Source organism: Chelonia mydas, chromosome 5 (assembly GCF_015237465.2).
Source record: "Chelonia mydas isolate rCheMyd1 chromosome 5, rCheMyd1.pri.v2, whole genome shotgun sequence".
Taxonomy (NCBI): Eukaryota; Metazoa; Chordata; order Testudines; family Cheloniidae; genus Chelonia; species Chelonia mydas.
This window is the reverse complement of record NC_051245.2, coordinates 129,559,893-129,704,071: the sequence shown is the minus strand read 5'-3', so window position 1 is coordinate 129,704,071 and position 144,179 is coordinate 129,559,893. Positions and strand designations below refer to the sequence as shown.

At 43.2% G+C, this 144,179-nt stretch overlaps 1 protein-coding gene and 1 non-coding gene across 3 annotated transcripts; both read right to left on the bottom strand.

The window, feature by feature from the left end:
- Window positions 1-23,602: 23,602 nt before the first annotated feature.
- On the bottom strand, window positions 23,603-121,050 carry SLC44A1 (solute carrier family 44 member 1). Of its 2 annotated transcripts, XM_037902334.2 has the most exons (16): window positions 120,699-121,050; window positions 83,935-84,024; window positions 81,049-81,191; window positions 71,377-71,513; window positions 59,297-59,390; window positions 54,224-54,393; window positions 51,326-51,415; window positions 49,156-49,295; window positions 48,157-48,343; window positions 42,405-42,570; window positions 38,717-38,873; window positions 38,406-38,489; window positions 36,314-36,451; window positions 34,262-34,498; window positions 28,911-28,991; window positions 23,603-26,045 (listed from the first exon to the last, which is right to left on the bottom strand). In XM_037902334.2, the coding sequence occupies exons 1-16, from the start codon at window positions 120,723-120,725 to the stop codon at window positions 26,022-26,024; spliced, it is 1,965 nt and encodes a 654-aa protein (XP_037758262.1). In that variant the 5' UTR covers window positions 120,726-121,050; the 3' UTR covers window positions 23,603-26,021. The 2 variants fall into 2 exon arrangements, with proteins under 2 accessions (XP_037758262.1, XP_037758261.1); XM_037902333.2 differs by lacking the exon at window positions 23,603-26,045 and having other exon boundaries at window positions 26,052-28,991; window positions 120,699-121,034.
- On the bottom strand, window positions 77,339-77,445 carry LOC114019047. The gene has a single exon (XR_003564192.1). It is a non-coding gene; the product is annotated as a U6 spliceosomal RNA (small nuclear RNA).
- Window positions 121,051-144,179: the final 23,129 nt, after the last annotated feature.

Below are 144,179 nucleotides of genomic sequence, written 5' to 3'. Positions count from 1 at the left end.
TTATTAAAAAAACCCAGTCAGCTTAACCAAAATTGAAATCAGATCCCTTGCTACAAAAGGGGAGCATCCACACAGACTTGCACCCATTGTGCAACAAAGGCGTGAATTAAAACGAACTTGCACCCATTGTGACAAAGCTCTGTCCTTGCCTCCGTGGGTCCCGTGTTTCCTGGCGGATTTCGCTAGCCTCAGAGGCTCACTGTGACCCTCCACGTAACCCTTCTTTCTCTAGAGACAAGGGTCACAGTCTACTGAGCCATTTTCATCATAAGCCAGCAAGGGAGGTGAGGAGAAGTTATCCTTTCTTGCACAGACTCTGTTGTCTCCCAGTCTCAGTGATTAATCACAGGGCAAAGGTCGGGTGCGAGCCCGGGCTCACCCTCTACTCCGGGCTCCAGCCCAGGGACCCTAATAGTATCAGCTATGGTAGCTGACCTTTTAGAAACATGACATGTACAATTCCCTGGGGTACTTCCCCCACAGCAGCCCTCACTTCCTCAAGCTCCACTTCACCCTTACATCAGGGCCTCCCTCCTTGTGCCTGATATGGTGTGTACTACTCAGCCCCTCCAACAGCACAACTTCCTCCCACAGCTCCTGACATCCACACCCACCTGACTGACTGGGAGGCTTTTAACTAGTTTCAGCCAGCCCTTGATTGGCTTCAGGTGTCCCAATCAACCTAGCATTCTCCCTGCCTTCTGGTAAGTTCTTAATTGGCCCCAGGTATCTTAATTGACCTGGAGCAGCTTCCATTTCACTTAACCTGGTACCAGGGATTTGTTTAGCCTGGACCTAATATATCTATCTCCCACTACTTTTCTATAGCATCCAGCCTTGCCCCGTCACACCATATAACTATGTCTGTCCAGCCAAGGCCTTATTGACCAAGAGCTTTTATGATTGGTGCTCTTTCTTTGAGCAGAGTCAAAAACACCAGAGCACCTACCGGTCCATGGACTACTGGGAAATGGTGCCAGTGATGCTTCTGGGTGTTGGAGAGGTAGGTGACATCCACACACCTCACTGAGTAGGGAATGCCACAGAGCCTGGCAACATCAAAAAAACATAGATAGGGCCAGCCCTTAACAGTTCATGTGTGTGTGTGTGGGGGGGAGGGACATGAGGCTTGGTAAGGCAAGTGGCTTATTGCACACAGTTTTTATTGAATAAAGACCAGGTCTAGAAGGCTGTTCATTTATATGGTTTTAAAATAACAGACTGGATCCACTCACACAGGCAAGAATGAACTGTTTTATGACAATATTGACCACCTTTAAGTATGAGACACATGATACCCAGTAGGTTGCATAGTATACATGTTGCCCAAATCTCCTCGTGGAAGGAGAGTGAAGGAAGGGGGAAGTTCCAGAAAAGCCTTTTGATTAGTCTTAAATTAATCTATCTCCTTCTGGCATTCTGCTTGAGGAAAAGGCAGAGTGATGTTTTCTCAGGTCATCTATAAAGCTATCCAGAGATTGTCCTGGGTGAGCTGAGAGTTTGTGATAGTACTGTTCACACATCGCTAGATTCAATTACCACTTCTGCTGTGACGACTACCAAACAGGTGACTAAGCATGGTGTGCTGTGACTACTGCTTACGATAGTAAACCAGCAAATGTGATTATTTCACGATTATCTTGTCCTCCCTTTCTCTTTGTTGTATCCACTTCTTGTCTCTCTCAGATGCTAAATTTGTCAGCTCTTTGGGGCATACCTCTCAACAGGATGCAATGTGTAACAAAGTCCAAAATGAGGGACAGAGGAAAGAGTCGTGTCCCATACTGAAAAGACTGTGGAATTCACTCCGATAATGGGATGTGCACTGGGGCACAGGTTTTTAAAAGTATTTAGTCATTGCTGTGTTCAGTGTCGCAACCTCTAGCTGATTTAGACCCCTAAATATCATTTTCAAATGGGATTTAGGCACTTAGGAGCCTAAATCCCATTCACAATCAACAAAGACTTGTTTAAACTTTAGAGGAAACAATTTTTAAACACACAAACATGCGTCCTAGTTACTATGTATGCAACCCAAATCTTGCATCATTAGGCAACTGTTGGAGAGGCTCAGAAGGAAATTGACTAGAAAGTGACGCAAGCACCAAAAAACGGTAATAACCCAAAGTGGTTTGTGTGCGCTAGTGATATAGCTAAGGAATTCTCTCTCAGGATAGAGGCTATCTTCAAATCCAGCTGTGTCCCCTCGACTGCTTTGAAAATCAACCCGATTTTTAAACCTACCACTTCTTTTAAACAAAGAAGTTCATATTGGAACAAGCTGACCTATGCTGAAAAAAATACTTCTGAATCTAGTTTCCTCGGCATTGAAGGCTTCGCCTTAAGCCATGTAGCCCGGCAGAGCAGTCACTTCTCATTTTAAAACAACCTTTTGAAATGCCCTGCAGCCAGGAGCAGAAACAGGAGAAAAGAAGGGGAGAAGAGACACAAATAGGGGAGGAGAGAGAAAAGCAGGGGAGAGACAAGGAGATAACAGGGCAGTGAGAGAAGGGAGAGGAGCCTTGCCTCAGAGAAGCAAGGACTTCTGGGAAGGATTTTTTAAAAAAGGTTATAAATTACATTTAAATCGACAATGGGGGAGGAGCAGGTAGGAAAAGATGAGCGCAAACATGGGCCCTGATCCTGTGCAGGCATCTCTGCAGAGATTTACCAGCAGGGAGCTGCTTGCAAAATAGAAAAGGAGTACTTGTGGCACCTTAGAGACTAACCAATTTATTTGAGCATAAGCTTTCGTGAGCTACAGCTCACTTCATCGGATGCATAACGTGGAAAATACAGTGAGGATGTTTTTATACACACAGACCATGTATTACCAGCAGGAGAGTGGGGTGGGGGGAGAGAAAACCTTTTGTAGTGATAAACACCCATTTTTTCATGGTCTGTGTGTATAAAAACATCCTCACTGTATTTTCCACTTTATGAATCCAATGAAGTGAGCTGTAGCTCACGAAAGCTTATGCTCAAATAAATTGGTTAGTCTGTAAGGTGCCACAAGTACTCCTTTTCTTTTTGCAAATACAGACTAACATGGCTGTTACGCTGAAGCTTGCAAAATAGAGACCATGGTTAGTAATCCATATTGTTTTTTAAAAAACATAGAAATTTGATTTTTTTAGAAAAATGCATTGTATACATGGCTGTGTTTTCCGCTGATTAGAAATCAAGGAATGTTACAAAGTCACTATTAATAAACAATAGCAATCTGCATATCTCTATCTCTTTATCCAAGGCTCTCTAAACATTTCACAAACGGAACCCTGCATCTTCAATACCCAATTGCTGCTGAAGGGGCACTGCTTTTATCTGACTTACTTCAGTGAACAAACTGGTTGTGCCTGCTGGTGGTTAACCAGGATATTAGGCTGTGGCTATTGAACCAATGAGAATGCAGGCTTTCCTAAAGCCATTTCTTAATGAGGATTATCCACTGTCCTGTTAATAGGCTCAAGACATTCTAATCCTGGTCTTGTGCTGCAGACTGTTTTGTTACCCTCGGCAAAAAAAGTGAGAATTGACATTTATTTGCATTATGCACGTTGGTAGCTATTCTGTCTGCAGCTGATCTATTGAATCAGAGTCTTTCAAAAATAACAACAAAGATTTTCAAGGCCTTGCTTACCTGAACCCCTTACCTGTAATTGGTGAAGGTGGTTGAGCTTTAGTAAGTCAGATTATTGCAAAAGCTCAGCAGATGGCACTGTAGCGCTACAGGCCTGAAGAGCAGGATGATGCAGATGGGTTTAATGTATGTAGAATACGCCCAATATACAAGTGTTGTAACTTCAAAGCTTCTTATGTGCCCTCTATTTAGTACAGCAAGCAGCGAAGCCTCTCTTACTGAGTTATATGCTGGGGCCTGAAAACTTACTGAGAACGCAATCGTCACACGGGTAGTATGGAGACCGGGGACTGGACATGGGATTCCGATAGGCTAACGGGGCCATATTCCTGTTAGAGAGCAGTTGATGGTCGTGAAAGAACGGATCTGGCCCACGGAGAAGGCTTGGAACAGCAAACCATAGCAAACATAACAATGTCCTACACCTTTAATGCCCAGCAGAAATAAATACAACAAGCTGCATACAGACATAGCTGAAAGACAAAACGGACCAGATGCTTGGCTGGTGTAAATTGACAAGACTCCTTTAATGGAGCTACCCAGATTTACACCAGATGATGATTGAGCCAAAGGGTGGCTCTCTCCAAGGAAGTCCCCAGTACAAAGATTACAATTCTGCCCAAAAGAGACGTGCCCAAAGACGGGATTTTGCAAGAGCCCCTGCTCTGTTGCAGTGCCTGCCCTTGCCTGTGTGTTTATAGACCTCAGAACTCAAGGAACTGGCTGGCTTGCTGCTAATGAAGCACAGATATTCATTGCTTGCAGCACCAACCATTCTACCTGCTGGCTAGCTGAGTGCATAGGAGACTGGCAATTTGGGGAGCTGTTTTAACCCCATCCCTGCCAGAGCTCATAGGGGTGTCCCTTCCACAGAGCACAGCAAAATGCACGGGGAAATGCAGCCAACCAGAGTCACAGGGAGTTTATGTGAGAAGTCTGTAAGAGGTTGGAGATGAGATGAAAACTGACAGAGTAACCTCCGGTAACTTAGCGACACCAAAGCTGTGGATAACCCTGCCACTGGGGTGGACTTCAGGGCTTGAGCTATTGTCTGAAATGGGAACCACTGACTCTTACTGAAGAGTCACTGTCCCAAGTATTGTACTGAATATCTGAGAAAACAACATGGTTTTTACCTCTGCCAAAGGGTGGGAAGAGAATGAGGAACCCTGGTTCCCCTAACCTCTACCCAGAATCGCCAATTGGGGCACATGGAAGAAAAAGCTGCTCCATAGAAAAGGGTGAAGTCACTTGCTCCCCTAAGCAAGAGGGCAGCAAGGGAGGAATTGTGAGTTTGTGTCACAACTTTGTCCTGGGGCAGCGCAGTTCACACACTGCCCCTTCTTGGCTCACAATCATAAAATACAAATACTCGCTCTTATCCAAAATGTGTCTCTGTCTAATTGCAGGCAACTGTGTATCCCGGCTGAGCCTGCAAAACTCCAGTTTTATTGAATGTTATGGGGGTCCCCTTAGACTTTCAGAAGAATAAAGGTTCACCTGTTGCAAAGCCAACCACACAAGGCGGCATTTGTTAATTGCACCAATCTATAGACTGAGCAGACAACATAGAGAACACCAGCTTTGTCGGTCCTGGATACCAGTGCCTTCATTATAGCCACACAACCCATCAGTTGTGAATGAAGGGGTTCCGCTTATCAGGGGAATACACATTTTTTGTCCTTGGCATAATTATACCTTATACCCTGTACTTTAAACTATAAGGAAAATGTATCTCTAAAAATAGGAATCGCCTGGCACAGGGCAAATGAACAAACTTGTGCTTGTCCTTTAGCTAATTTTGCAAATGTACAACAAACGATTTGAATGGTTATCAGGTTTACCGCAGTATTCAGACTATGCCCATCACTGCGATAAAGGAGTGCCCTCCATAGCATGGTAGTCTGAACTTATGAGCATGTCCCTTTGGTTCTCTCCTGTGTTACAATAACTCCTTTTGTTCTCCAATTGTTTCACTATCTCATCTCATTCCTACTCACCAGAAATCGTTAGTGCCATTCTTTGCCTCCAAATCTCTTTGTGGAAAGTCCAGCAGAGGGTGCTGTGAGATCACTGCAGTAACAGCTACTTCGGTATACACAGTTGGCTCATCGTGCTTTTGAGGACATCTGCCTCAAATAGTGGCAAATTTAAGAGACTGTGATTTTTCATCTTGGTGGGTCACACTCTGGCCCCCGAAGCTCCTTTATACTATCTGACCCAAAAAAGTGACATGAAATAAATGCATTTTTTTCCATCAGGAAAAAAAAAATAGTCTCCATATGTAAATGTCATTGCACAACGCTGGGTCTCAAGACTTGTCTTTGCAGCCTTCCTAACCAGACTCCATGTGTCTGTTCCCTCCCCACTGTATATTCCTTTAACAGGATTTTGGAAGCTGCTTCTGGGGCCTGAGAAATCCCACAAAAACCTGAGTCAGAGGCCAAATGCCTGAGGTTAGGCAGGTATATTTGTGTGGCTGCCCCTTCTCCACAAAACACTGAGTCTGTTGCCAGCAAGATGTGGTCCTTCAGTGCTATTAGAGCGTTTGTATGATGCGCAGCAGAAATCAAGATGTTAGCTCAGTGTATATTGCCAGATTGGAATGTACAGGAGAATCTCCATTAAACTTCCTTTCTAGTTTAAAAAAAGAAAAAAGGTGAGGGGGGCTCAGGTTGTCAGTGTGCCTGTTTAGAGAAGGCAAAGGCAGTGTCAGCGTGTGGCTTAGCACACAGAAAAGTAATTTTTTTGGACCTCTTTAGGGTCTGATTCTGCAAGAGGCCAGGGCTGACTCAGAAGCCATTCAGCTGAAGGACTGAGCCTTTAACTTGCTATATCCTTAGACAGCATGATGCACACACAAAAGTGGAGCTCAACAGCAGAAGAAAGCAGGATACAAGATAAACACTTGGACACACTGACTCCTGGGTTTCCGTAGAAGTGTGGTGATGGAGAACTCTTCAATGGACTATCTGAAATGTTTTAGATTGAATCTAATTCATGCATAAAGGGGACAGATAGCCTTCCAGATCTAGGCTAACTTCTTGCCGCGTCTTGGAGCACAATAATCTTTGGCATGTTAATTTAGGTAACCAGAGGGGATAATGCATAAGCGAAATGACATAGGCAAGGACAGAAACAGGGGCCAGGTCATGTCCCAGCAAAGCCATCGAGGGGACAGTGGTGCTTTCTCGCCTGATTTTGGGCTAAGCCAGTCAAAGACAAGCTTCTTATCTGCTAACATTGTTTGCAGCTCTCATAGGCCCTGGCACATCTGGCATGGGGATCAGGTCAGGCGTCCGGACCACAGGCAGTGGGAAACAAATATTGACAATCTGACCCTTTTGAGATGGGAGGGGGGAATAGGGGCCAGTTAATGATTTCAGGGATTTACTGTGCAGGAAATTTAAAAAATATAAACTTGATTGTAACAAAGTGGAACCTAAATCTTGACGTTGAGCGTTCAAGGTGACACTGCAATGCATCGAGCTTACCTAACTGCATCATCCAGGGTCCCACGCATGGCTTTAGAACAATGGAGCAGGTGCTGAAACAATGGTATCAACGGCACAGGGGGTTAGCAGTAGTGCTGGCAAAGAGGGACCGCACCATCCCTCCTCTCCAACCCCCGCGGGTGCTCTGGGAAGTTTTTGCTCTTCTCAGGGCACCCTCTGCCAGCAATGGTGCTGTAATACACGAGTGCTGGCAGCGAGGCTCACGAGTGTTTAAATTTCGTTTGGGGGCTTATGACTTAACCCTGCCAGCAGGGTGGAATCAGGAACTGGTTCTGGAGAAAGCCTACTGGTGGTGGCTCTCCAGTCGCAGCTGCTATTCCACTCTCCTTGGTGGTTTGTTTAGCACCTGGAGTACACCCAGGAATAAGAGGAGGAATTTCTTTTTTAAAGGAAAACTCAGCGAGGAAAAATATCAGGCAGCTGCCTGACAATGTATTAGTCTAGAGAATAGTATCTCAGGGTTCTGTGACTCTCCTTATTGCTTGGGAGGTTCAAAACTGGATTGGACAAAGCACTGAGATGTACCGTAGGAACAATCTTGTAATGCCAGGAGGATGAATTAGGCACCCTGACAGCTCTCTCATCACTAATGAGATCCAACGGCACCAGGAACCCCTATTCACTGCATGTCTTAAAGTAATCAGACAACAGTGACATTTCGGTCCTGATTCCGCCGTTAGCTCGAGATAGTTAATTTCCCAGTGGAGTCCGTGTGGCTCTGTAGGGGTTTCCGACCATGCACAGCTCTTTGCAGAATCAGGGCATTAAACATATGTCGTTGGGTTTCAGAGTCAACACCCACGGTAAGAACTGGATGCTGTTGACTCCTCCCCTTGTCGTTTCAGACTCAGTAAGGCCACCAGTGCAGCCAATGCGCTAATGTAGACGGGGCCCAGCCATGTCCTTATGATCATGTTAAAACCCAGCACAGTCCAAGGCTTTCGGCTGGCTATGGGGACCAGTTAGGTCTGGTCTATACTGAAGCTGTAAACCGGTTGTAACGGGGTCTGCGGAGACCTGTAGTTAGGGTGTCCTGACTTACTAGCTGGAATGTGTTTGAGGTCTAAGGTGGTGCTGCCTTAGTGAATGTTGGAAAGGTATCTCCACCGTGGCCAGAGTTAGATACATAATGATAAAAAAGAAACCTCAGTGTCTGCAGAAATGAATGGATCACTTCAGCACCGGCGCGGGAATGAGAAGTTCTGCAGCACTCCTTGTCGTGAAGGGGTTTCCATTATAGGCAGGGTTTACACTTTGGTTCAGTGGCTCTCAGCACCTCTACTATAAACATTGTTCCAGCCCCCCTGCACTTGAGAAGCATTGGAAAAGTCATCTCTGTCTGTCCCTTCAAATCCCCATGGCTACTTGCACTGTATCTCCACTATCAGTACTCAGTCTTTCCTGGCTGGTATCTAAAGCCCCGTCTTGTGCTAGGAAATAGAACCATGACTGAGAAGTGCTGAATTGCTACTGAAGACAGTTTGTGCTCGTGCAGACAGGACAAACCCATTGAAATGGAATTCCATCCCAGGACCCCAGCAAGTCCAGCAATTAGAAAATTCCTAACTCCTAGTTATTAAAAAAAAAAACCCATGATGAAAATAATTGCAATGGAGTAATTTGAAGGCTTTTCAGTTGGTGACAATATTTAACATTACTCCCATTAATCAGCTAGTGTAACTCCTTGTTTTATTTGAATTTTTTTTTAATTCACTTAATTATGAGATTTTGTGCATAGGCCTTGAGCTGGCTCTCTGAACAGGGATAAATTTCACTCAGTACACTCTATTATAGGCAAAGTTAGCAGAGATTCTTGTAGATAAGGTTGCATAACACTAGAGCTGGGCTAATATCTTTTTTTTAGTTTTCCTGCAAATTTTTAAAAGTCAGAAACATTTTGTTTGGGGTTGAACTAAACATTTCTTTTGACTTGAAATATTTTGATTTCAAACTTCTACTTTTAAAATTAAAACTGAACAAAATTTTGAAGCAGTTATTTTGAACTGAAAATTAAAAACATTTTGTTTCGACATTTTTCAAAACAAAAAACTTTTGACTCTATCAGAATATAATGGGTTTTTTTGGCGGGGCGGGGCAGGGTGGGGAGGGGCAGAGGAGAATTTGACCAAAACAATCCAGCAAATTTGACATGAATTAACTAAGTGTTTTGGCTAACCCAAATTTGAACTTTTTGACAAAAGAAATTTTAGTAAAAATAAAGTATTTCCCAGCTTTACCTAGTACATTCCATTAGCAGTCCCTTGTCTCAACTGTCCAGAACTCTGCCAGAGTGTTAGGCAGGCAGGCGGCTAGAATCCATGCCAGATATCTACCTCAGGATGATGTTGGAAAGTTCTGGCAAAAACGGTTCAGCTGCTTCCACGATGAAGGAAAAGGATGTTATTTTGGCTATGTTAAATTCTGGCAACCGTTTTGCTGAGATGCTCTAATGCCTCTAATGCTTCAGAGCAAGGAATTGACATTTGACAGGACAGGTGGATCACCATGGTTCCAAAAGGTTGCCCCTTGTCACCTCTGTGAAAGTCTACCCAAGTCTGGCAGAATGAAAGGCCTCTGAAAAATGCCATTTGCACACATACAGTAGGGGCTTAGCAGAATCTGGCAGCTAGTCTCCAAATAGTCCGTGTACACTGAGACGCTCCACCTACACATCTCCTACATGCCAACAGTACTGAGCATGCTCCAGCTCCGGGCTGCAGGGCATGAGCAGGATTTTCTCTGTAGTTTCTCATTTCAACTCCAGGAAGCAATCCTGGGGGGAGGGGGACTAATTAGTATGTGATCATGTAATTAAAGACTATATCATAATGCACGCACACCTTAATTCCGGCACTTCCTAACTTGAGTGGTTGACTTTGCAACCTTAATATTCTTTTGACATAGGGTTCAAAGTCAATACATTAAACATCCATATCTAGCCATCTGGTCACAGCCATTCAGATTTGAGTCACTTCAAAGCTTTTTGTGATACTCTGTCCAAGGGGCAGTGTTCAGACTTCTCCCATCTCAGAGTCACCCCCTTGTGGCAAGACCTGCTGTTGCAGCAACTCCTCCCCATTTCTCCTCTGGACTCCAGTGGCCTGCACAGTGGCCCTCCAGCTAGGTCACACTGTGGTTCTGCCCCTTCTGAGGTACTCCAAAGTCCAAAATAAACCCCCACAAATAAAAGTGGACTCAGTTCTTTCTGGCTTCCTTACAGAGCACCGCCTCTCGCGGCTATCTCCCTAGTCATCTGGCTCTTCCTCCAGCCGGGTGGCCATGGGGTTTCTCCCTGAAGTCCCATCCTCAGGTTGGAGCCTTTTCCCAGTCTCCCCCCAGGCTGTCTGCCTTAGGGCTTGGCCTACTCCTGGACCTGCCATAGGAAAGTCTTTCCTCTTACTGCAGGCTCCCTTCAGAGCCATTAGCCTACAACTCTCTATCTCCCTTGTATCACCCTGCACTCCTTCCTTTAGGAACCAACCAATCTGATCCTCCCTTGCTGCAGCCAATCCTTCATTACCTGTCTCCCCACCAGGTACCACAGAATGGGCTATTTGAGCTCTCCAGCTCCCTTTAACTCTGTCACTGCCAGAGTAGGGTTTATACTTCCCAGCACAGACAGTCTGCGTAGTACCCCCACAAACATTTGTTGTTGTTGTTGACTCTCATTTGGGCAGGATCAGCTAATCTAAAATTGGGAAAACCCTACTCGTATTCTTCGCACAAACAAGTGTTTAAAGCCACATTGATTTTTTTTTACCTGAGCCCCCATGAAAACATTAATTTACACTGGTGGGTCGGGATGCATCGTGGCGCCTGATGCTGCAGACCTCAGTCAGACAAAACTCTTCCTCCTATCAGTCACGTCAGTGGGAGTTTTGCCCGAGTAAGGGAAGGAGACCGCTGCCCATCAGGCATATAGATTGTGATGTTAATGATGTGGGGCACCCAGCTGCTTCATTAACAGGGCCATGGAAACTCTTGTATAAGTAAATAAGGGTGCAACTGCTGTGGATGCAAACATTAGTGTGTGTCCATATTCCCTCTGCATGTCTCTGCACAAAGGTCCAGCAGAGACAGCAAACACGTGCATAACGTGAAACTTCAGTGAAGCCAAGGGGACTAGGAGCGTATTTGAGTGCCTTGTGGATTGATGTTAAATTGAGTAAATGCCCTGCCAAGGCAGTTGAGAGACAACATTGCTTGTTTATAAGCACGGCCATTTCCTTCACACCGATAATCTGGGCCACAAGGAAAATGAATTACTAGTGTGTTTTAACTGTTGTTTAGATGAACACATGGTCCATATGTTAGGAAACATGGATTTGGTTCTTAGGGGTGTTTCTGCGATGCTATGCTGGAGCCAGGCTCAGTAGTTCGGAAACCTTTTCAGAATGGCACTTTATCGTAGCACCAATTTTATTTCTCAATTGCCCTTGCTAGCCAAAGGCTATTTATTTCACGGCCAAGTTGCAAAGCAGTGGCTGGCTAATTGGCTATTTAGTTGGAATATTTTTAAGTCCCGCCAGGTTTTTTATGATCAGTGCATGTTGTGATTACAGGAGCAAGGAAATGATAGTAGATGAAGCGGCAAAGCTCTAGAAACACAATACTGTACGTCCCTCGTCAGGGGCTTTGCCCTCAGGCTGACACACGCAGGCAGTACATAGCTTGCAGAATGGAGACTGGAGCTGGTATTTTGTACGGACAATTAACCGTCTCACTCAGCAAAGGGGAGGGCTGTTTTTCTAAAGAAACCACAGACTATTTCACTGCAAGATATTTGTCACTGCTACCCCCAAGACTCTGCTAGCTTTTCAAAACTAGACACGTACGGTCGAGAGCTTAACTTGCTTCTGTAATTCCACATGTAACTTTGGTATTAGCCGCACTAGTGCAGTAATTGTGTGCCCAATTTGCACACACATTTGTGCATGGATCTGGCATCAGTTTCATTCTTTTCCAGCTTTGACTCTGGGTGTTGCAGGGCCTCTTGCAAGGTAAGACACCCAAGAGTCCTATCAGCACCGCTCCCGTCACCTTAAATCTCTGTATTGCCCACAATTACTCTAGCCCCCTTCTTATATTGTTGTGTCATGTCTTGCTGCTTAGTGCCATTTCCATGTCCCCTACAGTCCCATCTGCAAAGGCTTATGCGTTCGAGCTGGTTAGAAAAGTGTGAACCCTGGAGATTGTGTAAACGCCCTTTAACTTTGAATTCTTTGAGGTTGGCTGTTTTGCTTCTGCAAAGGAGCCTTTGGGTCACTTCTTTCACCTCTCTTTCCTTTAAAGACGACCTGCAAAGTGAGGGTGTGGGCAGGGCCGGCTCTAGGTTTTTTGCTGCCCCAAGCAAAACATTTTTTGGCCACCCCCCCCTTTTTTTTGGTGGCTTTTACACGTTTGCACTTTGCAGTTTTTTTTTTGTTTTGTTTTTTTGACTGTTTAAAATTTAAAAAAAATTAAAACAGAAAATTTGTAGTTAGTGAAATAAAACAATTTCCTACTCGTGTACTCCTTTAATTTTAACAAAATCACAATTACAAACAATTTGGGTTCAACTATACACTGTCATGAAAAACATTAGCGTCTTTCAGTGCACCCAGTTTCTCATAAATTAAAAGGATTTATATCAACTGAATGTTTCTGGTTTTTATACTTGCGTCATCTTTTAATAATTCAGTGAAATCTAAATTTTTTGCAATGGTCCTTTCAATTGAAATTCATGCGAGTCCTGACAAATGATTTTGAGACATGGTGGACTCAAATAATTCTTTAGTAATTTCAGTTTTGAGAAACTGCGCTTACCAGAAGCCACTGATACTGGTAATGTTAAAAGAATGCATAATGCTAGAGCAGTGTTTAGAGTGAAAAAATCATTTCTTGCTATAAATTCTAATACTTTTAGAGGAGAAAGTTTTAGGACTTATTAGCGCAGATAAAGCTATTAATTCATCATACAATTCTACTCCATCAATGTCAGCAGCGTTATCAGTACTGAATGCTCAATGCAGGTCTTGGCAGTGCTTCAGGTCGTCTTTGGAAAACTGATTTTTAATATTTCCAATATCATATAAAAATTCAAAAGTTTCCCAATGACCATGCAACTGATAAAATCTTTCTTCAATGGACGTTACAGCTACATCCAAAATACAATAGAAACATTCAACTTTAACCCTTTCTTTTGGATCGAGAATAGGATCATCATGAGCCTCGTAAAAAAACTGTCTTGGTTTTTTTTGAGGATGAATGAATTGTTGAGGTGCAAACGTCGGTTCAAAATCAAGATCCTCTGCTATTGTTGTTGCTTCTTTGACAGTTTCTTCAAATCCTTCATCTGAACGGTATTTTTTAAAATATTCCAGCATTTTATTCAAAATCATCTTTGCCTCAGATATGTCTATGGTTATGTTCTGCATAACTTTGCTGGTCAAATTAATTTGATTTAGAATATTATGCCAAAGAACTGTGCAACATGAAGATTGAAACTGCATCATTTTCTGAGCCAATGTTTCAGCTTCATGTCGAAATGAAGGATCATACGACAAGTCCTGGCTTATTTCGAATAGTGCATCCTAAATCTCTCCTGATGAATATCGGAATGGTCTAATAGTATCTATCCTGCTTTCCCATCTCGTTTGACTTAGAGGTTTAAGTTTTTGTTCAAGATGCTTCTTCAAGACTGCCCAGCGGTGTGTGGAAGCACTAAAAAATTTGTAAATTGCTTGCACTGTGGTAAAATATGAAATGGCATTTTTAGATGATTTGGCGGCATCACTGACAACCAGACTGAGCGAATGCGCATGGCAAGGAACGAAAAAAGCTCAATTATTTAAATTTAATATTCTTTGCTGTGCACCTGCATGTTGTCCTCACGTTTGAGCTGTTTGACAAGCCAAACTCATGATCCTGGGGAGCTTGATCCATGATCTTGGACCACTTGGAGCTGGCAATAGTGTAGATGTGAACAAAAAATGAACCAGTTCTGCACATTGTAACTATCACTTCCATTTTCAATCAGGGTTCACTTTCAAGTTGGCTGCAGTGTAAATCCAGATAATTCAGACCTGCATTTCTAGTATGGGTTTGCTTCTTTTTAAAACTGCAAAAAACAAACACCCCCTTGTTATCATTTGTATAACAGTAGCGCCGAGAAGCCCCCATGATGGACCAGCGCCTAGCTGCGCAGTGCTACTTTCCTTTTATTGCTGTCATCTGATATATTTCATACTCTTCATTTGTCATCTAATTGTTCCTTGTTTACCTTGAATGCAATAAAATTTAAGAAAATCCAATGTTAGGACAAATCTTTGAGCCCAGTACAGCTTTACATGCCCTAAATAAAGCATACGGTAGACCCCTCTGGGTTGATTTATCCAGCCACCCGAACTGACAGTAATCAGGCAGGAGACAAATAAAAGGTTGAACAGGTATTTCACACTAGAATGCCTTGGACATGAAATCACAGCCCTGAGTCAGCCACAATCCCAGAAATAATGACAAAAGGCCCTTCTGTTTAAATTACGTTTCTGAGAGGTTTTAGACATCAGAGTCCCCACTTTAAATGCAAAGTCCTAGAGGAATAAAAACTCTGGGCAACAAAATGTATATTGGGTATTGATGTCAGCAATGGAAGTGGATGGGATGGGTCTGGTTGCTTCTCTCCAAATCTCAGGCTCAAATGTGGGTCCCAAGTCATGCTCTGGCTTTAATCTAAAGGCCTCCCAGTTAGAACATGGGAGACAGCAAGGATGGCCAGCAGACAGGGCACTACCCTGTGAATCAGCTCTTCTCTGCCACAGACTTCCTGTATGGCCATGGACAAGTAACTTAGGCCCAGATCTGCAAAGGCACCTCACTCCCATGGCAATCAGTTGAGGCTCTGGGCCTTGGTCTCTCTGTGCCTCGTTTCCCCAGCACACAGGGGGATTGTGTAGATAAATACATTAAAAATTGTGAGGTGCTCAGGTATTACAGCAAAGAGAGACTCCTGAGCTAGAAAGAGAGGTAGATCTAAGGCTCTGTATAAACTCAAAGTGAGGGGAAAAAAGCCTCCAGTTGACCTGGGTAGTCAAGGGATCAGACCCAGATTGCGCGGCTTGGCTAGTCACTCTAGGAAAAAGAAAAGGTGTCTCAGAGCCATGATACTGGTTTGCTGCTGAGGCTATTACACTGAATTTCACCAGGGTTTGTCTACAGGGAACAAGTTCTTTGTATTTCTGACTTTAGTAGAGAAAAGTGTTCACGGTTTTTTTTTCCGGGGGAACAATAGTCGCTGGGTATTTTCATTCTTAGGGTAGTTCATAAATCCCTGCCTTCTTTTAGAAGGTAAAACTATGGAGAACAAGATAAACACCTGTCAAGGATGGTCTAAGTATACTTAATCTTCCCCAGCATACAGGCTGGACTAGATGACCTCTTGAGGTTTCCTCCAACCCTACATTTCTGTGACTTCTATTTTGTAATTATACTTTTGTCTTTCCTTTGATGCCTTGTCAGGGTACCAAATGCAACCCTGAGCACTACATGGACATTTAATGTGCTACTCTGGTGAGTCAGATATTTGTAGATTTTAAGATCAGAGGTACAGATTTGGTCTTGATATTGCCAAATCTGCAACATGCGCTTATTGGTAAAGTCAATTGTCAGGATAAACTTTTTGCCCCATAGTCTCGACTTGTCGGTACCAGAGCTGGTCCCACGTGGGATGTTTTGCAGACAATGTGACCCAGGGTTAAACACTGATTATTGCACTTCGACCATCTTGACTGTGGAATTCTGTGTGTTCCAGAATGATGCAGTTGTGTGTGTTGTTGCTTTTTCATTTCTTGTGCTCTCCTCTCCTACCTTCTCCTACGTTTCACGTCTCTATTCCATACTCTCACTTTCCCTCCTGTTAATATTTTTCTGGTGCTCTCTCTTGGTTTTCCCTTACCTTCTTCTCATTCTTTCCCTAAACCATTTTCCTCTTCCTTGTACCTAGTACCTCACCCATCTTCCTTCCCCTCTACTTCTGGTTCCTGTCCACCCTTCCATACAACCTCTGTCCCTCCCATCTATTTCCCTGGGTTTCATCTTCTTAGTTCTATCCCGCTGGTTCCCATTCTCTTTGCATGCTCATCACAGGCTTCCCTCTGAGCCATCCCAGGCCAAGCTCCATTTCAGGTCTCCAAGCTTGTTCTCCTCTTCCAATCCCCCTCCCTGTCCAGATCTCCCCAGGCCCATCCTCTACGCCTTCCCTTTTCCTCTCCCCACAGAGGTGTAAGTCTCTTTTGGTTCAGAAAAAAACAGGAGTCAATGCTCCCAAGGCAGTGCTGGGGGCCTCAGGGCAGCGATGCCACAGAGGGAGTTGAGGCCCAGCCTGTGACGGTCTTAGGGCCTTTTCCTGAAGTCTTTACACCTGCAAAGCTCAACGGGAGCCAGTGGAGTTCCGAGTGACCTCAGTGTGTGTGTGCAGTTCCATTCTGGTCCCAGGCAGTAACCACCATGAAGCCAAGCTGAGCAGCTTAATTGCTGACAAACTGTGAATGAGATACTCTGAGCCAAACGGACGTGGCCTTGGGGCACCATCAGAGACATTACAATGCACTGAGACGCAAAGTAAAACTAGGTTGCATTGTGCGGAGCGGCAGGCCGGCAGAGCTGTCTCACCTGTCTGTAGAGCACCTAGCATACGGTTGGTGCTTGCCAGCGCACGCACACACAGCATTGTAACTGAGGATGTTTTGTCCCTTGGTGTCACTTTAAAATGGAATTTCCCAGTTAAAATGGACTAATTTAGGGGTAGTTAGTTCCACCACATGAGGCCCCATCTGTATGCAGGAGTCCAATGTTCTGATTGGCTGATCAGTCCTTTATGCCTCCTAATTGTATTTAGTGATTCTTCACAATGGCTTTAACTTCAAGGTTTGAGTTGGCAATAGCTTCCAGTTAAATTAAAGCCTCCGAAGCATTGCATTTGCAGGAAATAAAGGATAACAGGGAGAAAACACTGCTCTGCATGGCTTGTTATAGTCCATTGAGAAACTGGCAGTAACAAGAGAGGAAATTTACAGCTATCATGCGGGGAAAAAGGAGGGGAGCTCTCTGATCCCACTGAACTAGGCCGCATTGAGGTGCTCAGATATGATCTCATAAGTTACCTTTTATAGAACATCTTTCATCTGATCTCAAATAACTTAAAATGGGTGTCCCATTTACTGCACCCAGAACATGAAAGTGGGTAAGTAACATTACCCTATTTTACAGATGGGAAAAGGGAGGCACAGACTCACTCAAGGTCACATTGCAGGCTGCAGTAGAGAACACAGGCCTCCTGAGTCCAGTTTCCTATCCACAGAAGTATGCTGCCTCTTTGCACTCCCATCCTTGCTCTGCTACTTGTCCTCTTGGGCTTTGATCCTGAAAGAGCTTAAAAATGTGCCATGAGACTCCAAGTTAAGCACATGTAAAAAGCACTGAAGAACTGGGGCCTCGGATTGTAAATCTTCAGAGTGGGGACCATGTCTTTGTCCATGTACAGCACCTAACACAATGGAATACCGATCTTTTGAGCTCCAGGTGCTACTGTCGGTAGTAATGAGGTATTACAATGAGGAGCATGGTCTAATATTAGAGATGCCTTTTTAAGCCTGGGGGCATTAGAATAACATGCTCATGCATATTTGCTTGCAAATGTGTTATTTCAGATAGAGAGGAACTGGACAGACATCTGAACATATTTGTTTCCTGCCTACATAAGGAAAAAAAGGTGTGCATATAAGAAACATGATGGCTAACACATTTTAATATCCAAGTGGGGATAGACCACATTGTAGTTCTAAGTCTTTATTACATATACCATCAGGGGAAGTTTAATCCAGAGCCAAAAAGTCTGCCCATCAAGCCCCGTCCCGCTCTCTACTAAGCCACCCTGTAAGGGAAAGCATCTTACGAGCCAACAGAGTAGACATGAAAGTCTTTCCTATAAAACTTTATTCTGATACATAAAAAAATTCTATACATTTGTTAGACTAAAATACAGTTTGCATCAGTATTCTGCCACAGTCAGTTTACACAGAAAATCTAATATTAGATCAGAACTGTTAATTTCCCTTCCCTCCACCATTTACAATTTTCATTACAACACATTTCAGGTTCTCAGACAACAATAAACAGCATCACGTTAACTAGTTTTATTCCAAAAGGAGGTGGCATTCCATTGGAAAGAAGCGCACTTCTTAGTAAATGGACCAGCAAGATTCAACATTAATTGTTAATACACTCCATGGGTTTGATCCCCTTATTAGAAGTATGCGTGATCTGGATGAAAAGCCTGCACCAGGATGAAGTAGTGGTAAAGACTGTAACAATGCCATCTGCAAGTACTTAAGCCATGTTTGGTCTGTAAAACCAGTATTTCCAAACAGATTTTGACTCCCCGCTTTTTCGGTATCAAATATAGTAACTCTCTGTGATACAATCCAAACAGTACAAAAATAATGCCAATCTGCTGGTAGACGGCTGCACCTTCCTTATTGCCTACTTGCTAAGAGACCATAAAAGAGGAAAACCAACACTTGCCAAACTGCAAGAATATGTATGCTTTCTGAGACACTAAGAAGGGTCTGACCTCTTTATGCCTATGAAACTCAGCTGTGAAGGGCTCCAGGCAACCTTTGTCAATGCCTATCTGGTCTGCAGAAGTAAGTAAAATTCTGTTGACTGGTTTGTTTAGGTAGCAGGGAAGGATTAAGGCAGGCCCCTTGCAATACTGGGGGTGGGCACCAAGGAGTTAGTGGACAGCAAGCAGCAGAGCACTCATCTAATGGCTGCCATCTACTGCCAGCGTAGGATTCCTAGACACACGCTGGGTCCAGTCTGCCTCCTCGGGGCCCACAACTATGGAAGGGAAAGTGGACACAGGAAGGCGCTGGATGCTGTGAAACCCCAGTTTAGCCAGGGTGCATGGCACACACTACTCAGGCTTTGAGGAAGGAAACTGGAGGCTATTTTGGAGAGGAAGGAGGTAGCTAAGTTGTGGATCTGGGCCATGTGTCGTTCTAATCCACTGCTGTTCTGGAGACATGTCCCTTCCCAGCTACCGACTTTCTACCATCACTCTCTGCTCCTGGATCACAGACATGCTTGTTTTAATCGCAGTGAAGCCAGGAGGGCAACACCTGCAGCCTACATGTTGAATGTGGGAATGGACAGTGCTGTGGGCCAGATCCTCAGCTGCTATAAATCAGTGAAACACCATTGTCTTGAGAGCGACATTTACACCAGCTGCAGATCTGACCCTGTAAGAATGAGCGTTAGCAAATGTAAGCGCAGTACTATTTCGCAGAGAGCCTCCCCTTCCCCTATTTTCTCCCAGACCCCGCCTCACCCCTAAAATTAAACATGTACCAGTCATTTTGTTTCCTTACCTGTTAAAAATCAAGGTCATTACCTACAGCCCTGTTGAAGCAAGATGTATTCCCTACTTTACTGTGGCCAAAGAGCTGTGGCTGAGACCCATCTCAGACCCTGAGCAGATCAGCAAGGCCCACCAGCCAGCTAGTGATTCCCAATCTTCTTGGTGCAGGATGGGATCACTTGTGACATAACTGTGCTCGGGTGTATCTACGTTTTACCATCCGTTCTCTCAGCTCATCTCTTCTAGGGCTTCCAGCTTGTAAAACAGATAAGGCATTGGAAGTCTAACTCATTGCCATGTTTGGGGTTGGGAAGGAATTGTTCCCCAGGTCAGATTGGCAGAGACCCCTTCCTCGGCAGCACAGGGCACTTGTGTTTGAACTACACTAAATGGTGGATTCTCTATAATGTGAAGTCTTTAAATCGTGATTTGAGGACTTCAGTAACTCAGCCAGAGCCTTGGTCTAATGAGTCTATTACAAAGAGAACTTCCTTCAAAATGGCAGGAAGGAAACAAGACTTCTTGTAAACCAAGCACCACTCAGATTTGCTTTACAATGTACCACTCACCCAGGAGAAAGCATGTGGTGGAGTAAGAGCCTGGTCTGCTCACACTACATTTAAGGGTGAAACTCCCATTCTTTCCCCCTCTCTTTGCACAGATGTTCCAGGGAAGGAGGGTTGGAGGCTTCTTTTTATTCTGCTCATGTTAACTTGCATTGCTTTGTTAGGAATATTACTCCACAGCAAAGAGACCTTGCTGACTGCCTCTCTGGCCTTTTTCTGCTGAGTAGATCCCCTACCTTACACCTGGGCTCTCACTCTCCTGGTAAAGATCTACCCAATCTCAACATTATAGTAAGTGAAGTATTTTTGCATTAGGAGCAAAGGAGGCTAATGGAGTGAGGTATGGAACTCCCTCTGACTATCAACAGGAATTGCGTTCCTAAACTCTTCTGAGAATCCCAGCAAAACACATTTTTACCTGCCAAGAGAAGCATTGTCTCATCTTGTGCAAGTTAATACCTGTACTGCAGGCACTGCTGTTCTAGGGGTCAGTGATGCCTTTAACTGCTGCAGAGAAAACAACCTTAAGGTAGTTTTAAATTGTTTGCTGCTTGTAATTTAATCTACCTATGTCTTCCGTCAAATATTTCAGAGATCAAAGCATTCTTTGAATTTATTTAAAGTATTGCAGTTCAGTTTTCAAGACTGGTGGTGGTTCTGCTGTAAAACCTTGCAGCAGTCTTAGTTCCCTGTTAAGGTATATCCACATTTCTACAGAATCTACCAAAGGATCAAATCCTGCTTGGCTTATTTGAACATCAATTGGAACCAATTTCAGCAGTAAGACAAAACAGGTTTTGATCCCATAGTACTTGGTCATTTGTTTTTTTTTAATAGAATTTCTACCAACTATTTTTATAGAATTTTCAATGATTCACTATGGAAATTCCAGACAACCATCTGTTCTAATTCCTCTGAAATTTCCTGTAGAGAACAGGTATAGTCAGAGCATTATAATTTGCATGTTTTCCCCTTTGGGGAGAAAACTTGCCCAAAGAGTTTTAATTGTTCAAAAGCTATTTCTTTCTTTAAAGAGAATGTTAGGTGGCTAAATCCACTGAAAAAATAAATTGAGTCAAATAGCTTAATGTGAATAGGAAAGTATTTTCATGATTTTAGAAAGTCACTGAAAATCATTTTGGCTTGGTTGCATTCTCTTGCTACGTTGAAGCTAAACTTTGCAGCACTATGGTACACTAATGGTTGTCAATGTTTTCCATAACACATCCCAAGCTACAAACAAAACAGTTGAGACCCCAGCCCTCTCTAATCTATCCATAAAGGAAAGTAGCTTGAGAATACAGGTGGCTAGACAGCATGTGAAACATAGAAACTTACTAGTCTCTGCCCATAGGCAATAAGAAACAGCAAGTGTCCACAAAGACATTGTTTAAAAAATACATTTAAAAGTGACTTAACCGAATGTCTTTGTTATCAGAGTGTACACAATGTTTCAGACACATCTGTTAGTTTTAGAGCTGGGTTTGGGAATATTAAATTAAAAAACTACAGGCTTTGTTCAGCCATAATGTAGCTCAGGACCTATTACTAACAAACACTTTATGAAACTGATGCTTAGATTAGGAAAATAGTGACTGTATAAGCACAGGCTAAGACTTTCAAAACTGGGCGCTTAAAGTTAGACACCCACTCTTAGATCTGGTCCACAGTACTTCTTAAATGACTATTACTTAACACAATGTGTAATATGCATGAAGACCAAAATGATCACTGTTTGGTGATTATATACTATAGAAAAGTCTGCTAGATGCATCTTACTCTGAATTCACAACATACATTCATAGAATACATTTTAACTGCTCAGAGCAAGCCATTAAAGTGCATGTCATGAGGGCACGTTACAAAGAAACTCAAATCCTGGCAGATCAGTTGGTCGAACTTTTGACTCAGCTGGGACTCTCATCTCTACCATTCTACACTGGGAGAGCCACCAGCCAGTGTGCTCAGAAATAGGGGGCGTCTCGTTGCAAGGGAGTTGCTTATTGTGGGGAAAGCCCTTTCAAAAGGCAGCTATCACCAGCAGAGGGAGTTATACGGAAACTATTGGAGAAGCCCTGGAGAAGCCCTAGATTAGTTGTGAGTAAATGGGACCCATAACCGGATTTTCCAGGTTGAGTGAGTCCCACTTAGGTGCCTCCCTTCTTGGTCACACACTAACAACAAGACTCTCTTGAGCTACAGAGCCAAATGAAAGCTGTACATAAGACAGACCTGCCAATAAGCACACTTGGGGTTGAATGCAACCCCAGGAATCAAACTAAGAACAGGGGCTGGGGATGCATCTTGAGTTGTTCGCATTGCACGCTCAGAGGCTAGCTGTGGAGCAGTGCTGAGATCTCCCAGGTGGCGGTATGTCCTCCCAACCATGGCAAGTGCAATGACTGCAACTGCTGTGAGGAAGAGGGGATGGTCTCAGGCAGGAGATAAGTGGCTCAGAACAAAGCGGTGGGGAAGCACCTTAAATCACCCAGTCAGTCCAGGTGATCTCCTGAATCACTGCCTTGGGGAGACGAGGATGCCCTTGTCACATGCTGAGGTCAGTGGGGCAAAGGGGACCTGGCTCGCAGCTGCTTGGTGCCCCTATGCTGAAAGAGAAATATAGAAATGAGAGCTTTTCCGCAGGTAGGTGTGTTCTCCCTGTGGCCAGCACATTGTCCTTAAAGAGGAGGGTGAGGCAGGAAGGGCCGGACACTGCTCGGCCTCCACCTGAAGTGTAGCGGACAAGTCTTCTGATGTTTCAAGCCCACGTGACCAAAGCTAGGAGTATGTTGCATAACGTGCTACAATCCAAATGTGCTGTCATTCACCCAGGCTAGGATTTTAAATCCAAGCTGACCTGGTTGAATCGCTAATCCTGCTTGCTTATGCAGAATTTTTAAGCATCAGGGGCATCCTAAGGAGATGGCTTCTCCAGCTTTATCCTTCTCGCCAGTAAGTGTCGCCCAGTGCAGGAGGGAATGGTAGCACTGACACTAGCTTTGATAACCAGATAGGAAGAAATGTCTAAATCCTTTATCACTGGCAGTGCCCAGTGTCTCAGCTGCCACGTGTAGATATTACTGCAGGAGAAATCACATTCCCACTACCCTCATTATCAGGATAGGCAATGAGCGTCTAAAACTTGCTCTGCAAGCAACTTTCTCTAGAGACTTGTTTTCCACCTCTCTCCCCACAAAGAAGGGACTAGGAAGGAAGAGGACAGCTTGTAGTCTGCTGCAAAAGTAAGTTTCAAAGAGCATCCAAAACACTGAAGTGCCACTAGAAGCTTGCATGGGAAAGGAATGCTTTTGAACAGCCAGGGCATTTGTGATCGTTCAGTAAGGCATGACCCTACTTTGTAACTGAAAAGCATGCTGTACACACACTAAGGAATGGTACACTTGAATTGATTAAGAACTTCATAATGATAGATAACTTGAAAATTACAGCTACCCATACAAAAGTGTTGTCCATAACTTCTACACACTGTGATAATAAAACCAATTTATTTGTAAAACAGGCCCTGTTATAAAAATGGTGCACAGGCAAGTTATACAAAAATACAAAATTTGTTTCTGATTACAGTTCCAGTTGTAAGTTAACTGAAAAGCACCCCCTCCCCCCACAGCTTCCAGGGAGCAGAGAACCCAAAGTTGTGGAACTTTTCATGGCAGGAATCTGATGTTAGGTCATCAAAGTGAGCAGAATCCAAGGCTTCCGTCAGAGCACGTCAAATGACGTCTTCAGAAACAGGGTGTAAGCTGCAGTCCCTGTGGAGTAGCTAGGTACATGACAAATCCTTTTCGTAGCTTTGGAATCCAGTTTCTATGATCCTGCTGAGCCAGTATTTAACTCGCTGCCAAACCCCCTGATCTATGCAAGTACTGAGTGTCCAAACTCCAGAGCTGCAGCTGAGCCATTGCACTTTTGGCCGTTGATGTACCAGAAACTCCTTCCGAGCACAAATGAAGGCTGCTCTAACGTCTTCCAAACGTCCTGACAGATACATGTAATTTACACTGAGAGACCTACCCAGTGCTCCAGTTAAAATCCCAGACTAAAGCCCTGATCCAGTTAATGCTTACACAGGTGCATAGCTTTACTTACACGAGCAGTCCTGTTGAAGCCAATGGAACTACTTCCTTGAATAAAGCTACACAGTTGCGTAAGTGTTTGCAGGATCAGAGCCTAAGCCAGTTTTTTGCCCTCAAACAGCTACAGTTTATTTATATTCATACTGTTTGGTTTGTGTTATGAAAGGGGTAAATCCTTTTTATTAATCCTGATCTTTATTGCAAGAAGTCTGAAAAAATTGAAGTATCAAATGACTTATAGAAACAGAAGTAGTTAGCTACCACTGGAACTGTTAAGAGCACTCATTAATTAAAAAAATACAGGATGCCTTTTACCTTCAGCAGCAGTTTAAAGGTCCGATCCTTTGAAAGGAAGCACATAAGCAAACAGTTGCTGATAAAACCCTGGTGGCATTAATTGTACGCTTCTCCACACATCCCTCTTTAATCCATTGCAAAGCTTAGCTGGAAGGGCTGCTCTCCTTCAAAAGATTTTCTTGTATGGAGTGAACAAACCATTGAGGCATTATTTATTCTTACAGAGCTCGTATTTAGTGCAATAAGTTTAAAAATTCTGCTCTGAAATATTAACTTTACATTAACAAAAATAGTTTTCTTAAAAAATTGTAACAAAAAGGAGTATATAGCATGAACAGATCGTGAGTTCTTAGCAAATACACTAAGCATTTACCATTACAATAAGCTGAACAACGGAGTATTAGCATTCATATCTGGTAAGCTTCAGGAATGAAAATTTTTAAACACTCAAGAATTAAAATGAACAAGTTCTCTTATGGTCAGTGGATAACTTTAGATACCATGGCAGTGTCATTTCCAAAGAAATGCTTATCTACCCTTTCCTGTTTTACCCACCTGCTACAGTACATACTAATATGAATGAGAAAACAGCCAAGGCCTGGCCATTTACATTTACACTTCCCAAATCTCTCTGGAGTTAAATAAAAACAACTTACAATACTCTTTGTACAGTTTGTTTCTCTCCCCGTGTCCAGCATTCTTATATCTAGTCATGAATGAATCATGAGGACTATGGCTAAGGCTGAGTTTTAATGATCAGTTTGTTCGATTGCTCGTTTGGAGAATCCATACTCTTCCAAGGAGCCTTATGAAGTGCAAAGGAGGCTACTGAACTCAAAGGGAAAAATAAAGTAAAACGGAAAACAGTTGCATATAAAACTCATCCTTTCCCATTTTCTAGTTTCTCTTTCATAGAAATGCAGGGGCTCCCACAACATCTAAATACCTGAGGAGTTGGTTATTTTGATATCTGAAATTTATAAACAAAACAATATGTAACCCACTAGGCCCCATTAGGGTTGGTGGGTCAAATGACTGACTACAAATGAGTTATAATTATGACTCTCATTGAAACCCTTTTAAAAACACCTACAATTTTAATTGTTTTTTAAATCTGAAGCATTTCCCCAGAAGTCACTGATGCATTTGAGTTTAAATATAAAATCCTAAAGGAGCTGATTTAAACATAATTCTCGGTTACATTGCAATTTTGAGGGACACCTGATAAATCTGATACTCTACCCAATAGTTTTAATTTTTTTTAAAATAACTGATTCCTCCTCTAGATTGTATCTTAATCAGATAAGAATCTTAACATTTCCATGACCACAATGATTAAAAAAGGAACAATGATAAAGTTGCTTGTAAAAGCCACCCGTATGAAAAGAGTACATGTTTCACAAAAATAATCATTAAAAAAAGTATTAAATCCCTGTTCCTTTTCTGATTTTGGCTGCTTAGTTATATATAGTGTTTTGGAATGTCAATGGGTTCCATAATGGCTGGCTAGTTTCAAGATGAACTTGCTCCAGGGGCCTAGAAAACAAAGTCATATAGTACAGTCTTAGACACATGGCAATGGACAACTGAAGAAATTGATCCAAAAGGATCACTACGAATAGTAAAGTTTGAAATGCCTTGTTCTTGAACCTACACAGTCTCTTTGGATATGACAACTCCTAAATGTTTCCACTCAGATTTTTAAGAAGTGTAATTCTAGGTAGCCATTTAAATTTCTGAACTAATCCTTCACACTCTTGAGAGAAGAAAAGGAGTCCTTGATGCATCCGATGAAGTGAGCTGTAGCTCACGAAAGCTTATGCTCTAATAGATTTGTTAGTCTCTAACGTGCCACAAGTACTCCTTTTCTTTTTACGGATACAGACTAACACGGCTGCGACTCTGAAACTCTTGAGAGAGATTCCCTCTACTTTATAAATGAGGGAACTGAGGCAAAGCAGTGAAGGCCCAAACTCCCAAAAGTGGCCTTTAATTTTTGGGGACTCCACTTTAGGAACAGAGGAAATGCTGGACCAGATCAGAACTATGGTCCATCTTATCCAGTACCCTCTCTGATAATGGCCTTCAGAGAAAGATGCAACGAATTTCACAGTAGGCAGATGTGTGATAATCTGCCCCGCCCCATGAAGGTTTTATCCTAATCTCTAATAGTTAGAGATGGGCTTCAACCCTGAAGCATGATATTTTAGATCCTTTCCAAAAGGTCAGCATTAACTATGAGAGCTCTGGATGTTCTTGTTATCCATATTAGTGGTCAATTCCTGCTTTTCTGGACTCCATGCAGCTGAAATTAGGCACCCCAAAATTGGAAGCCACTTCAGAAAATATGGCCCGATGATTTGTGCAAGACAATCAAGTTAGTATCAGAACTGGAAATACAATGTAGGAGTTCCTGACTTCCTGTCCCACGCTCACACCATCTCTCTAGCAATCCTCTGTAAGGAACTAAAAGATAAATTTCAAAACCTGAGTGGCCTAAAGGTAGGTTCCTAAACAAGAGGCCTCACTTCCAAGGGTGTTGAGCATGCAAAGTTCCCTCTGAAGGCTGTGTCAGTGGGGATGTGCAGCCAGTCTTTTCACAGGGTCTACTGATGGAGGTAGGAACCGAGCTTAAACAACCAAGTCTGAAAGTGCTGGACCAACAGCTTTTAGCGTCTTTAGCAGTGTGCACTAGCTAGAAGGTGGACGTTATTAGGACACTACTTGATGTAAACCTGTACTCTGAATTGGGAGTGGAGTAAAAAGCTTTAGGTTAGGACTTTCAAGGCTGCTTAGAAGATTTGGACACCTAATTCCCACTAATTCTAATGGGAGCTGTGCATACCCTTAGATAGATTTGAAAATCCCAGCAGTTGCTTCTAATGTTCACTTGGTTGGAATTACTCCTTGAAGAAAAGGTAGATCATACATATGAAAACTTTCTTGTTCTATAGTTAGATATACAACAGCACTTATGCTTTAACAAATACTTTAAGGTGGAGAAAGGCCAGTCATGGCTAAAACGTTGGCCCTCCAGAAGACTGTGCAAGGGGAAGTTTGAACTAAACCACACATGAGAGAGCCAAACCACTGTCACTGGACTAAGTGTCTATACGCTGTGGAAGTTGTGCATGGGAATTACTCTGCACAATTCTAAAGACGACAACAGTAACCAACTCTTGGCACCCATAATAATGAAAGACCATTTCTAATCTAGGTTGGTATGCTAGAACTGACTGTATAAATAACGTAGCATAACATGCCTCACAGCTACAGAGCTGATCAGAGAGCAGGGACTCAAGCTTCCTAGGTCAAAGTGCTGGCACAGCATGGCATTATATATGCCATATTAAAAAGGAATTTTCTACTACAAGGAAATGTATTTTGATTTCATTACTTTTTATGATTTAAAAGAGTTACTACCTACTGTTGGAGGAATCAACATAAACCCCACTATACCCCACGGCAGGTACTGACGTAATAGGAAACGCTGTTCTAGAATCAGTATTAACAGGCTCATCTCTAACTAGTTCAGTCAGACCTGCCCATCTCTTAGTACACAGAAAGCCTGGCTCCCAGTTCTCCAAGTCCCAAGCTCACCTTGCAAGATGGATAACTCCATTATCTGTATTAGTTACAGATGTTCCTTATTACAGGATACTTAAACATGCAATGCCTTTCAAATAGGCACAGCGTGAGTGAAAACAGGTGGTGGTTAAGACTTCAGAAGCATAAGTGATGCATTGTCCCTGTATCTGACAATGTGAGATGGAAAGAGAGAGCGCAAGAAACAGCAACATAAATAGTTAGCAATAAAAAACGAACAACTGGGAGAAATGTTATTTTAAGCAGGTTGAAAGGAATCGCTGTATCCAATCCCTCGCCACAGTTTAAAATCATTTGATGTGACCCTGACGTGCATGGCCCCATTGTTTTAGGGGTCAGCTCCTAAGCGTCCTTCAGGCTTTTATACTGAATGCAAAATTCAGAATTTAGTTCACCAATGGAAAGAGGATTAAGTTGGGCTATGCTAGTAATTAATCAATCATACACCCTGCCCCACAGATCTTACAAAATAAGACGACTGTCTTCTGTGTGCACCAACTAGCGTGTAGTGGGCACCGCTGCAATCCTGATCCTAATTCAACTGATTCTTCCACTGTAGTTCTATTTCACAAGACACAGTTCCTTTCAGCTTACTTTTACAGGAGATGGTCTCAGCTGTGACAAAAACTCTGCCATCCAGGTGATAGGCAAGCTCACAAACAGAAAAAGCAGAACATCTTGAGTGATACAAAGAACAAAAACTTCCCCTGAAGAAGTGCAGTCAGTAAAGACAGAGAGGGAGAGGAAGTAAAAGTGAAATTCTTGGAGGATGGCCACCTCCTCATCTGCACCTACCATTGGTTTTAGCTCTCTGCCTTCAGCTCCACCTCCCCTGCCAGCTTCTTTCATTGATTTTCTACTGTTCTCCACAAACTCCTGCAAAATAAATCAAGTGGCTTAATCTTTCTTCCGCTGGTTGTATAGTGAAGTACAGCCAGGGAACGTGCAAGCCGATGGCTCACATATAAAATTCCCTGACAAGTCACAAAAAGTAATCTGTTCTGCCCCAAGAAGCGAACAAGAAACAAGAGATACCACCTCCCTCTGTCTCTTACCCCTTTGGCACTCAGATTTCCCATATAGGATCAAAAGATTCTTCAGACAGTATTAACCATCCTGCCTGTATAAACTATCACATTTACCATGTCCCCACCCATCCCTGGCGTCCACGTTCTGATGATGGCACAAACCCCAGACCCCAGCCCTTATATTCTGTCCAGTATGTATGCAGTAGTATGTCTGTACTACATAGCAGTAGTATGTATGTAGTAGTAGTCTGTCCAGTAGTATGTAGTGTTACAACTCTATCAAGCTGTTGTAATAGAAAAAAATACACTGGGATTTCATTTTTACCTCTAGCAATGCCTTCCTAGTTTTCCCTAATCCCTCAGAACACAATTTCTCAAAACTTTTCCACATCCAGGGTCTCGTCTTGTGAGATTTCCCCGCCCCCATGGACACTGCCTTTCCCACTTGTTATAACATCAAATGGAAGCAGCCAGGCATTACACCCTGCTATTAAAGATATCAGCAGATATGCTATAGCTCTGTAGTATTTCAATACTTCTTCTATTGTAAAGGTGCAAGCATCACGTAGGAAGTTCCATGCCACTAGTACTTTGATATCTATCGCATAGATGGGGTGGGATCTGAGTTATTACAGCGAATTCTTTCCTGGATACCTGGCTGGTGAATCTTGCCCATATGCTCAGGGTTCAGCTGATCACCATATTTGGGGTCGGGAAGGAATTTTCCTCCAGGGCAGATTGGAAGAGGCCCTGGGGGTTTTTCGCCTTCCTCTGCAGCATGGGGCACGGGTCACTTGTTGGAGGATTCTCTGCTCCTTGAAGCCTTTAAACTATGATTTGAGGACTTCAATAGCTCAGACATAGGTGAGAGGTTTATTGCAGGAGTGGGTGGGTGAGATTCTGTGGCCTGCATTGTGCAGGAGGTCGGACTAGATGATCATAATGGTCCCTTCTGACCTTAATATCTATGAATCCCTTTGTTGTTTACAATTCTGTGGCCAATCTGAACATTGATTCTCTGCACACACGCACACGCCCGTGCACACAGAGTGATCTTTCTAGATTTCATGTGCTAGATTATATATAGTGATCTTACTAAATTACCAGTGCTACGTGCGTGTAAGGTATTTTCAATTATTATTCTACATTTGATATCAATAGAATCAGCTAGTATTACTTACTATACAACCTACGGCACTACACAACAGAGATTTAGGGTTACAATCCTGACACACTTCCCAACAAGTATTCAGAAATCAGAATGTTAAGAATAATTGGGATTTGAGTCTCTCTCTAGTTTAGGCATGAGAAAACATTTCATGCGAAGTGAGAAATGGACTCCATGGCTACTTATAGCAGGTAGAGAAACAGGAGCAAGGAAATTCTCTCTGAATTCAGTCTAATGTTGGCTTTAAGAGGGTTTTTACTTCCCCATTTCTAGTATATCAGATGTACGTGGGTGGTGGGGGGAGGGACATCTAAATAAAGTACTAAGACCATGTCTACACTACCACTTATGTCAGCAGAACATATGTCACTCGGGATGTGAAAAAAACGCGATGCTCGCGAGCATCTTCGCGAGCGGGCTGGCTAACCTAGTGAGGAGGGCTTTAAACTAGGTTCACCGGCGGAAGGAGACCAAAGCCCTGAGGTAGGTGGGGAAGCAGGATACAGGGAGGAAGCACGAGCAGGAGCGTGTGAGAGGGGAGGACTCCTGCCTCATACTGAGAATGAGGGGCGATCAGCGGGTTATCTCAAGTGCCTATATACAAATGCACAAAGCCTGGGAAACAAGCAGGGAGAACTGGAGGTCCTGGCAAAGTCAGGGAATTATGATGTGATTGGAATAACAGAGACTTGGTGGGATAACTCGCATGACTGGAGTACTGTCATGGATGGGTACAAACTATTCAGGAAGGACAGGGAGGCCAGAAAAGGTGGGGGAGTTGCACTGTATGTAAGGGAGCAGTATGACTGCTCAGAGCTCAAGTATGAAACTGCAGAAAAACCTGATTAAGTTTAGAAGCCTGAGCAACAAGGGTGATGTCGTGGTGGGAGTCTGCTATAGACCACCAGACCAGGGGGATGAGGTGGACGAGGCTTTCTTCCGCCAACTCGCAGAAGCTACTAGATCGCAGGCCCTGGTTCTCCTGGGAGACTTCAATCACCCTGATATCTGCTGGGAGAGCAATACAGCGGTGCACAGACAATCCAGGAAGTTTTTGGAAAGTGTAGGGGACAATTTCCTGGTGCAAGTGCTGGAGGAACCAACTAGGGGCGGAGGTCTTCTTGACCTGCTGCTCACAAACCGGGAAGAATTAGTAGGGGAAGCAAAAGAGGATGGGAACCTGAGAGGCAGTGACCATGAGATGGTCGAGTTCAGGATCCTGACACAAGGAAGAAAGGAAAGCAGCAGAATACGGACCCTGGACTTCAGAAAAGTAGACTTTGACTCCCTCCAGGAACTGATGGGCAGGATCCCCTGGGAGAATAACATGAGGGGGAAAGGAGTCCAGGACAGCTAGCTGTATTTTAAAGAATCCTTATTGTGGTTACAGGGACAAACCATCCCGATGTGTAGAAAGAACAGTAAATATGGCAGGCGACCAGCTTGGCTTAACAGTGAAATCCTTGCTGATCTTAAACACAAAAAAGAGGCTTACAAGAAGTGGAAGATTGGACAAATGACCAGGGATGAGTATAAAAATATTGCTCGGGCATGTAGGAATGAAATCAGGAAGGCTAAATCACACCTGGAGTTGCAGCTAGCGAGAGATGTTAAGAGTAACAAGAAGGGGTTCCTCAGGTATGTTGGCAACAAGAAGAAAGCCAAGGAAAGTGTGGACCCCTTACTGAATGAGGGAGGCAACCTAGTGACAGAGGATGTGGAAAAAGGTAATGTACTCAATGCTTTTTTTGCCTCTGTCTTCACGAACAAGGTCAGCTCCCAGACTACTGCACTGGGCAGCACAGCACGGGGTGGTGGCCAGCCCCCTGTGGAGAAAGAAGTGGTTCGGGACTATTTAGAAAAGCTGGACGTGCACAAGTCCATGAGGCCGGATGCGTTGCATCAGAGAGTGCTAAAGGAATTGGCGGATGTGATTGCAGAGCCATTGGTCATTATTTTTGAAAACTCATGGCGATCGGGGGAAGTCCCGGAAGACTGGAAAAAGGCTAATGTAGTGCCAATCTTTAAAAAAAGGGAAGAAGGAGGATCCTGGGAACTACAGGCCAGTCAGCCTCACCTCAGTCCCCGGAAAAATCATGGAGCATGTCCTCAAGGAATCAATTCTGAAGCACTTAGATGAGAGGAAAGTGATCAGGAACAGTCAGCATGGATTCACCAAGGGCAAGTCATGCCTGACTAATCTAATTGCCTTCTATGACGAGATTACCGGTTCTGTGGATGAAGGGAAAGCAGTGGATGTGTTATTCCTTGACTTTAGCAAAGCTTTTGACATGGTCTTCCACAGTATTCTTGTCAGCAAGTTAAAGAAGTATGGGCTGGATGAATGGACGATAAGGTGGATAGAAAGCTGGCTAGATTGTCGGGCTCAACGGGTAGTGATCAATGGCTCCATGTCTAGCTGGCAGCCAGTATCAAGTTGAGTACCCCAAGGGTCGGTCCTGGGGCCGGTTTTGTTCAATATCTTCATTAATGATCTGGAGGATGGTGTGGATTGCACCCTTAGCAAGTTTGCGGATGACACTAAACTGGGAGGAGTGGTAGATTCGCTGGAGGGTAGGGATAGGATATAAAGCGACCTAGACAAATTGGAGGATTGGGCCAAAAGAAATCTGATGAGGTTCAACAAGGACAAGTGCAGAGTCCTGCACTTAGGACAGAAGGATCCCATGCACGGCTACAGACTAGGGACCGAATGGCTAGGCAGCAGTTCTGCAGAGAAGGACCTAGGGGTTACAGTGGACGAGAAGCTGGATATGAGTCAACAGTGTGCCCTTGTTGCCAAGAAGGCCAATGGCATTTTGGGGTGTATAAGTAGGGGCATTGCCAGCAGATCAAGGGACGTGATTGTTCCCCTCTATTCGACATTGGTGAGGCCTCATCTGGAGTACTGTGTCCAGTTTTGGGCCCCACACTACAAGAAGGATGTGGAGAAATTGGAGAGAGTCCAGCGAAGGGCAACAAAAATGATTAGGGGTCTGGAACACATGACTTATGAGGAAAGGCTGAGGGAACTGGGATTGTTTAGTCTACGGAAGAGAAGAATGAGGGGGGATTTGATAGCTGCTTTTAACTACCTGAAAGGTGGATCCAAAGAGGATGGATGTAGACTATTCTCAGTGATAGCAGATGACAGGACAAGGAGTAATGCTCTCAAGTTGCAGTGGGGGAGATTTAGGTTGGATATTAGGAAAAACTTTTTCACTAGGAGGGTGGTGAAACACTGGAATGCGTTACCTAGGGAGGTGGTGGAATCCCCTTCCATAGAAGTTTTTAAGGTCAGGCTTGACAAAGCCCTGGCTGGGATGATTTAGTTGGGGATTGCTCCTGCTCTGGGCAGGGGGTTGGACTAGATGACCTCCAGAGGTCCCTTCCCACTCTGATATTCTATGATTCTATGACATATGTTTCGCCGGCTTAAGTGATAGTGTGCACAGCTTCTCCCGCCGACATGGTGATCACCACTCATTGGGGTGGTTTAATTATGTCGACGGATAAGCTCTCTCCCGTTGGCATAGATCTGTGATGTAGCCGCTCTTATACTGTGGCGCAGCTGCATTGGTACAGCTGTGCCACTGTAAGGTCTCTAGTGTAGACATCTAGTGTAACTGTAATATGGCCTACTTTGTCCCTGTCAGACGAGGTGCAACTTGGGCTCAGACACATACTCCAGGGAGGGGCTGTAAGCGCCGCTATTTGAGGACTCAGAGAGATACTGTCTGAGCAAAGGCTGGTTTGTCGGTCTGGGTAAGAAACCCCAACCTGGGCACTGTTGACATGAGTCACATTTTCCTCTGTACCCAAGAGAAAGGTCTCTAAAAAAGGCTGACCCTGGGGTTTTTGTGCTGAATGGCATCAGAAGCTTGCACTAAATTCTTTATAGATAGTAGAGTTCCTTTGACTCAAGGCAGAGGGGAGGAAAACTAACCTACCATGAGAATTTTATCCATGTAGAATTCTCTACCAGGGCTTCCATCGTTGTATTTTGTATCAATGGCAAAACATAAGAAGAGGACATCCACGACCATTTCATAAATTGACAGGAAGCAGTGAGCAACCAGGAAAGCAAAGAGGCAGACGATGATGAGAGGCAGCACCCACACCGTGTAATCCCGCTGGTAGTTCAGCAACATAACCCCTGCCAAGCCTGTGCTGCAAACGATCAGGACCTGAAGCAAAGAAAACAAAAAGACAAGAATGATTGCAGAAGCCGTTGGATTATTTTTCATGTACGTGCGCACAGACTTTAATCTCACAGGTGTAGGAGAACTGGATGCTACAGTGTCACTGACTCCACCACAAGACACTAAATATGACTAAAACCCACGAGCCGCTGGATCCAGCCAGAGCTGTTTTCAATGCTGTGCCTGCGCAGAGGAGAATACCATCTCTTCAAAGCCCCAAAAGCTAATTCACATGAGTAAATACAAAGCTGTCACTCACCCATTGTTCCAGGGGCAAAAAAAAAAGATACCCTAGTAAGACAGAACCTTACTCTGCTGTTTTGTCAGTTTATTCAAATGATAAACTCCTCGGGTCAGGGATCAGTTCTAGGTCTGTACTTTTTACAGAATATAAAAATTAGTATACCCAGATCCATCAACTAATATGCTTTATAATAATTTTGCTTGCAAACACACACTTAGACAAAATATCCCTTCAGCTTGTTCCTGTTCCTCCTATTTGCAACAGGAAGGCTGCTAAGAATTACCTTGTGTATTAGGTCCCCACTGTAAAATAAAATCAGAGTGAGAAATAAGGCTTAACAGTGTAAGGCATTTCTACATCTCTTTCAGGTAGTTTCTCAAAAATTAGCGTGAGTGGCCCTATGAAACATCATATTGGGTGTCAATGTAGTTTTTATGAACAATACACCGTATCTCTGCATTTAAAAAAATCAAACACTGCAAAATAGGTCAGTTTCCACTGTATTATTCAGATATCGCATTAAGCTGAAAGAAGAACGGGGCTGGCCAGGCAGCATCATGGAGTTAACACTGTTGTTTGGTAGTCTGCACTGCTTATTTAAGCATTACTGCCACCCTTCTGTTCACCCAATGATCTGAAAGCCATTTTTTGATGGAGACATTTCCTGTCATGTTAGAGTACTCCAGAGAACTGCACTGCTCACTTCAATACCCCCAAGGCACCTGTATCTTCATTATGTGCTCATTCCCATCACTCTGTATTGATTTGTTTATTTACTGGATTAGAAAACCACACTTAAGAGTTCAGCCCACTGTAATCTGATTTAATACACGGAGAGGAGCATACAGAGGACAGACAGTTCTTTCCATGAAGGGCCCCAATGCTGATACGTACTTGTGGGGCTACATCTGAAGCGGCTGGACTAGTATTTAGTAAATACGAACACAAAAAGTCAGCCCAGATGGAACAGTAACGTACTGGGTTCTGGTTTTTCCTAAAGAAATAGAAAATGGAGCTGCAACAGCAGTTCTTAGTAATCTTTCTACCTTGGAATATACTTGATCCCAACTCTTTCCTCTTTACTCCCACAATGGGCAAGGTCCTGCTGCCTCCCATTCCACCCCTACTACAAGGGCTGGTTGAAATGGGGTAACTTCTTTCTGAAGGAAAACTGAGGTTTGATTAAACAAGTTGTTAGGGGAATTGTCGGCTTTCCTTACATTTTAGATTTTTCAATGGAAAACTAAAAACTTCTGGCCAGACTTTTTTCAGCTGTCAGTTGTCAAAGGAATTTTCAGCTGAACCCCTGCAACACGCACTGTCTGACCAGTCTTACCCACCACTATCCGGAGAGTCTTTTACACTTCCCTTTCCTGCTCATGGCCCTCTAAATCATGTTCCTGACTGGAAACAGCAGGATGGAATGGGTCCCAGCAGTAGGCAGTGGGAAAACAAGCTCTCAGAGGCACATTGTAGTTGAAGTGCAAGCACAGGGAAGGTTTCTGACAGCAAGCAGACTTGTTCCAGGTCTGTAACAGTACACCCCTGAGGCATACCTTTCCCAGGAACAGCATGAAGTCTCCCACTGTGTTTATGGCAGCCACTCGCAGAGCATTCTCCACTAGAATGACAAAGGCATCCTTCGCTGAGGTGCAGAAGTTGGTGCTGTTGATAGCTGTGGCTGTATATGCATTCTGGGGGAAAACAAAAATGAAGAATTAGTCACAGACACACTGTCCCTTTTCCTTCAACATTCCCCAGAGCTCGTGTTCCCAATATCTATCTACCTGCCAAGAAATCATCTGCTACGGCAACAAGACTTTCTCCTCCCATCCCCTTCCACAACAGGGAACACAATGTCATGAGACACTTAATTTAATAAGAGATCTTTAAAGGTACAAATCTAATCAATAAATAATGAGGACTCAGTAACATGACACTCACTTTCAAGACAACCAGCTCCATCCCAGAATTAGGGAGGAAAGGAACTGTGTAATGAAAAATCCAGTCACTGCTCACTGCTGATTTCATAAACAAAAAAAGGCAAGGATTTGTGCTGGCTTTTGAGCCAGTCACTGCTCACCTTGAAGCTGCAAAACCAAGTCCCCCCAGGGCAGTGGTTGACTCAATAGACAGAGAACAACAGAGGAAGGAATAACCATTTTTCCACCTGCCTTGCTTATTCTTGCCATATATATCAGTTTCACAGCAAAATGCTGGTGGAAAAATCATTTGGAATCTCGCTGCAGGAGTAGGAGATGAGCAATGACATTACTACCTAGTTAAGCAGCTGGACAAAAATCTCTCTCAGGACATACAAGTTTGAGGGTCATGTGTTTCAGAGAAGTTGCTTTCTAGATGTTGGAAAAGAAAGGATTTCTAGTTCTGTCCAGCATCACTGACTAGGTAAGGCATAGGTAACAAAGACAATTTCCAATAATTACACACTTCACTAATAATCTTCATCAAGACAATTCAAAAACAAGGCCTGGTGAGGGCAGGCCAGGACTATGCCCACGCTAGAACTTTATGGTATGCTATAAGGTTTTGTCTGGTAGTTTCATCACAACTCTGAAAACCAAGCTTTGAATAAGGCAGCTTCCAAAAATGTATCTTGTGGTTCTACAAGGAGTACAAGTTCTGTCCGACTTTAATCTGACCCAAGGGGAAAGTGAGCTCGCTTACAAAGGTAGCTGGGTTCACAATCATATAGTTTGCGAAATCAAAGAGGGAGGAGCTCCATCATACAAAATGTTTGTCTCAAATTTGAGAAACAAATCGAACAGTAAAAAAGAAATTTATATTAACAGACTACAGCACAACTCTCGCACAAGGAAACAGATATGACTAAACAACCCATCACAATTCACAGTTGTTTTCCTTCTTTAGATAATGCTACACTGACGCTGGGAGGTATGATTCCCAGCTCAGGTCGATGTACCCGTGACAGCTCTGCTCAAGCTAGCATGCTAAAAATAGCAGCGTGGCGGCACCTTGGGCTAGCCACCCGAGTACATACTCAGGATCTCAGACATGGTTAGACTCTGACACTAGCCCGACCTGCCATGGCTACCCTACTATTTTTAGCACATGAGCTCAAGCAGAACAAGTATGTATACATCTACCTGAGACAGGAACTGCACCTCCCATCTGCTGGGTCGACATAGCCTTAAAGGAAGAGACTTAAAAGAAATACATTTTCTCAAATATGTGATGCTCAAATATTAAAAAGGAGAAAAGCTCCACACTCTGTTACGATAAATACACTTTCAAACTTAAATGTACCTGGGGAGAACGGGTGCCAGGGGTGTTGTATTCAGCCATTAAACTAATGCTATATTGCTTAGACACGATTAGTCATTTTTAAAGGACAAAATGTCTTTTCCAGAAAGAGAAATGTGGACAATTTTTCACACAGGCGCTGTAAATGAGGACTAATGTAATGAGCCTCAGTGAGATCACAATGTACTTTAATTTCAGTAATGGGGACATGACTGAGGTACATAGGTTCAATCAAGTTCCAAAGTACAATTTAACATGTGTCAACTTCAGGAAAAAATTACTCCATCTTCTGGTTTAAGACTATCCTTCCTCAAACACATAAACTGTCAGCCTTTATATAAAAAGTCATAGTATATAAAATCTTACCTGATTTAAGTAAGTCAGGCACTTTTCTAGACACCAAAGGCAGCAGATGCAAGCTTTCAGCATACATCGAGCACAGGCATTTTCCTAGCATGGCAACAGGGGAAAAAAACCCAAATACATTAAAAAACCCCCAAAGGACAAAGAACATGAACGACCATTACATTTAAATGCATGGGCTATACTTTAAGGGCTGAATATTCTGAAATCAGCCCATAAGTTTCATGAACACACTTACTTTTTTGGTCAGAACTTAGGATCAAATTTCAAGCATTTGGAACCCAGTATTTTAATAAGAAGTAGGTTTCCCTTACTTTTCCTTTGAGTTGGGAATGAATATACATAAGGATCATTCGTGGAATCTTCACTAATGTGATAATGAAAGAACCTTTTGCCACTGTTCCTAGGTGGTAACAGACAAGGCGATTTACTGATGCCAGAATAGGAGTAAATGGCAGATTCCGTTTCTCCCTGTGGAAAATCAGCAGAGAAATAAAATAAAGCAGTATCATCAATACGGACTTCAGATGAGAAAAACCACCTACAGACAAATTCGGACTGAGTTCATAGGTGAAAAGCAATTTGGTGGTCTCATTCTAGTCTTCAGTGGACACTGCTGATACACTGAGAAGCAGGGTATAGAACAGTATTAGCTCTAATGTAATAACAGGAAGAGGATGAGTCATCAGCTGAGCTGTGCGGGGATACTGGCCTACACTATAGTTATACCTAATCAATCAATTTTTTAAGCTCTACACTTTTATGAATGTCTAATTCAACATTTTTAAGTCTTTCCCTCCTCTCCCCCAAATTTATTTTAGGATTTTCCCTATTTTATATATTGGAAAAAGCATATATACATTCATTACACAAAAGCTGTTTTCAGACCATTTGTATTTCTGAATATACCTATCCACAAAGCCAGGGAATCAAGTATTAAAACAAAATACAGTGCTGTAACCAAGTATTTATAGGGATGTATTTATAAGAGGAAATAGGGATGTATTTATAAGACGAGCTGAATGCACATTCAGTCTTCTGATATAGCTTTTAAGAAATGTATTCTTATCATTCGTATTTGTTTCCTCTAAAGCAAGCCATCACTATTTCCCTCTCTACAGCAGGTCCATTCAGCATTTAGTGAAAGAGCGACCGATAAGTATTAAAAAAAAAAAAAAAACTCAGTGATACAAGTATCATAGGATTAATGTTAATAAAGTGCCAGTGTTCCAATAATAAAATGCCTCCCCTGAATTTAGGGAAACCTATTCTTAAGGTTTCAGAGTAGCAGCCGTGTTAGTCTGTATTCGCAAAAAGAAAAAGAGGACTTGTGGCACCTTAGAGACTAACCAATTTATTTGAGCATAAGCTTTCGTGAGCTACAGCTCACTGCATCTGATGAAGTGAGCTGTAGCTCACGAAAGCTTATGCTCAAATAAATTGGTTAGTCTCTAAGGTGCCACAAGTCCTCCTTTTCTATTCTTAAGGGTGGTTTCACTTGAAAAATATAAAAAAGTGGCACCTTCTAATTCCACAGACCTGCTCCCTGCATGTACTGATTCATGCTGACTTCAGTGAGGAAAAAATGTTTTTACACCTTTTGGCTCCTGTTAGCATTCTGAAGTCAGTTTTCAGTGAGCTGGATTCTACTTCTTCTTGCAAAAAACAGTTTACCTAGTTCCAACCAGTTATATCTGTGCAAATGGAAGAAGGCAATTGGCTTGTACAAGTGCAACCGAGGGCCTAACCTGGCCAACAGAACCTTATGACTAGGCTTGGAAGCATTACGTTTTTACCAGTAGATGTTGATAAATGTCAATTTCACCACATGCATACACACACACAATGGCAGAGTAAGAAAAATGCTCCTTGAGTTTGATTTCAGGATGTTTGCCTTGTATATTTTGACAGAGGATGTTGGCAACTTGTGTTTTAACAGTCATAAAAGCTTTAAATTTCTGATTCTCATTGTCTACGGTCGTTAAATAATTCTGACCTTTCTCCATCATTCCCCTCAACTGTGAAAATTTAAATAAATAAGGATTGAATGAAATGCTTGAAATGAACATTGATATTATCCATCAAAATAATAAAAAAAAAACCCAAATGCTGCCAAGACTACTTATGACTGGTAGCATTACATGAAATGCAAAGAGCCTGTCTTGGCTTTCAGATCCCCAGGTGAGCGTTCAGGGCTGGCAGTTAAACAAAAATCTTTCTGTTATTATGTACATTTGATCTAGAAATCATTAACAACAATGTGGAACCCCAGTATACCATTTTCACAGTCACTTTTCAGACTAGAACCACGCTTTAATATGCAAGAAAACGAAGTAGTAGAGGGAAATGGATATTTAATAACTCAAAATTCCCATTAAGGGATGATGGATAGGGAGCAAGTAAGAGCAAACTCATTTACCTTCAGGTAAAATACAGTTAATAAATTCACAGATGTTGAGGATGCAAAAGATCTCTTAAATCATCTAGCCCACCCCCATGCTGCAGCAGGACTATTCCTGCCTACTGTGTATTTCCTAGTTATGTACAATTTTTGAAAACTGTACATTTGTAAAAACAGCACAGCAGGGACATCAGTGAAATGAATGGTTGCCGGATATCAATGAAAATAAATTACGGTAAGGTATCTTATGAGAGAACATTTAAACCAAAGTCCTGGTCTGCTCTGCTCTGCATGGACACTGATGACCCTATGGCAATTTTAATAAGGCATAAGGGCTTTGTCATGGGTTGACATTTTCCTCCCTTACTCCACCACTCTTGCTGTGCATCACCGCTGATGCCCTCTGCTTCAGAAGTAGCTGCGTTTTTCCAGAGGTGCTGTATCTCTATTGTTTGCAAACTACTTTGAGACCATTTGGAATGGGAAGTGTAACTTAAATGATCAGATTGTTGAGCACAGAGATTTCTTTTTTTAAACAAATATATAGTGAACTATAAAATATCACGGTTGCATTTTGAGAAATTTCACTTTAGAGAGGTATACTTTAAAAAAAAGAAGAGGTGAATAAGTTCAATAAGATCATAATTTTTTCCTTAATCAAAAATGTTGCCAACAGTTGTACGTTAGCGAAAGCACTGGATATCACTTCAGTATTGCTCATTCTCACAAAATTATTGCAAGACTCGTGTGAGAGTTTTTCTTAAAGCCTTATCTCCTAGCTCTGTGACCGAAGAACCTCCGCTTCCATTTAAAAAAAAAAAAAAAAAAATTTCTAGTCCTTATTGTGTAGAAAAAAGCTTAAAAACATGATTTCGGTGCACCTAGAGACTAAAAAAAAACCATATTAAAAAAAGCTCAGATTTATTTATTTTTAATTCTCATTATTTTTGAACACTGCAATACTACCAATTAGGAGTTATTATCCTAAAAACATGTGATGCATCCCTCTCTTGTATTTGAGATACATGTGCATTAGCTGATATGAGTATAGCATGATTTACAAATTTAGGACTCATGCACCGTGATGGTACATGGAGATTTAATATATACATTTTGCTTCACATGAACATTAGTATATAATCTTGCCTGAATTCATATGAAAATGATGGCTCTAATGGGACTTTCTGTAATCTTAGAAAACAGACAAATGAGTGGGTGAAAAGAATTGAAGGACTGTATTTTTCAGTTAAGTAATCCCAGTCAATTAGTGCCAATCCTCTTAATTTAAATGGAGCTTATCGGCGTTATTACTGACAAGAGATGAATGTCAAAGTGCTTTTTACTTTTTTTTTTTAAAAAAAATGAATCATCTAGGTCTTAATTGTGTATATGGGACATAGGGGCAAACAAGACTGCAGTGCTTAACATCTTTAAATTGAACAAAACCAGCTAAACATACTATTTATTTTAGGAGTTGGCTTTTGCTTTTCAGCTTTCAGGCAGAACACATCTGCTCATTTCACCACAAGCTCTGGCCCCAGTTATTTTTGATGATTCAGTTACTAGGTATCTCAAGAAAAAGCTGTCTGAAAAGTTCTCACCTTGTGAAATAGTATGTCACAACAGCCCCAGCTACAGTCATCTGTTGACATGCTAGAATAAATTCACTGATCCAGATCAGCCCTACCACATGGTACCACCACATGTATCGTAGAGGGCCCAAAACCCGGAATTCCACAAACCCTTGTTCATTTAGGACAGGGCTACCTAGGAACAAATCAGAGAAAGAAGGCAGATAGCCAATATCAACTAAGAAAGAAGGAACCATTTGTAATTCAGTTAATAACTCTCAATCATTTGAAGAGTGATAGCTCTGTCTACTAATAAAGCGTTAACACCTGTGTAGCTGGACAGTTGATAATGGAGATAATATTGCTGGGTCAGCCTGCAGAATTATTAATTACTGTTAATAATTATGCAGAGAAAGGATTTTTAAATTCTCCAGAGCACACTCAACATCCAACTTAAAAAAAAAATTGTTAGCCATGTGGCAATTTGGAAAAAAATAATAAAGCAGAATGATTTCTTATTCCAAAACGTAAAGGAAGGAAACCTAAGTCATTCTGAATTTTCTGCCACCCTCTCTTCATATCCATAGTTTGCAAAAATTGCAGAAATTTATTTAAAGATCATAATTTGTATTTTTTAGTTAGGATCAAACAACATTAATGGTCACCTCTATTTCTTGATGGTGCAAGTGTTTATATGTGTGTTTTGTCTATATTTGAATAACAAAATCTATTTGCTAGAATGCTAGCAGCATTTGAGAAGAGAAGATTTTTCCCAAAGAATTTTATACATATTTTAAAACCCAATAGACTTGTCTGATCCAAGTAGCACTTTCACATAAGCTCACTGACATTGTGTCAGGATTTCCTCAGGCGATGGATGCTCTATTTCAAAAAGCATTAGCACTCACAGTGGAGGTCCATCTCACCCATCAGAATGATGTGAACAGCAGAAGAGGTTCAGGAAAATACAGAGAATGGACATAACAGGTGCATAAAACAGATCCAACTTGAAAGCCATTAGTGTTTTCACTTAGGTTTGCACTAGATCTGTTATGTGAATGGTTTCAGATTTGTATGAACCTTGGAAGACAAACACCAATACCAAATGACAGGTTTCAGAGTAACAGCCGCGTTAGTCTGTATTCGCAAAAAGAAAAGGAGTACTTGTGGCACCTTAGAGACTAACCAATTTGAGCATAAGCTTTTGTGAGCTACAGCTCACTTCATCGGATGCATACTGTGGAAACTGCAGAAGACATTATATACACAGAGACCATGAAACAATACCTCCTCCCACCCCACTCTCCTGCTGGTAATAGCCCATCCAAAGTGACCACTCTCTTTACAATGTGTATGATAATCAAGTTGGGCCATTTCCAGCACAAATCCAGGTTTTCTCACCCTCCCCCCCCCACCCCACACACTGCTATGGGTACCCGCATGGCCCCACAGTATACCAACATTTTTATGGCTGATTTAGAACAACGCTTCCTCAGCTCTCGTCCCCTAACGCCCCTACTCTACTTGTGCTATATTGATGACATCTTCATCATCTGGACCCATGGAAAAGAAGCCCTTGAGGAATTCCACCATGATTTCAACAATTTCCATCCCACCATCAACCTCAGCATGGACCAGTCCACACAAGAGATCCACTTCCTGGACACTACAGTGCTAATAAACAATGGTCACATAAACAGCACCCTATACCGGAAACCTACTGACCGCTATTCCTACCTACATGCCTCCAGCTTTCACCCTGACCACACCACATGATCCATCGTCTACAGCCAAGCTCTGCGATACAACCACATTTGCTCCAACCTCTCAGACAGAGACAAACACCTACAAGATCTCTATCAAGCATTCTTACAACTACAATACCCACCTGCGGAAGTGAAGAAACAGATTGATAGAGCCAGAAGAGTTCCCAGAAGTCACCTACTACAGGACAGACCTAACAAAGAAAATAACAGAATGCCACTAGCCGTCACCTTCAGCCCCCAACTAAAACCCCTCCAACGCATTATTAAGGATCTACAACCTATCCTGAAGGATGACCCAACACTCTCACAAATCTTGGGAGACAGGCCAGTCCTTGCCTACAGACAGCCCACCAACCTGAAGCAAATACTCACCAACAACCACATACCACACAACAGAACCACTAACCCAGGAACCTATCCTTGCAACAAAGCCCGTTGCCAACTGTGCCCACATATCTATTCAGGGGACACCATCACAGGGCCTAATAACATCAGCCACACTATCAGAGGCTCGTTCACCTGCACATCCACCAATGTGATATATGCCATCATGTGCCAGCAATGCCCCTCTGCCATGTACATTGGTCAAACTGGACAGTCTCTACGTAAAAGAATAAATGGACACAAATCAGATGTCAAGAATTATAACATTCATAAACCAGTCAGAGAACACTTCAATCTCTCTGGTCACGCAATTACAGACATGAAGGTCGCTATCTTACAACAAAAAAACTTCAAATCCAGACTCCAGCGAGAAACTGCTGAATTGGAATTCATTTGCAAATTGGATACTATTAATTTAGGCTTAAATAGAGACTGGGACTGGCTAAGTCGTTATGCAAGGTAGCCTATTTCCCCTTGTTTTTTCCTCCCCCCCCCCAGACGTTCTGGTTAAACTTGGATTTATGCTGGAAATGGCCCACCTTGATTATCATACACATTGTAAGGAGAGTGGTCACTTTGGATGAGCTATTACCAGCAGGAGAGTGAGTTTGTGTGTGGGGGGGGGAGGGGTGTGTGTGTGTGTGTGAGAAAACCTGGATTTGTGCTGGAAATGGCCCACCTTGATTATCATGCACTTTGTAGGGAGAGTGGTCACTTTGGATGAGCTATTACCAGCAGGAGAGTGAGTTTGTGTGTGTGGTTTTTTGAAAAGAAAAAAAAAAGGGGGGGGGGGTGAGAAAACCTGGATTTGTGCTGGAAATGGCCCAACTTGATGATCACTTTAGATAAGCTATTACCAGCAGGAGAGTGGGGTGGGAGGAGGTATTGTTTCATGGTCTCTGTGTATATAATGTCTTCTGCAGTTTCCACAGTATGCATCCGATGAAGTGAGCTGTAGCTCACGAAAGCTTATGCTCAAATAAATTGGTTTGTCTCTAAGGTGCCACAAGTACTCCTTTTCTTTTTACCAATACCAAAATAATTTTGTTCTAGTAAATTACTATTTGGAAAAGCAAGTTTCATCTGACTCATTTTTAGAAATGTTATACATTTTGGCTTTTAGTAGTTTGGGAAATATTGATATATATAGTATGTATGGCCTTGTTTCTGCAAAGACTTCAATATTGTTTAACTTTAATGCAAAACATTTTGTCCCATTGACATCAATGGGACAACTCACAGTGCATAAAATTAGGCACATGCAGGACCAGGGCTGAGGTTACCAACAATTAAAACGGAGCAAAGCTTTTTATTATTAAAGCCCAAACTTTGGCCCTGATGATGCAACTGGTCCATTGGGTGCAGGGGTCTGTCTACCTGCACAGCTCAAAATGCAGAATTGGGTCCATAACCATTTTCAGGCACAAGAAAAATAGTGTGACTCATTGTTCCCCAGATAACAAACATCACATCTCATAATTAAAATTAAACTTATAGCAGTAAAACAAACAAAACCAAGAACAAGTTCTGTTATCTCTGTCCCTTGTTAAAAACAGGGCCCTAAAATCCTAAATATTTTCCCATAGTTAGGCTGAAATAGTTTTACGATCTAAAAAGTGTTAAAATTACTATAATGTATTAGAGCATCTGTGAAGTAGTGAACCCACTATTTCAAGTTCCATTTAACCCTCTTCCCCCATATGCTTATAACTTTCTGAAAAATACACATTTCCCATTTTGAAAAGTTACTGCCACCGTTTTGTACAGAACTAACTAAAATCAGCTAAACATTTAGGCCCCAATCCTACAAACTCCTCTATTCAGGCAAACCCTTGTACCTCTACTGAACCCCAGCAACTTCTATGGTGAATCTCTAGGCCTTTATCTTGAAACTGGGTGTGTAAAGTCCTCATTGCTGAGGAGCATGTCCACTGCCAAGGCTATGTCTACACTTAAAATGCTACAGCGCACAGCTTAGCACTTCAGTGTAGATACTTCCTACAGCGATTTCTGTAGTAAATTCACCTCCCCAAGAGGCAGTAGGTAAGTCGATGGAAGCGCTGTCTACACAGGGACTTAGGTTGGCTTAATTATGTCGCTCAGGCATGTGGATTTTTCACACCCATGAGCAAGGTAGCTGGGTGGATCTAACTGTCTAGTGTAGACCAGCCCTAAGACTGCCACAAACACCAGAAAATTGGCTACTGTGCATTTGCGTTTTGAGCGATGCTCTGTGCATGCATGTGTCCTTTTAGAAAAGTGCATTTATCAGTTTACGTAGTGGCTAAATTGCTTGTGCTGCCATAAGTCCTTAGAGGAGCGTCTCTGGGTTTTTTAACCCTTTGCTCTACAATGAAAAGGAGGAAAATTAAATGCAAAAAACTGTTAATGTAATGTTCATGTCATAGGAGATATATTTAAAAAGTCAAGAAATGCAGAGTTATGGCCCCTACAGTAACATTAGCATATTCATATTGCACGTCTCTAGTTTTTTCTATTCCTTTTACTTTTGTTAAATACATTGCATATATGTTGAATATTATGGCAAGTGACTATATTAATATTTCTGCAGGAACCTTAAAAAGGATACCGTCAACCTGAAAATTACATTTATCTGCATGCGATTGTTATAAGTAATCCCTAAAATCACCATAACAGAGAGACGACAGAATACTTTCCCTCTATTATTGTTTGTTTAGTTTGTGTATTTGACAGCACCTTATCAGGTTGCTGATGTTGCACCAGCCAGGGCTGGGGACTGTTTACTGGTAACAGCTGCAGCAGAGCTGAAAATGAATAGATTGCAAGCAGCAGGTGGCTGGTTGTGTGCACAGAGAAGGGGGAAGAAGGACCAGGGACAGACCTGAGCATGGCTGGTGGTGTCTATCTCAGGTCCAGCCAAAATACTCTCTAAACACAGAAAGGAACAGAAATAACAGAACATTATTTCAAAAGATGTGCTGAGTTTAATTTTTGAAGATAAAACCAGATTGATGGATTCCGCTGAAGTTTTACATTTCCTGACTTTTAAAAAACATGTATGTCTTTACTGATGTATTGACATGCTTTTTTTGTATTTAATTTCTGCAACTCTGCAAATCAATGAGACAGCCAAAAATGAGACACTATCCAGTCTGAAAGCTACCCTAACAGGATAGCTAAGTATTCCTCTGGCACGGGGAAATCTATGAATGGCATAAAGCTGGCATCATAAACTCTCCACCTTCCTTTCCTAGGCCCCGCTGCCGTATATGGAATATGCCATAACCAGAACACACTGTGTTCGAACAGGTCCCAGCTAGCGTGACAGTCCCTTGGAGACTTACTGCTTGCATGTTACAGCAGCCCTGCAGCTGCTCTTCCCCACATCAAAGGGGGGCAAAATAGTGGTAGAAAGCCACTTCCAGGGCACCAAACAATGGGTAACTTCACACCTGATGATGAATACAGATGTGCACAAGAACACAGCAATCTCTTTCAGCACTAAAGTACTCTCTGTGCTCATTCAAAGTATTCAAAGTCAAAGGGATATACCAGAGCTCAACAATTCTTATTTTCAAATTTTAACTACATCTAAAGTCTGAACAAGAAAGTACCAGTGTTTACTTTAAAGAAGCAATGTACCCACATACCTGTAGTGCCAAGGAAAAGCAGGACCATGATCCAGTAGCTCCAAAACAGGATGAGGGCAAAGAAAGTCCAAAAGGGCTGGAAGACTAGCAGTGGCAGGTGAATGAAAACTTTGCCAGCCACGTGGAACAAGGCAATGGTGAGAGCTACTCGCTTGCGCATAATTAACATTATCAAGAACAAGATAACCTGAGGAGAGAAGTTTCCAACTGACATTTTAGGTGATGAAGAGCAGACCACCAGGTGCAGTAAACAACACAGGCTCTTCAAGTAGAGCAAACTAATCACACTTCCAACACAGTTTGTGTAAGCCCTGCAAGCTTACATGACTTAATCCTACATCAAATATTTCGAGATTGATTTATCAATGCAAACTATTCTTAGTGACTCCTGCTATCTTTTAAATTACATTTCTGAACTGACACTCAGACTGACAAGACTATAGAACAAATTCTATCACTCAGTTGCATTGTGCAACCCAGTGAAAGCAATGAGATGGCACAGGTGTAGCTGAGGGCAGAATCTGCCCTATATTTTGAAACAGATCCTGGAGAACTTGTCAGATAAGTTTATAAAAAGGTTTAATTACAGTGCATGCCTGTATCAAGATTTACTAACTAAAATGAAATTATGAGGTATCATCTCAGCATTGCATGTTTGATTTATCTGACAAACAGGATCCAAGTGCAAGTGAACATACAAATTAAGGGTCCAATCCTGAAGCTGCTCTGTGCAAGGAAGTCCCAGCTGACTTCTGAGAGTGGCCCAGACCAGCTGTGGGTTCAGGCCCTACAATACTCTCCCCCCTGGCATCAGAAGAATAGGTCTACCAGAACAGTGCCTAATAGTAGAAAGTGAAACAACAAAACATAGAGGGATATGTTTCTGAAGTGTTTTCAATCTTTCCTGCACACATTACAAAACCTGCATTGACAAGCCAAAGAACATGGCGAGAACGACAGAAAAAAGGAATACAATTTTGTCAGTGACAAAGCACTTACCGTGAAGACAGTAGCTGAAATGGCATAGACCAGGAGGGCCTGAAGATTGTCTTTGGCTACTTGAAGCTGGTCAGCAGTAAGAGTTTCATTGACAAAGTTTCTTTGCTTAGCATACAGCCACCACAGGACTCCTGTGCCTCCTATGGTTTGAATTAAAAACAGGACAAATACTATATTTCCCTCTACAGAACAGAGGCACAAAGAATGGAATCAGCCAAACACAGCATAGTCTAAACTGATAAAAAATATTCAAGTGGGCGGATGCTAATCTGAAAGGAAGGATTTTGAAGGGGGAGTGCTCTGGCTTCCCACTTGCCTGCTAATCAAACAGGTACTCTCCCTACACTGCTCCTACCCTGCTAGGTCCACCTGAAAATCATGCAGCCCCTTGGATCAGTACTCCTCATTTCATGTGTTTTAGAGAGAACAGGGTGAAGCCACTAGTCAGGGGAGGCATGGTAAGGACAGATACTGCTCCGATATGACAGGCATTAGAGGACTGGAAGGGGGTAGGGAAGGACAGGAACAGATGATGATGTGGTAGGATGTGTATGGGATATTAAAATAGAAGAACTGAGTGAGGGAGCCCCAGAGAGGATGTACAGAAAAAAGAAGAGCAAAGAAAGGTGGATAAGTGAAAGGGTAAAACACTTCAGAGAGAAGTGCCACCAGGAAAGAGGAAAGGAAGCAACCAGGAGACAGAGAGAGGAAAGGGGAGAAAATCCATGACACCGGAAACAGCACCTCAAATAAACCACAGATAGGTGTTCCTGCCTGAAGAAGAGCTGATGCAGGCACTGGAAGTGCAGGAGTGATAGGGAAAAGCCAGCTCACCTCACGTGAGATGGGAAAATGAAAAATAAAAATAAAAGGCTAAGGAGAAGAGAGGGAAGCATCTCCCGTTAAACTCTCTGGTGGAAATCCCAGCCCTACTGAAGTCAATGGGAGTGGCAAAACTCCCATTGACTTTAATAGGGCCAGAATTTCACTCTCTGGCTCTAGCCATTTTTCCAAGACAGAACCTTCCCTTTGATCTGGGATTCCACACCTCCAATGAATTAACCTTTTTCTTTTGATATTTCTTTTCTCTCTCCAATTCTCCTCTCCTTTCCTCAAGGTTTGAGACTCAGCTGCGGTGTGCCTATCTAAAGTGCCAAAATCTTAGCTAATGGATTCTATTCGTTTCAAAAGATAGGTGTAGGACTCAGGAAATTCCAGATTTGCTACCGACCATATGGGGCTTTCAAAAACAATGAACTAATGTAAACAAAGCAGCGTGTCTCACAAAACATAACTTTTAAGGTCTTCGCACTTGGTGCTGTGTTTCAGCATGTAATAAGGTGTCAGCGGGGCAGTTCGGAAAAGCTAAGTGATCTTGAAAGTATTTTTACCGGCCCACTGAAATTTTTCTAAGTCTGGCAGGTCACAGGACCTTAAATCATGGCTGTCACCTAATTTAACCTCCTGCCCATACCCAATATTTTGGCTGCATTATTGAAGATCAACAATATAAAACTTCAGTTCCACAAAATTTGAAGTTAATGGGGTAGATCAAAGCTGCCAGAAAGCAGCCCTAATGGGACAACTGGGAATTCACATTATGTAGAGGAATCTCTGGCATCTTAAAGCCAGCGTGTCTAACTCATCTCACAGCTTCAGGCTACTGTTACTTGCTCTGGGGGCCTAACTAGCCCCCTGCTTCCCCAGTAGTCCCCAGGATTGGAAGAGGTATGCAAGGAGGAGGAAAAGTGATGGAAAACCACCCATGTTCCCCTCTGCTTAAATGTACTGAGCAGAGCTCAGGCACCCCCTAAGGGCCTCTCCTAAATGTGAATGGGGCTGCTCTGCCCCACAGGGCTCTACACTGCAGTGTAAGGATTCTGAATAGATTCCTGGTGTCTCATTCTCCAGGTTGTCACGGGCTGTGTGCGTACTCATCCGCCAAGCAGGAGGTGCAGTAATTGTCTGGCTGGGTAAAGAGCAGCAATGACTTAATCTAATCCAGTCCTCCTCAGCCAGAAGGATAGCAGTTTCCCCATGGAACCTTGAGATAGGTCAACGTAAAGCAGAAAAAAAGAAGTGGCTCTGAATAGGACGCTGATTAACCTCGCGGTTGCGGGAGAGAGATCAGAACTTGGTTCTCAAAAACAAGGAAATGAACAAGACTTACCAAGCGATCCCAAAATGACAAGAATTGTTAAGATCCAAACCAGTACTCTTGAAATGTACCTGATTATCACCATCAAAATCATGGACAGCACTGCAGAAGAGAAAAATATAATAAGCAGAGCAATTATTTCAAATAGGAACATGCTACAAAGGTGTTGTTTTTCGCGAGCAAGGGGGAGGAAGTTCAATTGAACTCACTACACTAAAGATAATATTATCATCTTATTAATAATTATCTTATTGCATATTAATAGACTCTTTTATAAAAGGAAGTGTCCCCTCCCCATCCATGGCTTTCAAACTTATTATGCAAATACACCAGGAAAGTCAGGTAGCCTCTACAATTCCTGCTTCTGCTAAGTAACAAGAGCATGTATGCATTTACACAGTACACTATATATCAAACATAATTTACCCACACAGATGTATTCAGACAGTGACAAAACAAACAAGAGGACATGACAGAAGTGTGAGTTTAATATTATGAGTTGGGAAAACACTGCACAACTCTGAGCAGCAGAGGAGAACTCGCATGCAAACACACATGCTAAACAAGTGCAGATATTATGATGTATGTAATTTAAGATGTCATGTTTGTTACAAGGAAAAAAATACTGCTTTGTTCTTTATCTTTATAATTCACATTGGGTACTTTAATGAGTTTTATTGATTCTGCAATAATTTTTTACTTGCAATTTTCACATTTCCTCCTCCAATCTTTATTATTTTCCCATTTCTCATCTCTTAAATCCCCATTTTTGTGCACTTGGCATTATATGCAACATGCCACTTCAAAGTTCATTCATTTGGATTGGTACATAAATATTTCTGCATCTGTTTTCATAGTGCACCTATCATTTGGGAAGCTACTTCCCTCACAGGGAGCCAGCATGGGCATTGTATTAGTCCCACCGACATACAGACACAGCATGCTAAAATCCTCCTTAAATTGTCACTCACTAAGATGTATTGTGTGTGCACTAGCTACATTTTGAAGGGAAAGGCATTGTGGTCGTCTTTGTGAACTAAACGATCTAACATTCTGATTTTTTTTAATTAAGGGAGCATAAAAATTGATCTGAAAGCAATCACATTTTTTATCCTCCTTTAACCTAAAAGGACTAAATTAATTTTACATTATTTATTGAAAAATTTTATATAAAGTAAAATTTGGCACTAATCCAACTATAGTGTTGCTAATAGATAGGGCCCTTTCAAATTCACGGCCATGAGAAACGTGCCACAGACCATGAAATCTGGACTCCTGCCATGAAATCTGGTCTTTTGTGTGCTTTTATCTTATACTATACAGATTTTATAGGGGAGACCGGTGTTTCTTAAATTGGGGGTCTTGACCCAAAAGGAAGTTGCGGGAGGGAGGTCACAAGGTTATTTTAGGGGGGCTGTGGTATTGCCACCCTTACTTCTGTGCAGCTGCCCAGAGCTGGGCGGCTGGAGAGCGGCGGCTGCTGACTGAGGGCCCAGCTCTGCAGGCAGCAGCGCCGAAGGGTTGCAATACCATATCCTGCCATCCTTACTTCTGCGCTGCTGCTGGTGGTGGCGGCTCTGCCTTCGGAACTGGGCTCCTGAGCAGCCGCCGCTCTCCAGCTGCCCAGCTCTGAAGGCAGCATCACTGCCAGCAGCAGCGCAGAAGTAGGGTTAGCAGTACCGCAAAAAAACAAAAACAAAAACAAAATCTTTACAATAACATTGTGACCCCCCCCTCCCCCCCCCCAACTCCTTTTTGGGTCAGGACCCCTATAATTACAAGACTGTGAAATTTCAGATTTCAATAGCTGAAATCATGAAATTTACGATTTTTAAAATCCTATGACCGTGAAATTGACCAAAATGGACCATAAATTTGGTAGGGCCCTACTAACAGAGCTACAAGTTTGCAAATTCTTAATTTTCTTTTTACCGTTAGATCAAATTATTACAGGTCCACTATTATTACCACGGAGTGCAATGGAAGAAATAGTTCTGTGGGTTTCTTTGCAGCTGGTTCCAAGAAGTGATTTTGCGTTTTATTTTGTTTCAGTCAAGATCTCTCTCTCTCTCTCTCTAGTACAGAGACAGATCGGCTATAGCAGAATCTTGCTGCTATAGACTCTGTGGCACCCTGCAGTCAGTCGTCATTTATTTTTCTTTAACCACACACTCTTGACAGATGGCTGTAACAGCAGGGGTTGGCTTTTTTAAGAGGTTAAGGGCCTCACATTAAGAATCCAATGAAGTCAGCTGATCAGAAATGTAATAAAATTGTGTGCATCCAAATTTACCTTCATTTATAGGGTCTGTTTAAAACAAACAATCACTTCACTTTGGTGTGATATCAGTGATCGACAAGAAACCTAAGGCCCAGAATTGGGAATTTCCCAGCTTTTAATAACACATTTGCAACATTTACATTCATAGAAACCAAGGTTAGGAGGTTCAAAGGAGCCAAACACAATTGCACCTAACTTCCTTTCGCTCCTTTGAAAATCCCAGCCCAAATAGCTAAGCCATACACACAAAAAGAAGCCTAAGTCCCAGGTTTCTGAGAGCATAATGCCATGCATTGCTCTCATTTTTAGAAGGAGGTGCAGGGAGTGGGCAAAACTGTGAGTGAAAGGGCCAAATGAGCATTAGAAAGTACAGCTGCCTCTCCTTGACTTAAACAGCTGTGGCAAGAGCACTGAAGAATGTCCAACCCCTCCCCCCCATCTTAAATAAAAACGGAATGTGCATGTATATTTCTTTTGAAACAGTTATTTGGCTACTGAGTAAAAAGCATTTGAACAGTTTCCTGAGGGCTTATTACTGTATATGTTTTATGTTCATGTTGTGGCTAGAGGATGTTAAAAGTCTCCTATCGCAGTACTATGAAACAGCTAATAATGAGAAAAACAATTACCTAGTGATAACAAGCAAAGTCCCATTATAATCTCTTTGCTGGTCATAACTCCACTAATCAGCCTGTGTAAGACACTACTGTCACTGACAAAGGTGATCAGGGCCTCTGCAAACTTGGCATAGCAGGAAATGTTCACAGGAGCACAGCGATGGAAGAATGGAATAGGTGCACTGGTGACACAAGAAAAAAAAAAATCAGAAAAAAAATTACTCCTACTTAATATAAATGCCACATCAACACACAAATGAAAGGTGAATTGATGCAATACTCTCCACCCTCATAACACCATAACAAGGAGCTGTGAGTTTAATGCAGAGGTGCTGCTAGAATGACAATGGTCACAATGAGGAGTGATGCAATTTTTACAAGTATTTCTGTAAAGAAGGCAGCATGCATATTCGAATAGGATATTACCCTCCGCCTCTCAAAAGAGTGTTTTCTTATTTCAGCTTAAACATCTGTCATTCAAGTGTCATGTGGTACACCAGCTCAAACAATGCCCTTCACTGACTTCAAAATGGAATACTGACCCACTTTTGTAGCAAAAAAGTCATCTAAAAATGATTGTACTATAGTTGCAAAAATATACATTAGTCTAAAACATGTCACCATTTACAACTGTTGCCAAGCAGCCATGATAAAGATATCTTATTCATTCCCTTTCTTATGTTTATTCTGGTCATAGGATAGGAAAATTACAGTAATTACTTACATTACCTCAGCTAAATAAGTCTTTAAATGTTTTATAAAAAATGCAATGAAGAGGCCTGTAATTGTTTAATTATTCATTTTACCCTGAATGATATTAAGAGTCCTTCTCAAGGGGTACTGACATTTTTGCATTATACACCGGACCCTCAATAGAACGCACGTCTATATAGCGCGAATTCGCACAGAACGCGGTCACGGCCATGGATCCCAAATGTAATTACTTTAATTGCAATTCATTTTAACGTGGTCCCCGCGTTAATGCGGTACCGCGCATGGATCCCAAATCCTGCGTTCTCGCGAGGGTCCGGTGTACTTCTCACCCCAGTAAACAGACATTGGGATGCAGTTCACCAGCAGATAATACAGGAGAGCACAAACGTGAGACATTATTTTCCCAATGCTGCCCACTGGGGAGTTGCATCTTCTTGTACCCTAAACTAGATCAGACTATCAAGGTTGTCTATTTTATTTTTTAATTATTCTTTTCCATTTATTAGCAATATACTCTTGCTTGTAACTGAATCCAATGAATAAAATATATTGTTATATTAAATTGAAGAATTTTCTTTTAACCTCCAGATTCTTTCCTTCCTCTCCATCAGTTCCTACTGACTTATTTGCAAGATTTCAGTATAATGAAGCACCAGTGCACACTATCCCTTTGGGATTCTCCTATTTTAGTAGTGATTTTGAAGCCTGAGGTTTCCTGTACCAGATACCTCTTTTTAAATTGTGAGTCTTACCAAAATTCTAACCCTCACTTCTAATGTGAAGGGTTAGACTCATCTACTTTAAGAGTATCCCCTCTATGCATTATTATTTGGGGAGGTGGAGGAGAGGAGGGAGATAATATACTAAAAAAGCAATTGTCTAATTATTCAGTGCAGAATTGGGAGGAGTTTATGGTCACCCTCATAACTAGATAATTAACAGATTCCCATGCTTTTGTGAAACTGACAGAGATTTCTAAATAATAAGAAATGTTATTTTTTAAGGTTTTAAGTCAACTGTGCTGACTAAGTAAATGCATTTGCAGATGCTTATACTGATACTCTGCTTTCAGTGAGTGGTAAAGCCAGCAGTTAAGCAGAACAGTTACACATCTAGTCAGAGCTGTTAAAAATAAAATTAAACCCATAGTAATGGCCTTCCCATCTAGAGAGCAGCCTATATATTCCCTCCGCTTTTTTATAAGATGGAGCCAGTTTTGGAATGTGTTAACATCTCGCAGGTCTCCACAGAATGTATGCAATGAAATTTGAAAAACTTGAAATTAGAGGGCTTTGCATTTAACTTTTAATTCATGCACGTGGTCCAATTTTAAGAAAGCTTACAACATTTCACAGGCTTATACCGAAAATTAGAGCTATCATTCTGACAAAGCTCAGTTTTTATCCTGAAACATTAAAAAAAAATCAATTTTTTACATCTTGACAAGAAAACAGACATTCTGAAAAAAGCCATTAGAAGCAGTATGTCCTGGAGGAGAAATATATACTCTTTATCTTTATCACACAGCATTCCTGTATTAATCTCCTAATATCCCTCTTGCTTGTAGCAATTATACTGTACATATTAAGTTACCTGTTTTTATGTGTAATAGTTAAATAGAAACTGTTATAATTAATAAAAAATAAGGTCAGTGGTTATTACAACCTTTTTTTGAATAAATGAGACTCTTGAGAATGCAGCACGAGACCTGTTTCCATTTCAGTGGTTCTGACTCAATGAGCATGTGATGTGCCTTGTTTAACAAAAAATGAAATAATAAATCTAGTCATAGTGACCTCTGCTATTGATAAAGCCCCTTGCTTATACCTTAAGACATTACATACTCAAATGAAATTATAAGCTTCTAAGAATAATCTGCTGCTTAATCATCATGATCAACATCGGCAGAATCTGCCTAGTAGGGGATGATAAATAAATAAAAAAAGCACAAATATGACAGTTGCATTGAAATTATATTAAGGGTCCAGTTTAATTGGATACGGACGAGGAAATGAATGCAGAGTTAAGAACAGAGTAGTTCTCTATTAGATGGGCCTCAAAACAGGGGTGGATGTGAGATATTTAGAGTCCCCATAACTGATATATACCAACTCATGTAGAGGAGACTAAGCCAACAGAATGGAGCGTTCTGATGCTGTGATATGCTCTCCTTTTCTCTCCAAACTCAACGGAAGCTCCTCTGCAGGGCTGTGCAGAGCTGGACCAGGTGGAGGCAGGAAGGAAGGGGAAAACTGGCTACATGCCCTGCTCCAAAACCACCTTCATGCAGTGAAACTGCTCTCTAGCACAGGGAAGAGGCTCCAGGAGGTACTACTGGAGGGCGTGGTTATCTCTGGCAGTGCTGTGAGGAAGCCAAAACGAGTAAGAACAGAGTTCCAAAGTTGAAATGTCAGAGTCCCCCAAGATCTCTGGGCTCCTCTGCAGGGCATGAGGAACACTTTACCTCCAAAATGATCAACTGGGAAACTTCAGGGGACAGTTCTCAGCTGATGTAAGTTGCCATAGCTCCACGGACTTTAATGGAGCTATTCCATTGACTTCAATAGAATGATATAATTTACACCAGCTGAAGAGCTGCTTCCAGGAAGGGAACAACAGGGAGTTTTCCTCCTCAACATCCTTCTTCCTGAAGTTTATTTTATTTTTCCAGCCTTCAGACCGTTTCATTTCTTCTTCAAAATGTGCTTGTTCACGCCAATAACTGCACTAGCACAATATCTAAAACACAATAATGTGAGTTAAAGGCAAACCACTGGGCATTTCCTTTCATTTTCTTTGGGGGTTTAAGTCAAACTTTGGGAAACTTTAAAATTTAATGAATGTTTTTATTTTTATTTTAACTTATAACTGTAGAATAAAATGGAGAAACCCTCCACTGACATAACAGCTCCTTCTGACTATTTTAAAAAGCAATTTTGCCAGGAATTTGCACTGTATTATAAAGTGACATGACACTCCATTCTACCTGCGTGCTTGCTTATTAAGCAAAATTCAATCCAACTGAATGACATGGGAATGTTTAGGAAGAAAAGTACATGCAATTCTGGCAAAAATTAAAACTGACAAGCCATTTGAGTATGCAAAACAACACTGGAATTTGTATTTATTTTAGTTAGGTAGCGCAGCATCTATGCCTAGGTCTGTTGCATAGGCTACAGATCTGCAGTAAAAAAAAAACAAACAAATAAAAAAGATTCAGAAAAAGTATGTTATTGTCAGCATTTGAGTTGCTGCTTATCGTAGTCAATTTAAAAACTTGGGTAAGTTATGGAGGTCAACAAAAGACATTTAAAACAACAGGTCCTAAAATGGATACAACATATCCTCTCCAGAACTCTTCTCTGTTTTTCCTTTACAAACACGCATGTCCATGCAGAGAATGTATGGCCTGACCGTGAACAGATATAATCAGACTGAGGTTCTTTAAGAAGTAAGACCTATGACTGGTCACAACTGTTTGCATTGTCAAGCCCCTTCAATTTCAGCTAAAACACAGAAGACCAAAGCCGCAAACACCCCTGCAGAAATCTTGTTAAAGACAGCGGGACTACTCACAGAAGTGTTTGCAGGACTGAGCCCTAAAATAATCACACCGCTGAACAACTCAAAATTTGCTGTATAGCTGAAGTGCTGACTGCCCCTTTACTTCTGGGCAGCACTCTAATCTTCAAACACACAGCTGGGCTCCCAATGCCAGCAGCATCCTCTTTGTTACAATCGCTACCATGTACTTTACCAAAAACAGCCAAGGCAGCTCTGGGTTGAAATTTTAAGCACTAAAACTAGAGCCAACGTAGTAATATGTGAACAGGAGTGCCTTCAGGTATTTTTCTCTTCTTTCTGCCGTTTAAGCATCCCAATGCTGGAAACTTAGACACAACAGAGAACCAGCAAATGAAACAGACCCACCGAGTTTAACTGGCTGAGTAAAGTGCAAGGAGCAAACACCATAAATGACAAACGTTATATTTTATGTGCATATATCACCTTTCATTTCGAAGCCCTTCATAACGTTGTGTACAAACAGTACCGCTAAAATGCAGCCAGCCCTCAGCGTGGCAAACAAACTGATTTGCAGCACGTTGCACAACACTGAGTATAGAACATCAAATAGTAGTTTGAATATTCCAGTTTTAATAGCACTAGTAACACAGTAGGTTGTGTTTTTGTATTTTTTTTTAGTGTTATGTTGACAGAGTCTCTTTAAAGATGACCTTTGTACCAACAGAGTTAACATGCTAAAAACAAACACAGGTATGTTACAGAGTGACCTAAACTGTGGTTTGTGAGGTTTTTGTGAAATCTTTTTCAAACAAATGAACAATTAGACAAGAAGCCATTAAAACTTACCTCTCTGGAACCGGGAGCTTAGGACAAAGCTTAGAGGCCTGTGAATCAGTAGTGTACTCAGATGACTGTAGTTCATAGCTACATAAATTTGATCCTGTTGAAAGAAAAAAAATGTTACAAGATCAAAAATCTAATATTCCTGTTCCTGTCCAGCAAATCGTCTTAAAATGGACAAGTTTCAGAGTAGCAGCCGTGTTAGTCTGTATCCGCAAAAAGAAAAGGAGGACTTGTGGCACCTTAAAGACTTAAATAAATTTGTTAGTCTCTAAGGTGCCACAAGTCCTCCTTTTCTTTTTTTGAAATGGATAATAGTCCTAATTCTCCACTCCATTACATTACTTTCCCACCACTAAAACTCCATTGACTTCAGAGTTACAAAAGACTAGAGAGAATGTTTTGTAATAGAACGTTGAATCAAGCCCACCGTACGCTGCATTAGATGGGCCCTTTCCTCCATGGTTGGGTCATCCTCCTACCACCTTTGATCATCCAAGAGAGAAAGGCTAAATTCATAGTCCATTTTTAAAGGAAGGAGGATGTAAATCACTAGACTCCTTGAAATAAGTCTCCCCCACCCCCAACTGTTTCTTAATGCATCAAAATTGCATAGAGACAACATCCATGATTAGGCATCAAAGGAACAGATTTTTATTGGTAAACATAAATTTCACTGTACACCCACAAATTGAAAAAAATATTTCCATCGATAGCAGGCCAAACTTACAGATGGGCAAAGTGAGAAAATGCTGCCTGACAACTCAGCTTGATTTAAGAATATTTACTTTGTATATGTTGACGTGATGGTGATGATTTGAGTTTAATGGTTAGAAAGCTTTAACTTTTTGAATTGCTTACTGTCAGTAAATAATTATAGTCTGAGCCGCTCCTTCCCCTAGTTTCCCCACAACTGTGAAAAGTTAAAATTGCTAAACACTGGGAAAAAAACTGCTTAAATACAAACAGATATTATCCATCAAAATGATACAAAAATAAAAATCAAATTCTGCCAAACCTATCCACGATGAAAAGAAATTATTCAGTTTTCTTTTTAAACTACAATTCATGTGCTTTACAGGGAGTAAAGAGAGGACCAACTATTGAGGTTAAAGAGTGAGTTAGCTGAAGATCTGTACGGAGAAGTGCTCTCGTGTTTATATTGTCGAACTCTATGGATGCTCAGCAGCTCTAACAAAGCTGAATCCCTCTCCACGCGCTGGCCAGTTAAACCGTACTGGAGACCAGGTTGGCTACAATCAAGTTCAAACCATGTGTAAGCACAGTTTTAAAAACTGCTGAGCCAGCATCAACTGGGCTTAATGGTGCTGCACCACACAGTAGCATTTCCTCCCATTTGCTACCCCTGCAGAAAAGAGTCCTCTATTTGTACAGAGAAGGGGCACAGCCTGAGAGTACCAGTGCAAAGTATCCCATGCAGTCTCAAGAGCCTCAATTGTATGGTTTAGATTTTTCAGGAAGAGATGAATATGTCTGTATTTAGCAGATCATTAAAGAAAGACAGGTGGCTGAAAGAGGCAATCAAGAATCAGGACTGCTGAGTTCTTGTTCCAGTTCTGCCATTTAGATAAATACTCCGGAGGGTATTCTGCGCCAAAAAATAAAAAATTCTGCATACAATATTTTAAAATTCTGCAAATTTTATTTTTCAAATATGGATGCTCTAGCATGGAATTGGGGAGCACAGGCCACTGGCTGCACAGAGGTGGGAGATAGCTGTGAAGCTCCCTCTGGGACACGTACTTAGCGGTGAGGCTGCACCAAACCCTGACATAGTGGAAGGACCGGGCCTGGCCTAGAAACACCCTGGCTCAGCAAGGCAGGATCCAAGCGTGGAGGGGCTTAGTGTGGGGGGATCCAGGTGGGGGCTGAGAGGGTTCTGTGTGGGGCAATCTGGGTGCAGGCAGCTCAGTGGGGGATCCAAGTGCAGGAGTAGGGAGATCTGGATGCACAGGGGCTTGTTGGGGGGTTCTAGGTGCAACAGTAATGGGACTCTGCAGGGGGGTCCACGTGAAGGTGGTTGGGGCTCAGCAGGGGGACGGGTCCGATTGTGGAGGGGGACAGAGCTTGGCAGGGGGTCTGGTGTGGGGGTCTCGGTGGGCGGGTCCAGATGCTGGGGGACTGGAGCTCATCGGGGGGGGTGAGGCTCGGTGGGAGGGTCTGGGTATAAGGGGGTCTGGGTGCACAGGGGCGGGGGGAAGAGGGAGCTTGCAGAGCTTCCTGCAGCTGGGGGAGAAATCTGGCAGTGGGTCTGACTCGGCCTCGAATGGTGTGCGGGAAAAAGGAAGTCCTGTCCTCCCCAGCCCAGCTGGGACTAGCAGCTGAGCCCAGCTCAGGGTAGGAGCCACTAGCCAGGTCTTCCCCAGTCTTGCCCCCAGTCGTTTACCTCTTTGGTGGCTGCCCTGGGTACCTGAAACATACTGCTGGGAAGGGTTGCATGACCGCTCTTGTGGCTTCCCTTTGCTTTCCTGTCAGAAAGTCATTTTTCTGCAGGCAAGCAAAGAAATCTGCAGGGAACATAAATTCTGCGCATTTGTAGAGGCGCAGAATTGCCTCAGGAGGAATGGTGAAACACTATGCCTCAGCTTACCCATCTGAAAAGTGGCTATAATACACCTGCCTACCTCACAGAGGTGTTGCAAAACTTGTTTGTAATGCACTTGGAGCTCTCTGGATGAAAGGTTCTGTAATAGTGCAAAGCTATCTAATCTGAACATCTGTACTGAAATATAAAAATTCTGAATTAAATGTGAGCATGAACAGTCATAGACATTCCTAGCAGTAGGAAAAGGAGCCATCAACATGCCCAGCACACCTTGTAAATAAAAGGAGAAACATTTTTTCAGTTCAGATATCATGAACCTTTTAAAGGATGCCAAAGTCAGCACATGAGGGTTGGGGAAGGGAGTAAGGAGAATCATTTGCTGATTTATGATGTAGTTATCCGAGCAAGCCTAGAAGTCTAATAATTTTGTTTCCCACTGTTACTCATTTTTAGCAACGATCTATAAGATATTTGTATTAACAGAAGGCCCAACCCCACGTTCTCATATCTAAAGGATCAAACCATGTCCCCTCCCCTTTGTCTGCAGAGCACCCTGCTGTCAATGGCCTAGATCTCACAGCGAAAGCGGGTGACAGCGGATCTAGTGAGCACAGCCACTGTGGGCTGAACCCCTTGCAGATAAACTCATATCTGCAGGGCCTCTGTCCATATCCCTGTGCATGAACATTTTGGGCTAATGAGGAGTGGAGCTGGAGCCAACACTTGTCCTTGCAAGATGGGAACACAGACAGAACCACCAGCCAGAGGGTTCCGGTAGTGGCCATGCACTTTGTGGCTTGCAGGTGGAGGAAGAAAGGAGATTATTCTTTTTGCCTTCCTCTCCCCAGTCCCACAAGCAGCTATCCTGAATGCTATTCTGGTGGCTGTTTTCTGAACATCTTGGGGATTCAGCTACTGTATGAGCTTCCAAGTCTGCAAGAGATAAAAGCTCTCTAGACCTAATCAGCCTTACTTGGAATAACACATTGACCAGAAACATCATTAATTCCAACTGGTTTAGGAACATTCCTGCTGGAATCCAAATAGCCAACTGAAAAATAATCAAGGGCAGCAAATGCATTATTTCCTACACAAGGGGGTGTGCTACATTTGGAGATGTAATCAGGAGAGTGCCAACAAACTGTATCTTGTAGAAGATGGACTCGAGAGTTCTACTTGTTCTGAGGCTTATGAAAATACTCTCTTATGCTGTAGTCCTGGGTTCTTGCTAGTGGTCCACAGGACTATGGGTCACAGTGCTGTCTTTTCTCCTTGCTACTAAATTATATTCTGAAGATATAGCATTTATTTTTAGCTCCTTTCCTAATATTAAGAAAAGGAGTACTTGTGGCACCTTAGAGACTAACCAATTTATTTGAGCATAAGCTTTCGTGAACTACAGCTCACTTCATCGGATGCATACTGTGGAAAATACAGAAGATGTTTTTATACACAGAGACCATGAAAAAATGGATGTACCATGTACATTGTAAGGAGAGTGATCACTTTAGATAAGCTATTACCAGCAGGAGAGTGGGGTGGGGGGAGAGAAAACCTTTTGTAGTGATAAACATCCATTTTTTCATGGTCTGTGTGTATAAAAACATCATCTGTATTTTCCACAGTATGCATCCAATGAAGTGAGCTGTAGCTCACGAAAGCTTATGCTCAAATAAATTGGTTAGTCTCTAAGGTGCCACAAGTCCTCCTTTTCTTTTTGCGAATACAGACTAACACGGCTGTTACTCTGAAACCTTTCCTAATATTACTTTTCTTCATAAACACGTGGTCCAGTCACCAGAGAGCTATGATGTGACCATGATCAGGAGGGGAAGTGACCCAGGAGACAAGCTTTCCCTTTTATTGTGGCCCACAGCTGGAAAAACTGAGAACGCCAGCTTTGAACTCTGATTTGGAAAGCAAACATTTCTTCTTTGAAATCCTGCCTTCTGTTTTGCTTGGGATTGATTATTCAAGTACTAAGCAGTTATCAACCCCGGTACTCTTAAAAATGCTGCCACAATTAACATGAATTGCATAAAGATGCTGGAAAAGCTTGAGGACAAGGGGAACAGATTGTGCCGAAAAGCCTCTCTCCAGTGGAGAATGCAAAATATTGAAGACCTTGTAAACTTTGGAGGAAGCTGCACCTAAATTATGTGACATGGCCATCTGCCTTCTATGATGCTGCAGCAGACTGCGGTGATTTAAGAAATGAAGATGTGTTTCAGTACAGTACTCCTTGGGGCATTTATTTTTATACAAAATGCAAACAAGGTCTTCCCATTTTTTTCTGGGAACATGTAACACCACTGAGAGTTATAGGAATAAAGCCAGTGTGGAAAATAATGCTGCTATCCACTTGGAGGACCACAATATACTTCGCTGATGAGTTATACAACTATCTGTGAGACGACAGCAAAATGTTGAGTATATCAGCATTGTTCCTGGCTCTGGAAACAGTATTGTTTAGTGGTGGTCTGGACAGACTAGTGGAATGTAAGGATATCACTGTTTGCATTGTCTGCAAGAACTGAATCTGGGACCTCTGAATCTAAAACCCCAAGCCCCTAATTCATACAGTAAAGGGCCATAACCATGAGCATGGAGGAAATAGCAGATTCATGATCTTCCATATATGGTTTCTTCTCTAGAGGGAGACAGAACCACATTGGTAGCCTGGGTTACATAAAGTCATTTGGCCCAGTTCTTCTGAAAGGTAGTGTGGCAAAGAGGAAAAGATTTATAACTGTCATATTAGAGAGTGGGGTTCTATTTCTAGCTCTCTCTGAAGTGAGACTCAGAGGGCACACAGTCACTCATCTGTAAAACAAAGGACTGACAGTTGCCTGTAAAAAGGTGTATGAGACTTTGGCTAATAATGGTTATAAGTATGCAGAAATGTTAACAGTACGTCAGAAGGCGAAGTGGAATACATCTGATTGTCTCCAGACAAGCAGCTCAGTGCCCACTTCCTTGAGTACAGACTATTTTGTGGGGGAGTTTGTCTCTCATCAAAATCACGACAGATCTTGCAACTGCAAGAGTGAATCTCAAGATGGATGATACTTGACAGGTCTTCACTGTACAGGTTGGTGGAGGGAGGCTGAAGGCATTAACAGATGGATAGTGGCAACCTGAGCTTTTGGTAACCAGGACGGGTAGGCCTGGAGGCTCTTGTAAATTTTTAGCAGGGTTTAATTCATTTGATCGTCCCAGCAGGTATTTACAGCTACCACCTTCCACATCCACACATTTGCCCCATATTCATGTGCCCAGCTAAATCTAGTCAATGTGTCTACTAAAATGATCAGCAGTGAACAGTTAACCAGGGTGCCATTTGCATTGTCATTAGGTTTCAGAGTCAACAGCCAATTAAGAAAAATGGGATCAGTTCCCTGCTCTAGCTATACAAGTGCTAGTAACATTACTTTAAAAAGAAATGAAACCTCAGATACTAGAGCACAGTTCTGCAGTAAATTGTGGCTATGGAATCTGCCCCAGAATTCACCAAATCAGAAACGTGCATGAGCGCTTATTTCACATGGTAAGGTATGTTCCACCGCCAAACACTCTCTGTATAAAGGAGACAGGTTTGTAGGACAAGGAGAAGATCATCATGTGATTAAGACAAATTATTCCTATGGGGGACGAGCACAAGGGCTGTTCTCACAAAGACGACTTTCTTGAGCCCTTGCAAGTGCACAAAGTTTAAGGACGTCAGAAAAAGAAACATATTGAGACTGACCAGTTCTTCTTCATTCTGTGTCTGCTGGACCTGACAGTTTGCAATAATACTCAGTCAAATGCTAAACTGCTACAGGGAACAAATCTACCTAGAATGTATGCGCTAAGAACACACATAATTTAGACCTCCTATGCCAGAGATATATACATATATCTGTGTCTGTGTGTGTGTGTTTTTTTAAGAGGAGGCAGGAAAGCAGTTTGACTTTCCACTCACTTCTAGAAAGAGAAGCCACAGGTTTTAATGCTCCGTCATGGGATCAAGAGGTGCTGGGCCAGATGGCGGAGGAGTCCAGTAATAAGATACACAGACTTTCACTTCCAGGTCACTGGTAATCAGGAGTTCTCACCTAACATTAATTCAGGGGCCTATGTGAACTGAGGAATGGTGCACACATGAGAACATCACAGACCTCACCATCATAAATGATACTCTTTACTGGCAACATTAAAGAGGCTAACCATCAAATAGCCACGGCCACTGAACTATCTTCTCACTACAGGTGGTTCCAGCTGGTAGTGACTGAAGCCACAGACAAGGTGGAATAAGACAGACTGTACTGCTTACTATGCTCTACTGATACAGTGGACTTTGTTCTCCAGCACTGCCACTTGGCATCTTTCAGAAACATTAAATACACTTTTAAAGGGAGGAAGAATAGGCAGTTGGATATTCACAGTTTCTTGAACTCCTAATTGTCTCATAGGAACATAGTAGGCGCCAGTAAAGAGGAAGCATCAGAGGAAGGGAGAAATTAAAGCTCTCTATTAAATAGTTCTGGGATTCAAACTAAAGAAGGGAGCATTCTCTAGAGCCTACAAGAGAGTTCCAAGGAACGAGACATTATTTACATCTTCATAAAAGGTATATAAATAATATCTATAAGACTGCAAAGGAGGAATAGCCGAGATATCCAATCATGGTTGCCACAGCAACTAACTGGATTCAAAAATGAGATTAAGAAATATTTATCTATCCTACAGTGAGTCAGAGAAGCCTTAAAGATGTATTTTTATATTCAGCTGCAATCCTTTATTTAAAAAAAGGCAGAATGCTGCCCAAGACCTTTTGTCTTTTCTGCTCTCCATTCTTTATCAGTAGATAGAAGCTTGAAAGAAAATATTACTGATTTCCTTTTCCTCTGGTACACAGCAATTCTCTCTCCTCCCACAGATTTCTAATGGAGCTTAAAAATGAGTGTGGCTTTTTAGCTTACTTTCTTTGCAATACAGAGTCATTGATGCAAGCACAATCCGGGGAGAGAGGTTCACTGGTTATACTCCCATTCCCAGGAGCAGAATACAAACATGTTTCGTGATTTTTTTTAAAGACTAGTTTCTGTTTTCAATATAAGTGTACCAGACAGTGCTGACAGATGCAGACAGTTCTAGGCTACTGTGGAGGAGTGCCCCCAAGACCTCCATGCAGTACTACTCAACCATAAATAATCAAACCAAAACATCAGTTATATCTGTTACAGCCATTCAAAATTGTACTTATATTCAAATAATGGCTTTAGGCTATATGAGGTCTGGCAGAAACCAAGAGGTGTAAAATCAGTTTCTCCTTGGCAACATGCCTTTAACTAGGAAACCTAACAACACAACCAGGAGCTTCAGTAATAATTATTCCTTGGCTGCGATTTCCTTAATGGTTCTCGGGAGTGAAAACCAACATTTTCTAACCTTTGCGCATTTCCACAAAATATGGAAAAAATGTACAGTTCACTCCACATTATCTCCAACACATCTGTTTTTAGGGCAGGTACCAGTGATGTGCTTCAAAGCAGTGCTTTGATTATTATGTGTACAGAAGAAGAGGCCATTATTGCTCAGACCAGAGACCACTGAGGCAATAGTTTCTCCTATCTATAGCTGCTTCCCATTTCTTCACAATAGCTGTGTGCATTTTACTTTCAGACCCATCCCAAAGAAATCTCTATGAAGTCAGCAGATTAGGCCTTCTGAACCCAACTCTGATAAGAAGACTAATTCAGTGTGTCTTGCCATTTCAGTTCAATTTTCAACCTACTGGTGTAATATAAACAGTGTGTGGTAGCTCTTGGCTTGTGCTCAAATCTGCAATACCCTCAGCCTCAACTCAGAAAGATGCCTGAATGTGACCTAATCAGCTTGATTTTTTTTAATATTTTCATTCAGGTCAGCCCCTACAGCAGACTTTTCTCCTTTAGTCTTTTACTTCAGTAACTGCCCCAGAAGTAGCATCCACCTGGACCTCTGCTGGATTGGCCTGGCTACAGACCTCTGCAAGTGAGATCCAGGCCAAGATGTTTAAAAATAGAAGCCTAATTCTAGGCTCTTAAATCCACATTTAGTCATTAGTGGCCTAATTTTAAGTACTGAACAGCCAGCAGTTCCCACCAAGGTTAATGCTAGATGCCACACATTCAGCACTTTTGACAAATCAGACCACTTGTTTAGATGCACGTGGCTAATTTTAGGTTCCTACTTTCAGACATTTTGACCCGAGATTTCACAGCACATGCATATATAAGGCACTTTTTGGTGACCAGTGTTAAATACACACAATGGGACATGATGAGGAAGAAAATGAAAAAAATCTAATGGTCTTAAAAAATTATTTTAATTCAATCTGGCCAACAAGCAGTATGTTCATCCATGGTAACTGTACGATTACTGCATGGAGTCACTACAGGGCAGAGTTCAGGTTGTTTGGGTCCTTTAACTGTGCATTTTCACACATTAGTGTGTTTGGATTTTCAATTTAACCTGAAAAGTTATAAATCCAAGAAATTGAGAGTTGGTTTTGGGATAGTTACGATATCCCTGTAATGTTTATCTTAACGTACATATATGTATTTCCAACGTTTCTCCACCTTAATCTAATTCTTTTCTGGGAATATTATACAACCCTAACTAAATACAACAATCATTAATTTAGCTTAATTACAATCCAGTTATTCAGATGTAGTCTGTGCACAAGATTTCAATGGAGTTCAAAAAATGCAGAAAGTTTGAAGAATGTGTGATTCCATTATGAAGATCATCTGAGACATTACAAGGTCTGACACCAAAGAAACACAATTTCTTAAAGGCCCCATTCCGAATTAATTTCAATCTAGGTTAGTTAATGGATTTACTTTCAAATTCTCAGAAATATCCTGAATTCGGTGGATGCCATAATTTTGGCATGGACACACTATTCTTCATACTTAAGAAAAAGGTTGAATCTGCTTTAACCCAGACTCAACTCAACCTTAACTATGGAGCTGTAACAAGCACTATCATAACATTTAGAATGCAGGCAGTAAATTTCCAGCAAGTAACAAGTTTAACTGAATCAAGCTTTGGATCCTAAACAGTTGATATAGTTTTAAACAGAAGTACCAGCAGGGGATGACAAGATTTCATAACTGTATTCTCACCATCTTGCATAGTGTTCATCAGTGATCTTGTACTCTGGTTACATTTTTTGTGTGTGTGCTAATTTATTTACAACATGAAAGCTCAGTTTCGATTCAGCATCTACTTCAGTTAGAATGTTAATAATGCAGAACTTCAAAATAACTTCACAACGCCCCTCTACCATGTACATTGGCCAAACCGGACAGTCTCTACATAAAAGAATAAATGGACACGGATCAGACGTCAAGAATTATAACATTCAAAAACCAGTAGGAGAACACTTCAATCTCTCTGGTCACTCGACTACAGACCTAAAAGTCGCAATATTACAACAAAAAAACTTCAAAAACAGACTCCAACGAGAGACTGCTGAATTGGAATTAATTTGCAAACTGGACACCATTAAATTAGGCTTGAATAAAGACTGGGAGTCGATGTGTCATTACACGAAGTAAAACTATTTCCCCTTGTTTATTTTTCCCCCCTACTGTTCCTCACACGTTTTTGTCAACTGCTGGAAATGGCCCATCTTGATTATCACTACAAAAGGTTTTTTTTTCTCTCCTGTGGTAATAGCTCACCTTAACTGATCACTCTCATTATAGTGTGTATGGTAACACCCATTGTTTCATGTTGTCTGTGTATATAAAATGGTCCTACTGTATTTTCCACTGCATGCATCTGATGAAGTGGGCTGTAGCCCACGAAAGTTTATGCTCAAATAAATTTGTTAGTCTCTAAGGTGCCACAGGTACGCCTGTTCTTTTTGCAGATACAGACTAACACGGCTGCTACTCTGAAACTTCAAAATAGTTTACCTCAAACCTAAATGACTGGCCCAAGGTCACACTGAGCGAATATGGATTAGAAAACAGGGATCAAAGCCCTTGAGTACTTTTGGCTGACACTTCCCTGCAATAAGTGCTAGACTTCAGATACCCTGGTCTAAGTTTACAAGAACCAAGGCAATTCCATTTAATGCCAATTTTAAAACATTTCACAAGCATTTGTTTTTTATACAGCAAGTGCCAAGGAGTTTTGGTTAGCCTGGATCACCTTTAGCACAAGATGCAGTACATTTTAGCAAAGCATGTAGCCTTTGGTTCAGTTCAACAAAGACAGTCATGCCGAATATACTGTAGTTATCACAGGATAATAAAGGAATTTTGATTTCCCAGCACAAGTTAGACTTACACAGAAAAACAACACCAGTCACGCACAGACAAGAGAAAGACACTAGGCTTAAGTGGCCACGTTTAAATATTTCAAGAGGCTCTGATGAAGAAATTTCTCCTACTGAATCCTTCACTTTAGTTGCACTAGAAGGCCACTGTACATCAGATAAGACAAAAATGAGAGGTAGCCAAAATTAATACGATAAAATAAAGCCACCCTCAGATACTTGAAATTGAAGAGTTAATGGAAGTCTGCACCTCCAGGCCTTCACCAAAAGGGGCTCCAGGCAAACAATTCTCTGCTTTGTGCTCAAAACAGTAACACTGTCACTATTAGCTAATGAGCAGAAGTGTTCTGCCATGAGATGCAAAAAGATCAAGTGCCAAGGTTTAAGGGGAAAAAACCACTAACCATAGTAATGACAGCTGAATAACAGAACAACGAGAAGGGATTTTTGCCAAATATTTACATTTGGCTTCCTCACCTTTTAAAGTCCCAAAGTTGGTCACTTATCAGAGGGCTTTTCTAACACTGCTGCTTAACTCTGTTATAATTATTCCAGAATGCCTTAAGGTGGTGATATTGATATCACCATGGATAACAAAGCAGCACAGTTCCGAGGGGGGAGGGGAGAGAGGAGGGAATTGAGTCAGTTTCATTCAACAGTATAGTTTCCCTTATGCTTACCTTACACAAGATACAATAAGAATGTTGAAAAACAGGGAATTGCACTGCAGTACTGAATGAAAACAGGATTATTACCCACTCATTGGCAGACACTATGCTCCAGTGCAGTTCAATAGCGGTACTGATCTCACCAATCCAATACTTGCAAGAAAGACTCAGCAGTGTAGGAAGGCTACCTGGAGCAATAGCTTGCAGCAGCTTCCAGAATGCAGGGGCAGAGGTCCATACAATGTAAAACCCCTTTGGTCAAGTTCCTGTTAGGTCTTGCCTTTTTTCCTTCTTTTAGAAAATGAACTTTAAAAAGGACCTTCATGTAGATAACAGGGCAAGGAGAAATGGCTACTGATAGTTTTAGTTTTATAAAAATACTAGAAACTATTCCCCTTGGTATTTCCCATCATGTTTTGTCAATTCAGTTTTAGTTCTGCTAAAAGGCTAAGGCACCTTTATCTTTCTCATATCTATGAATACTAAACAAACATATTTGGTTCCAGAGGAAAAAACAGATGTGCTTTCCTCATACCATTAGTTTCTGCAAATTTCTGAACATCAGCCAAAGTTTTTAGCTCTTTCCTTGGGCAAGCTGCTACACACAGAGCAATGGATTTGATCTTCCGATGTACCAGGTCTACATTGCATGGATCCAAAAAGAACACATACCTACAACAGGAAAAACAAACAAACATGTGGCTGAATTATTTATATTGTAAACGACAAACTAAAATTTGTTTCTAGCAGAAAAATTCTACCAAGACATCAACAAATAATGTCAACCATAACAATAATTTCAGGATTCCTTATTTTAGGGCAATGCCACATAAGCACATACAGAAAGAAACTATCAGAGGTTGAATGTATGCACTGTAGGGATCCTTGAATGTACAGTCTGATATTGTACAATGGGCATACTCTAATACATTTGATCAGACTTCAGTACATTCAAGTGGCATTGTTTGTACAGCCTCAGCACTTCTATTATAAATGAGCTTCCACAGTTATAAACAGGCTGTGAACATTAACTCCTGCTTGAAACTTAACTTGAAAATCTCCAGTCTTTTCCCCTGAAATACAAAGTGGAAAACCCCCCAACAAAGGCTGTATGTATACCATAAAAAGAAATGAAAAGAAAAGAAAGCTCAAGATGCTTTAATAAATGTACGTAACTCAAATAACTCAAGCTTTTTGTTTCAGATTGATTTTTCACACCACTAGTCCATAATATTGAATAGATCATTTTGGTATTTATTTAGAAGCATAAAAATTGTTCAGCTATTTCAGGTAAATGTATCTACCGTGTAAGTGCAGTATTTTAAAATATCTCCTTTCCATGAACTCCATCATGATTTAAAAAACACCCGAAGTTGTGAAATGTGCATTGTTTATCAACTCCCTAGCAAACATCTCCTTCCTATATATGTCTTATCTCAAAACCTAACTCTGGAGCTGGTCTCATTCATTCAAAACGTTAAGAACATGAACATTGTTCTATTTCTATTAAAACATTTCTATTTAAAAACATTGATGAAAAATCTCTTCTGATTTCAGAAAGCCTATTTCATCTCATAGTACACTTGGAGACAGTTATAAATTGTTTTGTAACAGGTACACGATGAAGCACACTAGCAAAAACATTTTTCAGTTGATCCAACTGTTGAAATGCTTCTCAGCCCAGTGCACTAGCAAAAATACCATTACAGACCATTTAAACGGTTTTACTGGTTTTGATAGCTTGAGATTAACTTTGGGGGGGGGGGGGGGCAGCAAAAAGCACTTTCTTGCTAAAAGTGAAGAGGGACTGAAAATTGTCAGATCCTCAGTAAGTTTTACACCACACTCCTTAAGGAAATACTTCTGAAACTACAGTACTAATAATAGACCGCTATGGGAAATGCAAAGATGTCCACATGTATGTTTATTGTTAAATAATCAGAACAGGCTACGTCTAATTCATAGTGTCAGATAGTGGGGACAGAAAATACCACAGGTCATACAATCTGACCCTTTGCATATAGGCTTTCTACCGTCCCTGGCTTTTCTCACATCATTTTGACTATATGCAGTGATGGTGCCTCACTCTGGGTAGTCGGTTCTATTATCCGATTTCAACGTACAAAAGTTATTACTATTTAGCCTCAATTTCTCATTTCCTATTTCACGTCCTACCTTCTGAAATGGAATCAATCCCTGTCATCATTTATATTAACTTGAATGTATTTATAAACTGCTCATGTTCTCCCCTGAATGTTCTTTTTCCTAGTGAAACTGTAGTGCTTTCAGTCTCCCTAGGTATTAGCCTCCTCTCCTTGGATCATTTTTTAATTTCTGTCTCCCCCGCATACTATATCCATCCAATACTCTACAAACATTAGGGGCTGTGACACAACTGGAAACTGTGAACTTCACATTCTATCTGGCAGCTGTTTTCAAAGGTAGCTACACATAGTAATACATGTGTATTAAGCCTTTGATTCCCCATTTCTCTCAGCAAAAGCACAATCTCCATGATTTAAAACACTTTTGAGTAGCTAGAATTGAAGATACTAATATTTAAAAAAAAAAACAACTAGAAAAGTAAAATATACAAGACAGGTGGTAATCCTAGTCTTATTCCCAGAAGTGGATACTTTCACTCAGATACTATACCATGAATAATAATACAATAACAGCACAAGTGAATCAGGAATCCTTTGGCAAGAGCAAGTTAGGACAGACAGTCCACTCTCTTTGTTTACTTGAGTTCTTGCTATTAGTAGCGAGGTATAATTTCAGTGGAAGGGGAAAATTACACAGATTATTTTATGAGGAAAATCATGTAATTCTGAGCTTGGTCCTGTAATTTACAGGGATAGCATAGCTCTATGGTGTCATCTACATTCCTGACAGAAGCATTCTGTTAACGTATCATTAAATAGACACATATAACCTAAACACTAAAGTACTCCTTGGTTTAGAGTACGTTTGACAGGCAAAGTTTTCAATACAGCTTCAGAATGAAACTGGAAGCTATGGTGGAGCCTACAACCTTAAATCATACTTTTTGAGAGTTACTGAGTGCTTCTTGTGAGGTGCTGAACACCCTTCAGCTCCCACTGACTTAACTGAGTCATACTCAGCACCTCACAGGATCAGGCCCTAAGTTAGAAAAAAAAGTTGACTCTGGAATTAGAAAAGCAACGTAAGTTCACTATGCTGTCTAACACTGTCACTTCTTGGGTTCCTGAGATAGGGGGACTCTTGGACTTCTGTAGGAAACCTACCTGAAGTAAAATACTTCTTCTGTCTTCCTCTAAGAGGGACCCCAGTTCATGAACTGACATGGCTTGTGTCCAGAAGAGCAACTTATTCAAGCGTTGCCTCTCTGACTGTTGTTTCATAAGACTTTTCTGCTCCTAGCAGAGTGAAACAACTGGCAATTCTCATACTACTGGAAGTTGCAATTGTGACAAAATATTTGAAGTCACTTTGTGTTCCTGGATGAGACTGGTTAGGGATGATTTTATTCAGTTGTTCGAGTGCTTTTTTGGGTGATGCAACCAAATAGTTTAACATCAAAAGGGAATGCATAGATTGTTTCTGGAGGCACATCCCAGAACTCTGACACATACTGTTGGCAGGCTATGGTGGTTGCAGAATAGGGATCCAGACCAGAAGATAGTATTTCACAGGCTCTTGTACAGGAAAGCCAGAGTTAATTTAATGGATCTGAGCTGCTTAGAATTCCTGTCTGTACTCCTGAAGAGTCTCTTGGATGAAACATGGAATAGGGTGACTGAGAGGGCTCTACATGTTGATATTATGAATTTAACCATTGCCCTTAATGTAATGGGGAAAGAAAGATTTGGAGCCACTTTTAAAAGAGCTCTTTATCTTCTAGTCTAAAAAATCATCTGGAGACCCTGCTCCCTTCCCTGTGATCACAGTTTTCCTGTGACCAGGAGTAATCTTGGCTGAAATGAACAAAGAAGGTGTCAGTTCTGAGAACTTGAGTCTGACAACTTGACCAATCAACTTAAACATGTCACAGCTTTGAGTGGATCTTGATAGACATCTTCCTCTTTACACTGAGCCATCACAAGAGATTCTCCTATGAAGAACACTGGGCAGGGCGACACTGGAAACTTCAAAGCGCTCTCGCGGGAGCGCTCCTGCGGCAGCGCTTTGAAGCGCGAGTGTGGTCGTGCGCGAGCACTGGGAGAGAGCTCTCCCTGCGTTCCCGGTACTCCACCTCCACGAGGGGCTTAGCTCCGAGCGCTGGGAGCGCGGCTCTCAGTGCTCGGAGCCTGTTTACACTAGCACTTTAAAGAGCTCTGACTTGCTGCACTCAGGGGGGTGATTTTTCACACCCCTGAGCCAGCAAGTTAGAGCGCTATAAAATGTAAGTGTACACAAGCCCACTGTTGTGTTCTGTTAATGCTTCATATCATGGAGGTCTTGAGCTAGAGAGAGTTGGTAGGAAGGGTCTGCTATTTTTAATGGCTAAGTAGAATCAGGTCAGTGAGCTCATTAACATTGCCCTGTAAACGATTACCTGAATCCAACTGACTGTTCCCAATGCAGATCGGGAGAGTTCATTCACTTCTTCTAATTATTTAAATGACCACCTATGGCAGCTAGTTGACTGAGCACAAAGCTGGTTTCAGTTTTGTTTTCTTCATGGCTTTTCCCTTTCTGAGGTGAGGTTTGGCTACAGTGTGGGAAAGGCTCGGTGAAAGATGTCAGAAGAAATCTAAAGCACCCAGGGACCTTTGGCACCAATAAAGATCCATGGTAAGTCACTACAGAACCCATTTCAGTTCTGCCTAAAGAACTGTGAAATTATAGTTCCAAACATGCAGGATACAAGTAATCCAAAGTACACTAGTTAAGTCAGCCACGCAAACAAAGGTAATTATTTATCTTACTTGGGCTGGTTCAACTTACTTCAAGATTACACTACAGGAATAGGAAAATAATTAATTGTACCATAATAAACCTATACATACTAGATGTGTAAATTTTTAGTTGGTAGCACTGTACCTATGCTTTAAAACAGCCAACATACTGGATTAATGAAATTACAAGATCTTCGTCAAGTGTTTTCATAATCCAAAACATATTTTTTTCTATTGATTCTTAAAACATGTTTTGGATTATGAAAAGAGGGAGGAGAATTACTTATAGAGGCAAAAATACTTGATTAAATTGATGTAATTGTGGACATGCCCAGTTTTTGGTCAACCCCAGTAACTATCTGGAATTTTAAACTCTTCATCGGTAGTGCCTATGCCTACATCTATAATTTTTCTTAAATTTCATTCAAAAGGTAAATTGCAATATCAAAGCTACAGGTTTAAATATTCAGAAATCAGAATATGAAAGTTCAAGTTCACAGCGAAGTTAACTGCTGAAGTGCATATCTTGTGGCATACATTTAAGAAGCTTAAATGTAGACAGGTTTCCGAGGGGTAGCCGTGTTAGTCTGTATCAGCAAAAACAACGAGGAGTCCCTGTGGTACCTTACAGCCTAACAAATTTATTCGGGCATAAACTTTTGTGGGCTAAAACCCACTTCATCAGATGTGAGGACAGAGTCTCTCAGACCTTAGAAGACAGGTCAGTCCTCGCTTACAGACAGCCTCCAACCTGACGCAAATACTCACCAGCAACTACACACCACACAACAAAAATACTAACCCAGGAACCAACCCCTGCAACAGACTCCCTGGCCAACTCTGTCCACATATCTAATTAAGGGACACCATCATAGGACCTAATCACATCAGCCACACTATCAGAGGCTTGTTCACCTGCACATCTACCAATGTGATCTATGCCATCATGTGCCAGCAATGCCCCTCTGCCATGTACATTGGCCAAACAGGACAGTCTCTATGCAAAAGAATAAATGGACACAAATCAGACATCAAGAATTAGAACATTCAAAAACCAGTAGGAGAACACTTCAATCTCCCTGGACACTCAACAACCGACCTAAAAGTGGCAGTTCTTCAACAAAAAAACTTCAAAAACAGACTCCAACGAGAAACTGCAGAACTAGAACTGATTTGCCAACTGGACACCATCAAATTAGGCCTGAATAAAGACTGGGAGTGGATGGGTCACTACAAAAACTAATTTCCCCTGCTGACACTCTCACCTTCTTGCCAACTGTTTGAATTGGGCCACCTTGATTACATTGGCCTCATTAGCGCTACAAAAGTGATTTTTCCTCCCTTTGTATTCACCCCTTCTTGTCAACCGTTGAGAATAGCCCACTTCCACCTTAATTGAATTGGCTCGTTAGCACTGACCCTCCACTTAGAATCACAGAATATCAGGGTTGGAAGGGACCTCAGGAGGTCATCTAGTCCAACCCCCTGCTCAAAGCAGGACCAATCCCCAATTTTTGCCCCAGATCCCTAAATGGCCCCCTCAGGGACTGAACTCACAACCCTGGGTTTAGCAGGCCAATACTCAAACCACTGAGCTATCCCTCCCCCCCAAAAGAAAATTTGGAACGCTTCACAAATTTGCGTGTCATCCTTGCGCAGGGGCCATGCTAATCTTCTCTGTATCGTTCCAATTTTAGTGTATGTGCTACCGAAGCAAGCACACACTTGGTAAGGCAACTCCCATCTTTATATGTGCTGTGTATTATACCGGCCTCTATTTTCCACTCCATGCATCTGATGAAGTGGGTTTTGAAGTTTACATCATAACAACATTGATTTTTTTTTTTTTGGCCGTGGGTGGGTGGGGGGGTGGGTGTGTATTTTTATGTCTTACTTTAAAAAAAAAAAAAAAAATCTGAGCTACCATAATATATGTTTTTAAATTAAGATGAAGTCACACAAGGAAAGAAATGGAGAGCAAATCAACCGTTCCTTCACATGACCAATAGGCTTACTGGGCAAATGCCCGATTATGCCACCCATGCCTGTTCAGTCATGGTGAAAAATAGTTAGCAGAAGTTAAATATAAAAGTGAGAAGAGGCAAAGATATTGTTTTGCATTCCAAGTATCCTGTGTTCTTCTATTTTAAAACCACAAACAGTTAACCTTTAACTGTGCAGCAAGCTAGCACAATATACAAGTCTGTCTTGGCTTAGAGCATTTTGTATGTTCCTAACTTTGTAGATTTCATTGATTTCCTGCCATCTCTCAAGACATCTCTAGACATTTAAATGAGCACTGTGCAGAACCACTGTTCACTGCAATCGACAAGCATTTCATTGCAATAATGGAGAGATGAATTCAGAAGTTCATCCAATTCATACCAATTCTGGGTGGGGCATATAGAATTTAGCTCATGTATTTTCTCTGCATGTACGCTGCAAACTTCCCATTTGTCCATTTGCTACCTGCATGCACTGAGTAAAGAGCCCATTAATTAAAGTCTTTGCTTCTGGGGGATCATGAGAATTTGTTAGCATTTGAAAGTCACTGGATGACAATTCTCTGAAGCAGGGTATTTCTTCTTGTAGTTTTTTAGAAGGATATATAGTACCTTCATTCTGCCCAAGCAGCAAGACTGAGCAGGTCAAATACCAGTTAGGACTGGCATTTGAACAACTTGTACCTTGTCAATGTGTTCATAATTTTGTTTGCCAATTACTCTAGCACATCAAGATAATTTTAACCCCATAATCCTGGCAAAGCTCTAAAAGGCAATGAACCTCTTCAGAGTAGGCAGATGGGTCTGGAACTGGCTGTCAGATCCTCACTGCACTCCAAGGGTTTGTCTCCCAGCGCAAAGCATATTGAAACTATGCTGTGTTCTTTTTGTAATCAAGAAAAGGCAAAGTCAATTTTTGGCACAAAGATGTGGCTGTGAAAAAGCTACAAAACTTAAGTCAGGATACTCTTTCAGACTTTGATGTGTACTCAGCTAATCATTCCACTCAGAGGACCCCCCACCCCCACAAACACATATTATAGCTCAAGTTTTCCCAAATAGTGTCAATTTCACTTCCTCATTACATTCCCTACATGTTACTATGATTTAGCAGGAAGACATAATGCTATTTTACAGATAATTTAACATGTCTGCTTCTGATTGGAGGCTAAAGATAAAATTACCCTATAAGAGGAGGCAAATGGAAATATCTTCAGGGATCCCCTGGAAGTTTAGAGCAAGAAACTCTTTCTTCAAGGCTTAGTTTACGACAGAGAGGCTTGGAAGAAAAAGCTTATTTTCTCCAGACTGTAAAAAGCATTACCATAAAATTTAGATGAGCGTATGAAGTGATCCCGTGCATTGTACCTCTGACACTACAAGAACTCAGTCTGACAGAAACAGATGCTGATCAGATGGGGCCCTTTTTGAAACAATTTCAAGACAGTGAAAAACAAGGCGGGGGGGGGGGGGGGGGGGGAGGAATCACGTGCTAATATATAGGAATTGCCATACTAGATCAGACTAGAGCTCTATCTAGTCTAGTGTGCCGGACAGTATCATATGCTTCAGAGGACTGTGCAAGAAACTCTATAATGTGCAGATATGGAATAATCTGGCCATAAGGAAAATTTTTTCTTATCCCCAGGCAGGTAGTAGTGGTCTTATGCTCTAAAAAAATCATGATTTATACCACTTAATTTTTTTTAACCATGTGACATAATCGGATGTTCTTGTTAGCCATACAAGAGTAATCCTTTTCCTGAACTCTAGGCCTCAGTGATATCTTGTGGCAATGAGTTCCATACATTGAGAGATACTGTGTAGGTAAAAAAAAGGTATTTCCTTTTATCATTTTTAATTTGCTGCCTTTCAGCGTCATTAGATGTCCCTTTGTTTTATGTGAAAGGATAATACAATGAAGTACTCTTCCATGTGACAGCTGATAGAAATTAGATTTGAGGACACAACGTTCTCAGATATAAAAACCCCCATGATTAATTGATCAGTGAGAAAGTGGTCCAATGCAGTCATACACCCCTCTCATATACTTTTTGAAATGCTGCTTGTGAAATGAGCAGCAGATTGCTAACTCAAACATCAGGTGATTTTATAGGATAGTTACCAGCCTTACAAAAAGGAACTGGAGGCTAATTATTAGGAAGTTTATGAACTTTGAATTTTCACCTGGCCTGAACTGTAAGACCACTCTTTAGATCTTTCAGTCCAAGATGCTGCTCATCCCTTTGAAGGTTTAAAAGTAACATCAGAAAGGATCAAATCCGTTTTAAAGAGTTGCCAATCCATTACTTTAAGTACTTATGCTCTCCCCCTGTCCCTCCCACAGAAATAGGTCATAGTTTACAACAATATTAAATTCAGTACTATGTACTGCTCAATTCTCTAAATAAAACATGCAATTTTGACCCCACAGAACAATTTGAAAGACATCCTTATTCCATTAAATAAATGGCAAGTACTTATGTTTTGGTTTCCAAGGGATAAATGCCACTTGATGCCCAAGCATCAAACTAGGCCTCCAACTTTTACAGATTTACATAATAAATTGTTTAATTGTCACTGGATTTTATTCAACCAACTCAGATTACTTCAGAAAAAGTGATAGCATTTCCTAATTATTCACATTAAATTACTCTTCCAAATGAAGTTGCCAAGAAAACTCCAATACTATCTCCAAATAATCAAACCTTCAGTCAAGCGTCCTTACAAAACAATCTGCATGTATTGAGTGGCTTGTTAGTGTGAAGACAGGTGAACCAAGACTACTCCAGAAGTTAATAAGGTCTTTTAGTTTTTCATTATCCTTTGCTGCAGTATTATTTCAGACTTCATTAGTTATAGTCTCGATACAGTGTAGTAGTGTTGATTTACAAGCTAAAGGATATTTTGCTTTCTAAAGTCCTCTGAATTGTTCAGAGGGGTTTCCTGGCTTTCCTCATTCATCCCTGGAACATTTGAAAATGTTGGTCAGTCTGTAAAGCCCCAATGATCAACTGTACCAAACGGCTGGACACAACTATATAATGAGATGCCAAGAAGAAAGCGATGCTCCAGATTACCTTGTTTATACGCACATTACAAATTCCACAATGCACATTCACAAATGCAGGCTACTGGTTGTTAGAGAAGGTTTTAAGCAAGAGAAATTCAGGCAAGGACTAAATAGGAAAAATTAAACATATTAACTAAAAGTCAGAATATTTCCGCCCCCCCCTCCCAATCAGGTTATTGCAATCTACTTCCAACTGAGAACAGACTCTGGTTCAATCAACCACTAGTTTGGAAAAGGCATATACTCACTTCTTTTGTGTGAGGTCTAAACCACTATTGACTATTCCATCCACCTTTACATTCTTCTGCCCACAGATATTTCCATAACTGTCATATCCTGAAACCAATCTTGCAGCTGCTCCAGTAGCTATTGAAAAGCCACAAATAAAACCCTGGGAAAAAAACAGATAAAAGGTTCAATGGCAACTGTGTCAGAAACACAGTTTAACAATGCTCTCCTTGGAGCTTGTCATGAGGGAAGAGTCAGCTGTAATTCATCTATTTCAGAGGAAAGCAGTCCAATTTCTTGCACCCTTCTTTGAAATGCCTTCCATTTAAAAGGGAAAAGTCTAAGTCAATCGAGAAAGAACCACTGTGGGGAACAACAGACAGTTGTGAATTTAAATGCAAACACTAATTAAAAATATGATTCAGATGTGCTAAAAATTATTTATTAGCTGAACAGGCTCAACAGTGTGCTAGGTGCTTTTACAAGACAGGCATAAAACAAAAGTTCCTGAGGTGAACTGCTCACAATCTAGGCAGATAGCACACAACTGTAAAGGAGAGGGGGGCAGGGAAGGAGCGCAACAAATGCAGCATGACTAGTGAAGTTTGGGTTGCAGCTCGTTAATTTCCAGATAGTTTGGGTATTTTTGTCTGTAAGATTTTTCAAACATCTTGTTAACATTTCTGAGGGAAAGAAGGCCTATTTGGAGTAAGTGCATTTTAAGCAGAAGGGGAGGCAGGGCAGACCAGGCCAGGTATGGGGGACACATGGAAGAAAAAGAAACAAACAACAGTGGAAGCACACAAAAGGAGCACGTGGTGGAGCAAAGAGGGAAAAGGGGCCTTAGAGAAGAGAGACCCAGGTCTCACTGGGCTATTGACTGACTTTCAAAGAGCTTAAATCGGATATTAAAGGGGAAGTTTGGGGGTGGAGGGGAAATGCAGAGAGGCCAGCGTAAGGAGGTCATGCCTGAAAGCATCAATTATCTCTTTACAACTAATTAGGCTGGCAAGATCCTGAGCAGAGAAAGATAGTCCTTATGCTGTCTCTCTAAGTGTCCAGTGATGCCAGAGGAAGAAGATAAGAGGGGTAAGCCAAAGTTTGAGATTGGTGGGAGAATGAGTTAGTGGCGGGTGGCAAAGGAAACAAGTGCAGAAGAGCGTCTGAAGTTACAAGTGGACACAACAGAATCAACTGAGAAGGAAAAGGCAATTGGAAGGAGGGTGCGGAGGAGTCAAACATTGACAGCTTTAAAGCCTTAGGAGGGGGAGACAACGCAGCGCTAAGGAGGGACCAATACTGAAGGAGACAAGTTGATTAGAGAGAAATTCCAAATGAAGTGCAGGTCACTGTTTTATAGTGAATTAGCTTATTCATAAACTTAACATTGGACATCAAAGCAAAGAAGAAGGTGTAAAAGGTCATCGCTAGTAATAATTAAGCTGATTTGCAGCTCCTACTGTCAATTTCTTGAATCCATCACCACTCATGTAAAAGCTCTAGTTCCTTTTAAGCAACAGAATTTTATGTAGGATAATGCTCAGGTTCTTAACGTTTTCCACAGTGACTCTACACTACAGCAGAGAAGTTTCAGGATCCTCCTCCATCTATTTTAGGATTCTACTCCCATCTAGCCACAAAGTGAGGGAAGGTGGATGTAACCGCCTGAACTTATTTGCAACTCCCCAAGGCAGTGATGATATGACAATTGCTCTGCACAGTGTATTGGTGTGACAAGAAAGCTGTAGGATAGTACACCATACAAAAGGAAAAATTCGCAGTTGCAGGTGTGTATGGAGTTGTATCAGCAGGACACTGCCAACAACAGACCGGGTAACAGCAAAGAGTGAAACGTAACACAATCTGGGATCTAATTTTCAAAAAGAGGGGCATATGCAACTGTGTGTACCTAATTTGTATGGTCTAATACCCCAAATAAATATATAGAACTAGGCATTTCTGGATTAAACAGTCAGTTATACACACTGGAGTTAAAAATCAAACTTGTCAATGGATCGCAAAAATACCAAAGGGGTGCTAAGTGAAGAGCAAGTTAGCTATGAGCTTGCAGTGCACCAGGGTTGTAAAATAAAGATGTGAGATGATGCTTTTTTAACAAACCAGGGATGTGAAAGGGAGAGTTATTCTCTAATTGGCGGTGGGCTGGACCTAGAATAATGTAAGCAATCCTGCCTAATTCCATACAAAAAAGGCAAAAAACACGATGCTGAATTTTCACTAGGCTGCAATTATTTGTTTGTAATTTAACAACATCTAACTGCATCCTAGCACTTGTCAGGAGGAAGCCAAGTGTTCTGGCATCTGGGTAAAACACAGTAAGGCTTTGGCACCTGGGGCAGTTTGGGAAGAAGGTTTGGATTGTGGAATAAGCGTATTAACTGGATGGCTCTGCTAAAGTTATCAGCAGGGATATTAACAATTTTGAGGTTTACATTGCCATTTTTATGTTTCAGAACTAGCAGCCTATTGAGATTAAGGTAACAGTTCCCTATGCTCAAAGCTATTTTTTCAAGACATCTACAGGTTTAGGATGATAGCCTTTAAAAAAAAATAGGCCAAGTTTAGAGTGACTTCTTCACAACCACGAGGGATAGAAACTTATTTTAAAAGTAGCTTAGATTCCGATGCACACAATTCTGTGGCAAGACAGAGTCCATAGCAAATTATGAGACCCTGTGAAAGTACTAGATCTGTGCATAGTGACACTGCCTTACAAAAAGTATCAAAATCAAGCAAGTTCTTGTTCCGTAACTGATACTTGCCATGCTAAAGTACACTAGACACTGACTGAAGTTACCAAATTTCTAATCTCAAAATCTGATTTCTTCACGAGTGAAAACCGTCTATGCCTATGTAACATTTAAAATCTTTCTTATTTTACTCACCATTCCAACACAAAAGAGGATGAACAGCAACAGCCATGGTATATCTGTGCAGCTGCGATCCTCCAGAGGCTTCCATTCTCGTTTGGAGCTCTTTGGTGAGAAAAAGGGATAAAGACAATGGTTACGAAGTCAATTCAATAAAATATGTTCTGCTAATAACAAAGCGCTTCAAAAAGTAGTTTTTAGGGCACTGATATTCATCTGGGTTTATCTTTTGATACTCAGCCCTGGTCTACATGGGGGGGAGGGGAAATCAATCTAAGTTACGCAACTTCAGCTACATGAATAATGTAGTTGAAGTGACGTACTTAGATTGACTTACCGTGGTGTCTTCACTGCAGTGAGTTGACTGCTGCTGCTCCCCCGTCGACTCCACCTGCGCCTCTCGTGGAGCTGGAGTACAGGAGTCGACGGGAGAGCGCTCAGGGATCGATTTATCGTGTCTAGACTAGACACGATAAATCGATCCCCGCTGAATCGATCGCTGCCCGCCGATCAGGCGGGTAGTGAAGACATACCCTTAAATTACTTCATCTATACTGTAAAATGTACAATAATTATTTAAACTACAGTGAGGCTAATGGAACCATTCAATAGACAGTCAAGGTAATGTGTCCAAGGGTAAGTGCAATAAGAATCTGCAAAAGAGAGTGGATAAGAGCAAAGTTGAATTCAGAAAGCATTTCACTTATTCATATTTCTGGCTCTAGCAGAAGAGGGGAAATAAGCATCGTCACTCAAGAGATCAACAATACTAGCTAGTTACTGTACCCTTCCACAGCTACCGTATGTACAGTAATCTGCTTTCCAAGAAGGATAAAAGGATAAGCTTTTCACAAACTAGTCAGCTTTAAACACCTCCATGGCAGGATTAACAGCACAGTACAGACAGAAAGAACGTAAAATATAGCTGTTTGAGGAACAGTTTTTTAATCTGCCTAGAAAAGGCAGCTGTGGAGTTCTGCAATTCAGGCAAGTAGTGTCAACTTATTAAAAGGAAGGAGTCTGGAGTTAAGTTAAAACTCTCACGAAAGAGACTCTGCTGCTGTTTCAGATGACAGAAATACCTCAATGGATAAAAGGCTGGACTTAACCGTCTGCACTATAAAAATGGCTACCTGCTGCCCACAAGTGTACTTTTCATAAAGTCTGTTCTACTTATAGTGGCTCATTATAATTAAAAAATTATGAAGAGGTGTTTAAGCTACGCTTCTTCCCTAGGACAGCTAGGGGAAGAATGCAAATTGACTACAAAGCAAAATTAAGTATAGCACTAGAATTTAGTTCATAGATCAAAATTTTGATTTAGATCCAAGATTGAAAAAAGTACACCTCACTTTAAAAATAATAAAGTTGCAGAGACAACAAAGCTCTTTCAATAAGTTTCCAGGAACCTAATGCTTATAGCATCTCCCTACCAAAAGTTTAGGCATTTAAAAGGATCTTTGGGAGAGCTATTCTTCCATTCTTTGGGGAGCTTTTCTTGACCTGCTGCTCACAAACAGGGAAGAATTAGTGGGGGAAGCAAAAGTGGACGGGAATCTGGGAGGCAGTGACCATGAGTTGGTTGAGTTCAGGATCCTGACACAGGGAAGAAAGGTAAGCAGCAGGATACGGACCCTGGACTTCTGGAAAGCAGACTTCGACTCCCTCAGGGAGCGGATGGGTAGGATCCCCTGGGGGACTAACATGAAGGGGAAAGGAGTCCAGGAGAGCTGGCTGTATTTCAAGGAATCCCTGTTGAGGTTACAGGGACAAACCATCTCGATGAGTCAAAAGAATAGTAAATATGGCAGGCGACCAGCTTGGCTTAACGGTGAAATCCTAGCAGATCTTAAACATAAAAAAGAAGCTTACAAGAAGTGGAAGGTTGGACATATGACCAGGGAAGAGTATAAAAATATTGCTCGGGCATGTAGGAATGAAATCAGGAGGGCCAAATCGCACCTGGAGCTGCAGCTAGCAAGAGATGTCAAGAGTAACAAGAAGGGTTTCTTCAGGTATGTTGGCAACAAGAAGAAAGCCAAGGAAAGTGTGGGCCCCTTACTGAATGAGGGAGGCAACCTAGTGACAGAGGATGTGGAAAAAGCTAATGTACTCAATGCTTTTTTTGCCTCTGTCTTCACTAACAAGGACAGCTCCCAGACTGCTGCGCTGGGCATCACAACATGGGGAGTAGATGGCCAGCCCTCTGTGGAGAAAGAGGTGGTTAGGGACTATTTAGAAAAGCTGGACGTGCACAAGTCCATGGGGCCGGACGAGTTGCATCCGAGAGTGCTAAAGGAATTGGCGGATGTGATTGCAGAGCCATTGGCCATTATCTTTGAAAACTCGTGGCGAACGGGGGAAGTCCCAGATGACTGGAAAAAGGCTAATGTAGTGCCAATCTTTAAAAAAGGGAAGAAGGAGGATCCTGGGAACTACAAGCCAGTCAGCCTCACCTCAGTCCCCGGAAAAATCATGGAGCAGGTCCTCAAGGAATCAATCCTGAAGCACTTACATGAGAGGAAAGTGATCAGGAACAGTCAGTGTGGATTCACCAAGGGTAGGTCATGCCTGACTAATCTAATCGCCTTCTATGAGGAGATTACTGGTTCTGTGGATGAAGGGAAAGCAGTGGATGTATTGTTTCTTGACTTTAGCAAAGCTTTTGACACGGTCTCCCACAGTATTCTTGTCAGCAAGTTAAAGAAGTATGGGCTGGATGAATGCACTATAAGGTGGGCAGAAAGTTGGCTAGACTGTCGGGCTCAACGGGTAGTGATCAATGGCTCCATGTCTAGTTGGCAGCCGGTGTCAATTGGAGTGCCCCAGGGGTCGGTCCTGGGGCCGGTTTTGTTCAATATCTTCATAAATGATCTGGAGGATGGTGTGGATTGCACTCTCAGCAAATTTGCGGATGATACTAAACTGGGAGGAGTGGTAGATACGCTGGAGGGCAGGGATAGGATACAGAGGGACCTAGATAAATTGGAGGATTGGGCCAAAAGAAATCTGATGAGATTCAATAAGGATAAGTGCAGGGTCCTGCACTTAGGACGGAAGAACCCAATGCACAGCTACAGACTAGGGACCGAATGGCTAGGCAGCAGTTCTGCAGAAAAGGACCTAGGGGTTACAGTGGACGAGAAGCTGGATATGAGTCATCAGTGTGCCCTTGTTGCCAAGAAGGCCAATGGCATTTTGGGATGTATAAGTAGGGGCATAGCGAGCAGATCGAGGGACGTGATCATTCCCCTCTATTCAACATTGGTGAGGCCTCATCTGGAGTACTGTGTCCAGTTTTGGGCCCCACACTACAAGAAGGATGTGGATAAACTGGAGAGAGTCCAGCGAAGGGCAACAAAAATGATTAGGGGTCTGGAACACATGACTTATGAGGAGAGGCTGAGGGAACTGGGATTGTTTAGTCTGCAGAAGAGAAGAATGAGGGGGGATTTGATAGCTGCTTTCAACTACCTGAGAGGTGGTTCCAGAGAGGATGGTTCTAGACTATTCTCAGTGGTAGAAGAGGACAGGACAAGGAGTAATGGTCTCAAGTTGCAGTGGGGGAGGTTTAGGTTGGATATTAGGAAAAACTTTTTCACTAGGAGGGTGGTGAAACACTGGAATGCGTTACCTAGGGAGGTGGTAGAATCTCCTTCCTTGGAAGTTTTTAAGGTCAGGCTTGACAAAGCCCTGGCTGGGATGATTTGATTGGGGATTGGTCCTTCTTTGAGCAGGGGGTTGGACTAGATGACCTCTTGAGGTCCCTTCCAACCCTGATATTCTATGATTCAGTAAGGGCATGGATCACAGAACACAGACTGTAGTCCAGAAGAGATGTAGAATGGCCTTCTATACCTTTATGGGAGAGCACAAACTGGGATATAAAGAAACAACTAAAGATTCCAACCTCTTGTGTAGGAAGGGCAACCTGCCAAAACCTTAAATTTTCATTACTGGAGTTTGTTGGAGTTTCAGATGAGAAATCAGAACAGGAAACTGAACTGCCAAAGCTGAGCTATTGTAAACTTTGCTGACATTTGCCATCTCCAGCACCTAGCTTTGCAGACTGACCAAAAGCAGAAAGTCTGTAGTACGTGGCTCTTGTATTACTAGCTAAAATGTGTTAGTAAGATGGTTTGCGGTATTCAAGACTCATCTTTAGCTTGATTTGCAAACACAAATACCCTGTTCAAATAAAGTTATTAGAAAACTACAAACTAGATACAATGAATGAAAAACTGCATCTTCCTCATCCTCTGCATTCAAACTACAGACCCCGTTTGAAATGAAGTCTCATTACAATGGTATCTGTTAATATTTTTAAAGCCTTTCTGCATTTGTCCAGGCTATGCCTGAGTCCTCTAATCAGTGGCTGTTGACACGAAAATAAAGTAACAGCTCTTGGGGAATCACTGCCTTCCATGAGAGGAACTGGCTGGGTGACCCCACTCAGTCTGGGCTGGCATAGAGGGGACCTGGAAGAAATTTAAGTTTCCAGATAAGAACTCCAGCAGACCCAGACTCTGGGAACTGCAAGCCTCTGGAATTTGACTCCAGACCAGGAACCAGAAAGGTACCTTATAAAGGACATCCTGCAGCACGGACTTGGCTTTTGAAGTTAGCATCCACAGAGGCTGCCCACATCAACTCTAGTGCCATGAAACTGTAAGGATACCCATCTCCATCTGCTGAAAAGGTAGAGGCTGCACTTGTGGAGTGAGCCATGAACCTCTTTACTCCAAACACTACCTTCTACTTCTTCATATAATGTCACTCCCAATGACACAAAGCCTTAAAAGCTGGGGAACCCCACAAGAATAAAATCTGCCTTCTAGTTTCTAGAGTTTTATTCAGTTATGCAAAGCCCTCTTCCCACTGAGCAGTAAGTTTCTCTTTATTCTGTGGGACTGGAAGGAACGAGGAGAGACATTCCCACCTAAGTGGACAGATGAAACACGCTGAAGGACACAGGAGAGACTGAATTACTGCAGAAGTTCTGACCTGATTAAAAAGCCACCTAACGATCTGTGAACAATGAGCAAAGTTCCCAATATCATGGTCAAACAGATTGCCAATAAAAAGGAAGTTTTAAATGTGAGAAATCTCTCCTAAGATTTTCTTTGTGTTCATAAAACATACCTATGAGGTGTTTAGCTGGGTAAGACTTCACTGTCAACTTTTTGAAAGAGATATTCTTACCACTTCCAGATGGCAAGTCAGAAATGCTCTCCGGTACTTTGCTTATGTATTATTTATTTCAATTTATAACAATATACACAGAAGTGCCTACCCTCAGCTCTAGGTGCCTCTGCCAAAATTTAAAAATACAATCAGCAAAACGAAAGCCAACAGCTGTTAAATATCTCCAAGCCACCATAACCACCCAATCTCAATAAAAAACAATCCAATCAACACTCTCCCTCTCCCCAAAAACAGCTTCTATTGTGCCCCTCTCCCCTCAAGAGCCTAGGTAACTGACAATGGTCCCTACAATATGAGATTTGGGTTTTCATACCAGGGAGGTGGGAGAGAATAGATTACAAAGTTGAGGGCCTCTAACGGGAAAACACTCTGCAAACAGCTCCTTCTCTTTTGTACTGAATGGACTCCAGCACAAGTGCCTCTGCCAACTGCAACCATGGCAGTAAGACATGGAGCAAGAGTCAGTCTTTCAAGCACTTTGTGGTTCTCTCCCTAAAAAAATGACTGAGTGTGTGGGGTTCCTTGTTAACTGCCTCATTGACTTTTGTATAAAGTCTGCTCTGTTTGCAAATAAGCTGCATTTCCTAAGAGTATGTCTATGCTACGGAGACTCTTCCAGCACAGCTATGCTGGCACAGCCCTGAAATGTATACGTAGCATACACCGACAAAGGTTTTTTCCATTGGTGTAGGAACACCGCCTCCCCAAACAACTAAGCTACATTGATGGAAGCGCCATCAACATAGCTGCGTCTATACTGGGGGTTATGTTGGCATAGCTATGTCAGTTGGGGGTGTGGGGGGTTTTCACACCCCTGACCAATTTAGCTATACAGACATAACTTTCCCATGTAGACCAAATCTATCTGCCAACCACACAAATTCACTCTGGGCTCTGAGGGTATGTCTACACTGCAATTAGACACCTGTGGCTGCGCCCATACCAACTGACTCGGGCCGCAGGACTGTTTAATAGTACTGTAGACTTCCAGGTTCGGGCTAGGATCCTGAGAAGTAGGAGGGTCATGGGCCAGCTGCAGGTAGACGTGCCCCGACAGTCAAGCTGGGTTCTTTTCATCTCTCATTATCACCACTACAATAGGTGCTTGCAGGCCAAATGATGCCCTCAGCTACACCCATGCAAACCAACCATCTTCAAATGATGCCACCCTTACGCTTAAAACAACACCTGCAGTGAGATTTTCGCATTAAGTCATATTTGCGCAAATTAAGTTCATGTGATGTCATGCTCAATGTCTTTAAAGCTCTCTCCAGGGATCTTTTCTGGCTTTGCTAAATCTCACAATATTTTTTATTTACCAGTAGTGCTAACAGAAAGAGAAGAAGCTGATGAGTTTCAAATGAAATCTTGTAATACAATTTTTTAAAAGCCATTGGATGTACTTTGGAAGAGCGTTGACAAGGATTTGGAATTACTCACAGCTACCACAGGTAATCCATTTCATTTGCTAAGTCACTGGACAGCCCCAAAGCCTTCCAGGACAACAGATGCAAAAGCTGCAGACACAAATCTCCACTGCTACAATGATCAACAAACACTTCCCACAACACAACTTTCAAGATCCGTGGGTCCTACGCATGCCTATCACAACATGCGGTGTACCTCACCCAGTGCACTAAATGCCCCAACAACAACTATGTGAGTGAACCCAGACAGTCCTTACGTTCTCAAGAGAGCTCACAGGAAAACAGGAAAACAAAAAACACCATATCACCTGTGGATAAACACTTTTCACAAAATGATCACCCTACATCTGACCTCTCAGTCCACATCCTCAAAGGAAACCTACACAACACTTTCTAAAGACAAGCCTGGGAGCTTAAATTCATAACTTTGCCAGACTCTAAAAAACATGGACTGCAAAAAAAGACACTGGATTAATGGCTTATTACAACAATCTATAATTAAAGCTGCGAGTTTGTCATGGATTCTGTGATTTTCTGGGACCTCTGTGATTTCTGCAGCAGCTGGTCTGGGGGCTGCCTGAGTCGCTCCTGGGCCAGCCATCCTGGCCGTTGCTGGGGCAGACTCGGGCCACTGCGCCCTCCTCCTCCAGCAGCAGCAGGAGTTTGGGAGAGGGCTCAAAGCTGGGAGCTGGGGAGCAGGAGGGGGTGAGGGCTCTGGACAGCACTTATCTCAGGGGGCTCCCAGGAAGCGGCGACATGTCCCTCCCTCCGCTCCTAGGCGGAGAAGCCGCCAGACAGATCTGAGCACTGCCTTCACCCGGAGGCACTGCTCCCGCAGCTCCCATTGGCCGCAGTTCCTGATCAATAGGAGCTGTGGAGCCGACGCTCGGGGCGGGGGCAGCACGCAGAGCTACCTGGCCGCACCTCCGCCTAGGAGCTGAGGGAGAGACATGTCGCCGCCTCTGGGGAGCCGTGTGGAGCCAGGTAGGGGAGCCTGCCAGCCCCTCCAACCTCTCCCCCCCACCCCAGCCAGCCCCTCCCAAGCACCCATAGTGCCCCCTGGGTCACCACACACACCCCCGAGCTCCGGTGGCACCCCTGGACTGCCCTACCCCCAAGATTTAGTCAGGGATATATAGTACAAGTCATGGACAGGTCACAGTCCATGAATTTTTGTTTACTGCCTGTGACCTGTCCATGACTTTTACTAAAAAACCCATGACTAAAATGTAGCCTTATCTATAATCCACAAATAACCCTCCCCCACCCCACCCAGCTGTTCTCCAACTCCTTTTACTCCCTATTAGTGAAGGAGTGTTAACGGGCCAATTCACCTTGAATGGTCTCTTGAAATGTGTTAACAACTTATGCCGAACAATTGTTCCGCCTTGTATTTAAGCTGTGACACTCTAAAAGTGGTTCTACGAACACATTTTTTGGTGGCCACAGTGACACTTTCCCCTAAAATACTTAATTCACTTTAAGAAAAACAAGTAAATATGCACAGATACATATATAAATTACAATGATTTGGATGTGTAGGGTTTTTTTGCCAGATTCAATAATAAAAATAATGCTATGAAAAGCGATGTGTGTATATTTGTTAATATCACTTTTCACAGCAAACTTAGTAGCTATCTGGGAGGCTGTGAAAAGTGATATTAATCAACATACAAGTATCACTTTTTACAGCCTTCCAGATAGCTAGTAAGTCCCAGGACCCATCCCTGGATTGGGGGTGGGGGGAGAGAAGGGTTGAAAGGGGAGCCCACTGGGGCCAGAGGCGATGGTGGGATGGATGTGAGGCCAGGAAGGCAGCAGTGTCCTGGGACGATGGGGGGCAGGATGGATATAGGGCCATAGGAGGTGGCGGGGGGCCAGGGAGGTGGGTGATGAGCCCTGCTGTCGCATGGCCGGAGCCAGGGATTGGAGCCCACTGATGCACAGCTGGAGCTGTAGGTTAGCGCCTGGGGCCACAGCCTGCTGCCGTACAGCCAGAGCCCGGAGCCGGGAGTCAGAGCCCGCCGATGTGTGGCTGAAGCCAGCACTCGCTGCTGTGTGGCTAAGGCCAGGGGTCAGCACCTGGGGCCAGTTCCCACCACCATATGGATGGAGCCCGGGACCAGAGCTGTGGGTCGGTGCCTGCTGCCATGTAGCTGGGGCAGGGTATCAGCGCCTAAGGGCTGGGGCCGTGTGGCCGGAGATGGGGGTCAGCACCTGTCAATGCACGGCTGGAAACAGGGATCAAAGCCCGAAACCCCGCAGTCGGAGCCTGCTGCCGCACATCTGGACTGGGGTTCGGCACCTGGGACCAGCGTGCGCCACTGCACAGCCAGAGTCTGGGGCCAGCACTTGCCACCACAAGGCCAGAACTGGGGGCCAGAGACTGAAGCCCTGCAGCTGGAACCTGGGGTTGGCGCCTGAAGCCCTGCGGTTGGAGCCTGCTGCCATGCGGCTGGGGGTCGGTGCCTGGGGCCAGCACCCGCCACCGCATGGCTGGACCCAGGGACAAGAGTCGGGGGCCAGCACCTGCTGCCACACAGCCAGAACCAGAGGCTGAAGCCCCACAGCTGGAGCCCAGGACCACGTGGCCGGAGAGGTCAGTATCCACTGCCCCGTGGTCGGAGCCCGGGGCTGCATGGGCAGGCTCCCGCAGTCCAGCCGCTGGAGCTGCAGACCCACCTTGGCGGGGAGGGGGTTTGGGAAGAACTCACCTTGCTCCTACAGCGCTGTGCCCCATCTGTCTCCAGAGGTGGTGCAGGGCAGCACATCCAGGAGCAACAGGGAGGGAGGGGGAAGGGATGATGCTTTGCCCCCCATCCCCATCACCAGGCTTTCATGCCCCCACGAAAAGTCCCTGGCAGCCGCATTTGAGAAACATTGCTCTAAGTACATTTCCCAGACCTGAAGAAGAGCTCTGTGTAAGCTTGAAAGCTTTTCTTTCTCACCAACAGAAGTTGGTACAATAAAAGATATTATCTTACCAACCTTGTCTCTCAAAGGAAATATGAAAGCCATGATTTTAACAGGTATTTAAAAGGTTACATGGATGAATTAAGTCTGTTTTCATATCTTTACTTACATCCTGAATTGTGCTAAATCAGGTTTACAGCTCCACAAAAGCAAAGTGTCAAGCAAGACTTCTCAATACGAACACTCAATGTATGTGACAATTAACGACCTGATTTTCAACTCCCAAAAATATCAAGATGATGTCATACACATTCAGATCATGTATTTATCTTGAAAAGTGTGTCTTATTCTATGCAAATGATTACTAGCCTTAGTTACTTAAGTTCAAGTGTCCAAAATATTTACTTTATGGTCATCACGAGGTTTAACACAAATGTTGTGATTGTGTTTCTTCTGCAGTAGGCCTCCACTTTTTGCCTACATTATAACTGAAGCACCATCAAAATTGCAGTGACAAGCTTTGCCTGCAGCCCTCAATCCACATTTCTACTGATTTCAGCCTTCTCAATGGACAGATTAAAATTCCTTCAGCATTTGCTGATGCAAGAAGCATACAGACAAGATAAGCAAAAAACTGATATTTTTCCTTACCATTTGCCCCACTGTAACAGTTTCCTGTTAAAATGATGGGATGCTGTTATTTTTGTTCTGCTAGCTTACAGAAGCATGAACAAAGCATGTAACTTGAAGAAGAGCTCTGTGTAAACTAGAAAGCTTGGTCTTCTTCATCTATGTAAGATGGGAGCTTTGTTGAGAACTGCTGGTGGATTAGCTGCTAGGTTTGCTATTTGATTAACTGTTCTTTTAATGCATAGCAGAAGTGCCTAGAGCATGAGATAGATACAGTCATACTTCAGAATTCAAAATAGGAACGCAGTTTTCTTTGTATAGATGCTTTTCTTGTATTAGCCCCACTTGCAGAATCAAGTAGTGGACCTACAAATTAGGTCCATTCAGTGCACACTCAGGACATAGTGCCAATTTTTTTTAAAGGAGTAAACAAAATGACCCAGGTAACTACAGGCTTCAGTCTGACATCAATCCCAGGAAAGATAAGGGAATGGGCGATGGACTCGATTAATAAAGAATTAAAGGAAGGTAATATAATTAACACAAATCAACATTTGGTTGATAAGGTAATAGTGTTGATGTAGTATACGTAGACTTCTGGAAGGTGTTTGACTTTTACTGCATGACATTTTGATTAAAAAACTAGACTGATATAAAATTAACATGGGACACATTAAATGGATTAAAAACTGGCTAACTGATAGATCTCAAAATGTAACTGTAACCAGGGAATCATCATCAAGCAGGTGTGTTTCCAGTGTGGTCCCGCAGGGACCTATGCTATTTAACAGCTTTATCAAGGACTTGGAAAAAAACAAAATAATCACTGACGAAGTTTGCTGATGACACAAAAATTAAGGGAGTGGCAAATATTGAAGAGGAGAGGTCACTCATTCAGAGTTATCAAGGTTGCTTGGTAAAAACTGGACACAAACAAACAATATCCATTTTTGTATGTCTAACTGTAAATGTACACATCTAGGAACAAAGGATGTAGGCCATACTTACAGGATGGGGAGCAGTGACTCTGAAAAAGATTTGAGGGTTGTGGTGGATAATTGGTTGAACATGAGCTCTGTATATGATGCTGTGGCCAAAAGAGCTAATGCGAGCCTGGGATGCATCAACAGGGTATTTTGGTTCGGAGAGGTTATTTTACCTCTTTATTTGGCACTGATGCGATCTCTACTGGAATACTATGTCCAGTCCTGGTGCTCACAATACAAGAAGGTTGTTGATAAACTGGAGAGGATTTGGAGAAGAGCCACAAGAGCGATTAAAGGATTAGAAAACATGCCTTACACTGATAACTTCAAGGAGCTCAATCTAGCTTAACAAAGAGCAGGTTAAGGGGCAACATGATTACGGTCTGTAAGGACCTACATGGGGAATAAGCATTTAATAATGGGCTCTTCAGTATAGCAGAGAAAGGTATAACATGATCCAATGGCTGGAAGTTGAAGCCAGACAAATTCAGACTGGAAATACAGCATATTTTTTTAATGGTGTGAGATATTAACCACTAAAACAATTTACCAAGGGTCGTGGCGCATTCTCCATCACCAACAATTTTTAAATCAAGATTGGCTTTTATAAAAGGTCTGCTCTAAGAATTATATATTGGGGAAGTTCTCTCTTTTAGAAGAGGTCACACGAGTTGTCAAAGATTCCAAAGCCAGGACAGACCAATTAAATCATTTCTTCAAATTGTTTATTTCGTGCTACGTTGACAAGAAAGTTGCCACCCCCATTTGTTAACATCCTGTTCAAGTTTTAATTATTTCTATTGCAGTAGCATCTTCAGGCTCTAGCCCCAATTGTTCTAGGCACCATCCAAATCTAACAGATCCAAGCGTAAGACCATAAAAAACAGATAAATACGATACAAATGGGCAAGATGGCCTAAGACTGAGATGACATGCATTTGTCACAGCACACCAACTTCTCAGACACGGTCAAGTGTTTTGTAAGCAAACTGACATAGGTGAGATCTGAAGAAGGACAACACTGACTTTGCAGATTTTTTTACAGGTCGCTTCTCTCATGAAGAAGTGGAGACACGAGAGAGAGTGAAAGTGCTGGTTAGAAAAATCTGACAAATAAGTAATATAGGTTGGTATCGCTCTTGGAATGTAAACAGGGATCAATGTCTCAATTACAGCCGGCTGATTTGGGTTTGTCAGAAGTTCTAGTCTTTTCAAATTTGCTTTGAATTGCAGCAGTGTCTGGAATGAAAATAACTGGGGCAGAGATCCCATTTGTCAGAGAGGAGAAAGTTGCAGTATCTGAGACATGAACTGATGAGGGCCTGGCTGAGAGTTTTCAAAATGTGGAAGGTCAGATCACAGAAATGTTGTGCCTGAAGCAGCAGGGAGATTCTGACACTGCCTGGATAGGTGTACCTAGAGAGAGGACGGAGTCAAAAAGACAACACAGGTTTATGGGCCTGAGCAATAGAGAGGATGGTAGTTACTGACCACAGCAACTAAGAGAGGAGGGAGGTGGAGAGCTGGGAAGAAAAGATTAAGCACTTTGTTTTGGCCACACTGAGTTTAAACTAGCAGCTGGACATCCATAAGGAAATGAAGTGGGGAAGGCAACATTTTCAGATGACAATTATGGTCGTGTATGAGAAAGGCAGCTCACCAGTCAAGGAGAAAAGTCTTTGCCTTTCAGTTGTTTTTTGTGTGGTATAATTACCAGATAATCTGGGTGCGCACGCGTGCGTGAGAAAGATTTACAGAGACTACTACTGAATGAAGGTGATGTTCAAGTGCTTCTGGAAGGCCTAGAACAGGGACTTCATGATCCTCATAGCTACATGTCAATGATAATGGCAATGCGTTACTTGACTTACCATATTTAACAGTGATTCAGTTGTACTTCAGTAGACAACAATTACTCTAGGACCACACATTACCCTGCAGATACCATGAGTCAGTCCCTAAAAATCCCACACACTTTTATGTGGAAAGCGCTACAGGGGAAAGGTGCAGCTCAGGTTAACTATTTAAGTGTATGAGTACACAGTATTCACAGTGCAAGGATTTAAGATTTCAGTGCTCAAAGCAACGGCCTGAAATGGTGAAAGCCAAATCACCATTCATGACCCAGTCAGCCCTTACCTTCAACTTACATAGTGCTTTGTGTTTTTAAAGCACTGTACAAACATGCATTAATTAAACCTCCTGATACCCACCTATATCACAAAGGTATGAAATATTAGCCCAAGTTGCTAGATAACAAAGACAGGTTACACTGACTTGCCCTAGGCCATACAGTGGCTATCAAAGCTGAGATCAGAACTAAGAGGTTACTGGCTTCTGGGCCCTCTCTTGGGTCCAGGCTATATTACAAAAGGTTGGCCAGTATAGTTATAAATGGCAGACAACCCACCTAGGGTAGATGCAATTTCTACCAGCAAAAAATGTTCTCCAGCTGCTACAGCTTATACTGGTTTCCTGGACAAAAAAAAAACAAGCAAGCAACAAATAACTGGTATAACTGCATCTACACAGAGCTTCGGCAGGTATAAAAACATCATTAAAAAAGCACCCCTAACTGACATATCGGCAAGAGTTTTTAGTGTAGATCTGGCCTCAGACAACATTCCACCCTGCCCCACTGATTTCCCCCGCCCCAATTTACTAAGACATTTCATTACATTGCAATGACGAATAAATATTGGCTGTCCTATCAGCCCCACCCAAAACAGCATACCCCATTACATGTGGTCAGTTATTTCAGCAGGTTAGAAAGTAACTTAGTATGTGAATAAGACGATACATGTTTTTTTATCAAAAGTCATTACTAAGCCCTGGTCTACACTACAGGGTTAGGTCGAATTTAGCCGTGTTAGGTCGATTTTATAATGAATGCGTCTACACAAGCAACCCCGTTCCGTCAACCTAAAGGGCTCTTAAAATCAACTTCTGTACTCCTCCCTGGCGAGGGGAGTAGCACTAAAATCGACCTTGCTGGGTCGAATTTGGGAGAGTGCAGACGCAAACTGACATTATTGGCCTCCGGAAGCTATCCCGCCAATGTGACCTCTCTGGACAGCACTTTCAACTCCGACGCACTAGCCAGGTACACAGGAAAAGCCCCGGGACCTTTTGAATTTCATTTCCTGTTTGGTCAGCGTGGCGAACTCAGCAGCACAGGTGACCAAGCAGTCCCCCTAGAATCACAAACGAGCTCCAGCATGGAGCGAACAGAAGACACTGGATTTGATCGCTGTATGGGGAGACGAATCTGTGCAGGCAGAACTCCGATCAAAAAGAAGAAATGCTAATATATATGCCAAAATTGCACAGGGCATGATGGACAGAGGCTACAACAGGGGGACACAGCAGTGCTGTGTGAAAGTCAAGTTGCTCAGGCAAGCCTACTAAAAGACAATGGAGGCAAATGGTCACTCTGGGTCAAAGCCTCATACATGCCACTTCTATGATCAGCTGCATGGCATTCTAGGGGGGACCCTACCACTACCCCACCACTGTCCATGGACACCTGCAAGGGGGGAGTCTCACGCAACACAGAGAAGGATTTTGTGGATGAGGAAGAGGAGGAGGAGGAGGAGGAGGAGAATGCGCAGTAGGCAAGTGGTGAATCCGTTCTCCCCGGCAGCCAGGATCTTTTCATCACCCTGGAGCCAATGCCCTCCCAAGGCGGGATCCCCGATCCTGAAGGTGGAGAAGGCACCTCTGGTGAGTGCACATTTGTAACTACAGTACAGGGTTTAAAAGCAATAGTGTTTAATGTTTGATTTTCTCTGAAGACTGGGATTCATGGCCAGTACAGCTACTGGAAAAGTCTGTTAACGTGTCTGGGGATGGACACCCGGGCTACCTTATCAGTTATCTCCCTTTTTTAAAAAAAATTAATAAAGAAAGAATGCGTGGTTTCAAAACAATAGTGACTTATTTCCGTTGCCAGCTGTGATTGAAGGGGGCGGGGGGGGGAGGGTGGTTGGCTTACAGGGAATTAAAATCAACGAAGGGGGCGAGTTTGCATCAAGGAGAAACACAAACAACTGTCACACCATAGCCTGGCCAGTCATGAAACTGGTTTTCAAAGCCTCTCTGATGTGCAACGCGCCTACCTGTGCTCTTCTAATCACCCTGGTGTCTGGCTGTTCAAAGCTGGCAACCAGGCGATTTGCCTCAACCTCCCACCCCGCCATAAACATCTCCCCCTTACTCTCACAGATATTATGGAGCACACAGCAAGCAGCAATAACAATGGGAATACGGATTGCGCTGAGGTCTAACCTAGTCAGCAAACAGCAACAGCGAGCCTTTAAACGTCCAAGGGCACATTCTACCACCATTCTGCACTTGTTCAGCCTATAGTTGAACTGCTCCTTACTACTGTCCAGGCTGCGTGTGTACGGCTTCATAAGCCATGCGAGCAAGGGGTAGGCTGCGTCCCCAAGGATAACTATTGGCATTTCAACATCCCCAACAGTAACTTTCTGGTCTGGAAAGTAAGTCCCTTCTTGCAACTGCTCAAACAGTCCAGAGTTCCTAAAGATGCGAGTGTCATGCACTTTTCCCAGCCATCCCACGTTGATGTTGGTGAAACGTCCCTTGTGGTCCACCAGTGCTTGCAGCACCACTGAAAAGTACCCCTTGCAGTTTATGTACTGGTTGGCAAAGTGGTCCGGTGCCAAGATAGGGATATGGGTTCCGTCTATCGCCCCATCACAGTTAAGGAAACCCATTGCAGCAAAGCCATCCACTATGATCTGCACATTTCCCAGAGTCACTGCCCTTGATAGTAGAACGTCAGTGATTGCGTTGGCTACTTGAATCACAGCAGTCCCCACAGTAGATTTGCCCTCTCCAAATTGATTCCCAACTGACCAGTAGCAGTCAGGCGTTGCAAGCTTCCACAGGGCTATCGCCACTCGCTTATCAACTGTCAGGGCAGCTCTCATCTTGGTATTCCCGCGCTTCAGGGCGGGGGAAAGCAACTCACAGAATTCCAGGAAAGTGGCCTTACGCATGCGAAAGTTTCGCAGCCACTGGGAATCATCCCATACATGCAAGGCTATGTGGTCCCACCAGTCTCTGCTTGTTTGTCGGGCCCAGAATTGGCGTTCCACTGTATCATAGAATATCAGGGTTGGAAGGGACCGCAGGAGGTCCATCTAGTCCAACCCCCCCCTCAAAGCAGGACCAATCCCCAATTTTTGGCCCATATCCCTAAATGCCTCCCCCCCAAGGATTGAACTCACAACCCTGGGTTTAGCAGGCTAATGCTCAAACCACTGAGCTATCCTTCCCCCTATCAACTAGCCCCACTGCTGCCATGATGTCCCAATTGCCACATCCCATACTTTCAGGAACGTCTGTGTCCATGTCCTCCTCACAATCATCCTCGTGCTGCCGTCTCTTAGCCAGGTTCTGCACATACTGCAGTATAATGCACGAGGTGTTTACAATGCTCGCAACAGCAGCGGTGAGCTGAGCAGGCTCCATGCTTGCCGTGCTATGGCGTCTGCATGGGTAACCCAGGAAAAAAGGTGCGAAATGATTGTCTGCAGTTGCTTTCACGGAGGGAGGGAGGGGAGACTGACGACATGTACCCAAAGCCACCCACGACAATGTTTTTGCCCCATCAGACATTGGGAGCATAACCCAGAATTCCAATGGGCAGCGGAGACTGTGGGAACTGTGGGATAGCTTCCCACAGTGTACTGCTCCATGAGTCAATGCTAGCCATGGTAGTGAGGACACACTCTGCCAACTTAATGTGCTTAGTGGGGACATACACAATTGACTGTATAAAATCGATTTCTAAAAATCAACTTCTATAAAATCGACCTAATTTCGTAGTGTAGACATACAATAAACACTTAATGATATTTCTTAGGGTAACTTTGTTGTAAAAAAGCTCATGAGAATTCTTTGCTAATCTACAGACACAAGTTATTCTCTTACTATTATAGGGTCCTTATTATTTGAGCACAGGGTCTCCTGTGCGCTTGGGTCTGTACCCGAAGGACTTTCACATCCTGAGGCAATACCTCAGAAGACAAAGCCAGTCTGGAAGAGTCACTGGGGTATGTCTACACTTCAATAAGACATCCATGGCTGGCCTATGTCAGCTGACTAAGGCTCGCAGGGCTTGGCCTGTGCAGCTATGAAGTTGCAGTGTAGATGTTCTGGCTCAGTCAGGAGCCTGGGCTCTGGGACCCTCCCTGGGTCCCAGAGTCTAGGCTCCTACCTGAGCCCGAACATCTACACTGCAATTTTATAGCCCCACAAGCCTGGGTCAGCTAACATAGAACTGCTGAAGATGTTTTATTGCAGTGTAAACATACCCACTAGGTGACCATACTTCTCCCTTCCTTCTATAAGACCTTCTATACTGCGTATGTGCATCTGTTCTGCATGCTCACACAACTCAACACTTCTGGTAGGAAGGGAAGGAGCAGTCTTGATTGTACAGCACTACAAAACTATTCTCAGTAATGGAGGGGAATGAATGTCTTGCATTCTGTTGCTCTTCAGGCACTAAACATAACACTAATGCAATGATCCCACACCTACTGCTTCATGAAGTGGTCCCCTACTTCTTACACCGTATTTGCAAATTTTCAACATAATTTAAGTGTAATTTAGAGTGCATGAATTGACACTTGAATTAATATATTATCGATGAGGCAATATGAAACTGACGATCTTGAAAAAGTTTGTTTACAAACCATTTATGAGTTGATCAATGTCATAGGATTACAATTAGGTCATCTTTGCAGTCAGTTGATTCTAAGACTCATTTATTACTTTGTTTTCACAGGATTAGACAGGTACCTTCACTGCAGCTATGACAACATACAAAGCCATTACATATCTTGAAACCTAACAGAACTGGCAAATCAGTAGCAGGTATAACAGCATACCTGTTGATATCTGACAGCTACAAATATAGACCTATTATGGGAGAAAAATCCATACCTTTAACCACCACTGAAAGTGTTTTAATTAAAGTGCTTCAAAACATCTATTTGAAAATAGCAGGCATTTGGCTAGAAAACAGAACTATCCATCATAAGTAAGGATACTCCACATGACATGTAAATCATTTGTGTTTAAATCTATCTGAATATCAATATTGAGATGCTTTTTCTCTTTTTCAGTAGTTCTCAAATCACAATCTCTAATACTGACCTATTCACACCAAAGAAAACACCCTATTTTCAGAGTAGTTTTCTCTGTAGCTGAAATAATATAAATTACTTCATTCACATTTTTGTATAATCAGCAGTAAATACAATCTGCTTCACAGACTCCTTGAATTCCATTGTAGCTCTGAAATCACAAGACCTAAATAATAGAATATTCTGAAGTCTTATTAGAACAGTATTAGATTATATCTTTAAGAGTTATCTGCAAGTTAGTTCCAATTAATTTATTTTTAGCTTCATCAAAATGTGAAATTAGGGTGAGGGAAAAAAGCAAGACAGAACCATCAAATTAGAGACCTCAGGACAATTCCACAGAGGAAGCTTCCCCTCCTCCTATGCAGTCCCCTGGAGTCTGATGAGTAGCTGTCTCAAATGAAAGAAATCTTTCCTCCTTTTACAGTTTCTAAAGTTAGAACTTGAGGACACAAAACATCACAGCTATTGCAAGACCTCAACCTGCACAGTGCTGCTGTAAGAAATAACGATCTTGCCATCCACCATCGACACTTATAGCAATTTGCTAAGTAATTGCTTAAAGGGTGTCCTTCACTCAAACTGGTTTGTCAACGGGAAATTGCATTTAATAAAATCTGACGATTTATGAGTGGACTTTGAAGTTCAACATAGTGAAAAGAACAAGCCATTTCACATTTCTAGCAGAAAAAAAGACAAGGGGACAGTTCTAAGGAGTTTCGTGGAAACTTGACAGCAGCATTCTAAGGGGGAAAACATACAGTTTGCATTTTCTATTATTTCCAATACAATTTTGGCATAATCTCATTTTAGATTTTTTTAAAAATCTGTTTTCATTGGCTTGATCTTGGTGATACAGGAACATACAGACACCACAGCAAGACTATATAGCCAACATTAGAAACTATCCTGCATTTTCCCCCACCTAATAAACAATTTATAAACCAAATTCTTTAGAAGCTTCATCAATGCATCTTAAAGATAAACAAATCCAGTCTTGAAAACCTACACAAAGGCAACTTTAAAGTCTTTTTCTTTCTATACTGCCTTTGCAGTTATTTCAGAACAGCTCTTTCCCTCACAAGCAAAGATGAGCTTCTCCACCTGGTGATCCTACTGTGAAGTTGTAATCTTGCATAAGCATGTGGTAAGACAAATATTGTCCTGGAAATGAATGTACTATCACAAATTCAACACCATGAACCAAATCCTGCTTGCCTTAGCCACGTGCATTGTTCCATATCACTGCATAACGAAGCAGGGAGAAAAGCTCGGTGAAAGCCTTGTATGAATACCAAAATCTGAGTGACAGCAAACAACATTGCAAAAGAAAAAAGAAGGCACAAGTTTGCACATTTCCTGTAACAGGGATATAGGGTGGGTGGATGTGGGGGTTATACTACTAATTTGCATTTATTTGAATACAGTGAAGAAAATTTACCTTGCTTACGGGTCCAAAATTTTAGCCCTATAACTAAAAATGAATAAAACCAGAAGTAAGATGGCAGTGCTTGAGGATTCTGCATGCAATTAAAAGTAAGTATTTACATAAAGAGGGTTCTGCCTGATTCATGGGGAGGAGAATAATATACCAAGTCCTCGGCTAACAGATCAGCTTCTGCCTTAGGAGGAGGAAGTTATTTTTGCAACTGCGCATTTTCCTGAAGTCCCTATTTAAAATAATGGGTGGAGTCTGAAGAACCACTGCAATAAAAAAAAAAGCAGCTGGCATTGGCCATGGCACTAAAATAGCTTCGATAGCTCATGAATAAGGAAGGAATTAACATAGTCATCTCAGGTACAGGACTTTGAATATTCCTTCTTGGACAACTAACAAAAAATACCATTTAGACCACAGGATCAGTCAGTTTTAAAAATGTCAGCATCGCAGAAACAAGTATTCTTGGAAAGCTGGGCTTCTTAACTTACCAGTGCTACACAGCATTCAGCAAATCACCAGCCCGTAATATCAGTACGTTCTGAATACCAGGTTAGCTCACATGCCCCCTACCCCTTATTTTAGCAGCTATTATCTTTAGCTACAGTTAGGAACTACCATATGAAAAGCAGCTTGGAATCCCAGCTTCAAAATACTGTAAAGGATAAATCTCCAACTCTAGTACTACATAGGGTATGGTCTGTTGAAACTGTGTTTGCTTTTTTCCCTACTTGCAATCTTTAAAAATTTAACGATGGTCTTCAAAAACAAAGGCATTAAGATTTGTGCCCTTTTTGCTCCATTATGATGTACACAGACAGCCTGAAAAGGATCCGTAAGAAGTTCTGCCCTTTTTTTTTTTTTTTTTTAAATGTCAAAAATTCAGTGTCTCTCGAATACTCCCAGGATGGCTGGAGGTTTGATACAATAACATCAAATGCAATGGAAGAGAACTGCTTCATAAAATCACGGATATTAAAAATGGATTGGATGAACTAATAGGACTTCTTCATTCCTCCCCCAATATAGAATTGTGCCCTGCAGTATCTGGTGAACCAGTACAATTAAATTTTTCCAAGCACTGACTATGAACTGGTAGTTCGAATAAAAATTCAGATCAATAGGCAAAGGACACATGGCAGCACACTTTGTAAAAACTGGCTTCCAGGAGCAGAGGTTGGAAAGAATGAAAGCCTTTTCCACCAGCTTCTCCAAGTGGAAGAAATTCAAAGAAGAAAACATGTGTGATGCACAGTTGCACTCAAGTTAGCTTGAAAAAGATAATTAGGTCAGTCAAAAAAGTACCGGTAACCCCTGAAATGCATTTAATTGAAAGTGTATTTTGCCCTTTTGGCTAATTATACAAGTATAGCTATAGTAAGTGAGAAGACTTCCTCAGAAGAAAGGAATAAAAGTAGAAAGACAGCTGACATCTTCACCACACCATGACCCATTAACATAAGCTTGCCCTCTTTTCGTAAGGGGCAAACCAAAGTGGACAATTTCAGGGTACAGCACGTGCACTGAAAAACCACCACCAAGCTTAAAATCTACAGGTTGACACAATGTTTTTACACACAAGGTAGGTTGGGAACAGCATATTATAGGTTTTTATTCCAGCGTTTCTGGTTATTGTTGCAAGACTATCTTTTCTAGTTTGCATAATTTCCAGCAAAATTCTCATTTGAAGGTAAGACTTTCCAAGTCTGGTCTCAACCCACAGATTGCGTTTTAAAGTCTGAAGACAGCCTCCTCAGATAACTCAAAGGCTAAAAGGTTAAAAAAAAAAATTTAACACTGTAAAGATTTCTGATACAGATAATTCAGAGATGGTTTGAATGCCGTAACGTCAAACTTCATGTAGGGCTGGACCTCAGTGAGAAATGGTCACAATGGGGGAGGGGGGGGGGGGGAGAAGGACCATTAAAAACATTCCTTTGCATTCAGAACTAAAAAGTTACTTGCATATTGGCCAGCCAATATTACCTATAGTCTAAGAAAACAAACAGCACTGGGATTTCTAGCAAGGTCCCTGGTCCACTGTCCCTGGACCCTGCTTGGAGGCACCATCTTTTATATTATCAGACACCTACTAGTCAGAGGCTAAGTTTCAAGCATCATCTCCCCTCTACCTGTTGAAAGGGAGACTAAACTTTCTGAATACTATGAAGAGAGTCTGCTATTCTTCTCATTTCTCAGGATCCATTTGAGTCCCCATCCTCCAAGACGTAGTGCCCACCTCTGCTGCTTCTCATAGCTTTCTCAAGCATGAGCATAAAACTGACTGCTGACAGTTTCACTGGGTATGTCAACACAGAAAATCTCTGAGCCTAGGTCTACAGACTCGGTTCTGCTATGGTGCTAAAAATAGCCATGTAGATGTCTGGGCTTGAGATGGAGCTTGGGCTCTGAAGCCTGGGGAGGAGGGTGGGTTACACAACCTGAGCCCCAATCAGAGCCCAAATATCTACACTGCCATTTTTAGTGCCATAGAGAGAGCTCTGAGAGACGGAGTCTGTAGACCTGGATTTTAAGACTTATTGCTGCATAAGGTTTTTGTTGTTGCCATTACTATTACCCCAGCTTACTGAATTGCAGTGAAAATAGTCATTAATTTTGTTCTGCTGCAGAAGAAGTGAGCAGCAGCGGCGGCTCTGTGGTTGTGTGGTTTGCAGACTCTGGAGGACATCACTGCACTACTTTACATTTAAAAGGCTGGAGACTTACTTTAATCAAAATTTACATTCCACAGAATTTTATGGGGTAAGTCCCCAAACTCATGAGGGGAAACTTCCCATTTACTACTGACTAATGGGCATAATTTTTCAAGCCCACGTATGCTGGGCAGTTGAGATGCACACACACACAAAAGGGTAATTAGAATGCCATGGATCATTATTTGCCGTATGTATTAAGCGGCCGAAAATAAAACTTGCTGAGTTCCAGACACCAGTTATACAACTCCAATGCCACGCTTAAAAGGATCATGCCCCATTCTGTCTCAAAAGGGGAAACTACATATAATTGACTTAAATCTGAAATCTTAAGACTAACAGCACAAATGCTTCAAATCCATTATTCAACAATACATTGCAGCTACGACTATACTTCATGTTCCACTTGCTGAGTATTGTATTGTGTTGTGTGTATAACCACTATGCCGTCACACTGACTCATGCTCAAGGAAGGGACCTGTTACTTGTTGTCACAGCTCATCAACTGTAAGATCCATGTACTATACTAAACAGAGAGCAAGGAAATGAAGATCAACAATAATTCAGCCACAGTGTAAGTATGTAGTCTTTTTTATTACAATTTAGGCTGTTAAATGTATACATTAACAGCCAGTATGTACACAGTGGGCAAGTTAACTCTACAATAAGAACTTTAGTTTTTTTATTTTCTGATGCATGTACATTTTAATTTGCAATTTTAATTACTACATTAAGTTTAGTTTTCTGTATTTAATAAGTTAAGATGAAACAATTCTGTGTTTAATTATAAACTGGTGAATTAACTGATAAAAGATCAATGGAACACAAATATACTTGCTGTACTATTTTTAACATTTCAGACAAGTATAACTGCAAAATATCTCACCACTGTGTGGTAACTAAGGTCAACGTTGTATAGAGTAACTCCCTATGCAGCATTCCATCTGGTAAGTAACAAATCATCCATATAGTCAGAGATATATTAGGAAAACCAAGTTTTATCAACAGGACTATGAAATAATTGCTTTGAGATGAGCTCCAAGCATTTTATTTTGAAACACCTTGCATGTGAGAGTTGAGGGGGCTGGGAAGTTGTTGCATAGCCTGTCATCACTGGCCTTTGCAGCAATGTATTCTTTTATCTGTAAAGCCAAGGGCACAACTAGAAGTGTATAGAATAAGATGTTCTTTGTTTATCCCACTCATGGCACTATATTGCCTGAAAGACTCCAAGCCCTTCTCACACAAATCTTAATCTAATGCAATGAAAAGGTATAAGGAAAAGAGTACATTTCCAACCTTCCTAGTTGCAGTGTATATATTAAAAAGAAAAGGAGGACTTGTGGCACCTTAGAGACTAACCAATTATTTGAGCATAAGCTTTCGTGAGCTACAGCTCACTTCATCGGATGCATAGATGAAGTGAGCTGTAGCTCACGAAAGCTTATGCTCAAATAAATTGGTTAGTCTCTAAGGTGCCACAAGTACTCCTTTTCTTTTTGCGAATACAGACTAACACGGCTGCTACTCTGAAACCTGTATATATTAAGACTCTGATATATTGCTTTCTTTCTGATGATGTTGTGAGGAAACACTTCCCATACTACTGATCAGCCAGTTTACAAGTACAGAATTATGTCAACAATTCAGTCAGTAACAAACAAAACTATTAATGGGTGGAAAGAAATAATGTGGTATCTCCAATACCAGAGAGTCAAAAAGGGAGCTGTTGATTCAACGGCAAATTCTGTTTTTCTCCCTGATTAAGGTAAAGAACTTCACAATAAAACAACACAAAACCCACATTTTTCTTGAGCTTAAGCTTGGGCTTTCTTGGATAAACCCCAAGACCACTTTAACAGAGAATAGCAGAAATTGTTATGGCACCACTACTACCCCAGTGAAGCTATACAAAACTCTGCTTTACTTTCATGTAGTCTGAACATAGAGCTACTTTTTCACAACTGTTATGAAGTGGTTTTTCCCACAGCCAAGTGCCTTTCTTACCACCTTCCCCCTTCACAGTGCCCACCAAAAAAAAAAAATCACAAGTCTGGCCCGTGGCTTTGTTAAAGTTTCACATAGCACTCATAATATGCTAGGTACTTTCCCCTGAGAAGCTCACACTCTACAGACAAATAAATAAAAGGTAAAAATTAGTATAGTGGTCAAGGTGGGGATGGGCCACAGCATAATTAAGAGGTTTTCTGTAAATAAAAAAGCTATACTAATTAATCCTCTTTACATCTCATCACCCCCATCGGCATCATAAGTTAGTGTCCCCAATGGCATCATAACCGTAGCTGGTCTTTAGAAGAAACCTTGTGCATAGATGTAAGCACAGGAGACAGCATAGATACATTTGTATGAGAAGCTGATAAATGGGCCAATGAAGTTGGCATTGATGGGGCAGCAAAGGTGGTGGGCTGATGAGAAATGAGACAAGGGCAGAGCAGTTATGCAAAGACTTCAGTGACCATTTCAAACCTTAGGTGGATGGAGCAGCAGTGGAGGGATGACATGGTCTAAACAACAGGCAAGGAAGCCTATGTTAGCAGCAACTTTTGGATGAATTGAAGAGGGGTGATGTGAGTGTCAGGAAGATCAGAAAGAAGAACATTTCAGTAATGAAGTCAGGCAATCATGAGGGCCCAAATGAGATATTTAGCTGAAGGGACAGAAACCAAAGGACAGATCAGAGAAATATTGTGGTTGAAGAAGCAACAGTATTTGCATATAGCTTAAGTGTGTGAGGTAAGGAAGGAGAAATAAAAAATACCTCCCAAATTAAAGTCTTGAGTGACAGGGAAGATGTTGGTGTTTTCTACAGAGACAGCTCGGGGCAGCTGAGAAGGTGTGAAAGAAAACAGAAGGAGCTTAGTACTAGTCATGTTAAACTTAAACTGATGGTGAGGCATGCAAGGACAGATGATATCAGAGATGCATGCTGTAGTGCAGGATTAGATAGAGCAGGGGTTCTCAAACGGGGGGTCGGGACCCTTCAAGGGGTCACGAGGTTATTACGTGGGAGGTCGTGAGCTGTCAGCCTCCACCCTAAACCCCGCTTCACCTCCAGCATTTATAATAGTCTTAAATATAAAAAAAAAAAAAAAAAAAAAAAAAGTGTTTTTAATTCATAATGTGGGTTGTACTCAGAGGTTTGCTTCGTGAAAGGGGTCACCAGTACAAAAGTTTCAGAACCACTGAGATAGGAGATAAAACAAGCTGTAAAGTAAAAAAAAAAAATAAAGAGGAAGGGGCTCACAAGTAATTCCAGAGACAGTGGTGGAGGACAGAACGAAGAGAACAATCAGAGAGATAGGAGAATAATCACAGGATAGATGATATATGCCATCATGTGCCAGCAATGCCCCTCTGCCATGTACATTGGTCAAACTGGACAGTTTCTACGTAAAAGAATAAATGGACACAAATCAGATGTCAAGAATTATAACATTCATAAACCAGTTGGAGAACACTTCAATCTCTCTGGTCACTCGATTTCTGACCTAAAAGTGACTATTCTTCAAAAGGCTGACCCTGGGGGGGAAGATGTGTATGGGAATGCAAAATGCTCAATTAGGAGGCCAGCACCTGTGTAATAGCTACCGTGGTACCTGGAAATGGAATGGCAGCTAAGGTGGTCCCTACAAGCCCTATGGAAATAATGAGAAGGGGAGGAGCTCACTGGGAATCAATGGAGGGGTGTGTAAAATAGTGTAAATCAACAGAAGATGTTTGGATGTGCCCCTCTCCTATGACTATAGAGGAGCAGGATCAATGGCCTATGCAAGGGGTGGACAATTGGGTGTACTGTGTATAAGGTGTTTTGCTGAGAATGTACATATTACTGGGGGCACAATTACACCAGCCCATAACCAAACTACACCCATCTATATGCTGCTATCTGGACTTCGGCACACAAATGGATCTGTGAATCTTATTGCTGTGAATAAGCCAGGGCATACTGCCTGATTCCACACCAAGTGGTCAAACTGGTTTGGACAATATCCCATTTCTCTGTGAACATTCAATGGACTTATGATATGGACAAAAGCTAGCAAAACCTCCAGGGGCAGCTTGTTGCAACTGCCAGCAACTGGACACATAAGATCATGACCCTGTCGAAGGAGAAGAGGCAGTGTTTTGGGGGTGTCTCGAATGTTGGACCATACTGCAGTGGTCAGGACTCAGTGTTGCTGCGGATTTTGTACTGTTAACTGTACTTGTGTTACGTTGCATACGGAGATAACCTATAAGGAACGTAATAAGCCCTCCAAACCCTACAGCGTACTAGACAACCCGGACCCAACCTTCTCAGGCCCACTATAATGGGAAGTCTGGAACACTAATTGGAATAGGTGTGGTATGCCCGTATGAGAGAAGGTGCAGGGCACTATACTACACAAGGGGCAGTGGGACAAATGGAATATCGACACCTTCCACCTTGATGCCTGGCCCTATCAGGAAATGTGTCGCCATATGTCCTATGCTTTTCCAGGGATACCTGGGCAGGAGAATCCCAAAAGAAAAAGAAAAAAAGGGGTGGAGTGTTAGGATATAGATAGTCAGGCCTGTCTGTAAAGGCCTATACTCTAAGAATTTAGGTGTATTCTTATCACTTGGCTAGTTATAGAGGTACAAAAGAGAATCAAAATCACTGTCTGCCAGTGTAAGGGCCTTTTCTTACTGTGACAGTCTGAGGCCCTGTTCTTAGGCTAAGGCCTTTGGCTAAGCAACAGAGGCAGCCATAAGCTGGGAAGCGAACGGTCACATCCTCACATTCCAAACTAGTCTCATTGAAAGAAGGTGCTATTGGGCTGTTAGGAATACAATCCTGTCCTGATAGTGCCTATCACCTCCAGAGAAAGGGAAGTGCCTAGAAAATGTAAAAGGAAACTTAGTTTGATAGCATCCTGTCTGGCAAGAACTCACTTATCAATAGCTGGGATGTGAAATCCTCACTTCTGTATTGTTTTGTCACTATAGTTCCCACTTTGCTATTGTTTGTCTGTATAATCTCTGTCTGGTTCTGTGATTGTTTCTATCTGCTGTATAATTAATTTTGCTGGGTGCAAACTAATTAAGGTGGTGGGATATAATTGGGTACATAATCATGTTACAATATGTTAGGATTGGTTAGTTAAATTTCAGGAACATGATTGGTTAAGGTATAGCAAAGCAGAAGTCAAGTTTTATTATATAGGCTGCAGTCAATCAGGAAGTAGGGGGGTGGGGGTGGGGGTGGGGGGAATGGGGGTAAGGAAACTGGAATCATGTTTGGCTAAAAGGGGAAATGGGAACAGGGACACAGGTGTAAGGCTCTGTGGTGTCAGAGCTGGGAAGGAGGATACTAGGGAAGGAAACTGGAATCATGCTTGCTGGAAGTTCACCCCAATAAACATCGAATTGTTTGCACCTTTGGACTTCGGGTATTGTTGCTCTCTGTTCATGCGAGAAGGACCAGGGAAGTGAGTGGGTGAAGGAATAAGCCCCCTAATAAGAGAGATAGGAGAATAATCACAGGACAGATGATATATGCCGTCATGTGCCAGCAATGCCCCTCTGCCATGTACATTGGTCAAACTGGATAGTTTCTACGTAAAAGAATAAATGGACACAAATCAGATGTCAAGAATTATACCACTCATAAACCAGTTGGAGAACACTTCAATCTCTCTGGTCACTCGATTTCTGACCTAAAAGTGACTATTCTTCAACAAAAAAACTTCAAAAACAGAGTCCAACGAGAGAGTGCTGAATTGGAATTAATTTGCAAATTGGATACAATTAACTTAGGCTTGAATAGAAACTGGGAGTGGTTGAGTCATCATACAAAGTAAAAGTATTTCCCCTTGTTTATTCCTCCTCCCCCAAACTGTTCCTCAGACTTTCTTGTTAACTCCTGGAAATGTGCTAGAAATGGCCCACCTTGATTATCACTTCAAAAGGTTCTCTCTCCCCCCACCCCACTCTCCTGCTGGTAATAGCTCATCTTAAGTGATCACTCTCCTTACAATAAGAAAAGGAGGACTTGTGGCACCTTAGAGACTAACCAATTTATTTGAGCATGAGCTTTCGTGAGCTACAGCTCACTTCATCGGATGCATACTGTGGAAATCGCAGAAGACATTATATACACAGACACCATGAAACAATACCTCCTCCCACGCCACTCTCCTGCTGGTAATAGCTTATCTAAAGTGATCATCAAGTTGGGCCATTTCCAGCACAAATCCAGGTTTTCTCACCCTCCGCCCTCCCACAAACAAACTCACTCTCTTGCTGGTAATAGCCCATCCAAAGTGACCACTGTCTTCACAATGCGTATGATAATCAAGGTGGGCCATTTCCTGCAGAAATCCAGGTTCTCTCACCCCCTCACCCCCCTCCAAAAACCACACACACAAACTCACTCTCCTGCTGGTAATAGCCTATCCAAAGTGACCACTCTCCTTACAACCTGCATGAAAATCAAAGTGGGCCATTTCCAGCACAAATCCAGGTTTTCTCACTCCCCCACCCCCATACTCACACAAACTCACTCTCCTGCTGGTAATAGCTCATCCGAAGTGACCACTCCCCCTACAATGTGCATGATAATCAAGGTGGGCCATTTCCAGCACCAATCCAGGTTCTCTCACCCCCCCACCCCCCCCCACACACAAACTCACTCTCCTGCTGGCAATAGCTCATCCAAACTGACCACTCTCCCCACACTGTGCATGACAATAAAGGTGGGCCACTTCCAGCATAAATCCAAGTTTAACCAGAACGTCGGGGGGGGGGGGGGGGGGGGGGGGGGGGGGGGGGGGGGGGGGGGAAAACAAGGGGAAATAGGCTACCTTGCATAATGACTTAGCCACTCCCAGTCTCTATTTAAGCCTAAATTAATAGTATCCAATTTGCAAATGAATTCCAATTCAGCAGTTTCTCGCTGGGCTCTGGATTTGAAGTTTTTTTGTTGTAAGATAGCGACCTTCATGTCTCTGATTGCGTGACCAGAGAGATTGAAGTGTTCTCCGACTGGTTTATGAATGTTATAATTCTTGACATCTGATTTGTGTCCATTTATTCTTTTACGTAGAGACTGTCCAGTTTGACCAATGTACATGGCAGAGGAGCATTGCTGGCACATGATGGCATATATCACATTGGTGGATGTGCAGGTGAACGAGCCTCTGATAGTGTGGCTGATGTTATTAGGCCCTGTGATGGTGTCCCCTGAATAGATATGTGGGCACAGTTGGCAACGGGCTTTGTTGCAAGGATAGGTTCCTGGGTTAGTGGTTCTGTTGTGTGGTATGTGGTTGTTGGTGAGTATTCGCTTCAGGTTGGTGGGCTGTCTGTAGGCAAGGACTGGCCTGTCTCCCAAGATTTGTGAGAGTGTTGGGTCATCCTTCAGGATAGGTTGTAGATTTGTCCAATCCCTCAGACAGAGACAAACACCTACAAGATCTCTATCAAGCATTCTTACAACTACAATACCCACCTGCGGAAGTGAAGAAACAGATTGATAGAGCCAGAAGAGTTCCCAGAAGTCACCTACTACAGGACAGGCCTAACAAAGAAAATAACAGAACGCCACTAGCTGTCACCTTCAGCCCCCAACTAAAACCCCTCCAACGCATTATTAAGGATCTACAACCTATCCTGAAGGATGACCCAACACTCTCACAAATCTTGGGAGACAGGCCAGTCCTTGCCTACAGACAGCCCACTAACCTGAAGCAAATACTCACCAACAACCACATACCACACAACAGAACCACTAACCCAGGAACCTATCCTTGCAACAAAGCCTGTTGCCAACTGTGCCCACATATCTATTCAGGGGACACCATCACAGGGCCTAATAACATCAGCCACACTATCAGAGGCTCGTTCACTTGCACATCCACCAATGTGATATATGCCATCATGTGCCAGCAATGCCCCTCTGCCATGTACATTGGTCAAACTGGACAGTCTCTACGTAAAAGAATAAATGGACACAAATCAGATGTCAAGAATTATAACATTCATAAACCAGTCAGAGAACACTTCAATCTCTCTGGTCACGCAATTACAGACATGAAGGTCGCTATCTTACAACAAAAAAACTTCAAATCCAGACTCCAGCGAGAAACTGCTGAACTGGAATTCATTTGCAAATTGGATACTATTAATTTAGGCTTAAATAGAGACTGGGACTGGCTAACACGGCTGTTACTCTGAAACCTCTCCTTACAATGTGTATGATAAACACACATTTTTTCATGGTCTGTGTGTATATAAATCTCCTCACTGTATTTTCGACTTCATGCATCCTATGAAGTGAGCTGTAGCTCACGAAAGCTTATGCTCAAACAAACTGGTTAGTCCCTAAGGTGCCACAAGTCCTCCTTTTCTTTTTGCGAATACAGACTCACGCGGCTGGTACTCTGAAACCAATCACAGGACAGTTCTGCAGAATTCCAGGGAGAGTGCTCGGGATGATTGACATCTGCTGCTTTTGATATTATCAAAGAGGGTAGGAATGGAATAGAAGTCTTGAGACTTGGCCGGGAAGAGATCTTTAGAACTGCTAGCAGTTTCAGAGGAGAGAGTGGAAGCTAGATTGGAAGAATTTAAAAATTACTAGGACATATTAGAGGTCTTCAAGAGGTCACCAGGGCCTGATGAAATACATCCTAGAATACTGAAGGAGCTGTCTGAGGAGATATCTCAAATATTAGCGATTATCTCTGCGAAGTCATGGAAGACGGGAGAGATTCCAGAAGACTGGAAAAGGGAAAATATAGTGCCCATCTATAAAAAAAAAAAAAAAAAAAAAGGGAAATAAGGACAACCTGGGGAATTACAGACCAGTCAGCTTAACTTCTGTACCCAGAAAGGTAATAGAGCAAATAATTAAGCAATCAATTTGCAAACATCTAGAAGATAATAAGGTGATAAGTAACAGTCAGCATGGATTTGTCAAAAAAAAAATTGAATCAAACCAACCTGATAGCTTTCTTTGACAACAAGAACAAGCCTTGCGGATTGGGGGGGGGTTGGGGGGGAGCGGTAGACTTGGTAGATCTTGACTTTAGTAAAAGCTTTTGATACGGTCTCACATGACCGTCTCATAAACAAACTAGGAAAATACAACGTAGATGGAGCTATTATAAGGTGGGTACATAACTGGTTGGAAAATTGTTCCCAGAGAGTAGTTATCAGTGGTTCACAGTCATGTTGGAAAGGCACAACAAGTGGGATCCCGCAGGGATCGGTTCTGGATCCGGTTCTGTTCAATATCATCATCAATGATTTAGATAATGGCATAGAGAGAACACTTATAAAGTATTGCGGATGATACCAAGCTGGGAGGAGTTGCAAGTGCTTTGGAGGATAGGATTAAAATTCAAAATGATCTGGACAAACTGGAGAAATGATCTGAAGTAAATAGGATGAAATTCAATAAGGACAAATGCAAAGTACTCCTCTACCCCGATAGAACGCTGTCCTCGGGAGCCAAAAAATCTTACCACAATATAGGTGAAACTGCGTTATATCGAACTTGCTTTGATCCACCGGAGCATGCAGCCCCGCCCCGCCAGAGCGCTGCTTTACCGCGTTATATCCGAATTCGTGTTATATCGGGTCGTGTTATATCGGGGTAGAGGTGTACTACATTTAGGAAGGAACAATCAGTTGCACACATACAAAATGGGAAATGACTGCCTAGGAAGGAGTACTGCGGAAAGGGATCTAGGGGCCTTAGTGGACCACAAGCTAAATATGAGTCAACAGTGTGATGCTGTTACAAAAAAAGAGAACATCATTCTGGGATGTATTAGCAGGAGTGCTGTAAGCAAGACACGACAAATAATTCCTCTGCTCTACTCCGCTCTGATTAGGCCTCAGGTGGAGTATTGTGTTCAGTTCTGGGCGCCACATTTCAGGAAAGATATAGACAAACTAGAGAAAGTCCCGAGAACAGCGACAAAAATGATCAGAAGTCTAGAAAACATGAACTATAAGGGAAGATTGAAAAAATTGGGTTTGTTTAGTCTGGAAAAGAGAAGACCGAGAGGGGACAAGATAACAGTTTTCAAGTATGTAAAAGGTTGTAACAAAAAGGAGGAAGAAAAAATTTTTATTTAACCTCTGAGGCTAGGACAAGAAGCAATGGGCTTAAATTGCAGCAAAGGAGGTTTAGGTTGGACATTAGGACAAACTTCCTAACTGTCAGGGTGGTTAAGCACTGGAATAAATTGCCTAGGGAGGTTGTGGAATCTCCATCATTGGAGATTTTTAAGAGCAGGTTAGACAAACACCTGTCAGGAATGGTCAAGATAATTAGTCCTCCCACAAGTGCAAGGGACTGGACTAGATGACCTCTCAAGGTCCCTGCCAGTTCTATGATTCTATGAATCTAGAATGAAGATGAAGGAGAGAACTCAAGGCAATTGTTGTAAACTGCATATTCAATGAGTTTGAAGGAAGTGTAAGTAGAGAGGCAAGCAGGGGTTAATGGTTAGTTTTGAAGATAGAGGAGATTAGACCATAATTGTATTGGGAGGGAAAAGAAAGAGGACAGCAATGGACTGAAGGAAAGAATGCAGGGGGCTAGGATGGTTAAGAGGATTGGGATACTGGGGCAGATGGACGAGCTGGAGATGGAGAGAGCTGACAGAACACATACAGAAAGGGGTGTTGTCAGGGTTCCTTCCCCACTCTGAACTCTAGGGTACAGACATGGGGACCCGCATGAAAGACCCCCTAAGCTTATTCCTATCAGCTTAGGTTAAAAACTTCCCCAAAGTACAAACTTTGCCTTGGCCTTGAACAGTATGCTGCCACGACCAAGCGTGTTAAACAAAGAACAGGGAAAGAGCCCACTTGGAGACATCTTTCCCCAAAAGATCACCCCAAGCCCTACACCCCCTTTCCTGAGGAAGGCTTGATAATAATCCTCACCAGTTTGTACAGGTGAACACAGACCTGAATCCTTGGATCTTAAGAACAATGAAAAAATCAATCAGGTTCTTAAAAGAAGAATTTTAATTAAAGAAAAGGTAAAGGAATCACCTCTGTAAAATTAGGATGGAAAATACTTTACAGGGTATTCAGATTCAAAACACAGAGGATCTCCCTCTGGGCAAAATCTTAAAGTTACAGAAAACAGGAATAAACCTCCCTCTTAACACAGGGAAAATTCACATAAAACAAAAGATAAACTAATCCGCCTTGCCTGGCTTACCCATACTGGTTGCAATATTGGAGACTTGGATTAGAATGGGTTGGAGAAGATGGATTTCTGTCTGGCCTCTCTCAGTCCCAAGAGAGAGCAAACACAGTAAACAAAGGGCACAAACCAAAGCCTTCCCCCACACCCCCCCACCAAGATTTGAAAGTATCTTGTTCTCTTATTGGTCATATGGGTCAGGTGCCAGCCAGGTTAGCTGAGCTTCTTAACCCTTTACAGGTAACAGGATGTTGCCTCTGGCCAGGAGGGATTTTATAGCACTGTATACAGAAAGGTGGTTACCCTTCCCTTTATATTTATGACAGGTGTTGAGTAGAGAAAGGTAAAATGAAGGTAAGGATTTTATCAATTTAGCCTTTGAAGTCAGCAAATTCCTGTATGGAGAGGGATATGGCATAGAGAGAGGAGTGTTTAAGGACAGAGTCAAAGACTGCATATAAGCAAAAGGGATTGTGAAATGCATGACCGTTTGACCAGAAAGATGGCAGAGCTGAAGAAGAAGAAAGAAACACTGCAATGAAATAAGTCCACGTGGCCAAGGAACTCTCTCCAGAGATTTGTCTGCATAGAACCAGGAGCAGAGGAAACAAATGGTGGAAGAGCGAAGTCAATGCTGGAGGGAGAGCATGGACATCTTGAAAGGGACGGAGGTCACATCACGCACAGGTGGAGCCTGAGGAAGGGGGCAAGTGGTCTACGTTAAAAGAGATGAAGTGGCTATTAGAAAGAGGGAACTTGCATAATGAGAGCTCAGAGATGAAGAGATAGCTGGTGAAGTCAGTGTCAAGTGACCAGCTTTTCTACTGAATGGATGATTTGATCCACTGCTGAAGATCAAATGAGTGAAGGCAAGGATTTGTGTAGTTAATGAATCCAATGAGACATCAACTCAGAAGTTGAAGTCACCAAGAATAAGTGTGGGAGGTTGTGATGAGAGGAAAAAGGAGTCACATGTCAAATCTGAGAGAAAGCAGGCTGGGTAAGAGTCAAGGGGCAGTAGATGACAGCAACATGGAGTAGCAAGAGTCTGATGGAGCTTTGCTCAAACAAGGAGATGGAGTAGAAATGCAGGAATGATTTACAGAAGCAGCAGGAAAGGGAAAAGAGGAACCCAAGATCGGCACTAAGTATTGAGGTAGGGTGGCAGAGACAGAGGCACCACTAAATTTCTAGTATCCTACCCAACAACCAACAGATTAAGTAAAACAGCAGCTGCTAAAATATTCAGACACTTTCTTTCGGATTATCTGAAGAGATCCACCAGGACCCTGGTTAAGGAATTTGAGAGTCAACTGTTCTTGAGATTTTTATGAATATAAAAGGACACACAAAACTCATTTACCACACAACTTGCCAGTCATAAGGAAACGCAGTTGAAAGATTCAGCAGAATAGTATTAACAGTCTCCTGAACCCTGATTTACAAATACAAATCCACCTGTAAAATTTAAACAGTGCAAACCTATAACTCTACGAAGCATGAAACAATTAGTTATTCTCTACTTCTCCTGCTTTATGAAAGGTCTCCAAGGTGATACATAGATAACCTTTTTGATTTTGAACAGAACAAAGAGGGTGATAATAATGCCAGGTACACAGACTAGATGCTGAATGGATGATTTGATACACAGCTAAGAAAAATGCAAAGGAGAGCCTGTGAAATAGTTATGAAAGCAGTTTGGAAAAGGGGAAGCTTAGTGCAACTGGAAAGCTCTGAGCAGTGTTTTTAGAGTCCTAGTAAGAAAGCTGTCTGAATGTGGCAGGACACGAATACTCAGTTCATACCATTGATGAGTCATTAGGGACAGAAGAAATGGATATTCAGACATACACACCTTCCCCTTTTGTGACTGTCAACTCCAGACAGAGGAAATCATCAAGGAAATTTACATTTATGACTACAGTGCTTGGGAGCCACCCACACTACCATTCACGTTGCCTTCAAACAGGGGCAGTAGCTGTAAAACCCTGCAATCAATGACCTAACATCTAGCAGGTCAGATTTTTGCCTGCTGATGGGAAATACCAAAGGCATAGGAAGGCTAGAGTTATTAGCACTTTAACTAAAGTATCGCAATTGCCCCATATAATCATGATTTTAAAATCTATTAATTGAATGTAGTTTTAAAGAGGGGAGCGATGCAGGGCTGTGGAAAAGTAAGGCTATAGTTTGGTACCAGTGTTTATGTAGGACATAGCAACATTTCTATCCTGGAAACATGTTATTACGCTGAGCATTGTGCTCAAAGGGAATGTTAAAATGGGAGACAGAGCTGCAAACTGGAGCATGGGGTGGAGCTATTCATTGTGGCTCCCATCTAGGAGACTGGCAGCACCACTCTGGGGAGGAAGAAAGAGGCAGCAAGGGCAAAAAAGAGCAGACTGGGGCAGAGTGGGGAAGGGAGCTACAGGGCTTAGTGAGGCTATGGGGAGAGGACCTGGCCCTGCAGCCTGACTGGAGCCCTTCCCCTGGCTGCTGGGGAACCTGATGGCTGGCCAGGCCCAGTGCAGAGTGGGGCCAGGAGTGGGGATGCTCTGCCCAGAGGAGAGCCCTGCCCTAGGAAGCGAAAGAGGAGAAGTTATTCAGAACAGATGGCGCTACTCCCAAGGTGATGAAGTTGTGACCCCCAATCCCCGCCTTCCGCCCACCCAGGGGGCTAGCCGGCGGGGTGTGAAGCAGGGCAACAGGGACGGGGGTGTCCTGTGAGCTGGGGCACCACGGGGAAAGGGGTGCCGTATGGGGGGGCTAGGTCCCAGTGGGTGAGGAGATGGGGGGCACCGCGGGGAGGAGGGTCGCCTGGGTCCCCGAGAGGAGAGGGAATGGGGGGCGCCCGGCAATCCGGGATGGGGGTCACCGGGAGGGGAGGGGCGCCCCGCAACCCGCGGGGGGGGGAAAAGGGGGGAGCGCCTTGCAAGGGGGGATCTGGGAAGAAGGTGGCGCCGTACGGGGGGGACCGTGTCCCCCGGTCCCCGCACGGGGGAGGGCCGGGTCTCCGCACGGGGGTGCAGTGCGGGGGTGGAAGCTCTGTGCGGGGTGGGGGGGTCCCGCTCACGTGTGCGGCCGAGCTGCAGCATCCCATGGCGGGCGCGGGTCTCTGTCCCGGGGGAGCCGGGCCGGGGGTCCCCGCTAGGCACCGGGCATCCAACCGCCGCGATCACCCGCCCCAGGGCAGTGGGGGCGCCGCTCCGGCCTCGCCCGGCTCCTCCGCGCAGGCGGGCGGGTCGCTCGGTCGGTCACTGGAGCTCGGCTGCGGCTCGAGTCCCTCGGCAGCGCCGCCCCGCGCTCCTCATCCTCCCCCGGCGGCGGCGCGACGCGGCGGCGGCGGCTGAGGAGAAAGGGGCGGGGCCTGCTCCGCTCACCAACCCGCCGGCCGCGCCGAGACCGCAACGTGCGGCGGGCGCCGAGTGCCGGCTCAGCGCGCCCGCCCGGGCAGAGATCGGCGCGCGCCGCGGCCATTTCCGCCCTCCGTGAGGGAGATAGGGCGTGTGCGCTGCTGTCCGCCGCAGAAAGGGCTCGGTCCGCTTCCGGCCCGAGGGGGGCTCCGCGCTTGCCTCCTGTCCACCCAGGCAGGTGTCCGTGTCCTGCCCTGGGGCAGCTGTGGGCGTCTCCCCCGTGCCTGGGTGCCCGTCTGTCTGCCCCCCCCTCAGCGTCGGCCTGTCTCTGGCCCCTCCCTCGTGCCTGCGACCCGTTTCGGCCTCCCCTCTGCTTTGCCCCCCCCCCCCCAAATCCCGCACCTGTCTGACTCCCCGGTCCGCGCTTGGGTCCCGTGTCTGCGTGACTCCCCGCCTCTCAGTGTGCCCGGGCCCGCCGAGCCAGGCCCCCAAATGGCCCAGGACTTTTAAAAAATAATGAATTTTATTTAAAAAAAATTGCCTCCTGGCCACTAAAGCTCCCTATTTTCCAGCTTTTCCACAAGACGTGGACTAGAAACGTCTATTTTTAAATGAAAGCTGAGATTCTTGGGTAGATCACTGGACTTCAGTATAGGGGAGACCCAGGAAAATCAGCCCTCCGAGGGCTTTTATAAAAACAAAAGAGTTGCCAACACTGCCTTGTGAAGAGGATATAAAGGGCCTGATCACCAAAGGTGCTGGGCATCCTCCGATCCTATTCACTTCAGCTGGAGTGCACATCCTCTCTGAAAGGCAGGTCCATGGTGTATTTTGTGAGGAAACATACTAAACATGTATAGGCGTGGAACGATTAGATTTTTATTGGTAAATGTTAGTAAATATCACCATCACTAGAGCAGGGGTCCGCAACCTTGCAGAAGTAGTGTGCCGAGTCTTCATTTGTTCATTCTAATTTAAGGGTTTGTGTGCCAGTAATACATTTTAAGGTTTTTAGAAGGTCTCTTTCTATAAATCTATAATAGACAACTAAACTATTGTTGTATGTAGAGTAAATAAGGTTTTAAAAATGTTTAAGAAGCTTCATTTAAAATTAAATTAAAATGCAGAGCCCCCCACCTGACCGGTGGCCAGGACCCAGGCAGTGTGAGTGCCACTGAAAATCAGTTCGCATGCCATAGGTTGCCTACCCCTGCTCTAGGGGCACAAACTGATGGAAAACATAGTTCCATTGATAAAGTTTACAGATAAGCAAAGAAAGAAAAAAGAACCATACTTTGTGTATTTTGACATGTGATGTTGACAATTTGTGTTGTAACAGTTATAAAGCTTTATCTTTTTGAATCACAGCATCTACTTCATTAAATAATTATCCTGGCCTCTCCTTGTCTGATCCATCCAGCCCATAATTTCCTGCAACTATGAAAATTTAGATACAAATAAAAAAAGTGCTTAAAACAAAGATCCATCAAAATTATATGAACAAATAAAAACCAAGTTTTGACAACCCTCACTATATATGCGCTCCTGTTCCCATTATTCCAATCTACTCTCTCCTCTGTAACTGAGATAAAATGTGACTGAATGTTCTCCTTGTTAATACAGCTCCTGTCTGTGTGATGCTGATTTCGGGGGGGGGGAGCGGGTGGAAGTTTTTCCATAAGGTTCTCTTGGAGAGATTTTCCTCATACCACCTACTAAAGGCATCTACTCTAAACCACACCCTTCACTGGAAGAAAACTGCATTGTGTGGGTGCTTTGAAAACTATATACATATGTGCGTGCATGCATGCATACCCTAGCTCCTGCAGGTTCATCCACATGAAGAGATCCCTGTAGCTGCACAGAGCCCCCTCAGAGTCAATGAGGCCTAAATGAATGTACCACCAACTGTTACTCTATCTTCCTAGCGCTACGTAGTCTCTGCAGCTGGTGAAATCTGCAGTTGCTGGCTGTGCTGAAGTGGCTCTTCTAATGACAGTTACTCAAGGGGCACTGTTAGAGCTGCAGTGCCAATTCAGGCAAGCTAGGGAACAGACAGACCAGTCTCAATTTGCTATTGAGACAAGGTCAGAGCAGACAGCAAGATATAAGATGAAGGATTTAAAACCAAAAGTTAAGCTCGATGCTGGGAAAAATATGGATTTCTAGTAATTGCCTAATACTATCAGTGAAAGTAATTGAGACAGACTAAAGCATCTGGGTATGTAGAATATACTAAACAACAACAACAGCAGGGGGAAGGGTTTATAGCCTTAACATTTCAAACCTCCCCCGCGTCCCCTCCCCCCCAATATATGTACCTGAAAGTTCAAGGATATGGGGGCACAGTTGAGAAAATACTTTTCTTCCACCCAGAAGATCACTGAGGATATTGCTGGCCCCCTTGACATAGTTTATTTGGGCAAATAGACCCACTTCCACAAGCTGCGTAGACCAGGGTTAGCATCACACTTTAGATTTTTGTGTGTGTGTTTTAATTTAGGGCAAGAAGAATTCAGTTATCACCCTTTCGCTGGGATCCTTCCCAGAGTAACTACATCTGTGCCAGGAAGCCATGTGGGTTCTGAGAGAAGCTACACTAGAGACCTGAGCCACTCATAGCTGAGCCTTTAGGATTGCAGCAATGTAAGTTTCAGCGTAACTGCATCTTTGACCCCCCTCTACAGTCATCTCAGGGAATCCCCTCGGAGGTCTCAGGCCGCTAGCCATCCCTCTCCTTCCTGACAGGAGGTTTAGGCTACAGCTACGCTGCATCCCACTGCAATTATCCCACGCAGATCTGACTAGCGTTCAGCCCCTGTCATTTTCACTTTTTCTCCAGGGACAATGACAGTGGTTTACCAGTGACTGGACAGCTCTTCCAAAGCAGGGTACATATATTTAAGGAACAAAAGCACCCAGAAAAAAATATAAAAAACAATACAATGGTCTAAATAACCACTAAATGTACCAGAAGTCGTCCATCTATCCTATGGGGACGCTGGTAGGTTTCAGTCTTTCCAGCCTTCACCAGGGTGGGGTCCTCCCTTAGGCAAAACATCATGTCCATTTGTTAAATCAAAAAGAGGCCTCTCTGTCATATCAAGCTTGCTCTTTTTACCTCATGTTTGTTTTTGGTCTCCTGCATCTCTTGAAAACCTGGCTTGAACTATATGCAAACTACACTGGGGGAGATACTTCGCTGGAGCAGTTTGCACTCCCAAGGACTGCAGTAATTAGCCACCACTGTTTTCAGTTCCTGAAGGAGCTGTGATAACGCTCCCCCATGGAGTAGAATGCAATCCTTAGCCCACAACAATTCATTAACATTCATAAAATTAAATACAGTAAGTTGTTAGATGTTCGGCTGAGTATGTGTGTTCTCCCTGTGTGCTACCCCAGCTCTGTGCAGACAGCCAACACAGCAGACCTTGAGCGAACTGCCCAATGACCACAAGATCCGTTAGGGTACGAAGGCACCAGGCCAGGTACTCCCTCTAAAATAAATCTTTATACCCTAATACAAACAAATTACGTACTGCCTCTGACAGTTACTGCCCTCTGACGTGGCTAGTTATCACCCATCACCTTGTACATATTGATTCAATCAAAACATTTCTATTACATACTGTCATCCTCACCTTATCTTTTAAAAGGTGTCTGTGTTCCTGTTATCCTTGGGAAATGTTTTTGTACCATCCTTGATATTGGGATGTTCTGGTACCACTTGATATCAGAATGTGTTTGAATAAGTACTTTGTGCTTAGCACTTCTTAAAAATATGTATTCCTGCAATATTAGCCCTGTTCTTGCTAGATTCTGTAAGCAGGTCCTGCCTCATACCAGGCCTTTAATACAAGGGCTTATGTCTCAGGCTTTCTTCCTACTACACAATAGTCTCAGGATTTACTTGTATTTGTCACATCGGTCACAGTAAGCACCTACAATGTGGTGAATCCAGTTTTGCCCCATGTCCATACCAATTCTGTAATACACTATTGTAGTTGCACCGGACGTTAGATATTCACCCAGCACAGCTCCCTGAAACACTGGCTTCTGGGAGCCCAATGGGATTGTGGGAGAAAAGAGGTCAAACCAATGTAATTTCAAACACCTCTAAATGGAGGTGAGGATGAACGTTCAGTGCTGGGTCCTTGCTCTTCAAGAAAGATTTATGGAGCTTTTGAAAAAACAGTTCTGAGGTGTCTATGGTGAAGTGGGAGAGGGTTTTCTGGCAGTACCCGTGAAGAGCCAGTAACTGAGGCCAGCACTTGATGGAGCTTGCCACAGTCTCGTGTGGCAATTCCTATGTTTACAAGCAGCCCTGCCCCTGTGCTATGATCTTGGAAAGCTTATAAATTCTGATAAATATGATGAAGCTGTTGCTGTAAAAACTGCTGTATCACGAATGCCTCACTGTCTACATATATTCAGTAAAGGCTTGTCACCAATAACCATGTAACTTTCACACCAGCTACAATGGTGGGTCATTAGAACTCAACACTGGCCTATACAGAGTGAAACTCCTTGGGCCAATGGGTTTGCTGAAGCTAGAAGAAGATTCCTCCCTCCCTTCAGGCATGAGGAGGAAGTAAGGACCAAGGGACAGAAGTGACAAGGCAAGAGATTATAAAAAGACTCACGGGGGAAGGTGCAGAGAATCACACCCGAAGTTTGAGCAGGAGAAGGAAAGAGGAGGACCGGCCAAGGGCAGAGCAGACAAAGTTGGGGAGAAGACTCCGTGTTTTAGAACCCAAGCCATGCACTGAAATGGAAAGACCCTGGATGGCGCCAGAGCACCCTGACTTCTGTCAGCCAAAGTATGCCTTGAAGTGGTGAGGAAACTGAGGCAGGGAAATGCATGTAGGGTTTATTATTTTTGTATAGCTCTCTATATTTCTTGTGCTAGTAAAGAAAGAGCAGATGTGAGTTAAAGCCTGTGCAAAATGTCTGTGCATTTTATGTTGCCTCTACCATGTAGCCCCTTGAAGAGGTAAACCAGAAGGCTAAGCAAGGAAGAGACTCTAAGGTCTCCGCACTGGTTCCAGAGACAGAGCTGTGACCGTGCTGCCCATCGCCCACAGGACAGGGTGCCAGACATAAGAACTGCACCCTGAGTGTGTTCCCAGAGGCCCTGAGATAGGAACAGTGCCTGGACTCTAATGCAGACTCTGGAGGCATAAAACATATGATTGGTAGAACCAAGTTGTTCTTGAGGCCTGGAATGAGCAGCAGATACCACACAACTAAAGAAAGAGAAAGGAAGCTTTGTGGCTCCATGGCAAGCTGGCTTTGACATTGTCGTGTCAGACCACAAGGGCAAGAGCCCCTCTCTGCATGGAGGGGAGTGCTCTGGGGAAGCCAGCTGCCCCAGAAGGGTTAGGTCTACTCTTGACTTTTAGTTGTGTTTTAACATGTGTTAAATACATTTAAAGTGACAACTGTAAATGTGAGAGTAGCCAAAACACAAACATTTGCTGCTAGTCATGTTTAATGCTGACTCCACCGCAGCTTGAATTCAATCCATGCAATAGGAATGCATTTGGTCAGAAAACACTGCAGTGACATTTGGGTTAATGGCACTTTGCACCTTCTCCCTGTGAGTCTTTTTATAATCTCTTGCCTTGTCACTTCTGTCCCTTGGTCCTTCTTGGGGAATTTCCACTCTCCCTTACTTCCTCCTCTTGTCTGAAGGGCAGGAGGAATCTTCTTCCAGCTTCAGCAAACCCATTGGCCCAAGGAGTTTCACTCTGTATAGGCCGGTGTTGAGTTCTAATGACTCACGATTGTAGCTGGTGTGAAAGCTACATGGTCATTGGTGACAAGCCTTTAGTGAATAAAAAGAGGCCAGATGACTAGACCAAGACACATTTTACAACCACCCTACACACAACAAAAGTTGGCATATGGAAAATGGATCCTGAGTAAGGCTAAGATTTTGTCACGGTTATTTTTAGTAAAAGTCAGAAACAGATCACAGGCAAACAAACAAAAATTCACAGAGCCTGTGACTTTTACTAAAAATAACCGTACAAGCTGTGGCAGAGGCACACATCCCCAGCTGCAGTCCCCACCAGGGGCCAGAGGTGCACAGCTCCAGCAGTGGCCCCCGCCACAGGGCTATCTGGGGATCATAGCCCCGGCTCCAGCCCCAGCCATGGCGCCAGCCACCGCTTCAGTGGCTGACAGCTGAAGTAGTCACAGAGGTCCAGTAAAGTCGCAGAATCCGTGACTGCCATGACCTCCGTGTCTAAATCATAACTTTCATCATGAGTCACAAATCTTAGCTGTTCTTAGTTTAATAGTAAGTGGTATCACTTCTCCCTAGTTATCCAGGTCTCCTCCTCAGAAGGAGGAATTCTTATTTTCTATCTGATGCTTACAAAAGTCTCTTCGCTACTTATGTACATCCTCATTGATTCTTTTATCTCATTTAATCTAAGTATTTACATTGATCATGGTCATGAGTTTACCACCACAGTTACCTTCACAATTGAGTTATTAGAGGAGTCCTCTAGAAGGAAGAATAATTTTGTGGTTGACACTGCACTGGTTTCATGGTTGACACTAGACTGCATATCAAGAAACCTAGAATCAATTCTTGTCTGACTTTGGGCAAGGCACTTATCCTCTTTTTGCCCCAATTTCCCACTATGAAATAGGAACAACACTTTCTTTTTCCCAACCTTTAGGACTCTTGCCTATTTAGAGAGTGAGATGTTATTTTCACATTATACACAGAAGTTAGATAAAAATATAAACAAATCTTTCTGGAAGGTTGCAAGATAGCACTAGATTTCTTAGAATTCAGCACAGGAACCAAAAACACAAAGAGAAGAAAGCAGGCTGCTCCCTAAGGCAGACAGGCACAACCCACCTCCTGGCGCTAGGTTGGCTCTTTGAAGACTTACTGCACAAGATTCAGATTGCATACTTCCCTCAAGGAGGACAAGAAAACCCCTTATAATATAATTATAGCTAGTAATTTGACCACAGTTTTTAATACACTACATAAGAACAGCCACACTGGGTCAGACCAATGGTCTAGCTAACCAGGTATCCTGTCCTTCAACAGTGGCTAATGCCAGGTACTTCAGAGGGAACGAACAGAACAAGCAATCATCAAGCGATCCATCCCCTGTTTGCTCCCAGCTTCTGGAAATCAGAGGCTAGGAAAACCCAGAGCATGGGGTTGCAGCCTTGACCATCTTGGCTAATAGCCATGGAAGGACCCATCTTCCAGGAACTTATTTAGTTCTTTTTTGAAGACAGTTAGTTGTGTTAGCTAGTTTTGACCTTCACAACAGCCCCTGGCAACGAGTGCCACAGCTTGTCTGTGCATTGTGCGAAGAAGTACTTCCTTTTTTTGTTTTAAATCTGCTGCCTACTAATTTCGTTGGGTGACTCCTGGTTCTTGTGTTATATGAAGGCGTAAACAACACTTCCCTATTCACTTTCTCCCCACCAGTCACGATTTTATAGACCTCTATCATATCTTCCCCACCCCCCTTAGTCATCTCTTCTCCATGCTGAAAAGTCCCAGTGTTTTGAAACCCTCTTTTCACAGGGCACATCACTCACTGCTGGTTGGCACCTCCTGCTGGTGGCTCTGGGGATTAGCACCTGAGGTAGATATCCCCTTCCTAAGTGTGCTTACTGTTACTCTGTCTCTCCTTCTGGTCTGCAGCTCCATGACCCTCAGTGTCTCCTTTGTGACTTAGCCCTCTGACTAGGTCACTCAGAGATCCCCCTTCTGGGGTACAGTCCATCAGCAATCCTAGGCAGCCTTCCCATTCACTGCCTCAGTTCTATGCCATGCCCTTGGTGGCTGGTAGGGGAACCCAGGCCCACCATCTTTTCCAGATTCCAGACAGGGACCCTCAGCTCAGCAGTTCTGGGCTCCCTTTCTCTGCCCTCACTGTTCCTTCTCTGGACTGCTTCCTACCACTCTTGTTCCCCTACTCTCTCTGGGTGTACCAGCTCGAAGAACCCTTCTCCCAGCGAGTAACTGCAGACTATCTCCTGCAGCCCCCAAACAGGCCTCCCTCTTCCCAGGGAGTAACTACTGCTGCCTGCCTTCCTGTGGCCTTTTCCAGTAGCCCTGTCAGTAACCAGCTACCTGGCTTTATAGGCCCTGCCTGTTCCTGCACAAGTGAGCCTCTCTCCAATTAGCTGCCTGCGGCCTAAAGCTCCCCGGTTTGCAGCCTAATTAGTTGACTGGGTCCACCTGGCTCAATTCAGCTCTTGCAGGGCTAGTGGGGGGAGCTCACCCCATCACAGCTCCTCACACCAAAGTTGTTCCATACTCTTAAGCATACACCACATAAGAGACATTCAGAGACAGTGTAGAGTTGTATCTGACCAAGTACAGTCCTATTGCATGGATTGACTTCAGGCTGCTGTGGAGTTAGGATTAAACATGACTAGCAGCAAATATTTCTGTTCTGGCTACTCTCTGTATGTCATATGACATACCCCACATAAGAGGAAGTCCCTGCCCACAGAGAAGTTACAGTGTGTCTGCAACAATACCCAGGGTACAATCTGGACTGATGGGCAGCTGTGTCCCCTCAACTCTCCAAACGGAGGTGTCTTTTACACTGCTTCACTGTGAGAACTACTGCTCCTTCTCTGTTCACACACAGCCTCCAGCATACAAAATCACTGCCAGCTGAATGATGAGTGCTTCTAGCCAGCCACTCCTGAATTATATTTCAGAGTGACACCAGCAAACTCCCAGTCAAAGACTTGTCCCCAGAAATATGCATCTTGTATTGCCCAGCATCCCCCTAATCAATACAAGCTCATAGAAAGTCCGTCATTTCATTAATAGAAAATAATGTACACGAACCCTGTTATTTCAAATGGAGGTGCCAAAACACTTCAATCCAAAAACACTGGCTTAGATAAACAATAAAACAAGTTTATTAACTGCAGAAAGATAGATTTTAAGCGATTACAAGTAATGAGGCATAAAAGTCAGAATTGGTTACAAAGAAATAAAAGTCAAACTAATACTTAAGAAGCTAAATAAATTCAAAGAAAAGGTTTTTATCACCTCACACTTTTATTGGCTGAACTCCTTCAGTCAGGACCTCTCCTCCCTTTCAGTGTTCCTTCAGGTGCCACTGATGCTGTAAACAGAGAGAAAGGGAGGAGGGTTTGGGGGGCTTCTCTTCTCATCTCTTATAGTTCTTTTCCCTTTGAAGGAGACAGGAAGTCTGGGGAACAGAACTCACAGGTGTTTCTTTGCCACTATGTAAATTTCTTGCTCCCACACTTCTGCCTACCAAAAAATGGCCACTTAACGAGGCAATAGTCCATTTGATTATGTTGACACATGGCTGAGGTGTTTGCTAGCCTTTTGCCTCTGGGGTACTGATCTGCATCTGTTTTCCCAGACTTGGAACATGCCTTATACAGTAGACTTTTATAACTTTACATACAATGTTGCCACACATATTTAACCAGGACAATAATGTTCAGCAGATTTCAGAGTAACAGCCGTGTTAGTCTGTATTCGCAAAAAGAAAAGGAGTACTTGTGGCACCTTAGAGACTAACCAATTTATTTGAGCATGAGCTTTCGTGAGCTACAGCTCACTTCATCAGATGCATACTGTGGAAACTGCAGAAGACATTATATACACAGAGACCATGAAACAATACCTCCTCCCACCCCACTCTCCTGCTGGTAATAGCTTATCTAAAGTGATCATCAAGTTGGGCCATTTCCAGCACAAATCCAGGTTTTCTCACCCTCCGCCCCCCCCCCCCCCCCCCGCCCACACAAACTCACTCTCCTGCTGGTAATAGCTCATCCAAAGTGACCACTCTCTTTACAATGTGTATGATAATCAAGGTGGGCCATTTCCAGCACAAATCCAGGTTTTCTCACCCCCCCACCCCCCTCCAAAAACCACACACACAAACTCACTCTCCTGCTGGTAATAGCTTATCCAAAGTGACCACTCTCCTTACAATGTGTATGAAAATCAAAGTGGGCCATTTCCAGCACAAATCCAGGTTTTCTCACCCCCCCCCCACCCCCATACACACACAAACTCACTCTCCTGCTGGTAATAGCTCATCCAAACTGACCACTCTCCTTACAATGTGCATGATAATCAAGGTGGGCCATTTCCAGCACAAATCCAGGTTTTGTGTGTGTGTGTTTTTTTTGGGGGGGGGTGAGAAAACCTGGATTTGTGCTGGAAATGGCCCACCTTGATTATCATACACATTGTAAAGAGAGTGGTCACTTTGGATGGGCTATTACCAGCAGGAGAGTGAGTTTGTGTGTGGGGGGGCGGAGGGTGAGAAAACTTGGATTTGTGCTGGAAATGGCCCAACTTGATGATCACTTTAGATAAGCTATTACCAGCAGGAGAGTGGGGTGGGAGGAGGTATTGTTTCATGGTGTCTGTGTATATAATGTCTTCTGCAGTTTCCACAGTATGCATCCAATGAAGTGAGCTGTGACTCACGAAAGCTCATGCTCAAATAAATTGGTTAGTCTCTAAGGTGCCACAAGTACTCCTTTTCGTTCAGCAGATTGTGAGTTTTCAAATGATACCTCACAAGGCATACTTTGCATAGGCATAGTTTGACTTCTGTATTTGTGGGGGGCAGCTCCAGTCAGGCCACCTGCCCAAGGCTTGCAGTTTGGGGGGTAATGCCCCAATGCTCCACCCAAGATACATTGTACAAAAATGATCAGAGACATGTTAAAAGGGTGAACATAAGATTACAGACTGTCACAGTGTTTGCATAGTGCCTTTCACAACAGGGCCCTGATCCAGATGCTACAATAATACAAAGAATGAACCACCACCACCATCTTCTTCCCACTACATGCTTATTTGTTGTGGAAGTGTACTCCACTTGATAATGTACATTATATAGAGTTAGACACAGTTACTTGCCCTGGGAATAATCTTAGAAAACCAATCTAGACAGTAACTTCCTCACTTAACGTTGTAGTTATGTTCCTGAAAAATGCAACTTTAAGTGAAACAATGTTAAACAAATCCAATTTTCCCATAAGATTTAATGTAAATGCGGGGGGTTAGGTTCCAAGGAAATTTTGGGGGGCAGACAAAAGGCATTATATACTGTACAGTACAGTACTGTACTGTGGTTGGGAAGTGCCCCGGCTTACCCCACCCAGGCACAGCCTGCTGCAGGCAAGGACACTAGGAAGCACCTTCGCAGCAGCAGTAGCAGCTTACCCAGAGAAGAACAGGCACCGACTTTGGTGGGGGATGCTCCAGGCCCGCCTCTTACCGTCACCGCTCCACTCCAGGCCCACCTCTTCCCACCCCCACTCCACCTCCTCTCCGGAGCAAGCTGCATCCCCACTCCTTCCCCACCCCCAGAAAGTCCTAAGCGCCACCAAACAGCTGTATGGTGGGCTTAGGACTTTCTGGAAGGGAGCGGGAGGAGTGGAGACACAGCATTTCCCCGCTCCTCCCCCTCCCTCCCAGAAAGTCCTAAGCGCCGCCAAACAGCTGTTTGGTGGTGGGGGAAGCGCTGGGAGGGAGGGAGAGGAGGCAGAGAAGAGGAACTTATGCAATGCTCCCTTGTAAAGTCACTGCTCTTCCACAAAATCTGACATGCAGTGTACAGAGCAGGCAGCCAAACGACGTGTTGGTGAGTATCTGAGTGTCTGTTGTGGGGACAGTTTGACAGTTTGACCATGTGCTTGATTGGTTGTTTGAAAAGTGTGAATTGAGAGTGCTTTGTTCCAGGTGAGCCTTGAGTGGGCCTGACTGTTATAAAAAGCCAGTCAGCTGCGAACCAGCTGAAGGGCGAACAGCAGAGAGGCTAACAGAGGGAGTTCGCCTGGGGAGAGCCCACTGAGGCTTATATCTTGCCGGCTTCTCTGAGTAGTTACTACAACTCCTGAGGAAGCTCGTAGAAGGAAGGTAATATGGATGGGGAGCGTTCAGCTGTTGTGACCTGCACTGGATATCACAACACTTGTATGCACTGGATGAGACAAGCAGTTCGCCAGGCTAGAAATCCTTTTCACCTGGGACCAGCACTTCCTGTGCCATGTGTGTCTTTCTTCCACAGGACAGAAGCGACTTTGTCTGTACAAAGTGCAAGCTGGTCTCCATATTGGAAGAGAAGGTTCAAGGTCTGGAGAAACAAGTATCGACCCTGCGTTGCATAAGAGAAACTGAAGATTTCTTGGACAGACGTCAGGATATGCTTCTACGGGCACAATGTTCTGGAGATTCAGAGCAGGCTGCGCAGCGGGGACAGGAGGATGGTGAAGAAATTTGGCAGCATGTGACCTCCAGAAGAAGAAAGGGGAGCGTCCATGTACCAGCAGCGCAGATACAGGTAAGCAACCGTTTTCATGTTCTCTCCACAGGTACTAATGCGGAGAGTGGCCCAGATGATACATCTGGGGGAAGGGAACAGAAGGAGACTCCACCGATTGGAAGGCATAAGATGCACTGTCCTAGGGTTGAGGGTTCCACGACCACCGCTCCCAAGAGCAGGAGGTGGGTGGTGTGGTCAGGGACTCTCTCCTCAGGGGGACTGAGTCATCTATCTGCCACCCCGACCGGGAAAACCAAGAAGTCTGCTGCTTGCCAGGAGCTAGGATTCGCGATGTGACGGAGAGACTGCCGAGACTCATCAAGCCCTTGGATCACTACCCCTTCATGCTTCTCCATGTGGGCACCAATGATACTGCCAAAAATGACCTTGAGTGGACCACTGTGGACTATGTGGCTCTGGGAAGAAGAATAAAGGAGTTTGAGGCGCAAGTGGTGTTTTCGACCATACTCCCTGTGGAAGGAAAAGGCCTGGGTAGAGACCGTCGAATCGTGGAAGTCAATGAATGGCTACGCAGGTGGTGTCAGAGAGAAGGCTTTGGATTCTTTGACCAGGGGATGGTGTTCCAAGAAGGAGGAGTGCTAGGCAGAGACGGGCTCCATCTAACAAAGAGAGGGAAGAGCATCTTCGCAAGCCAGCTGGCTAACCTAGTGAGGAGGGCTTTAAACTAGGTTCACCGGGGGAAGGAGACCAAAGCCCTGAGGTAAGTGGGAAAGCGGGATACCGGGAGGAAGCACGAGCAGGAGAACATGAAAGGGAGGGCTCCTGCCTCAGACTAAGAAAGCAGGACAAACAGCAAGTTAACTCAAGTGCCTATACACAAATGCAAGAAGCCTGGGAAACAAGCAGGGAGAACTGGAAGTCCTGGCACAGTCAAGAAATTAGATGTGATTGAAATAACAGAGACTTGGTGGGATAACTCACATGACTGGAGTACTGTCATGGATGGATATAAACTGTTCAGGAAGGACAGGCAGGGCAGAAAAGGTGGGGGAGTTGCATTGTATGTAAGGGAGCAGTATGACTGCTCAGAGCTCCGGTATGAAACTGCAGAAAAACCTGAGTGTCTCTGGATTAAGTTTAGAAGCGTGAGCAACAAGGGTGATGTCGTGGTGGGAGTCTGCTATAGACCACCGGATCAAGGGGATGAGGTGGACGAGGCTTTCTTCCGGCAACTCACGGAAGTTACTAGATCGCAGGCCTAGGTTCAATCACCCTGATATCTGCTGGGAGAGCAATACAGCGGTGCACAGACAATCCAGGAAGTTTTTGGAAAGTGTAGGGGACAATTTCCTGGTGCAAGTGCTGGAGGAACCAACTAGGGGCAGAGCTCTCCTTGATCTGCTGCTCACAAACCGGGAAGAATTAGTAGGGGAAGCAAAAGTGGATGGGAACCTGGGAGGCAGTGACCATGAGATGGTCGAGTTCAGGATCCTGACACAGGGAAGAAAGGAGAGCAGCAGAATACGGACGCTGGACTTCAGAAAAGCAGACTTTGACTCCCTCAGGGAACTGATGGGCAGGATCCCCTGGGAGAATAACATGAGGGGGAAAGGAGTCCAGGAGAGCTGGCTGTATTTTAAAGAATCCTTATTGAGGTTACAGGGACAAACCATCCCGATGTGTAGAAAGAATAGTAAATATGGCAGGCAACCAGGTTGGCTTAACGGTGAAATCCTTGCTGATCTTAAACACAAAAAAGAAGCCTACAAGAAGTGGAAGATTGGACAAATGACCAGGGATGAGTATAAAAATATTGCTCGGGCATGCAGGAGTGAAATCAGGAAGGCCAAATCACACCTGGAGTTGCAGCTAGCGAGAGATGTTAAGAGTAACAAGAAGGGTTTCTTCAGGTATATTAGCAACAAGAAGAAAGTCAAGGAAAGTGTGGGCCCCTCACTGAATGAGGGAGGCAACCTAGTGACAGAGGATGTGGAAAAAGCTAATGTACTCAATGCTTTTTTTCCCTCTATCTTCATGAACAAGGTCAGCTCCCACACTGCTGCACTGGGCAGCACAGCACGGGGAGGAGACAACCAGCCCTCTGCAGACAAAGAAGTGGTTCAGGACTATTTAGAAAAGCTGGACGAGCACAAGTCCATGGGGCCAGATGCGCTGCATCCGAGAGTGCTAAAGGAGTTGACGGATGTGATTGCAGAGCCATTGGCCATTATCTTTGAAAACTCATGGCGATCGGGGGAAGTCCCGGACGACTGGAAAAAGGCTAATGTAGTGCCCATCTTTAAAAAAGGGAAGAAGGAGGATCCTGGGAACTACAAGCCAGTCAGCCTCACCTCAGTCCCTGGAAAAATCATGGAGCAGGTCCTCAAGGAATCAATTCTGAAGCACTTAGAGGAGAGGAAAGTGATCAGGAACAGTCAGCATGGATTCACCAAGGGCAAGTCATGCCTGACTAATCTAATTGCCTTCTATGACGAGATAACGGGCTCTGTGGATGAGGGGAAAGCAGTGGACGTGTTGTTCCTTGACTTTAGCAAAGCTTTTGACACAGTCTCCCACAGTATTCTTGCCAGCAAGTTAAAGTATGGGGTGGATGAATGGACTATACGGTGGATAGAAAGCTGGCTAGATTGTTGGGCTAAACAGGTAGTGATCAATGGCTCCATGTCTAGTTGGCATCCGGTATCAAGTGGAGTACCCCAAGGGTCGGTCCTGGGGCCGGTTTTCTTCAATATCTTCATTAATAATCTGGAGGATGGGGTGGATTGCACCCTCAGCAAGTTTGCACATGACACTAAACTGGGAGGAGAGGTAGATACGCTGGAGGGTAAGGATAGGATACAGAGGGACCTAGATAAATTAGAAGATTGGGCCAAAAGAAATCTGATGAGGTTCAACAAGGACAAGTGCAGAGTCCTGCACTTAGGACGGAAGAATCCCGTGCTCCGCTACAGACTAGGGACCGAATGACTAGGCAGCAGTTCTGCAGAAAAGGATCTAGGTGTGACAGTGGATGAGAAGCTGGATATGAGTCAACAGTGTGCCGTTGTTGCCAAGAAGGCCAATGGCATTTTGGGCTGTATAAGTAGATCGAGGGACATGATCGTTCCCCTCTATTCGACATTGGTGAGGCCTCATCTGGAGTACTGTGTCCAGTTTTGGGCCCTAGACTACAAGAAGGATGTGGAAAAATTGGAAAACATCCAGCGGAGGGCAACAAATTGATTAGGGGACTGGAACACATGACTTATGAGGAGAGGCTGAGGGAACTGGGATTGTTTAGTCTGCGGAAGAGAAGAATGAGGGGGGATTTGATAGCTGCTTTTAACTACCTGAAAGGGGGTTCCAAAGAGGATGGATCTAGACTGTTCTCAGTGGTAGCGGATGACAGAACAAGGAGTAATGGTCTCAAGTTGCAGTGGGGGAGGTTTAGGTTGGATATTAGGAAAAACTTTTTCACTAGGAGGGTGGTGAAACACTGGAATGCGTTACCTAGGGAGGTGGTGGGAATCTCCTTCCTTAGAAGTTTTTAAGGTCAGGTTTGACAAAGCCCTGGCTGGGATGATTTAGTTGGGGCTTGGTCCTGCTTTGAGCAGGGGGTTGGACTAGATGACCTCCTGAGGTCTCTTCCAACCCTGATATTCTATGATTCTATGATTACCTTGAATAGGCCCTTCACAACCAACTGTCTAGACTGGAAGCATTTTGCCTAGTGGGTGTTACTCAGGTGTAACCACATTAGAAATACAGATACATCGTCAATATTCATAACTGCAGTTCCAAAAAGGATACATGCATACAAATAGGATAATCATATTCACAGATCATAACTTTTCCAATAACACCTTCCGTGACACATCTAGTACAAAATGCATCATAATTATGTCATATCATAATCATACAACTATGAAGAATACAGGGTGCAGTGTCATAGGATCATAGAAGATTAGAGTTGGAAGAGACCTCAGGAGGTCATCTAGTCCAACCCCCAGCTCAAAGCAGGACCAATCCCAACTAAATCATCCCAGCCAGGGCTTTGTCATAGGTATCTCTCTTATATCTTGGACCACAGAAACCTTTCACACCTAAAGTGTAGTCAAAACTGGTATGCTCCCCATGAAAAGTTTCTGTTTTGATGAATCAGCATTTTGGGATGGAAAAACCGTTCAGATGAAAAATTCCCAATGAACTTTAACTTCCTGAGCAGTTCATAGATTCCGAGCCCAGAAGGGACCATCATCTAGTCTGACCTCCTGTCTAGCACAGGCCAGAGAACTGCCCCAAAATAATTCCTAGAGCAGATTTTTTACAAAAACAGCCAAGCTTGATTTAAAAAATGGCCAGTGACGGAAAATCCACCACAACCCTTGGTAAGTTGTTCCAATGGTTATTTACTCTCCCTGTTAAAAAGGTACACCTTATTTAAGCCTTCTATATTGATGTAAAGGGGCCTTAGTATGAATAAGAAAATCTGGCCCTTTTTCCCTCAGCCAAAGTAGTATTGGTTTTGTCTATATTTCCATTTTATTTCTAGTCTCAAAATGACAGCTTAGAATTTATTGATGCTTCATATGGTGCAGAGAAAGGGAGACAGCAACACAGAGAAAGAAAGCCCTAAATGACAAAATGCCTTTCAGAGCTCCAGATCTCTAAACAAAGAGGTGCACTTTTTAAAAAAAATGTAACCTGTTTCCAACCTGTTTCCACTCCAGGAAGCACAGGGGGAAAACAAGAAGATTAGAAGGAAGCATTTGAGAAAGCTCAGGTTATAGGAGCTAGGCACGTACCACCATATTTAAGCTCCATTTCAGCTCAATGATAGCAGTGCCTTTTAAAAATCAGTCCCCTTAGTTATGTGCAAATATATAGAATTAAAGATGGAGTTTTCAAGACAGCACAGCAGTGGCTTAACTCCGCTCCCACTGAAGGTTAGGCCAATGCTGAGCACTTCTGAAAATCCTACCCTACATATCTAACTTTAGGAATCCACTCTGGAAAGTCTCCACCATGTAACAGGTTTACCCACCCCAAGAGCAACTCCACCTGGCCAGGAGTGGCATGGAGGCTTTTCCCCTGTACAGCACCCCCTGTTGGTGGTCACTCCATCACTGCAGTGGTCTCGCTGTAATTCACAATGCTCTCTATTTACAACTCAGGTCTCTGGCTAGGTCACTATGTAGTCCCCCCCTCCTGTTGTATCAAAGTCGCATCGGACCAGCTCTCAGGGTGGCACCTCCAACAGTCCTGTGCCACTTCCCAGTGACTGATAGGGGAACCCAGACCCTGCCTCTGCACTGGGTTCCAGCCTAGTCCTATAACCAGCAGCCAAGGTCTACACAGTCCCCATCCTTGCTGCTGTTTCCCCAGGCTTCTCCCTACCCTGCCTTCTCAGGCTTTCTATCCCACAACTCCTTGCGGGTTCTCCCTTCTTCAAGGCTAGGATCTCAGGGCTTAGTTGCAGGGTGATGGTGGTGGTTGTTGTTTCCTCTGCTCTCAGAGAGTGATTAGAGACTCTCTCTCTCTCTATAACACCCTATTGCACAAACATCCATAGGCACCGACTCCGAGGGTGCTCCAGGGCTGGAGCACCCATGGGGAAAAATTGGTGGGTGCTCTGCACCCACTGTCAGCTCCCCGCCCCCCTGCCCCAGCTCACCTCTGCCTCTGCTCCACCTCCTCCCCTGAGTGCGCCTTCCCTGCTTCTCCCCTTAGCTCCCAATGCTTCCCGCCGCAAAGCAGTTGTTTCACGGCGGCAAGCGCTAGGAGGGAGGGGGGAGGAGAGGGAACGCGGCATGCTTGGGAAAGAGGCGGAGCCGGGGCGGGAACTTTGGGGAAGGGGTTGGAATGGGGATGGGGCAGGAGCAGGAGGGGGCAGAGCAGAGGTGGAGTCAGGGCGGGGCCAGGCAGGGGGTCGAGCACCCACCAGCACCGGGAAAAGTTGACATCTATGCAAACATCCTCTCTTTATAATCCTTTCCCCACTTCTCCCCCAGCAATTAGTGTTTATAAAGCAATGGGCCTCCTATCAGGTGCATCTGTGGAGGTTCATTGTTTCTTTCTCGGCCACCTTAACCCCTTCATGGCTGGTGTGGGGGTAAACACCACAGGCTGTTTGATGGTTTTCATCCGTTTTTTGTTTTTAAAGTCTCTTCCCTACAGCATGTCATAATGTGAACTTTCAAGAAACAGGTTTTGATCCTCCGTTCATTGCAAATCAGAGTAACTCCACTGAAGTCAGACTTGTACCAGAGAAGAGAGTCAGGTCAATATGCTGCAAATCAGACTGTAGGCCATATTCACCACCTATCTAAGGTACTTTTAATGCTCCCATTGCCATAGTATTTGTGCAGCTCATAATCTCTAGTTTATTCTCACAACAGACCAGTAAAGTAGGGAAGTGCTGTTACGGGGAATGGAGACAGACTCAGTGGCGGGCCCGAGATCACATGAGAAGATGTGGCAGAGAAGGGAATTGAACCTGGGTTCCAGGCTAGCACCCTAATTGCTGATGGCTGTGCCAGTGGTGAATTTGACTCAGCTGGAGAAGGGTTCAAATTGGTCTCCCTCTCACTAGGAGAGTTATAACCTTCCTCACACTTCAGCCCCACAAGCTTTTCCCCTCTGACGAAACAAGTTGCACATGGTTAGTCAGGAGATCAAAGACCTTGCACTAGGGCTGAGAGTTATTCTGCACTGCCTGACTGGCATCAGAGGGGACTATCAAGCCATGACCACTCTGGGGAGCCCAAGGCACAAAACTAAACCTGCAGTTGCATTCCCTAGAGCTAGTGCTGCGATGGAGCAGTGTCTCCTCACATTAAGCAAAAAGAACAGGAGGACTTGTGGCACCTTAGAGACTAATAGATTTATTTGAGCATAAGCTTTTGTGAGCTACAGCTCACTTCATCGGATGCACTGTAGCTCACGAAAGCTTATGCTCAAATAAATCTATTAGTCTCTAAGGTGGCACAAGTACTCCTGTTCTTTTTGCGGATACAGACTAACACGGCTGTGACTCTGAAACCTGTCATTATGCAAGTCACATTAAGCAGGACGGGACCATTTCAGTACTTGGATTGGAGGCCTCCAAAGAAGAGGTAGGGTGCTGCAAGAAGTGGCGCAAGCAATCAGAGAGGAAGTCTTCCTTCATCCTTTCTGAACTGATTTCTTGGTGCCCTGTGCTGGGGGAGGTGCCTTCTTTTGGGCCAGATGTACTCTGGAGGTCCTACACACTTGTGATCATTAAGGCCCCGCAGAACTTTTAAAAAGAGTAGGTGGCTATCCTGGGCCATTTCCAGTTTTATGATGTGACACTGTCATTTGCTGCCTTACCTAACCCTTGCTCCCTTGCAGTTTCAGCAAAGCTCGGTGATCTTCCCTTCCTGTATTGAAGTACTGTGTAGCGTTGCTTTGCATTGTTAAAAAGCTGATGGGTTTCACTCCAGCACCGGATTCCTGTGCATGAAGAGCTGCCCTAAGAGAACAGCTCCTTTCACACCTGTCAGATGTTTAAATCGTGATCACCCTTAGCCACACTCAAATCTGCGGCCTAGCGCTGGAAGGCTCCAAGATCAACACACTGAGAAATCGAGCCCCCAGAAAACACTCCTCAGAATGAACTAGCCACTGCTGAATACGTTTCTCTCACTTGATCTCACAGTCGTGACCAGGACGGCATTGTTTGTTTCGGTTTGACAGGAAAGTTTCCTGTCGTCCAGACGAGATGCTGAAAGCCAAGTGCAATCTTTCCTGCGGAGACAGTATCATCACAATACATTAGCAGCCATTGTGATCTTCTATCATTTCGCTCTGGCTGTGAGTTATGGCTGTGGCATTGGGGATGTAAGGCTACAGGCGGAACACCACTTGCTACAAATCTCTTGCAAAGCTGCTGCAATAAATCTCTCAGAGAAAAGTCATTGTATTAAAAACTGCACGGAAGGGACCTGCGATTTGTTTTCTTAGGGAAGAGGGGCTGTGAAGGGACACGCTGTTCCACTCAAAAAGAAAAGGAGTACTTGTGGCACCTTAGAGACTCACCAATTTATTTGAGCATGAGCTTTCGTGAGCTACAGCTCACTTCATCGGATGCAAAGCTTATGCTCAAATAAATTGGTGAGTCTCTAAGGTGCCACAAGTCCTCCTTTTCTTTTTGTGAATACAGACTAACACAGGTGCTACTCTGAAACTGTTCCACTCCACACTCTTTAATGTCATGGAAGGAAGCATCCATCCTAGGAAACGCAGCTTATTCTCAGTCCAAAACAAGAGAAAAGAGATAAGGCAACCTCCAGCCTATTGTCTATCTCAGGTTCCTTTACAGCCTTTTGGATGGGATGTCTCCTCTTAGTGGCGTTTCCTCCAATCTCAGGAGATATTCCAAAGACCATGACTGATTTGGGTTATTTCAATTAAAAATACGTGACCATGCCAGATAGTCCCCTGGGGATTTGAATGGCAGTGCCGTGGCTGTGGTATAGAGATACTGTAGCTCAGCGGTTGGAGGAAAGGGTGGTGTGGAGCCCGAGTTCACACCACAGTATAAAAGTAATTCCCACATGGCTTCAGCGGGAAGTTTTTACTCTGTGGAAGGTTTCGAAATCCAGGGTTTCATTCCCAACCTTGTCACTGATTTGCTGTCAGAAGATACTCACTCATGATTATTCCCCAGATGACTTAATATCTCTGTGCTTCACTTCACCCGTCTTTAAAACGGATGTCAAAGGGGCTTAAAGCCTAACTAATTCAGGTTTGTAAAGAGAGCCTGTCAGCCAAGAGCTCAGAATAAATGTGAAGTATTATTGTATGAATAAAAGCCAAGATTTATTTATTTTTTAAATCCACGGCTTAAGGTAGTAGCCCAACTCCATCTGTAGCCCCATCAATAAGTAGCCTGAATTTCAAAGGTGCAGCACCTCCCATTGATTTTAGTATCACTTTGGAAAAAGCAAGTTGTTTATTTAAGAAAATAACTTAGTCTTGGCAAGAGTGGACATTTCAGCATTTAGCTCACTTCCACCATGTTTTTTTTTTTTAAAGTTGATATTAAACATCCCACAGAACAGTAGCTTCTCTGTTTACAGAAGAAACTATAGCTGTGAACGAAAGCACCTCTGTATTCACGCCCTACGCGTCATTGTGATAATCTTTGTACAAAATACTCCTTGTGAGGTGTTATTTGAAAACTAATAATTTGCTGGTCAGTAATATCCTGGTGAAATGTGTGCAGCAACGTTATATGTGAAGTTATGAATTCCCCCTGTAAGATGGTGTTAGCACATGTTCAAGCCCACACAGCCTTGACTAGGCAAAAGTTGTTAAATAGGTCTCTCCTAAACAAAAGAACATCTGCTTACCTCAATTTGCATATATGTAGGGCTCCATGTCTGTCACAGAGGTTGCGGAAGTCACGGTCCCCCGCTGGCAGGAGCAGGGGCTGCTCCCACGGCCCCAGGCAGCGGTCCCCCGCTGGCCGAAGCAGCCTCATGACTAAATACCCATGACTAAATTGTAGCCTTACATATAAGTAGTAAATAGGGTCCTTGAGACAGTAAGAGGGGCAAATGGCAGGAGACAAGGCAAATCCACATTTCAGCACACAGAGGGGAGAAGAGCATGGAGCCACTTTCATCATTAGACTCCACATCACCTTCTTTACTGTTTGAATAAACTTTGCTTTGAAGGGTAATCCTCAAAAGAATCCACTTCAAAGGGAGACTGGACTATAAAAGTGAGAGACAAAAACATCCCAAGGCATCTCTCTCTCTCTCTCTTTCACCTAAGACAACAAAGGATCCAGCCCATTGACTTTGGGGGAGATCCTGACTTGAGAATTTTGTTGGTCCTTTTGCTGGGAACATGTGGTAAGGATTTTACCTTGAACCAAGTCTAGCTTGTTAAGTTTGACCAACTGGAAAGCGTTTTCTCTTTATTTCACTTGTAAACATTTTGGACTTTTAATAGTGTGTATGTGTACTCACTTAAAATCTCTCTTTGTAGTTAAATAAACTAGTTTTATTTTTTAATCAAAACTAATCCAGTGTTGTGTTAAATGGAACTGTTTGGTAACTCTAGTTAAAGTAGCAAACTGTTGAATATTGACCGCTTACAGGGGCAAAGCACTTCTAAAATCAGAAGGGCCCGGGAGATGGCTGGTCAATGCAGAACACATGTTTTGGTAAAAATTTGGGACTGGGAGTCTGGTGGGGCCACCCTGCAAGTAGGAGATCAAGCTGGGGAAGCCAGAGTGTGGCTGGAGTGTTGCTGACAGGCTGCTGGCCCAGGGCTGGGGCTATACACAGACACTCAGGGGGTGACCTGCAGGCTGTTTGTGAGTGGCCCAGGTTGGATTTAACATGTTGTAACAAAATGTGTGGCAAGATGTTTGGCTGCGTGTGTGTGTTTGCCCTGTGTGCTGTACCAGCTCTGCATAGACAGTTGGCACAGCAGACCTCGGGTGAACCATCCCATGACCACAAGATCCGTTAAGGTATGAAGGCACCCAGCCAGGATTATTGTCGACGAAGCACGGTACTAATATCCCGCAGACTGTACCGCACCACTAAGACATGTATGCCTGTAACAATGTACCAGCTTAGTGAACGGCAGGACTTTCTATTCCTCCCTCAGCCAGCCAGAGACACTCCCTCTGAGACTCCATTTTATACATTAATAAAAACAAGTTACGTACTGCCCCTCTGACGTGGTTAGTTGACACCCTCTGACATAGCTGGTTACCACCCATCACCTCGTACATCTCACTGTCATCCTGACCTTATCTTTAGGATGGGTCAGTGTGTTCCTTTTATCTTTTGGGAATGTGTTGGTATTGAGGTGTTCTGGTACCACCCTCCTGCAATGTGTTTGCGTGTATATTTTTGTACCTTAGGA

Excerpts from the sequence above, each read along its gene's own strand:
- SLC44A1 (XM_037902333.2), bottom strand. The coding sequence starts at position 120,725 with ATGGGATGCTGCAGCTCGGCCGCACAC. Across the intron at positions 51,416-54,223 it reads ACTTTGCTTGTTATCACTAG|TGCTGTCCATGATTTTGATG; the intron begins GTAATTGTTTTT and ends TCTCTTCTGCAG. Across the intron at positions 38,874-42,404 it reads GTGACATACTATTTCACAAG|GGAGAAACGGAATCTGCCAT; the intron begins GTGAGAACTTTT and ends GATTTTCCACAG.